The sequence below is a fragment of the Centruroides vittatus genome, unplaced genomic scaffold (assembly GCF_030686945.1).
Source record: "Centruroides vittatus isolate TY-2023 unplaced genomic scaffold, ASM3068694v2 scaffold_464, whole genome shotgun sequence".
NCBI classification, from domain to species: Eukaryota; Metazoa; Arthropoda; class Arachnida; order Scorpiones; family Buthidae; genus Centruroides; species Centruroides vittatus.
In genome coordinates, this window is record NW_027122710.1 from 2301610 (window position 1) to 2422839 (window position 121230).

Below are 121230 nucleotides of genomic sequence, written 5' to 3' on the forward strand. Positions count from 1 at the left end.
TTTTATGTGTGGCTTGCAAGCTGCAGTTTGGCCACCGTAGTAATATAAAATGATTGTAAAATAAGCTCTACTGTGGTGATAATTAGATATAAGAGCAGGTATTGTTATCCAAAAGCAGATTGAAGCTCAGAAGGTACTCTGTTTGGAAATGGTACAGAATATCTGATGCTGTGGTTTACACAAGTTTGTATATATATTTAATTCTATTCTTCCTTGTTATAACATATATAAAAATTTCAATTGATCTGATTTGATCAATTCACGTTCATCCGTTCATCTACCGAATGCCAACATTCCCTTAGCAGATCATGGCCAAAAAACGGCGGTCCCTCGTTTTTTGGGAAGGACTTTGTCTTCAGGAAATTAATCATAATTATCGCAATTGGACGAAGATTTACAAATATAATTTTAAAGTATCGTCACCAGGGGCAGCTTTTCTCATCTAGATTTTACCAGCGCCTATTTCGTTGTAGATAAAAGCCGAAACAACCCCAAGAAGGTATGATGGAGAATAGAAGACGTCGTATTTTACCAGTTCCTGTCTTTTTGAAAATGTTTATATTTTTAGTTAGATATATGTTTGTGTTTTTAAAGGACTGTTTGGCGGCTAGTAGCCTAAAAGGAAAGGTCAGTCGCCAAAAGTGTAATGTCTGAACACGATAAAAACGGCGGCCCCTCGTTTTTTGGGAAGGACTTTGTCTTCAGGAAATTAATATATATAAAAGTTATATTACGCAAGACTTTATTACACCGAGTGCCCAATCTAACACATTTTAATAATTCTTTAAATTGTGTACAGTAGAAGAGCAAAGAATTTTTAAAATGTGTTAGATTAGGCACTCGGTGTAATAAACCCTTACGTAAAATAACCTTTGTAGCTATATACATCGAATACTATAATTTAACAATCATTAAATCGAAAACCACATAAAGAGTTTGGTTATTTCAGCCTACCGTGGTCACGTTTGAACATGTTAATATTTGAAAAGAGATCCGTGTTAAATAGATTGTGATGGCCCACACGTGATCGAAATTACTAATTTTAACGTCCGTAAGATTTCATACGAAATTTCTTTAAATAAAAAAAATCTTAGCATAATTGTTATGTGATAATAAGGTGTTCATTACGTGATTTCGTATTTGATATTAATGCATGGTTTTTTTGAAATAATTAATTTTTTGTAAATGTGAAAAGTTTTTAAGATAAAATAAAAAAATATTTTAATGTTTTTTAAATGATTAACTAAAAGAATGGCTTTATTCAACGACATAACTATTAGACCCCGAATCGAATAAAAATTAACGTAGAAACTAGCGCCGCCGTCTGAAGTGAAAGAAAATAGGCGAAGGCAAAAAGTGCCTATGCTGTGGTGATACACCTGTTTACATGAAACATCGGTTCGTACAAAGTTTCATTTTCCTCAACATCTACAAAGACCGTCAGTAGAGCCACGAAGACCACTAAAGCGAACATCTTTGGCTAACATAGATATTGACACGTATGATGAGCGGAGTGTGCGGTAGCAAAATGAAGCTGAAATGCCTGGCCCATATCAGATAATCAAGCTCATCGTAATGCTTCTGTAGGATAAATGTACTCCAAACTTGTTCATTTTATAGGTTTATTGATGGATTTGAAAATATTCATATGGGACTGTCTATAAATTACTTTGCATTTTTCTTGAATTTTACACTCCCTCCCCGTCTTGTCCCAGTTTTTCCAAGTTTCCGTATCTCCCTTTCCTCTTTGGACGTCCAACAAAACACGACCCTCCTTAATCCTTTATCACTTTATGAATGACTGATACCGCAATTAGAAACGAAACGAAACACAAAAAATTTTGAATTAAATATAATAAAATGCACAAACTGTATAAATTTTTAATGAAATATACGGACGTTCACTGAAGTTCAACTCCCCCTTGTCCGATTTTTATGCGACTTGTCTTAACTTTGCTCTATCGGGCCGGATGGCCGAGCGGTCAAGATGGCAACCTACTGTTTTGAAGGACCCGAAATCGAATCCGGACGGATCGAAAAATCTCCAGGAATTTTTAGTTCGTGGTCTGACCAGATATGTCAGGCCTCGTCCACCCGATCGCACCATTGTGGACCTGGCCGAATTCGTAATAGGCTTGCTAAAAGATGTCCTCTTAGTGCCCACATGGCAAAGAGTTTAAAAAAACCACCTCCATCCCATCCAGTGTGTCCGTCATTTACGGACAGTCCCTATGAACGGTTGGTATATTATCCAGAGCAGGCACTTCTCGATTTACAACAAAACTCCAAAAACCAATGGTGTTCGTAAATCGAGGAGGGCCTGTATATGTTTCTTGTATTTTGTGTTCCAAAATTCGCCGAGTTATGAAATCTGGAATTGTATTGTTGTTGAAAGAATTCACTTTTCAGAATTATTAACAGTTTCATTGTTAAAGCGATTTTCGAAGAGCTTTTACGAAATGTGTTCTGCAACGATTGACGAAAATGCGAAGATGATGATTTTTACATTTGTTTTGGTATTCCTCAAAGTATCAGCAAACACCAGAGGAATTTCACAAACCGGACGCGACAACAAATACGCAGCGATCGAATGGAAAGATGGACACGCTCCCATTCGTTTCGAGAACCAAGATGAAATCAAAAATTTCATCATTAATTATCGAATTATGAAAAAACTACTGAAAAAGACTTCAAAAGAAACCATCTTTGACGCCTTTCCAGAAAATCAGGAGGGTAAGACGAAAGACAACAGAGTTCAAATGGAACTGTCTTCCAACTTGAAGAAATTCGTCTCTACCTTCGACGTTGGAACAAATAATAAAGACAGACACAGCCAAAAACTAGACAAAATGGTGAATAAAATGATGTTTCAAAATTCGTTTTCTCCTAAATATGAAGACTTCTTATATGACAAACGAATAAAGCGTAAGAAGAAAGCACGAAACGAAATCAATTTAAGTCGCGAACATCAAACACCAAAACGTAGTAACAACAATAATAAGAGTGAAACAAAATCCAGAATTAGCGACGAATTCTTCGACTCGGAATATTCACGGATCCTCGAACGTCGTGTGTTATTCTATATCTTCGGATCCTCCGCATGTGTAACAACTTCCATCTTGATGTTCGTTATAATAAAATGGATTTTGTCACGCAAACGTCGGGTCGAAATGTGGATGTCGAGAGTTGCGTTATCGCACATAAACAAGAGATTTCCCGAGAGTTTTCGAGAGACAAATAACATCGATTTGCTGCAACCATATCCGAAGACCATGTCGAAAGCATCTATCAGGCAAACAGATGTCGACATTATACGACTAGAAGGATTCCAAGAGGAATCGAAATTACATTCAATTTTGAAAAATTCATTAAAATCCCAGTTGAAAAATAGAGACAAACGATTGTTTTCTATTGGTACGAAAAAGGACAACGAAGGAAAGAACAACAAAAGCGTTGAATTTCAACCGTACGTCAGCTGCTACATGTACAGAAAGGATCTTCCTGTCATTTGCAAACCACGACCTCTAAAAAGACATCTTGGAGCAGGAGATGTGAAAAATTGGCAAGATATTGAGCGCGTGAACAATAATTCGAAGGATTTCCGGTTAAAACTGCACCCGATCGAAGACCAAGTCTCGCTATTTGAGGAGCTTCGAGACATCCTTCTGCTTCTTCACAAAGAAAAATCTATGGAAAATAATTATCTGTATGACCCGAATTGCGTCATTAACGTTAACGACGAATTATCGAATTGCCATGGCCAAGACCGCACTTTCGCTTAAATATTATTTAATGTCGAAAATTTTGCGATCCTTTAAATGTTTTTTCTGGTTAATAATTGTGTGAATATTATAATAATATACTGTATTTAAAATTGGTGATATGACTTAATAAACGGTATTTCTCATTGCCTTAAGTATAGTTCTGTCCTCTTGTTTATTTCACATTGAGGGAGACTTTCTCAATTCGGTTTTCCCGCATAGTCCAGGTAATTATCTTTTCGATGAGAAAAATGGAATTGATAACGATTGATTTAAAGGCATTGGCAAATGGATACGATATTGTACAGTATGCATTGTGCACACTTAATAGGATTGCTTCATAATGAACACAGATAAAGAAAACGAAGATACGGTGTTCTTTGTCTCTGGAAACAGCGAAAGAATATAGGACTATTATAATTTGTTAGTAAAACCGAATTTATACGACTTTATGTATATCTACAGTTTAAAAATATTTTTACATATAGATGACAAATACGAGAAGCCATTTCTGCTCGTGCCAAGATGCATGCGCAGTATTCAGCGAGAAGATGCCAACTGCGATAAACACCAAACTACAGTATGTCGGATAGATATTTACGAGAGTGAGAAATTCTCTCGCTAGCGAGATTTCTCGTTTCCCGTTCATTCGTGGTTTTCCTTTGCCAGAATTATATTGCTGGCTACTAGACTAGTCGCACCGAAGGCAAGCGTCGACTCGCCTGCCCTTTTCATTCTCATTCGATAAAGGGGAAAAGTACAGTAAAATTGATAAAGTTTATACAAAAAAATTACTTAATACAATAAATTTAATAGAAATATAAACATATTTACATTAATTTATTTGGTTAATGTTACCTATGGTAGCGAACTCGGCGACGGGGAAATTTTTCTACCCTACAATCTAGACGGCGACAGGGATTTTTTCCCCACCCCTACATTACACGCGGCGACGGTGAATTTTTCTTTCTACCTTACATTTAGACGGCAAAGGGGAGATTATTTCTACCCTTACGTTCTACGCTTACAATTCTAAAAAATACAAATTAAAAAAAATAGGATAACTTACTTTGTTTCTGAGCTTTTCCCATTTTTCCACGTTTCCCGTCGACGGAACTGGACTCTCCGGTACGTGACGATGCTCTTTTTCCCCTTTCGTTTTAACACTTTTCTCTTTTTTTTTCACCTTTGTCTTGTGTTTCCTTTTGCTTTTTTGTCTTTCTTGCTGACATTAGGTGCGGGAGCAGCCGGAATAGTCTCTGGTTCTTTCCAACTAGGTATTTTTCCGTGATCGGGATGTATTCGATCAGTGTATGCCTGCCTTTTTAGAAACACCCGAGGATACTGCCGAAATACTCGTCGTGCACTCTAAGCCAAGACAGTGCCGTATGAATATCAAAAGATTCGCCCATGACATATTGCCACATTTCCTTTGAACGTACTTTCGAGAGCCGAACTATTCCGCCAGCATTTTCGGCAACGCATCACGCATGATTTCCGGTCACTGCGATAACTCGATTTGCATGTTTGACCACATTTCTGGCAAAGTTCCTCGGTGTGTTGGAGGCCCAGTTTTACGGCAAATTTCGGTCCGCCATCAATTCTTTCGTCTAATCCTAATTCGGAAGACTCTGCTTCTATTAACTGATAAAAACGTCGCCCAGTACACTCTGTCCAAAATTCGTCCGACTCCAAATCGCAACTCGACATGACAAACTTGAGAAATATCCAGTGGTGATATTCGAAATAGTTAACAAAGGGTTCGCTAGCAGAAAATTTTTCCCTGACAATCACCGACAAATGAAATGGAAGTTTTAGCTAGAAATAAATACAATGGGGATACTATAGATTACCACCTATGGAATTTCGGGTCTTTGAGTATATATCTGAACTCAAGAGACCGAGACGAGTTCAACGATACCCTACTTTTGGACCGGAGACGAAAAATAATAAAGTTATCATATTTTTTTCCAGCGATCGCGCGATGATAGGGAGTCGCGTCGCTCTCTCCGCTAAGTCGGCTTCGCTATCGCGATCGGGAGTCGCGTCGCTTTCCGTTAAAATTGCCTTTAGTAGACGTTTTCCCCTTTTTTTACTTTGTTCATGAACTACCGTGAATCAATAACTAGTGACGTTTAGCACATGGCGGCTTGCCGGCGGTTTTCCTCTGGGAGGTCAGTCGGGAGCACAAACAGTGGGAACGGCCGCCACGTTCGCTGCCATAACATTAACCGAAATGGCGATCGTGCGATGATCGGAAGTCGCGTCGCTCTCTCCGCTCTCGTATCGCGTGTTTAACTCTACTGGAGATGACCGTAGTCCGACGTCATGGTTTGCAGACTTTACCGCAAGATGGCAGTACTAGCAACTATGGTGCCGTCTTCATGAGAGCATTAAAAAAGTATGGTAACTTAAAAAGCATGATAATTCTTTTATTTTTCGTCTCCGGTCCAAAAATAGGGTACCGTGGAACTCATCTCGGTCCCCTGAGTTCAAATATATAATCAAAGTCTTGAAATTCCATAGGTGGTAATCTATAGTACACCCAATACAATACCTTTTCTTGCGATATATCTAGTAATCAGTGGCGTATTTGGAACGTAACGAGCCTGGGTGAAGACCAGGTGATAATGGTATTTTAATGCCGTCGACCTTTTTTTTTTTTTTTTTTTTTGCTTTTAGACAGAGAAATTCTTCGCCGCGGAATGGCACTCCTCGTTATAGACAGATGTTATCATCTCTCGAGATACATTATCCTTTTTCTTTCGCTGTCCATAGCCCGACACGTGTTGCACAGCCGTCTTGTATTATCTCACGCGCGTGGCATTCTGGGATCTCTCTCATGACTGGATCTACTTTCAAGAACTCTCTTAAATCAATCGCGATTAAACCTCGTTTCGGTCGAGATTGAAACGGTCGAGAGAGATCGCACCAAGACATAGTCCCCGACCTTGCTCGCAATCTAGATTGAAATGCTCGGTGCAAACGGGATATAAGGCCCTAGTTTAGTAGTATTACAGAGTATAATACGTATATTTTAATATATTTAAAAAAAAAACAAACGAACTGAGAAATGTTCCGTGTGTTTAACAAGGTTCGGGAAACTGAAAATTTTAACAACGGGTTCGGCCGAACCTGTGCGAACCCGCTGAATATCACCACTGGAAATATCTATTCCAAAAATTGCAGAACACGCTTAGCAAATTTGTCAATAAATTTATTCCAAGCGCTTAAATTCACAATGTAAATTAAAATTATTATTAATTACCTCGTAATAGAAAAATTCCAAAAGCAACAAAAACTCAAGAAAATCTTTTTGCACGACAACACGCCTACTCCTCTCTCGGGGGAAAAATTTGCATACTTCCGATCAAACGCGATTCTACGGATCGAAGCGCCCTCTACGGATTTCATTAATTGATAACGAAATCCCGACAAATTCCCCGTCGCCATCTTGAATGTAGGGGGAAAAATTTCCCCATCGCAGTCTAGAATTTCCCCGTCGCCCTCTAAAATTTCCCTATTGCCAAGTTCGTTACCATAGGTAACATTAACCATTTATTTTAGTAAGTAAAATCAATTTTATTGGTTAATTGACAAGCTCGACGTTCCAAACGCCATTGTCAAACTTGTAGGCTTATAGGAAGGCGGCGCTAATCGTCCGACGTAGGGTGCGTTCTTTTATTCTTCCGCGTAACTCCGCGCAAGCGACATCCGTTTAAAAATTCCTGCGGAACGCGTTCCTAAATTCCGGTGGGAGTGCGCGCTGTCGAACGGCAAAAACGGCCGTTTGTAGCAGTAGTTTACGATGGAAAGCAAAATGGCGTCCTCCATGGCTCAGACAGTTTCGTTTCGGGGTCCATTATCTGGTTTTATGAATGAAAATTTAGAAGTTGTGAAAGCTCAAGTTAGTGCACGCGGTGATGTAAGTGTCTTTTCGAATTTTTTTCGAATGGTAGCCGGCATTCTAATTTTTTCGTGGCTATTTGAATGCTCTTTCAATAAATAATCCATTTTATGGTTAAATTTTACAATTGGGACCCTTCTTTTGTTTTTAAAAGCTCATATTTTAGAATTATAGATTCCTCCATCACCATACTATCGATAGTGCGGGCGCCGCCATCTTTCTTTCTTTCACCGTCGACCCTCAAGGACTATATGCTACAAGGATTACCAGATCCCTATTTTACAATGTTAGCTAGGAATGCGAAGTTAATGACGTCAGCACGAGACCTGACCTCTTTGTTTACGTATAGCAGCGTGTGCACGTGTTTAGTTTTTCGCTTTAATATTCGTCCAATTTTGTTATTAACGAAGTAATTTATTTTAATATTTCTGTAATTGTTTATTTGACTAACTTGTTTATAAGGTAAGATGATTTAAATATAAGTCATTAAATATTTAAAGCTATATTTTTATGTTTAGGTGAAGGATAAAATGCCGGGTACTAGTGCTGTATATGGTTGCAATAATAACCTTCTTGCAGTAAAAGCTAAAGGAGAAAGTGTAACGTTTCATGTGTTTCCTAGACAAAAAGACTTAATTTCTAAAAGCATTAGATTTAAATGGATTAATCGTTGCAAAAGGGGCGATAAATTTAATCCAGATACAAGTAAAATATGTTCTGTTCATTTTGTTCAAAGTGATTTCAATGAATTGTTGGGTAAGTCATAAGTACAGTTCATTCATATAAATTACTTGTTTTTGTGCGTGAATGTTTAATTTGCTTGTTTTAGTATAAAACTGCAGAATATTTTCTATTTCAGGTTTACCAGTTAGAAAGATTCTGAAGAAAACAGCTATCCCTACATTAAATCTTCCCGATAGAATGAACCCAACAGTTACGGAACGAGAAAGAAGAAGTTCAAAAAAGAAAACAAAAAGAAGAAGTTAATGATCTTTTAACAAATAATGGTAACAATAGTAACAATCTTTAAGATGAATATCATTACGAAATTAAATATAAGAAGGTGTTAGAAGAATATAATGTTTTCAAATCAGAATATGAAAAATTAAAAGAAGATTATAAGAAAAGAATAAAAATATCAAGCGGTTTATTACGATATTACAAAAGAAGAAATATCTATCGTCCAAATCTATAAAAATCTAACCAGATAACTACAGATTTGTTGACACAGGTCTTTACAAAAAATCAAATTTCATTACTATCAAAAAAGAAAAAACGAGTTAACTGGAACACAGAAGATATGTCGATAGCCTTAACATTAAGGGTATTACAGCAAAAAATGCTACTTATATTTAAAAAATAAACTGCATTATCCATTGCCATGTGTATCGTCTTTAAAGAAATGGCATCTCAAGTAAATTTACGACAAGGAATTTTAAAAGATGTCTTATTAATGTTGAAATTGGCTGGAGAAAATTGTACACCTTTTGAAAAAACAGTGATGCTTTCATTTGATGAAGTAAAAATTAAAATCTTGCTTAATGATACAAATTGATGTTGATGTTTAACACTCTTCTAAGACTGCGTTAATTTATAGCACAGACTCTTATACACCTTTTTACACACAGCCGTCTTTTGCTATCATTCAAACGTTTTCGGTTATTTTTAATAACCTTTTTCAAGAACCGTTACAGTCGAATGCGGTCGTAATTTGAACAAATGTCGCCAATCGTAATGGAACTTTTTTGAAATGCTTCTATTCGCGATCTCCTAACGGGAGATTTACAAACCATAAACTTATAAAAATGAAGATAAACATATATCCTTATCCGTTAGGAGAACGCGAATAGAAGCATTTCAAAAAAGTTCCATTACGATTGGCGACGTTTGTTCAAATTACGACCGCATTCGACTGTAACGGTTCTTGAAAAAGGTTATTAAAAATAACCGAAAACGTTTGAATGATAGCAAAAGACGGCTGTGTGTAAAAAGGTGTATGAGTCTGTGATGTTGATGTGTTCAGATAAAATAATTCCAAAATAATGACGCTTTCTTCTTGATGTCTTTCACGTTCTCTACGTTCATTCTCTCTCTCTTCACGCTCTCTTTGATTTTGATTATTTTCTCTTAGCGTTCTTCTAATTTCTGCTTCTTCTCTTTCTCTAATACGTCTTAATCGTATTCTTTCTCGATTCTTTCGTAGGCGTTCTTCTCTTTCTTGTTGTGTTTCGTTAGCACGCCTTTCTCGTTGTTTCATTCTATTTATTTCTCTTTGACTTTCTCTTTTTTCTAAGATGTCCATTTCTTTTCCTGTTAGTATTAATGAGATTTCACAATTGATTAGTATTGATAGTTTGGAATATTTTTTAAATCAAAAAGCTGTATCTAAGCAATTATAAGAATTATAAAGTTTTACTACTACTAAAATTATAATTAATACTATAAATTTAGAACCTAAGCTTTATTAGTATAAATACTGTAGAGATAGAGTACATACTCGATAAAATATATTTATCTTTAATAGATTACATACTATAATCAATTTTAAGCCGACTAAACTATTATTCTAATACTGTTTTTGTATGTACCATACGTTTATATTAATAGAAATCCTCAGTGCAGTAAAACTATTATTTCGAAACTCAAGGGACCAAAAAACACGACTTCGATTTATCCGAACTTGTTTTCGAATTGAATTTTTTTGTAGTTTTTGAATAAAATCGTGACATTATCTATATATAAAAATGAGAATGTTTAGATGTTTGTTCGCTATACAAGACTATGCCGTTTAACCAATTGCTACGAAACTCGGCAGTTACGTTTATATAACGTTAACTTAGATAATGTCGAAGATCCAACCCCAAAATATCTATTGGATTTCTGTAAATCAATTTATTTTTATCTCCATTCGATTTACTAGTTTACACGTAGCGCCATCTATTGGCAAAAATATTCAAGAAAATGTATAACATTCTATTTGCTGATTACACGTAGCGTCAATACATGGCGCTGCCTGTAATTGAACAAATGGAATGTTTGAATCGAATGTAAATCAACAATTACATTTTCTTAAATTTAAATCGTAAGGAAATATTTTAAAATACAGTTACTAATAAAGGAAATGCGAAGAAAACGTTAAATATAATTGTACTTTTAAAGGTGTGCTATTTTTTATGAAATAAAGAAGTGTCATAAATACGAATTCTTCTTGTTTGATTTCGTTTTCTGGTAATGTTGTGGACTGCGTGGAATTGAAAGTGTTTTTTTTTTAATTCTTTCCGCCCTGTGGGCACTAAGAAGACCTCTTTTAGTAGGCCCATTATGGGTTCGGCCAGGCCCACAATGGGCAACCGGGTGGTGAGGGACGGAACCGACATATCCGAACGGATATGTCGGGCCATTCCACGTTTCTTCCAATAACCAAAGTCTTTAGTCATATATCTATATACGTGCAATATAAACTTTAATAAAAACTGAACTATTATAAAATGAAATTCATTTATATCTATAAATTATCTAGTATCAGTTTTGTTCAAAATACGAACATTGTGTCTTGATATATTTCTTAATAATTATACGAGTTCTAATTTTATATCATTGTTAAATGTAGAAAAAATAGTTTTAAAGATAATAGAATCAGATTAAATATGCGTATATTTATTACAATTTAATTATGAGACAATCAACGAAAATCTTGTCTACGATATTGCATAACAGACATTATTGTTAAAGTTACTAAGATTAGTTTAGAATCAAGTGTGAACGGTGCAAAGTACACATTAATATTGGAATTAAATATAAATATTTTAGTAAATTGTATGCAGTTATAATCCAAGATGATAAATTTTTAAAAATGGTTTTATAAATTGATTATAAATTAAATAAATTTTTGAAATCTTTTATGATTTGTTCCACATTAAACTGTTTTAATAAAATTATGAATAAGCCTACTTGTGTATTTGAGTTGCCAATCACAGTCAAAAAGTTTCCAAAAATTTAAATTAAATTAAAACAATTGTTGTAAGAATAGAAATAAAAATGATTTAAAAATTTTTATATTAAATTTCATCTTATTCGTTTTACATTTTATTTGTAATAACGCACATAAATAATCAGAATATAAATTTTTCAGTTAGAATGTACAGGTGTCCCTCGTACAACACGGTTTCCTTCTAACACTTTAAAAATTGGGATTCGCATTACACAGCACTTTTTCGGAACATAACTACCGTGTTATACGAGGGATACCTGTATTTTCAATGTAATAAATGCAGAACGCACTTACGAAAATGAAATTTAGAATTATTTTAATATACTTATCAGACATATTACTAAATACAGTATTAATGTTCTAGATTAAATGTATTATTAATTATCATATTACAATATTGTTTGTAGGATAATAGTAAAACCAGAATAATGCTTATGTAAAATTAATTTAATATTACTTTTTAATTTAATTAACACGAAGATAAATTTTTCAGCTATATAGATATTGATAATCTTACCCAGACTTTTCTTTGTCAACAACATTAATCCTTCCGCAGAACGACCAAATCTACTTTTCCTTTGTGCGTTACTAATTGTTATTCTATTTTCTTCTTCTTAAAGGTTGTTTTCATCGTCACTCAAATTTGTCATCCGTGTTTCCGTGATTCCAATTATGGTATTAGAATCAATGAATTCCTTAACCGAGACTTTATGTATTTTCCTTCGAAGGCCTTGTATATTCCAAAATCCTATTAGGAAATTATTTTTGTCTTTATTAGTCTCTCTCACATTTTTATTTCCATTTTTTCCTTCCTTATTAACCAATTTTACCAAACTTTTATTATAGTTATTATCAATGTCTTTGTTCTTATTAAAAAGATCTATAACTAACTCGGTATAATTTCTATTCCCGTCCTCTTCTAAGTTTGTTGTTTGTCTATTCCTAAAAAACGGTCCATTGGATAATCTTATTAGTGTTAGTGTCGTATGTGTATATTATATTGTCCTTATATAGTAATCATCTCTTACTAATATTTTATTTTTATTAGTTTTCTCCAATTTAATCCTATCCCGTAGCTGATTTCTTCTAATCCTCGATCTCATACACAAATCAGTTGTAAATATTATTTTTTTCTCGGTTACGTCGACAAATTTCGATTTCGCTGTCCAAAATTTTTTGAGAACGAAGTTTCTAGCTTTTACGGTTTCCAGAATGGTTTTAACTATAGGGCTATTCTTATTGTTTTTTAGTTGAATTAGGCCGTCAATTTCTATATTATTTATTCCTAAATCTTCCCTAATAAATTGTTTAATTTCTTGCAGAAAATCCAATGATTTAAATGGATAATTAAAAATTATAATATTTTTGTTAGTAGTCTTATTAACTAATTTATCAAATTCAAATTCCAACATACAGTAGAGAGTCGAAAATCGAAATCAATTGGGGACTGGGGTTGTTCCGATTAGTCATTTGTTCCAATTACCCATTACGTACGAAAAAATACATTAACCTGTCCAATGTTCAAATTTTTCTCCGTTGCGTGTCGCTTCGCGGTGAATTTTCGTCGATTTTAAGCCTAACGAAAATTTTTATAATAATAATCGAAGCTATTGTATCGTTAAAAATTATTTCTTTATTTTGTACAAACAAAATAAATATATTGAAGAATATAAAAACATGAAAATTATATTTTAGAAGTAAATCTAGTATCAAAAACGTTCGATTCAGCATGACACAGTCCGACTGAAATATCGTTCCCATTACCGGTCATTCTGATTACCGGCGTTCCGATTAACGACTCTCTACTGCACTTCAAAATATAATAATAATTTAAAAGGTGTCCTCCAATATTTGTATCTTATAAAGATCTGTCATAACTATTATTTTCTTCTTTCTTCTCTTTAACTTCAGATTTTATTGATTGAATTTCTAAGTTTAACTGACAAAATTTTTCTTGAATTAATTCGTAAATAGACTTTAGTGTATATTGGGAATCGTCGATACCTTGTATTTCAGGTTCTCTTGCTGGTTCGAAATAATCTCGGATATTTGAATTCCTCGTAATTCCAATAGTATTTTTACTTTCTTTTTCAACTTGGTATTCCTCACTTAGAAGTTCTACTAACTGATTTTCCCTTTCTACGTCCTTGATACTTTCCTTGCGAGGTCTACCCTGCCTCCTCTTTTGCGTATCTATTTGGCTTGACTGAAGTGGAGAACGGGGAAAGGACCAGGATTTGTTTCAATTCCAGCGATTATTAACAATATTTTGATTAATTCCAAGGTTATTCTAGTTTCAAGGAATATTATCTTGACATAAAACGTTGAATTTATTCCTGTATTTTCCAATCCCGACTTGATCCACCAGGTCCTCAAAAAAGCCACCAACACGCTTGACGATCAGGACACACCCATCGACCCAACTCATAATGAGCTTGTTAAAGAGCCTCTCTTCCTGCCCATAAAGCAGAAACTATTTTTTACTTTAATATGTTTTTAAATGAATTGTTGTAGGATTCAACACGCAAGATTAGCTATACGAAAATCTACTAAAATTATAAAATAAATGAATCTTGTATAATAAAATTGTACACAATCTTATGTCATTGATGAGTAATATTATGAAAATAGTTTATACTGTATAATCACTCATAAAATTCGAATATTTCGTAAAATTAAATAAAAAGACACGATGCTCAAGATATAGGATATATACGACTTAAATATTTTCTCCCCCTTTAAAATTCATAACATATTTGCATAAAATGTATTAAATTTTTTATAAAAACATGAATAAAGATTAATTTTTTAATTACTGTTAAGAATTAATTAAATAAAACAGTGGATAAGGAGCTATTCGGTACACATATAATTCGACCAAAAGTATTAGTTGTTTTCCAGAGAGAGAGGATGTTCAACGACTACTTCTTAATATTGGTCTACTATTAAATAAGAAAAATAAACATCGGCACAGAAAAAGACTCTCAGCTCTACTTTGTGCCTTAAAATCGTTGCACGTATATTAATTTGGCTGAACGTTAGAACATCTTAAGCGGTATCAGTGAAAAAAGTTTGAGGAATGGTCTATGATTTATTGAGGGATGTCCACGTTTTCTAGTAGTTAAACATGTGTTCGTAACTATCGTGTTTATAGAAAAATTATTAGAATTAGTTTAGTTCATTTGGTTACGGCAACGCGACACGTCAGCCATCGGCCGAGGAGGATGCATCCTGGAAAAAATTTTATGTAAAGCTGGCCCCAATTTAAGTGTTACTAACTCGAAGAAAACCCGGAAAATTTCACGTGGCAGACCGTTGGCCGTGCCCAAACCCACGACCTATGTTCGGTGGTTTTATCCACTCGGTTACTGAAGGACGAAAAAACTGTAGACCTATAAATTCCCACTGTGGTCCGGTCGTCTCTGTCTTTCCTTAATCTCTAGAACGGAGTTAGACAGATGAAAGTCGAGACCAGACATGAAAATTGTAAGAGAAAGAGAACCACATAAACTATATGCATCTAAAATTCATTTCGGCACAGCAACAAGCGCCGAAATGCATTTCAGATGTCGGAGTTAAATGATGTACTGTATATTACAATGGATGGTGTTATAATAAAATAATGATCAAATTTCTTATTGCGATAACCCATAAAATAACTGGAATTTTAATAGTAATTAAAGAATTAATTAGATAAGAAAAAAAGGGACAAGAAGATAGTCGGTAGACATGTAATCAATAAAGATATGATAAGATTACATTTTACAGATTTGTGCTTAGAATCGATCAATAATCTTGCAACTTCAAATCTATTTTCAATCGAAATAACATAAGTTTACTTATCGAAGAATAAATTTAAAAATATTCATAAATTTCCATTCGAAGTACTGTACAAAATCAAATAAAAGAAAATTAGCTCAGTGCACTTACCAGTTGTTCTTAGTTATTTAGAATTTGTAAACGCATTTCTAATGAAAGAATATTTTCACTTGAGCACAGAACATGTCCTTTACCAATGGAAGATATGTGAAATACATATAGCATGCTTTTAATTTAATCCAGAATATTACAAAATGCCTATTGCTGTCTGCATAAATAAACGAATAGCAAACAAAAGTGCAATGTATTTGTTTGATTTATTCTCTAAGTCTTGAAATTGTATCTGAAAACGAATGAATTTTTAATTTGGTAAATGGAAGTTTAGATTAAATGAATTTATATCGTTCCAATTATTAAATATTATATACGAATACTTACGTAAACTGAAACGTGATTATTTTACTTTGACCGAAGAATATAGGAATTGTTTGGAATCAATTTGAAAGTCTAATTAATGAAAATTCTATTAACTTTGGTTCCATTTACTAAATTAAAAATTCATTCGTTTCCAGATACAATTTCAAGACTTAGAGAATAAATCAAACAAATACATTGCACTTTTGTTTACTATTCGTTTATTTATGCAGACAGCAATAGGCATTTTGTAATATTCTGGATTAAATTAAAAGCATGCTATATGTATTTCACATATCTTCCATTGGTAAAGGACATGTTCTGTGCTCAAGTGAAAATATTCTTTGATTAGAAATGCGTTTACAAATTCTAAATAACTAAGAACAACTGGTAAGTGCACCGAGCTAATTTTCTTTTATTTGATACGCGGTAATTATAACGATAAGGTGTACATGGTAGGTAAATTTCGATTAATTTATATGAGTCAGCTGTTAAACATAGAGGCAGGTAAATGTCGATCAACATCATTCTTACGTGATAAGCTTTGCAGATGCAAATCGGAATTGGGTCTAATTCCCATAGCTTTACATTTGCATCTTATTGAGAGTCAATCTGGTTGTTGTTCCTAATATCCAATATCTAATTATATCTAAATAGGCATAATCGGACTTAATTTTAAAAATTTTACTGTTAGTGGCATTTACAATGTTTTTTAAAAAACTTATCTGTACCCTCAAAATTAAGCCGTTTTGCTTTTTTTTTAATAATAATAATATAAAAGTTATCTTTAATAGCATCTCATGACAGATGGCACCACACACAATTTAACTTTCATCTAGAGTCGGCCTACCAGTGGCCATGCGGTTCCGTTCCCTGAACATTGGAAGTTCGGTCGTGGGTTCACGCCTCTTCCGGACGGGCTGGCTACGTGGAGTTTTCGAGTTTTCTCCACGTCTGTAACGCCTGAATAGGAGCCAATGACCTCCCGGAAGGCATATTCCCCGCGTAACAACCATCAGAAACGCATACAACTACTATTACATGACAATTACGTCACACTTTTCCACGAGGCGACATAGCCTAGAAGTTTACGCCCAACTAGCCGATACAAGACATCTGGAGTCATAGTGTTTTTTAACTTACTTATTTTATAATGGAGAAGCACATTAAAATAATTCCGAGTGCAGAGTCCTTTCCAGCTTTTTTTTTTCTGTTTCAACATTATCGGTTTGTCTGATAATTTCTGGATCCCTTTTGTTTGAAATTAATAAACATTTTTGCTACTTTATTGCACTTATTAGTATAAATTAATACCCTCCTGTTATTAATAACTTAAAAAGCACTTATACTGTATATGTTTAATATAAGTAATCGAAGCTTTCAATTTTATTTCTAGATATAGTCTACTGTATTTACGTTTCAACAATAAAATCAATGAAAAAATCATCAGTTTTTATATATTATTTGTAAGAAAAGAAAATTTTGATCATAAATTAAATCACAATATGACGAAATGTTATCAGCACATTAAGTCGTTAAATTATAAATAACGCTTAGAGCCGCCGCAAACTAGCACTTTGCGAGAGCAAAATGCTAGCAAACGTGCCCTAGCACAACCGATGACGTCAAAAGCTCTGCCCCTCTCTTCTTGCTCACGTAGTTTTTCCTTTGCTAGAGCAGCGATACGAGAGTACTCTCGCTGTTCACAGAATTCAACAACGAGAGCATTGTGCTAGCAAGAGAGAGCAGCGAAAAATGGATGACTACATAAACGTTGACGGCCGGATGGCCGAGCGGTGAAGGTGGCAGCCTACCGCTCTGGGGGACCCGGGATCGAATCCGAACGGGTCGAAAATCCCCAGGAATTTTTCGGGGGGTTCGGATATGTCGGGCCTCGTCCCTCACCACCCGGTCGCCCCATTGTGGGCCTGGCCGAACCCATAATGGGCCTTCTAAAAGAGGCCCTCTTAGTGCCCACAGGGCGGAAAGAGTTATAAAAAAAAAAAAAAAAAAAAAAAAAAACTACATAAACGTGCCACACGTCGAAAAAGAAATAATAGAATTTTATCTATGTACGTAAATTACATGATTAATACATTCCGTATTGAAAAGAAAATGGTATAAACGTTGTATATTAAAATAGTTATTTATAAATAGGCTTAAGCCTAGTTAGGCTTAACCAATAGGCATATTTTCCCCATTCTGTTTCAAAGTTCGGAACGAAAACTGACAGATAGGTTTTGTTATAATAACTGACGGAACGAAAACTGACGGAACGAAAACTGACAAGTATAGGTTATAATAAAATCTTTGTTCTATAGCCAATCCACATCTGGATTCCACGTCATGTGAACTAGTTATGCGAGCAAACGTTGTGTAGTTTGCGGCTGCTTCGTGCTCGAGTAGCTTACCTAGCAAAAATGGCCCATAGCATCATGGGGAAAAAGGCGGGGCTTAGGAGCGCGACCGAGAGTACGCTAGCTCTTGCTTCCTGTAGTTTGCGGCGGCTCTTAAGCAAAATATAATGCTTCTTAACTCATTGCTGCAGCGATCAAGGCAACAACCATACGAGGGAATCCGTAGCGTAGTATCTTTCGTAAATTGAAAAATCCTGAAACCTCATATAAAGTTTCGTAAAAACACATAATTACACATTCATAGCAATCGTGTAGATATATACATATACGACGAGGGCTGTTTTTTTCAACCTCCGATGTTTCATTAAAAAAGGCAAGTGTAAATAACAAAATGAATTTATTACCAAAAATTATGTACAAACATGGTTACTTTTCCACACAATCACCGTGAAGATTGAGGCATTTGTCATATCTATGGACGAGCTTTTCCATCCCCTTGTCACGAATGTTGTCGCCAGTGAATTGAGATGGCCTTAGCAACGTTCTTTTGAAGATCGTCATTAGTCTTAAACATCTGCCCTGCTAGCTAAGTTACGTTTTCAGTTCAAAAAAGAGGTAGAAGTCTTCACACATTTAAAAAGTTCCAAGCTCGGTGGAAGTCTTCACCGCCTGTAAACAACCAACATATAGCCCCGATTTAGCGCGTGCGACTTCCACCTCTTTCTCGAACAGGAAAAGTGGCAGGGCAGGGTTTCGAGACTAACGACGATCTTCAAAACAACGTCAGCGCCCACCTCGAGTTATTGGGGCAGCATTCTATGACAAAGGGATGGAAAAGCTCGTCCATAGATATGACAAATGCCTCAATCTTCACGGTAATTATGTCGAAAAGTAACCATGTTTGTACATAATTTTTGGTAACAAATTCATTTTATTTACACTTGTCTTTTTTATGGACTATCGGAGGTTGAAAAAAATTGCCTACGTTCATAGTAATCATATATATACACGTATATATATATATATATATATATATATGATATATATTTTAACGTGTGTTTATATGTATATAAATTAACCTACCAATTGCATTTGTCACCCCTCAAATCAGAAAAATATCCCTGGAAAATGTTTTCTGAAAAGAAACATTAATTGAGGTGACTGCCTCAGTTGGCTTACACATACGACGAATCTGTATTTGAGTTCATTGCCGTTGAATCTGTTAGTCGTTTCATACACAGTAAATTATATTTAGCGATAGGTTGCGCCCACTTACGTAATATCTGTTTAGAAATAATTTTCGTTTCATTCAAATTTCCTAAGTATAAATATTATATGTATTCGACTATGTTCAATTCTATCTCTGTAATAAAAGTTATATATATATACATATAGTGGCTTTTATTTTTGCATTTATGTATTTTTATGTAACACGGAAGGTCAAGTAGAAGTGCTTTTTTCGGACGGTATCCTTTAAATCTCTACAACGTTGCTACTTCCTTACCATGTTAGGGTTTATCACACCAAACGAACAATCTAACACATTTTCAAAATTCTTTATTCCTCTACTTAACAAATTTTAAAAAATTTTAAAATGCGTGACATTGGGCACTTGGTGTTTTAAAATCTTACGTAAAATAACCTTCGTAGTTATATAAATCAAATACTATAATATAATATAAGGGTAAAAAGTACGAAAGAATCCAAAAATCATAATGTTAACTTTTGCCCGAGCAACGCCGGGCTCAACTGCTATTATATAATCAATAACTAATTTTAAATAAATCTTTATTCTATTTAAAGATTTTCAAGAATTTCCGAAGTTCTGAACTCTAATAAAAGAAGATGGTGACAATTCAAGTAGAGTCGCTCGATCTCTCAAATACGGGTTTTTGTCTCAGATGTTTTTTAAGAGATTGTTATTCTACTTCCTTAATATGGGGTATAGATCCTCTCGATCCTTGTCTTTGTAAGGGTTGTAAATCTTCTGATAGTTTTCGCACATTTCTAACAAAGATATATTTTCCGTCTATCGAATTATTTTTATGGTCTGTATTTTTTGTATTAACTTCAATGATGATCTCCGGCATTAAAGATTATATTCCTTGCGAAGGAATTTTTTCATTATTCGGTCAAGATGTCATTTTTCCGAAATTGGCATGGGCTACTTTGGCATTTATTATTTCATTAACTGTCAGTTGGACGAAAAGATGTAAGTTGAATCCAGTCCTTAAATTAAGAAATCTGACTCATTCGGAAGAAGCTAACCTTTTTCTTAAATTTCGTAAAATGTGGCTCTTCTTCTTATTATTACTATTCGATATCGTAATTGGGTTTCAAGTTGTAAGTATGTTGTTCTTTTATAGTAGTTACGAAAGATACTCACGGTATCCATATGAAGGATTATTCTGTACAATTTCGTCTAGTCTATTTTTAATTTACGCTCTTGGAATACTCTTTCATTTCTTTTAGTTTTGATATTATTTTTTTCGATCTTAAGAGGAGAGTTTCTCAAATTAAGGAAAACGTTATTTCTTCTTCGTCCTAACGATTCGCGTATCGAATTTAAATTAGAAATGCTGATGACTGAACACGCAAATCTTTGGACAATCAAAGAAACCTGTAACTCCGTTTTAGATATTCCAATGTCGATTGCTTATTTTGTTCTCTTGCTTGAAACGAGTCTTTGCTACTACTCATTTCTGTTTGTAGAAATGGATATGTATATGAAATACCTTGCATTTTTTGTATCTGCAGCTTTAACCATTGGTTGCGTTATCGCTGCTTTTCTTTTTTCTTCTGGTGTTGCAGTGGTAAGTTCTATTAAATACCTTTAATATTTGGTAATGTTATAATAAAGTAAAATATTTCTTTGCGTGTAGGCGGAAAATACGTTTCAAGACATTAGAAGGTTTGCGAAATGTAAACTTAAACTTGAAAAAAAGATGAAGGTAAGTTTAATTTTGCTCTTAAATAAACCAGAATTGTTAAACATTAATAAACTGTAAAATTTCCGATCTGCAAAAGATTTTGAACTTTATGAAAAGATTTGGAAAAGTTGCTTTAAGAATGTCAATGTTTGGATTTGTAGAAATCAACAAAAAATTTCCTGTCAAGGTAATTATAGTCGAAATGTTTATTTACAATTATTTAGTGATTAAAAATATTTAAAATATTTCAGATGGCCAGCGCATTGCATTCTACATTTGATGGACTTATGAATTTCAGAAGTGCTGAAGAGGAGACTAACAAATGTATTCAACGTTTCACTGTTAACAGCACGATCAATCCACAAGCAATATCTTACTAGAACACGAACAATCTCTGACTTGTAAAAACTTTGACCGATTACATCAAATGTTTTTGTAGTTACTCCTTAGCCGATATCTTCTGCAAAATGCGATCATATGAAGTTTTTTAATTTCATTCTCCTGACAATTAGCATACCATTGTTATGTTTACTGCGAATATAGTTAAACTTTCAATATCGTTTTCATTTTAATCTTTCTGCTGTGCTTATTTTTCGGTCAAAGAGCGCTAGTATTATTGCTAGATAATTTGTGAGTTAAAATTACTCAAGAAACAAAGAGGTTTATAATTATTAACAGAAATTTAATTGTTACACAAACCCAGTTTTTTCTTAATTATCAATCCTGCTCTTAATGGTGCAGTCGTAATTAATTACTATTGCGTAATAATTAATTATTATCAATGTTAAATTTGTCCAAAACTTTTCACCACCAGTGGCCAAGCGGTTCCGTTTTCTAAACACTGGGAGTTCGGTCGTGGGTTCGCACCTCGCCCGGACGAGCTGGCCACGTGGAGTTTTCCGGGTTTTCTCTACGTCTGTAAAGCCTGAATAGGGGCCAGTTACCTATAAAAGACCTCCCGGAAGGCATTATTTCCCGCTCCCCGCGTATGGCCAAGCGGCAAAAATGAATCGTACGATCGCAGCATTGGAGAGAAAAGCACTTGAAGCTAAATGCTTCCATATTAACCCACACAACGAATAGGTATAGTAGCTATGAAAAATTGCATCCACATCTATGTTTTAACGTTTGTCCTTATTACTTTTCGCCCCAGCAACGCCAAAAAATCTGCAATTATTTTAGTAAGAATAGTTTTGATAGTAAAACGAGATTTATTTTAATATTTTCATAAAATATTTGTTATCGTGCTGATCTCATTCGTTTAGGTCACTCATTTACATTAAATGAAATTAAATGTAAATGAGTTATAAATTTATATTACTTTAAACTCTTGTATCCGAAAAGACAAAATTATTTTCCAAGTTACAGTATATACGAAATAATTTTACTACAGCATTTAGAATTGATGGAAGAAAAGGCAGTTATACTTTTGTCAAAGTAATGAAAGCTACATGAATTTATTACAAATTATTTCCAGACTCACAAAATCTCTTTTGTACATTAAAAAAAGTTATAATTAATTCAATCTTTAAAATTAAAAACAGAATATATTCATGTCAGTAACACGAACTTTTATCTACAATTATCAATTCTGAACCAAATGCATGTATATCGAATAAATAATATTTTGCTTGTTCATGTAATAAAAACATACAAATATTCGATTATCCATAAAAATTACTGTTAATACACGATGAGATTTCGAATAAATTATAACTAAAAACATCTTAATTCGTTGTTTTTATTATAAAATATTTCAATTTTTCGATAAATATTTGGAATTTTATATTCATTAAATGCCCAAATAAAACATAAATCAATTTATTTAATTTTTTATACCATAAATCACAATTAGTTCGTGAATTATGCCAATAGCAAAGTTCTAACAGGAAAAGTGACAATTTTAAGTTTTTTTGCAAGTAATACCCCCTCATAATATTAATTTCCCTTATTAGGAATGTCTTTTTAAAATTATTACGTAAAATCTGGCCTGATTTATCAATAAAAGAACACGTAAACATAGAATTTTGTAGCGTATGACGAAAGCTGTAGGTTGATGCTCGACGTATAGTGAATTGAATAGGTGCGTGAAGTTATAGCTTTCCGAACCTTATCTTCATTAATTTCCATAATGCCTTCTCAAAATTATTTTTTGCCTTTTGTTTTTGCTCAGTATTAAACTTAATATATGGTGCTATGAAATCTGATTGTGTAAATGTGGACTTTTGTTATTTTCATTCCTAGGCTCTTATAGAGTTTATTATCTTGTAATGCTCTATATACATCAATACCTCGGTTTTCGTCGATTTTTTGCGAAAAATCTGTCTCGGTTTTTGCCGACGTGTCCATGATTTCCACGTAACTTCCTGCTAATTTTGAGAAAACACAGGGCGATCCATGCGTTTTCCTGCTCGGTGTGTCGTTTTTCGTTGTGTGAGCATTACCCCGCGCGTCTAGCCAAACAATTCCATTACTTTCCTTTCCTTTTAGCTCTATCGTGAGACCAAAGAAAGTTTCCAGAGCCAGCAGTCCTTCAAATGCCATGTTAAATATTCATTTATTCTTTACATTAGTCTTTTATATTCATTTTATACTAATTTCTTATTGTTTTTAGTATTACAACACTATATTCATTCTCTATAAATTGTATTTTTGGGAGTGTCTAGAATAAATTAATTGGATTTACATTAATTGGATTGATTCGTATGGAAGTAATTGTCTCGGTTTTCATCGGTTTCAGATTTCTCTGATTGTTTTCGGACGGATTATTGATAAAAACCGAGGTATCACTGTAATTCTTTTTATCATAAAAATGACTGAAAAGTTACTCTGTCTTTCCTCCAGACAAACTACGTTCATGAGGAACTTGATTTTCAGGAGCTAGTAGAAGATAATTAAATTTATTATGCGGTTTAAATCTCTCGGAAATTCTATATCAACTTCAAACACGTAACCGGTATGATTATCAGAAGTCAGGATGTTATTGATACTTTCTAACTCATTAGAATCCATCCATTTAAAGTCTTTTTATGGTAAATTTGGACTTTCCAAGATTTGAATTCTTACAAACACATAGTATGGTACATTTTAATTTCTTTCACCAAATTTTTTTTTAAGCATAGAAATTAAAATTTAAAGGGTTGGAACTATAAATATAGATACAGTCATGAACATCACAAGCAAAAGAACAGACAAAATGTATATGTAAAATTGAAACACTGGAAGTAATTGATTAAAAATAATTATCAGAAAATATATAACGAAACCTCAGAGTGCTTTCCAAGCCGATAAAAATGTATTTCTATCCATAAAGTTAATGCAATTGTCTGTTTTAGCTGTTAAATAAAGGTTCAATTGTTTCAGGGGAGCTTAATCTCTCTCTCTCTCTCCCTTTAACAGATCAGATGATGTTTCATGAAGTAACACCTATATTCTTGGTTTTGTCACTACCGTACCTACAGCCATGATATGAAGACCTTTCCTGATGTAGTCTTCTTGCAAGAGAACGTGAAGTAGTACTGATATATTCTCAATTGCTGTTGAATGTTGTATCATCTATCAGTATTATATATATACCTAGTAATGCAAGAGTACATTGCAGGTCTTTTTTCATTATGTAATAACTCATATGCTATCTGGTTTTGTTAGGGTTAATCATATTTGTCAATTGTTCACGATAGGAAGCGTCCTTTTGTGTAAGATCCAAGTTGGATGTATGTGAGTTAATAAATGTTCTTGTTACTTTCGTCTCGCCCTTTTTTGATTCGTTCACGGTTATAAGAAATCACCACAGGTTATGGGCCCAGGTCCCGTGAACGAATCTCAACAGTCGAATTTGTCTGAAAGAAAGGAAATTGCATAAATTGAGAACCGCAAGTTGCGTCGAGACACGTATCAGCCACATCTTCGTTCATCGTCTGCAATCGCCATCTTTGACGAGCTTCACTCGTCGGTCAACCTCGTCAGTGTTCGTAAGTGATCGTGAATTGCTTCCCGTTATCACCGTAAGTGTATTTAGATAAGACACAAAACTAATTAAGTAAATTATTTAGTCTGTCAATATGGATATCGTGAAATCTCAAATGGAAACTTTGTCAGAAGATTCGCAGAGGAAATATTAATTATATCTCATGGAAGTTTAAGCTAAATCTTACGTTGAGATCGAAGGACTTGTACAACGTTGCGAACGGAATCATTCTTAAACCTGAAGATGCGAATAATGCGGCAGATGTCGCAGCGTGGATTAGAAAGGATTTAGACGCTCAAACTTGTATAGGTCTAAATGTGAGCAGTAATATCGCAAAGAAAATTGCAAATTGCACCTCTGCGTATAGTATGATACACAAATTAGAAACCTTGTATGGTAAAAGGTCCGATCTCACAATTGAAGGACTACAGAGAAATTTTTTTAATTATAAGTATGATTCAAGTAAGTCTGTAGTGGAGAATTGCTTATCAGTTCAACAATATGCAGAAGACTTAAAAGCTGAAGGAGAAACAATTAAGGAAAGCTGGATTATAACAAGAATGCTCGGAATACTGCCGCCGAAACTATATCACTTCAGGACGTCATGGGATAACGCTAATCCAACGGACAAGAACATCGACACTTTAATTGAGCGACTTCGACTGGAAGAAGACAGACTGAAGGAAGACGACAAGAAGGAACCAATCGCACAGAATGCCCTCATTTCAAAACAGAAAACGCAAGGTAACAAGGACAGAAGTCAGCAGAAAAATTCAGGAGTCGAATGTTTTAGATGTGGACAAAAGGGACATATAAAGAAATATTGCAAGAATAAGCCGTGTCAGAAATATTTCGAATATTGCAGGAAAACCTACAATTGTAACAACTGCAATCAAAAGGGCCATTTTGCAAGGGAATGTAAAAATGAGAAGTCAGGCGAATCAGACAAAGGAGATAAGACCAAAGGACAACGACGAGCTCTTGTCACTGTAGGATTGACGTCTACGAAAATAAATGACAAGAACTCAAGACGAAACCGACAGGATATTTGGTATCAAGATAGTGCTGCCACACAGCACATGACCTTCAGGAAAGAATGGCTGACAAACTACAAAGCGCTGGAGGAGTATACGAAAGTGATACTCGGGGACAACACAGAAATCAATGGAATCGGAGTAGGTGACGTCGAACTCGAGGCCTTTAATGGAAGGGAATGGTATCCAGCAACCGTGAAAGACGTTTTATATGTTCCTAATATATCATTCAATCTATTTTCGGTTACCCAAATGTTGGATAAAGGGTTTATTCAGACTGCCAATGCCAACACATCAGTTATCGAAACGGCCGATAGAAAGGAGCAAATAGCAGTAGCACAACGACTCGAAGGATTATATCAAATGATGTTCCGCAGAGAGGTCACAGGAATGTGCATGATGGCCAACTCAATCAAAGTCTGGCACGAAAGACTGGCACATCAGAATGTGAAGTACTGCAAGAGTATTTTGGACAGAAACAATATAAGATATATTGATGACTGGGACAACAACGTTTGTATTGGCTGTGTCTACGGCAAACAACATCATATCTCTCACCCAAGAAATAACAAGGTAGCGAAGGAAGTATTGGATCTGATACATGTTGACTTAGGTGAAATGGATACCTTATCTCTGGGAAAGGCAAGATATTTTCTCTTATTCAAGGACGACTTTTCTCATTTTAGAACTGTGTATTTTTTACGAACCAAGGACGAAGCCCCTGCAGCATTGGATAAATACATGAAACTAGTTGAAAATCAATTTGGAAGAAAAGTGAAAAGCCTAAGGTCTGACAACGGGACAGAAATCAAAAATTCGACTACCAGAGAGTTATTGGAGGAGCTTGGAGTTTTACATACCAGAACAAACACATATACACCGCAGCAGAATGGACGAATAGAAAGGGAGATGCGCACCATAGTAGAGTCAGCTCGATCTGTTTTACATGCCAGGAATTTAAGCGAGAATCTTTGGGCTGAAGCTATTAACTACGCTGTATTCACCATTAATCAAACAGGAAAGAGCTCTGTAGATGACAAAAGTCCTGCCGAACTTTGGTTTGGACGTATGGTAAACATCTCAAAATTAAAAAGTTTTGGCTGTGAGTGTTACGTGTTGATTGAGGATCATAAAAGGAGAAAGATGGAGAGAAAGTCTATGAAAGGAATCTTCGTCGGATATGATCTCGATTCACCCTGTTATAGAATCTACTTACCAGATGAAAAGGAGGTCGTCTGCTCTGACAATGTGATTTTCAATGAAAAGTCTGAAACTAAAGGAAGCACTGCCGAAGTCGAGACCTGCATGAAAGAAAAAGGAACAGGAGAGAAGATAGAAGAGCCTGAAACTGAAGACGAAACCGTGGAGGATTCGGATGATAGATGTTCACAGAATCATTCACGATACATCACTCTAGAAGAAACCAATGAAAGACCACAACCGCCAGAGGAAACTCAACGAAGTTTACGAGATCGCCGAAAACTAAAGGCTCCAACCAGATTCAACGATTATGAGATGGGACTTATTCACAACTATGCCATGATAGGAGAAACCGAGGATATTTCAGTTAAGGAGGCTTTGAAGGACAAAGGATGGTATAAGGCTATGCAGAACGAGTACGACAGCCTGATCAAACTGAAGACTTGGAGCTTGGTGGAACCTCTAAGATATGCAAAACCTCTTACATGCAGATGGGTGTTACGTCGTAAGCAGGACGGCAGGATGAAAGCCAGACTTGTTGTGAGAGGATTCGAGCAAAGACAAGGCATCGATTATTCAGACACCTTCAGTCCCGTAGCCAGACATGCATCTATCAGACTCGTGCTCAGTCACGCAGCATCCAGTAAAATGAAAGTAACAGTTTTTGATGTCAAGACAGCTTACCTACATGCCAATCTCAAAGAAGAGATATATATGAACCAGCCGGAAGGATTCTCTGATGGGACAGAAAAAGTTTGCAAGCTTGAAAAGAGTCTGTACGGTTTAAAGCAAGCCGCCAAAGATTGGAACGACGAAATCTCTGACTTTTTTCTCACGATAGGATTCGCTAATACCGACGACGACCCGTGCGTTTATTATAACAACGACAGAAGTGTGATAATAATATTAGTTGTAGACGACGGGTTCATTGCCGCCCAAAATGAGAAGGACATTTTCAAGATTCTGAAGTTACTGAATGACAAGTTTGAAATTACTTATAAAAGGACTTTACAATCACACATGACATACTTAGGTATGAAGATCAAAGTGTCGTCTGAGGGAATTTTTGTGAGTCAACCTGATTACACAGAAAGAATATTAAAACGATTTAGGTATGATCAAGTGAACGCCGTGAATACACCGATGGAACCAGGAATGAAAACGAATTCTGAAAATCTTGTCAATGACCAACCACTAGAAAAACAAAATCGTTACCTTGAAGCCGTCGGAAGCTTACTTTATTTAGCAACAATTTCCCGCCCAGATATAAGCTACGCCGTCAATTATCTGAGCAGATTCAGTAATCGACCCATGAAAAGTCACTGGAAGATGATTAAAAGAATTTTTCAGTATTTGAGAGGAACTACACACCTTGGAATATTTTTTAACCGAGATCCGAAATTGATAGCATATACAGATGCGGATTACGGAGGAGACGCCAATAGTCTACATTCCACAAGTGGAGTTCTTATCATGAGAGGAGGTCCAATTGTATGGTATTCAAGAAAGCAGCGTCTCGTGGCGAACTCAACAGCTGAAGCCGAGTACCGTGCAGCAGTTTTATCTATCGACGATATCTGCTGGGTACGAAGAATAGGAATTGAACTGAGATTATTAAAGAATGATAAACCCACCCCGTTACTTGTCGACAATCAGTCGGCAATTCACATGCTTAAAAACGCTCACCAAGGAAAGATAACCAAGGGTAAAAAGCATATTGAGATTCAGAGAAAATTTATTCAGCAGCATATTGGCACGACTGTTGAACTGCAACATATTAAAAGCGTCGATCAGCTTGCTGACATATTAACAAAACCTTTGAATCGTGTAATATTCGAAAGGTTACGCTGTAATATGATTAAGGAGGAGTGTTAGGGTTAATCATATTTGTCAATTGTTCACGATAGGAGGCGCTTTTTCGTGTAAGATCCAAGTTGGATGTGTATGAGTTAATAAATGTTCTTGTTACTTTCGTCTCGCCCTGTTTTTGATTCGTTCGCGGTTATAAGAAATCACCACAGGTTTCTTTTAAAACATAGGATACATAAATGGATTCTTAGAGGATACCTATGAAGAGCTATACACTCAAATAGACAGTTTAATTTCAGTTAAAGCTTCTTCTCTCCAAAATGTTTTCAAACGTCATCCTCAGTGCATAATTTCGTTACACAGTTTGAACACCAAAAACTATAGTGAAAAATTTTAGAAAACCGGTCCTTTCAAACATCAAACCAGTTTCTTTGATGTATGAACTGACGTGTTTTACCATTAGTTCTACTAGCAGAATTCTTTCCAAGATTTCATGTTGTTTCGCAATTTCTTTAAAAATATCCTGAATGTTTACACTTACGAGTATATTTATCTAAGAAAGATATTACTATAAATAGAAGAGATATACAACTTTAGTTGAAACCACACCAAAAAGTAGGTGTAGATATACAAAAGAAAACTTAGATGAAGCATCGGATGCTTCGTATTTACAGCAAAATAAATTTATATTACCATCACAAATAGTAAATAAACCCGATAAAATAGATAAAATGTTTGAAAGAGCTGAAAGAAGAAATAACTTCATTAGGTTCATTAAAAGCAAAATTACACAGGAAATTAAAGAATGCTAGAGACGATTTACAATGAAAAGCATAAGAAGAAGAGATTGGTATGCTTCGAGGTGATCTAGAATTATTTAAACTTTATAGAAAAAAATTAAAAGATTTTTAAAATCAACCTCACAATCGTTTAAAACCGGAGAAAGATTAATTGTTCAAGTAGATGAATTCACTGATAATCTGTTGCGTGGAATTAAGAGTAAACACGTACAGTACATAATCAAATAGTACCTAAGTACCGGTATTTTAGATTTATTATTAGAAGGGAGAGCAAAATAAACGCGGAATAAATATATCAAATATTTTAATGGATTTTTTTGAAAACTCTTGTCAACTATACAGAACTATCATAAAAACAATGAAAAGTAAACATGCCAGTAAACTCCTATCGGTTGGGTTAAGTTATAAATCTAGTCTAGGGTGGACAACCTTTTTTATAACATGGGCCAGAATAAATTTTACGTTTTTTCCGCGGGCCGTAATAGTTAATTGACGCCTTCTTGTGACTTGTAATTTTTTTAGTCTGCAAATATGAAATAAATAAATAAAAAGTTAATTACTACATTTATTTCTCTTATCGTTTTCGAAAATTACAAGAATTGGAAAAATAACTATTAATTAGTTATTTTTCCAATTTAATAATCTATTAAAGATCTCGCGGGCGGATAGAAACTTTTCGCGAGCCGTAGCTGGCCCGCGGGCCGGGAGTTGCCCGCCGTTGATCTAGTCTGCTCATGATTCGCATAATCGGGCGAGGGCGGCCGAATATCTAGCAGGCAAGCGGCTAACAGCTCAGAACCGGTCCGGAATATAAAATTGGATGCTTTATGCGTGTGTTGCTTCTACCGGCTAAACCGGGTGAGGTTGGTGCTCTGTAAACCGCATGTGCCAATGCCTATATAATCTGGCTGATTGGAAACTGACCCGGTTTCGACACTCCTTCCGCCATTGAATTATTCGAATATACAATAGCAATCTTATCGTTTTTTTTCACATGTAGTATAGAAATTTGTAAAAGATACATAATGCAGTTATAATAAAATATTAATTTTAATTAATTCAAAGTACGTTAAATAATGAAAATATACATTTTATAAAATACAAGGAAAGGTCATTGGAAGGTGGAAGCGGCGCTTCCACCGCTTCCAATGACGGCATGCCACTGCCGTATATACAAAGCATCACCACTCATTAGTGCCTAACATCACATATAATTCCTTTATTACGCTAGAAAATTACATTTTTAACTCACTTTAAAATCGTTTAACCGAGTGCGAGGTGTCCTCGATTGTCGGGGAATTATATCAATTTCTGTTCTTTCTTTCGACCATTTGATTGGTCATTCTCCCTCAATCACGCTTCCCGAGAAGTTGGTCCCTGGTTTACTAAGCGTAACGAGACTCTTACCTGGAGCGGGAGAAAAGTCAAAATCGAAGATGAATTCGATCTTCCACCGATCATAGGACGACTTCCTTCCGCGATTTATAGTTTCTGCCTGGCAGTTTTATATAAACAATGGGTGTTCGACTACAAACGACTTTTACCTATGTTTTTTTTAAACTAATAAATTTTTCTCTAAATTAACCGTTTTTTCGCGTCTTTCATGACGGGTCAGACCTGTCCGGTACATGACATTTCCATAAAAGTTTTAAACAAATACTGGAAATGACAAAAATAAACAATTTATGTACAAGTAACCCCGTATAACACGGTACTTCTATAGCACGGATTCACTCTAACACGGTTCGAGAATTGGGAATATCCTCCGTATAACGCGGGTTCACTCTATCACGGTTCGGGAATTAGGTAAAACACTCGTACAGTACAACATGAAATGTAATAAAAACTGTTACCAGTTGCTTAATTTTTACAGTATAATATTCAGTATATTATTATTTTTATTTGTAATTTTGTATGCCCCGATGCCTGCCTGAATCCGGCCTTTCGACTTGTGAATAATAAATCCGATTTAAAGAAGGATTTGACCAAGGATTTAACAGCATATTTTTTAATTTTTGGAACCTAACCCCTCTTTTCGCACTAGTTCTTTGTTTCGTATAACACGGATTCGCATAACACGGCAAATTTTTGGAACGTAACTCCCGTGTTATATGGGGGTTACCTGTATTTTAGTTCTAAAGTACAAATAATAAATACATAATACAAATTGATACGATACAAACAATGATAAAAAAAACTTGTTTTTTTAATTTTTTATAAACTAATTCTATTCGGCGATTTTTTCCGCAAAGTCGTTAATTTTTTCTCCGACCGAGTGTTCCTGGCCAATGTATGAATTCGCTCCGTGGTCAAAAAACTGCGCTCAACAGACTCACTGGAAGATGGTACCGTAAAAATTAATAATATGAAATCATATAATTCTTTTAGTACGTCTTTGTTCGGATCGACATTAATTATATGTTTTATGTTTAAGAGTTACTTGTCAATATAGTCCGGACACGAATATAAATATTGCGATTCACTACGTAATTTAGATAAATCAAAAAATTTCCCATAAAATTTACTTAATTTAAAGAATTAAAACACGCTCGGAAAAATTGTTAATAATTTTAATATTATGAAAAACATCTAAAAGTGATAAAAATTCTAAAGATTTTATGTCTGAAAATCTGTCAATATAATTATAATCTTCTTTTAATTATACTGTAATTAAATATAACTTTGCAAAAAACGTAATAAAAATAGCATTGAATACTCTTTACATTTTAAATCTTAAACAATTCACTTAGTCAGATAGCTCCCTACCAGTGGCTAAGGGATATAATGGTTGGAAGCGTTACACGTGTGTAGTTTCCACCAGCTAAACCAGCTGAGGTTGGTGCTCTGTAAAGCGCATGCGCCAATGCCCTCTGGCTGCTTTACACCATTCAGTTATTCTTGCCTTGAAAGCTATCTCGGAAGCGCTTCCATTCCGCCACTGACATTCGAATATACAATAGCAATCTTATTGTTTTTTTCACATATAGTATAGAATTTTCTAATAAGATACATAATGCAGTTATAATAAAATTTTAATTTTAATTAATTCAAAGTACGTTAAAATATGAAAATTTATATTTTAGAAAATACAAGGGAAGGTCATTGGAAGGTGGATGCGGCGCTTCTACCGCTTCCGATGACGGCATGCCACTGCAGTTTAATGCAGAAAAAGCAAACGCTTTCGATCTACTTAGGAGATCTTCAGGTTAATATGTTCCAAAATGGAATGCGAGGAAAGGAACATTTTAACATTATTTGAAAACTCTTAAATACAATAAAATTGCACAAGTGTATATAATGTGATACAAAATAACATAAATTCTGTAATACATAATAAAATGTAAGTATAAACGAGAATTTATAAAAACTTTTTAGATAATTTTTTTATATCGACTGTTCTTGTTGGTATAAAGATTGCCAACCGTAAGATAATCGTTTTTCATCCTTGAAATTGATGCAACAGTCCTTCTTTTCAGATTTGAATATCTCGAGAGCTTCTAGTGTCCTGATTTAGATCGTTGTATAATGGAAGTTTTGTCTAGATAGGTTTGAACGTTGTCTGTCGCGTACCTGGCTAGGACGGTGTTGTACTGTATCAATATCGTATTTGTGTGTTCCTGAAGCCTTAATTTTGAGTGATCGCGTGGTGGCGCCGATGTACTCAAGATCGCACTCGAATCTATTCTCTCAACGGAATTCTATAAACTCCAGGTATCCTAAGCATGTCGGTGTTGTCCTTTCCGTTTCTGAGGATATTATAGATAGTGGTAACACGTTTATCAATTAATCTATCACCTTTATCTACAAGAAAGATTAGAAAGAAATCTCACACACAAATACCACAAGAAATTAGATTGGATCATCAAAATACAACATCGAAATATTGGTTTGGTGCACAACTTCGTCCACAATTAGTTTCCTGGAGACAACATATCGCCCCCATCCTTCCTCATCGACGCCATCAAGTGTGGCCCCATGTTTGCACCCAAACTACAGTATTGCTACCGTGAAGATATCGTGCCAAACATTGAGAAGCTCATCGTTGGCATGGGTGAATGCCAAAAGGAACTTTATCGATGGAAGGCGACTTTCAAGATGAAATCGTTTAAGAAGAATTGCCAGGAAGGAAACTTCTACGAGAGAGAAAAAAGTGGATGTCTGACAATCATATCGTCATGCTAAAAACTGATAAAAGTAGAACGATGGTATTGTTAACCCTTAATTAAGATCTCCTACGTAGATCGAAAGCGTTTATTTTTTCTTCATTAAGTATATCACCAATTTTAAATACAGTATATTATTATAATATTCACACAATTATTAACCAGAAAAAACATTTAAAAGATCGCAAAATTTTCGACATTAAATAATATTTAAGCGAAAGTGCGGTCTTGGCCATGGCAATTCGATAATTCGTCGTTAACGTTGAATGACGCAATTCGGGTCATACAGATAATTATTTTCCATAGATTTTTCTTTGTGAAGAAGCAGAAGGATGTCTCGAAGCTCCTCAAATAGCGAGACTTGGTCTTCGATCGGGTGCAGTTTTAACCGGAAATCCTTCGAATTATTGTTCACGCGCTCAATATCTTGCCAATTTTTCACATCTCCTGCTCCAAGATGTCTTTTTAGAGGTCGTGGTTTGCAAATGACAGGAAGATCCTTTCTGTACATGTAGCAGCTGAGGTACGGTTGAAATTCAACGCTTTTGTTGTTCTTTCCTTCGTTGTCCTTTTTCGTACCAATAGAAAACAATCGTTTGTCTCTATTTTTCAACTGGGATTTTAATGAATTTTTCAAAATTGAATGTAATTTCGATTCCTCTTGGAATCCTTCTAGTCGTATAATGTCGACATCTGTTTGCCTGATAGATGCTTTCGACATGGTCTTCGGATATGGTTGCAGCAAATCGATGTTATTTGTCTCTCGAAAACTCTCGGGAAATCTCTTGTTTATGTGCGATAACGCAACTCTCGACATCCACATTTCGACCCGACGTTTGCGTGACAAAATCCATTTTATTATAACGAACATCAAGATGGAAGTTGTTACACATGCGGAGGATCCGAAGATATAGAATAACACTCGATGTTTGAGGATCCGTGAATATTCCGAGTCGAAGAATTCGTCGCTAATTCTGGATTTTGTTTCACTCTTATTATTGTTGTTACTACGTTTTGGTGTTTGATGTTCGCGACTTAAATTGATTTCGTTTCGTGCTTTCTTCTTACGCTTTATTCGTTTGTCATATAAGAAGTCTTCATATTTAGGAGAAAACGAATTTTGAAACATCATTTTATTCACCATTTTGTCTAGTTTTTGGCTGTGTCTGTCTTTATTATTTGCTCCAACGTCGAAGGTAGAGACGAATTTTTTCAAGTTGGAAGACAGTTCCATTCGAACTCTGTTGTCTTTCGTCTTACCCTCCTGATTTTCTGGAGGGCGTCGAATATGGTTTCTTTTGAAGTCTTTTTTAGTAGTTTTTTCATAATTCGATAATTAATGATGAAATTTTTGATTTCATCTTGGTTCTCGAAACGAATGGGAGCGTGTCCATCTTTCCATTCGATCGCTGCGTAATTGTTGTCGCGTCCGGTTTGTGATATTCCTCTGGTGTTTGCTGATACTTTGAGGAATACCAAAACAAATGTAAAAATCATTAACATCTTCGCATTTTCATCAATCGTTGCAGAACACATTTCGTAAAAGCTCTTCGAAAATCGCTTTAACAATGAAACTGTTAATAATTCTGAAAAGTGAATTCTTTCAACAACAATACAATTCCAGATTTCATAACTCGGCGAATTTTGGAACACAAAATACAAGAAACATATACAGGCCCTCCTCGATTTACGAACACCATTGGTTTTTGGAGTTTTGTTGTAAATCGAGAAGTGCCTGCTCTGGAAAGACCTCACACTCACTGAAACTCATCTGCCATTCCGCCATGTTACTCTGTTTACGCCGACGTGTGATGCGCAACCTGCCTCTTGACCTTCATTTTTTTTTGTTTTTTTTGTTTTTCTTGTATAGTACGTCCGTACACGTCTTCTATGGAGCTAAATTATCTGTCCTTTCTTAATTTAGGTTACATACGTTACTCCTACGCAAGTCCGTAGTCCCTAATTGTAACTGATTTAGAGCCGGCATGCACATTATTCTTTGCATTGTAAAATGACATTGTGCATGCGTCAGAAACTTCTGTTCGAACAAACCAGACCTGCCGTCCGGGTCAGAAATTTTGTAAAGGTGGTAACACTACATATGAATATTTCCAAACCGCGTGCATACTTATACCTATAAAATGAACATGTTTGGTGTACATTTCTCTTACAGAAGCATCACGATGAGCCTGATTATCTGATGTGGCTCAGGCATTTCAGCTTCATTTTGCTACCGCACACTTCCGCTCATCATACGTGCCAATATCTATGTTAGCCAAAGATGTTCGCTTTAGTGGTCTTTGTGGCACTACTGGCCGTCTTTGTAGATGTTGAGGAAAATCAAACTTTGTACGAACCGATGTTTCATGTAAACAGGTGTATCACCACAGCATAGGCACTTTTTTCACTTCACACGGCGGCGCTAGTTTCTTTCACTTCACACGGCGGCGCTAGTTTCTACGTTAATTTTTATTCGATTCGGGGTTTAATAGCTATATATCGTTGAATAAAGCCATTCTTTTAGTTAATCATTTAAAAAACATTAAAATATTTTTTTATTTTATCTTAAAAACTTTTCACATTTACAAAAAATTAATTATTTCAAAAAATCGTGCATTAATATCAAATACGAAAAAAATTAAAAGTAACTTTTTTAAATAAACAAATTTATTTATAATTTAATACATATTCTACAATATTTTAAATAATTTTCGTGTTATTTAGAATTAATTTTGAAATATATAATTTCTCATAAATTTTTATTGGTGTTTTTATTTCTTTTAAATGACACGCGCAGGCGCGAAATTACAAAAAGTAATAGAAGACATATGAAGTTTATACTGTGTATATAGAACCCTCATCATTTTAGATATATTTTTTATCTATTTAATAAAATTCACTGAATATAAACATATGAATATTCACAACATTCTTCATTGGAGATTCTTGGCAAATAAAATTGCTTCTTTTCAAAGGTAAGTCTATTTAATAATGTCACATGTTGTTTCCAATATTCTTGTTTATCATGTGCCTTTATCTTTTAGAATCCATATTTCGAATATTTCCCGTATATATAATGTCATACAAAGATAAAAACATGTCTTAATAGCAGAAAGAATGTGTAGAATTATTCACACGTGAAATTCACATATCAACAGTATATTCTAGTAGGAACTCATAGGAAGATATCTAAACATGAATTATATTCTCATCTAGATTTTATACTTCCAAATCAGAATATCTTATCTATATAAAATGTAGATATGAATTAATCAATACACCTTTTCACAGTGGTTGAAATTTCAAGAATGCTAATACTTTTGACCCAGTTAACGGATCATCTTCAAGCATGGAGAGTTGATTCCACTTTCAACTGTCTATTCCTGCATTAACCCAATGAAAATTATTAGCATATTTAAATTTTGCCAGCTGTGAAAAGATGCAATGATTGATTCATATATATATTTTATATAGATTAGATATTCTGACTTGGAAATGTAAAAACTAGATATGAATTCTAAATGAGAATGCTACGTTGTTTTGTTGATAAATCAAAATTTCTGGAATCTATATTTCTAGATATTATCATGCAGATTCGTATTCAAATTTCGGTTAAATCTGAATTTAAATAAAAATTTTTTACATGCAGATATTCTCGTGCATTCTAGAAATTTAATTTGTCATAATGAGAGACTAGAATATCCAGAATTTGTGTTTAACATACAAAAACAACGTATTAAAAACTTAATTCTATAACTTTTTAAAGTGATAAATTATAAATGAATAGTTTCTTATTACTAATTTTTTACTTATATTTGTTTTTTTTTTTTTTTTGTAAAATTTGAGAAATTTTGACTTGATTTTAATAAAATCCATTCCAAAATTTAGCATTCAAAATAAATTTAAATATATTTTTAAAAGATATATTTTAGTACAAAAATAATTTTGATTTAATATTAATAATTGAAAATTTATGTAATCTTAATTTCAGAGTCAGTTATTAAGTCTAATGATAATACTGTATTCTTAAAAGTTTTGATTATTTGGGTTTAATTGATGATCATTTAGGTCATTAAAAATTTTTTTAAGGATATTTTTAAATTCAATTATTTAACATAGTGGCTCCCAACTGGTGGGTTATGAAAATTAGATGAATAATAAAAATTAAAAATAAATTTTAAAATTTGGAAAAATATAACAAAGTGTATTTTTACTGTTTTCAACTATATTCAGTGGCATAGTGTGGGTGTCAGCTGCCTGGGGCAGAGGAAAATTTCGCCGCCCCCCTATTTAGGTATCTCAATTTAAAAGACTAAAATATACAGTAATTCTAAAGAAGTTTTCGACAAGAACAATCATCATTATTGTGTATTATACAGATTACAAATAAAAAAGTCATGTGTATATGTTTTACAATATAATAATCACATTTATTACAAAAATTTTTACAAGATATTATTACTACTTATTATGAAATTTTGCTGCCCCCACTATGCTACGCCACTGACTATATTTCAGAACTTTGTATTTGTAAACTATCAAATAAAAAGCATTAGAGCTCCATGATTGACCTGTTGATTGTTTTAGTAATAATTAATAAAAAGATGTGCTGTAATTTTTGTGTGATTGTTTAAGTGTGCCATTGGTCCAAAAAGGTTGGGAACCACTGACCTAGTGTTGCTAAGTTGTAGACATCAAGTTATTTTACCACACAAATTAGTATCTCTTATGAAATATTAATATTAAATTCTTCACCTTGGAATGAATTACTTGATATTAACTTACAGATAAATGAATTATATTTTATTTTAGCAGCATGTAATTATATAAACCTAATCAGTAAATTTTATCAAAAAAAGTCAGATTTTATCAGGACAAATTGCTTACTTTTATCAGCTCTAATAACTTAAAGAACTGTAAACAAAGAGACTGGCATGAATGAAACATATATCAGCTAAGTTTTTGTAAAAAATCAAGTACTCTGTTTCATGAAACCACAATTATGAAGTTAATAATAAATTTAGATATGAAAATTTAAACTACATAATGTAATATTTACATTTTAATTTAATAATAAAAAAGTTAAACATTAATTTGTCGAAGATTATGAATTTTATTATAAGTAAGAAGAATCATGAATATCACTTCAATATTTTGAATAAAAAAATGTGAAACTTTGAATGATTTTGTATTGTGGATTTATTGATTTTCTAAAAAATAATGAATTATAAATGGCTGTATGCTTTCGTTTTGAAAAAATCAAATGATATTAATATGAAGTGTTATACAGTATATTTAAGTATCATTATTTCATGTAGAACAAGAATTGTTTACTTTTTTCAATTTATTATTTAAAATATAGAACATTCTTGTGAGAATAAAAAGCTATCTGTTTCTTATACTTTGGTATTTTACACAAATTTAAAACAAAAATAATTCTTGTTTTATTTTATTTTTTTCTGTTTAAATAGTCTAAACTTATCTCATGTTATATTAGATAACAAAACTGAGTTCAAGGTCTTTCCATATCTGTTTTTTTTGTTACTCATAATGGACTTTGGGAGACAAATGACTTTTGAATGAAAAAGGTCAAAGTACTTTTAATGCTTGACTTATTAAAGTGAGATTCTATTTCTTAGGTATATTATTAAAATTCTTACATACAGGTATGTAAGAATTTTAATAATCTGTAAAGATGTGTAGTATATTTTAAAAAGTTTTTACTTTTGGAAAAAATTTAAAGAATTAAATTTAATATTCAAAAGTACATTTTTCATGTTTATCAATGGAAAATTATTTTGCTTCTGTTGTAGCCATTTAGAATATAAAATGAAGTATCTAATATTATTTGTATTAAAATCAAGATCCTTTTGAAGTATCATAGAATTGATTTATAATAATTCTAGAAACTTTAAATTTAATTATAAAATTTTATTAGTGAACCTTTTCCATTTTTATTAATATTAAAATACTATAATCATTATTGTTATTGTTTTTTTTCTTTGTACATGGCTGAATATTGAATTAACATTATGCATGTTTATGCTAGGATATAATCAGTAGTACAGAAATGTCTTCTTTAACTTTTAAAATAACACACTTCATGCTTTATTTTTATAAAACTACATTTATATTCTAATGTAGACAATCCTTAACATTTTGAAAAATTTACACTTATTTTCTGTTCAAATGATATATATCGACTTTTTAGCACTGGTGAAAATAATTTTTTCATATGTTTAATATACAATAAAACCCTGCAGACAAACATAAAAGTTTGAAAATATTTGAAATTATTTATATAAAATAAATTTTTCTGATATAAAAAAAATAGTCAGCTGGACCAATGGCTGAGGAAATTCAGGTGTTAGCCATTCTGTAGAACCTAGAATCAAATCTGAGTGAGTGAAAATTACTGGGAAATTTTTCAGGAGCACAATATGTTTTGGACATACTCCTAGAAAATTTCCTGGAGTTTTTTAGTCAGTCTGATTCAATTCCGGGCTGTCCAGAGTGGCTGACACCTGAATAGCATTGCCATCAGTCAGCTGACTGTTGTTATTGTTATTTTTTATTTTTATCAGAGAAATTCATTTTTCTGATAAAAAAAAAAACAGTCTGCCTCAGCCAAGCTTCCTTTATTGTGGACCTAACCAAATCCATGATGAGAGTGATTAAAAGGTCCTCTTAGTTTCCAGAGGGCAGAGTCAAAAAGTGAAGAGGGGGCAATAGTCACAATTATTAATTATAGTCAGGATATTCGAGGAATTCATAGTCAAGATACAGTCACAATTACTGATTGAAATAACTCCTGAATATTTATTTTTTTTTATATCTTTTGAATAAGTGTCCAGATATTTCTGTAAAATTTTAATAATTTTAAATATTGGAGGATATGAAGTAATATTGCATATGCAGTGTAATAGCCACATGTCCTGTCATGAAACTAAAAGGCATGCCTAATGAAGGGATAAATTAAGCACAAAATAACTAAACGATGTAACAATGTTTTATGTTAATTAATAGATACTTTTTCTTTTAACCACTGTTCATATAACATTATATGCATACTTTTTTATTAAAATTGTAAAACTTTCCCTTAAATTTATTTTTTAGTTTTGGAATGTTGTTTGTGTCATGTTGAAATTAAATGATATTTTTAAAGATAAAGTTAGACAGCACAAAGATAAAAAATGCATACAACTGCAAAGAATTTTATGGCTCACTAATATCATTACTATTAATGTTTATAGTTTCAAAATTATTTAAAATATTTAATGATAGTTATACAGTAGAGCGTCGATAAGTGGAACCAATTGGGGACTGGGGTCCTTCCAGTTAATGATTTGTTCCAGTTTCCGACTTTGTACGAAAAAATACATTAACCTGAGGTTAATGTATTTTTTCGTACATAATCGGTAATCGGAACAAATCACTAACCTGAACAACCCCAGTCCCCAATTGATTCCGATTAACGACTCTCTACTGTACCTGGGTGCATGCACATATGCACACAAATGTTCATAATGTGCATGTTCTTACATGCTCATTATGTTCTTTCAATGTAAGCTACATTTTTCCAATTATAATCATATAAAAAAAATCAAATTTTTAAATAAACACAAAGCTATAAGCCAAAAAAATTAATCATTACCTAATGCACTAATACGATATATAATAAAAATGATTATTTTATGAATAATCATATAAAAAGAAAATTTATTATATAAATTTATATACTAGTTACCCAAATTATATATATTTACCAAAATATATTTTAAGAATGTATTCTTAAGGAGTTATTATTGTAGGCTTAAGTGTGTAATGGCCGGAAAGTGGAACGATTTTCAGTCGACTGTGTCGTGCTGAATCGAATGTTTTTGATACTAGATTTACTTCTACAAGTATAATTTTCATGTTATTATTATATATCTTCATATATTTATGTTTGTTCTGTAAAATACATTATTAAAATATATGAATCTATATAAAAAAAGTATCAAATTCTTTAAATAAACACAAAGCTATAAGCCAAAAAAATTAATCATTACCTAATGCACTAATACGATATATAATAAAAATGATTATTTTATGAATAATCATATAAAAAGAAAATTTATTATATAAATTTATATACTAGTTACCCAAATTATATATATTTACCAAAATATATTTTAAGAATGTATTCTTAAGGAGTTATTATTTATGGCTTAGTTGTTTTGTGAAAATCATTAATAATAACAATTATTCCAAAGCAGTTTAACAGTTCTTAAAATAATTTTACAATATATTTTAGTTATTACTTTTGAGCTAGCAGCTATGTGTATAATTTTCTACCTTATATATTCAGCCTTAAAAATATATACTGTATATATTTTAAAGCTGAATCTGTAAAATAATCTGAAAAATAATTTAAATAAAAATGTAAGATATCTACAGGATATATCAGGAGAAAAGGTGATGATTCCTCATAAGAGGAATAAAAAAGTTTATCAGGGCCTGTTTTCAGGAATTAATGATTTCTGAGAAAAATGCACAAATGTCAATAGATGTACCATGATCCTTTTTCACAGATCCTGCCTGCTCTGCAGAGCAGGCAGGATCTGTGAAATAAACATAAGATTGCTTGAGAATAAATTGTACAGGAACACACAATAAAAATAGGTTTTGGTATATATAAACATCCTGAAGCCCAATGTATTAATACTAAACCAAAGGATCGCCGTAATTAACCAATTAACTGGACTATTAATTGTAGCAAAAAATAGCCCATTAATTATGGTAATCGTTTGGTTTAGAAGATAGGTTTTATTAATCACGGAGAATACACATTTCAGATTATACGTCCCTCATTAGTGCTCTTTATTTTACATCAATCTGGTTATAAAAACATTACAAAATTTAAGTTATAGTATTAAATATAGATAAAGTTATAATGAACACAGTATTAGTCTTGGATGGCAGAAGTTAGTGTGTTTTGGTTATAGTAGTGACTACTTGATTGTAATATACTATAAAATATCTAAGTAAATTGTGAATAAAGTAAAGTAAACAGTAAAGAGTTTTAAATAACAATATTAATAAAAGGAATACCTGTATGTTAGAAAAGGAATGTATGAAAGTATACTATATAAAAATAAAAAAACTGGATATAAGGAAACTTGTATATTCTAAAAAGAAATAAAATCTGTTTCATTGTAGAATATAAATATACATTTTGTTGATTGCAAGTATAGAATTTTTGTTTGGTTAATCATTGAGTTTCTTTTTACATTTTGTTTGAATTCTTGTTTTAAAAAATCATCCTATATGAAATTTATAAATATTTATATTTAATGCTATGAAGTAATAAAACTCATCTGTATTTCCGATATGTTTCTATCTACTTTGTTTTAGCTTAATACAGTAAATCAATAGTAATTTTGAAACCGTATCGTTATTTGTTCCGTTTTCTAACACTACGTAGTGTAACTACTCAACCACTTGGCATTTTTCATCTTTAATTTTTTTCAGTTTAGTTGATACGTGTACATGTTATTCTTTACACGTTTCGGGCTCACTAATGTCCCTCTTCAGCCAACTAAACTCATAAAATACACATTAATCACAAATTTGTTACATGCATATATAAATTATATAAATTTTGTACTAGAGATCACAATCGTTTTTTGTAAAAATTTTTACATTAGTTCTCTGCATGATGGGTGCATGACTTACACTTATAATCATCTCCGCTTATCTAGTAAACAGTTATTTATCATTTATCGCGTTAATCAACTAAATTCTAAACAGTAAACCATATCAAATATTTTATTCTTGAATAAAAGCTTTAAAAAAGTTAATATTAGTTTTTACATTTCCCACTAGTTAGTGTCATATTTACTTTATTATTATATTATTTTAGTTAGTGTTTATTATTATTATATTTTATTTCCCTCGTATTAAAAAATAAGATATAATCATTTTGCAACAGTAAATTGGTCAAATTTATTTTTTACTCTTTTAACGTTTAAAATGCTTTATAAATTTATATGTAGAATAACCTGTATTTTAATGAGAAGAAGGAAAAAGTCAGTGGAATACAATATTCTGTTTCTTTCCAAGTATTAAACAGTCCACGTATTTGTATCATTTGCCATATGTAAGATTTCAGAGTGTACTTATGTTTCCGTTCAACTTTGAAACAATTTTAATCTGTTGTTATAAGACGCCATTTCGACTATAAACTTTTATGAAGAACAAATAAGGCTATAAAAAGTGACAGTTTCCGGAACGAATTTTCTCTTATAAGAATCAATTTCATTTCTGTATAGGCCTAACAATTATAAGAAATTAAAAACCTTTTTAGTTCGAAAACCCTTAAATTCGGACATTTATCTAACCTTTAGAATACCTTTTGCGGGATGATAATCAATAAACGAAAAAATTTTATATTAGCATATTTTTTTAAAACCCTTTTTTTTTCGTGTGGGCACTAAGAGGACGTTTTTCCACATCCACGAACCCATCTGGCCGAATCCATCGCGGATTCGATCAACCTCACTGCAGGAGCTCGGGTAATGATTGTCGTATCCGATATATTCAGGATAGACCACCCAATCGAAAGTTTCTGGAGTTTTTTCGACCCGTTCATCCCTGATTCCACAGAATGGAAGGCTGACGTTTTAACTTTTTCGGTCACCCAACCGTCAGAGATTATTATTATTATCAAAAACACCTTTAATCATAACTTAAACACAACGATTTTGCTGCCAAACGTGGTTGGTTGGTTGGCCGATTTTGACGTCACAAAATTTGATGCCCGAATAGAAATCGGCCAACATTGGTTTTCCGGAAGTTTGGAAAACTACAACTTGTTGCCACCAACAATCGATCAGTGAACGTCTCGGATGATACTCGCGCCAATTTTATGAGCAACAAGTAATGACATCTTTCATCACCTGACTGACTACTGGAGGAAAATGAGCCTTGTGTCAAATGTTAGCTCTTTTCACATTGTCAAGCAACAAATTTATCCTCCAGCAAAACTAACGTAATTTTAATAATGTCACTCGTTAAATGACAGAAGTGCCTATAAAATGCTGTATCATTATACACTATCAATATGTTTATAAACATGTAAATTCATTCAAAATAATTATAACTTTGTGATCATGCCCTGACTAACAGTCAGGGCCGGATTTTCCTATAGGCTAACTAGGCTTCAGCCTAGGGCCTCAAGATCAAGAGGGGCCTACATTCAAATTTTTATTCTCTCACATGTAATTTACAAACTTAAAAATGGGAGGTGAAAGGGCCTCATAAGTGGAATAGCCTAGGCCTCTTTTCATCTAAATCCGGCCCTGATAACAGTATAAACTGCCATATTTACGGTATGCCTGATTCAGATGTTTTTGTGAATAACGAAGTATTAAAAACGAATCTTTTGAGTTTAATTACAGTAATATTTAGAGAGAAAATTTAGAATTATCTTACTGTCAAAGTTTTGACATTTGTAAATGATACGCAGATATTCTTCGTATTATATGTTATGAACAGAAGTATACAGTATATTGAATGTGTCACTATAAAATTTTTTCGTAGAAAAAATGCCATACCTATAATGAATAAACTATTTGCTACAGGTACTGCATGTCCTTAAAAATTAAGAAATTTCACAGGACATTGTAAAACTGGAATATAATATATAAAAATATATTTTTAAATGTTTTTAAAAATTTTTAACACAATGCTGGAGCTGGAGAGGCCTTTTTTCATACCCGTTGGGTTTGGCCAGCTCATAATGGAGGCGAGGGACAGGTGATTTGGCAGATAAATCAAAGCGGAATTTAACGCGCTACGTCAAGAATTGTCATGAATGTAGAATATGAATATCAGTACTTGCAAATATCATTTAGCTTCACAGTGACACAACTAAAAAATGTAGCTTTCTAAAAAAAATGCAAGAAACTTTTTGCACATAACACATTACTTTGTTAATAAGATTATTAAGTCAGTCGTAAGATTATTAAGCAAGAACAATGCTCATAAAACGTTTTCTGCTGTAAGTCCATTATCTTGTGCTAGTTCACCAGGCTTTACACTTATTCGGTCTTCAACTACCATACGTAGCGTATGGTCTTCAACTACTTATCTTCCATAGTTTTCGAATTTAGTGCTAAATTTGCGCTCATTTTCGTGAGTATGGCTCAGTTCTCATCCAAGAGCTGACAAGTCCTGGGGGACAAGTCATAGCATCTTTCCGAATATAAACAGAAACATTCTTTCGAGTAATATCTTAGTTTTTTTAAAAATTAATTTCTGAATAAATTTTATTTTAATTCATAAATTATATCGAATTTTTGTTGCCATAAAACAAAAAAAAGGTACAATGGATTGGATTGATGGGCTAAGGCAACGTATTATATAGACTTTTACCAAGGGAGATGTCTTTCAGGAGGTGAAACTGTCTGTATTTAGGTTAGATATGCGATGAAAACCTTGAAAATTTTACTTGGCCACTCCATTAGTCAGAAAAAGCCGTGATCCAACTATCAGTGTTCAGTGTTTTTAGTCACTCGACCAGTGGCGGGCAAAAAAAAAAAAAAAAAAAAAAAAATTACAAAATCAGTTTTACAAAATAAATGTTAGATTATTAGATAGAAAAATAGAATATTAGAAATTAATTTTAGATTTTTTGTTTTTTGTTTCTTGTATTGTTGTTTGCAATTTGATATTATATGAAAATTTCCAGTTGCATGTATCCGATTTAATGAGAATAGAATAAACAGGAAAAGCATGTACTATAACGTTTAAAATTTTTCTGTACTTTTCCTGTCTATTCTTTTCTCATTCCTGTACCTAGATAATTGCTTCTAATATATTGTTATTTATTTATTATTATTGAATAAAGTGACTACAATCTACAGAATGTAAACCTATACAATAATAAGTAATTGAAAAGAAACAGCTTTTTATTAATGCTAATCTGTTCTATCATAACTAAGTAATGTGTTTATTATCTTGAAGATTTGATTAAATTTTTAACGATGAAAAATACAGGATGGGCAAAAAGTTAGTAACTTTAAACATTCGTTTAAAAAAATATATAGAAAAATTATGGAATGAAATGCAGTTTGTGTGGTAAGTATTGTTAGCACTGGGAGTTTTTGTTGACAGGAAAAGATTAGTCCCAAATATCACCGATAGGTAGCGTCGACATACAAAATAAATGCAAACGATAATGAAAATAACTCTCCGACTCTGCCCGCAGTCTGACCGGCTTACGGCCACATTCTCTGACAGCCTATCGGTCCTACAAGCAGTGGCGAATACGTCCTTTTCATCTCCTTCGCTTATTATGGATCTGGCAGCGAGCATCAGTACACAGAGGCAGCGCCGTATCTAGCTTTTTATGCGCCCGGTGCGAGCATCTGTAACTACGCCCCGAAACTATGACCCAAAACTTGGTCCAGGTCATTTCTGCGCCCCCAGGGTCTACGCGCTGTGCTTGGGCACCGCTGGCACCGCCCTAGTTACGGCACTGCACAGAGGGTGCCCTGTGTCGTGGGGTGGACTCCCGGCCATACAGAAATTCCCATAAACGAAGCGGCATACAAAGCTGCTCGATTTCATACACCTAACGGTTCCATTTGGAGAACACTGTTGCCATTTGACCTCGCCCACGCCGTTCAGAACGATACTATCCGTCTATTGACGGACACCTGGACTGCTACTCTTCGGGGAAGGGCCGTGAGCATCTCCGTCTCTTCACCACATGGTATTACCGCTACACCTCGAATCGGTACTGTACATGGAAACTCTGCTGGCCCGGCTACGCATGGAGACAGCCCCTCTAAACGATTTCCTATACTCTCGCCGATTAAACGACTCACCGACCTGCCCACACTGCGGAGTACAGGAGTCGACCCGTCATTTTTGGCTGCAGTGCCCTCACTACGCTAGCGTCCGCTAGGATCTGTGCTCGACACTGAACATCAACCTATCACACGCCAACACCTGTCACACGCCACAAAGATGAATTGTATGTACTGTACGTTAGTTAGGTAAGCGATAACAATTTCTAGATAATGGGCTCGTTAGATCGTAACTTCCGATTGTATAATAGAACGTCACGCGGTCACTATGGAAAAATTAAAAGAAAAAAAATTATTATAGAAGTGACACGATGCGGCTATCTCCTTTTAAAGTTTAAATTTTAAATTTAACGAAGTAAGTTTTAAATACGCCATTTGCCAAAATATTTTAAAATGCAACTTAAGGGAAATTCCCTCGTCCAGCATGAACGTCACGTGGTCACTGATGTCACTGCAACCTAAGTGCGATCCGAAATCGATAAAACGTTTATTCTATAGCTAATGTTTCCGCAAAATAAGTAGTCTGTACTTTCCGTCAGAACATAAAACGAACATAACCAAAATTTCATCTGGATTGGACAAAAATTTCAGGAATTATAAGGAATTCATACACACACAGATGATGGCTTTTATATTAGTAACTAGAGCATCGCGCGACTTTATGATGTCGCTGTAGAATTGAGACGGAGCCAGAAAGAAATGCGATCGTTGTACAGTACCTGACGGTCGCGGACAGGCGAACCTTGCACTTGCAAACCAAGAAAAAGGAGACGAGTCACGGAGAGGCGATCCAAAACAGTTGGCGTCGATTGCTTTGTTTTTGGTGCCTATTTTTCATTAGGTGCGCGCAATGATGTTTTTGACTTTTTATTTTTGCCCCCCTAAATTACGTTAGGAGCACTCAATCGCGGTAGTGAGCATGGACATTGTCACTTTTACCCCACTATCTCGAAAATGAAGTCATGGACCCCCATTCTTTATTACATTTTTAAATTTTTCATCGCAGTTAATTGAAAACGTGAATGTTTTATAAAAATCGACTGATCAAATTTTGAGAAGGAATGCAATTCAATAAGCAACATAGCAGTTTTCCCAAATGGATTAAGTGAGAATGACATGCGATATTTTATTCCGGTTTGTTGCAAAAACTGATTAGTTAATATTTAAAAATATTAACTAGTCAGTTTTTTTTTATTTTTAGTTATTGATTATTTGTATTGCTGGATGACCTATTTAGATGAAATTAGGGGAAAGCAATATCTCACTTTGCAAGATAGATTCAATATCACTTGTCTGTGTTACGAGCCCCTAATGCGGCTCATGTTAAAGTTGAATGATTACATAAGTTATATATACATATATATTCCCGGATGGATTTAGTTTTTAAGTTGTATTTTTTTTAATTAGGATATGCCGTGTATAGAAAGAATAGACAAAAAAAGCGAGTGGTCTATTAATATATTTTTGTAAATAGATTGAAGAGGAGTGTATTTTTATATACCTGAAAAGCATTTCATAAAGCAAATAAATATATAAGCTCTGTCAAGCGTGAAACTTTAGAATTGGAATATTATATCCATAATTTCAACTTAATGTAATACAGTTACTGGGGGAAATAACTTTATATGACTAGAAAAATGTATCAAATATATCAAAACGAATTTCACAATTGCATGTAATTTTTTATAGTAAAATTTTGTAAACTCTATTCTATGACATCTGTATTATATAATTCTTATGCAATATTTAAAAAAACCGTAAATATATTTAAGTTGTTTCCTCTTAAAAAACTTACCTGCATTGAATCTTAATATAAGCAGTTTGTGTTAGATTCTACACTAAATATGTACTCTTTTAACTAATTATACACTACAAAACATCTCGTTTTGGTAATTTTACGCTTTTCCTTATAAAATACATTCTCAATCTTACAATTATCTTATATTATGAATATTGTAATAATAGCGAGGTTGAGGCCGAAGTTTTAAACGCGAAAACGTGTACGTCGGACGTTCAGCGCCGCTTTCCTGTAAGCCTAGAAGTTTGACAATGGCGTTTGGAATGTCGAGCATGATTCCACTGACTTTCCAAACGCCATTGTCAAACTTCTAGGCTTACAAGAAAGCGGCGCTGAACGTCCGACGTACACGTTTTCGCGTTTAAAACTTCGGCCTCAACCTCGCTAGTAACTATAAGTAGTAGTCACCACTGAACTTATACCAGGAGGCAGTTAACATGCCATCTAATAGATAGGTTTAAAAAAAGTAACTTTGATTCATTGCATGAATGTTCTACATAATTTAAAACAAATATACAGTAATTAATCATTATTTTTGCTAAATATCAATTTGATATCTTGCAAGTTTAATAAAATTGAGCCAGTCAAACTTGAGTCACAGGCATCAAAAACATAGACCACTATTGCATAGATAATTTGCATTTAAATGATGTTACAATTGCAGTATTTCTGAAACAACTGATTATTTTATCCTCACTTTAGCCTGCAGTGATCCTGTGAATGAAATATGGTGCTTTTTTAGTTTTATTTACAAACCTTTACATTTTGTTTACAATTGCCAGAATAAAACGTGTTTCAGAAGATTTAAGGAATGCTATCATTGCTTAATGCAGTTGTGGCATATCTGAGAGAGCTATTAGTAAAGAGCTAATGCTAAGCAAGACAACAGTGCACCACATTATTGTTCATTACACTAACCACGGCCATGTTATACCTAACAAAGCTGTTGGACATGAGCGAAAAACTTCAAAAGTTGATGATAGGAGTTGATAAAAGGATGATGAAAAAAATCGTAAAAAACAACCGCCGTGTCACAGCATTGGATGTAACTACAATATGAAATGATACAACTGGAAAGAATCTATCTGTTTTGACAACACGCAGGAGACTGCAAGAAATGCATTTCCGGTTCAATGCAACATGTGAAAAATCTTTGCTAACAAACAGCCCATCAAAAGAAGAAACGGGTACAGTGGGCCAAAGAACATCTTTCCTGGTTTCAACAAAAGTGGCATGAGATTCTGGGGTCTGATGAATCAAAATTTGAATTATCAGCAACAGACAAAAGCAAACGTGTCATTCGATCTGACAATGAAGCTAATGATCCATCATTGTTAAACCCCTCAGTGAAGTTTCCTGCCAGCATGGTTTCGGGGTGTATGAGCAGTGGTATGGGTCAGTTGACATTTGTTTATGGAACACTTGCTTCAGAGCAATACATTAACATTCTACAATAGTGTTTACTTGCATCCATAGCAAAGCTACATCTAAATAGAACCTGCATTTTCCAGCAGGATGGGGCCACATGTCATACAAACAGAAAAACAAAACAGTGGCTTGCAGAAAAGAACGTAGAAGTTCTTCCTTGGACATCCAACAGCCCAGATCTTTCACCAATTGAGAATGTATGGAACATTATGAAGAGACATCTGCGAAAAACACGGCCTCGGACAGTTGAAGGACTAAAGGCTTCCATCTTAATTATCTGGAATTCCATAACGGCAGATGAATGTGAACACCTAGTCAACAGCATGCTGAAATGCATGGAAGGTGTTTTGGCACAAAAGGTGATGCAACAAAATATTAAACATGCAGTGGTCTATGTTCATTGACAGGGATGACGCAGTGGGCTAGTGTTTTTTGATGCCTGTAACTCAAGTTTGACTGACTCAATTCTGTTAAACTTGCAAGATATCAAGTTGATATTTAGCAAAAATAATGATTAATTACTGTATATTTGTTTTAAATTATGCAATGAATCAAAGCTATATTTTTAAAACCTATCTATTGGGTGGTATGTTAACTGCGGCCTGGTCTAAGTTCAATGGTGACTACTGTATATGCACAGTCATGTATGGAAATGAGTGCATTTATTACTCATCCTTTCGCGTGACTATTTTTGTTTTTCAGATTTCGCATACGTCTTGGATTACTTATACTATAAATTTAATCAATATTAAACTGTTTTCATATAATTCTGTTTCTGAATTCTCAAAATTCGATTTTCAATGCACCTGAGTTTCTTCATATAGAAGCATTCTAAACAACAAAATGCTAATAAACTATATTACATTTCTCTGATAACGAACTTTAGGCCTCTAAAATCACCGCTTTATTTGGAAAGTTTTTTATTTATGCACTGTAATTATATATTTATATCCATTTCTAGTTAATTAATACTTATGTAAGTTGTTAGGCTGCAATTTGAAAAAAATAGAAACCTATAAATTCCCCTATTGTCCATCCATCTGTCTTTCCTTAACCTTGAGAATGGAGTTAGGTAGATGAAATTCAAGACCAGATATGGAAACCTTAGGGGCAGAAGACCCAACTAACTATATACGAACTTCCGATGCAAACCGGAAGTCATGCCATTTTAATTCAAATTTTTCCCCGGAAGGTGTTAGATTACCGGCACGACTTTATTGTTAAAGGAAAAGTATGATGTACAGGGGCAAGACACTACTAATTTGAGATGGAGAGCATATATTTTAAATTAAATAAATTAAAAAATATGATTAAAAATTGCATCCCGGCATGATGACGATGTCACAATAAATGTTTGTGTAAGGAAAAATAAGTGAATTACATACAGGTCCTTTTACAGGAAGACTAGCAAGACCAAATCTCACATTTACGGAACCTCAAAAACATTTCTTACAAACTATTTATTCCCAGCTCAATCATAGGAAGAATTGGCAGGACCAGGCTTAGATCTCACATTAATGGGATCCTAAAAATATTAATAACCAATTATTCATTGCCAGGCCCTATAACAAGATAGAGCAGCATACCATTTGGTACGAATCTCACATATACGAGGCCTTATTTTAAAAATATAATACAATGTTTAAACGCTTTTGTTTTTAATATAATGGATCATCGAAAAGATTAGCGGCTCGGGCCCCTCTCGATATCAGAGTGGCTCTTATAAATTGTGAAACATCATGATATTAATCTCTAGATATTCCTGTAGGAAGATAACAATTATTTTATTTATGTTTAGCAAAAATTTGCGTCTTCAACAGAATAAATATTTTGAAAAAGTAGTTATGCTACTGTATAGTAGTATATACTGTGCACACACACACACACACACACACACACACACACACACACACACACACACACACACACACACACGTATATATATATATATATATATATAGGCCTATATTGATTTTGAATCACACTACTTTTACAAAAACAGAAGGTACAGGTGTAGATAGCTAAATTAAGTTATAATCGTTATGACCTTGAGTCGAGTATTTTGATCAGCAATAATAGAATTCTTTTATAAATATAATAAGAACATACTTTAAATTTGCCTAAAATAATTTGTTAACAGAATAAATTCGGAGGCAACAGGATGAAAAAAATAAAAAATTATAATTTTTAGTAAGATTTTACATGGCGTGCAGGTATTTTTTTTACTGCCATGTTGTACAGTACAACTGTATAATATATGTAAATGTAGGATCTGTATAGAATTATAATTGATAAACAGATGAAAAATATGATACTTGCGCTTTATAATGTGGAATACGTTTGAATATTCACGATGAAATAGTGTTTTCAAGCAATTAAAACAGTTTAATGATGATGTAAATCCTCAATATAGACATTGTAAATCATTATTTTTTGAAACATATATAATACTATGCATAATATTTATTAATAACTGTTTAAAATCTCCCGGTATTCCCAATTCCATTTTGAATCACACAATAATTAACAAAAGTTTATTGTACGAATGAAATCTAAAGTTCAAACACGCTGTTTCGTATTCATATTTATCACAAACGTCATAAAAGGAAGGAAATTATTATTACTATTATTATTATTTTTTAAAAATTCAAAATACGTCCCTGTACGTAGTGACGACGTCATAAATCGCCGCCAATCAACGCCGTATAAGTCACACTATTAACACCCCCGTTTTTAAAAAATGGCTCTAGTCTGCCTCGTTTTCGTGGTATGGTGTGACTGCTGTTTATTTATTTGTAGCTGCGACTCGTCGGCGAATGGATGTAATTTATTAATATTCTTTATTTCTCCATGTCCGACACTTCCAGCCGATTGAGAAAACGAAGTGGTTTCGAAATGAGGGACAAAGCTCACAAAATTTGCCGGGAATTTCTTAGCGGCACGTGGAAAAGTATATCGAGCTCAGATATGGTATTCAGATCTCTCAGGTAAGAAATTGACGATTTTTTTGAATTTTTAAAGATTAATTTCATCGTCAAGTGTTAATCAATGTTTGAGATAAACTGTTTTTGTAATTTATATAGGTAAACATTGTGTAAAAAAGGCATTTAATGACTAAATTCCTTATTTAAAAAAAAAAACTAAAAAATTCAAAACATTTGCTCATTTATAATTAAAAAGATGGGAAATAATTAAATATGGCTTATAAATAATTATTTATACATTAAAAATGTAAAATTATATGTAGATCCTATTAAATATAATAAAATATATATATAATACATTAACTCTGTTATATTAAAAATGAAAAACAAATATATTTTTATATTAACAAATCAGGATAATTTGGCCTGTTGTAATTCCTAAAATAATATTCGACAAGACTGATTTTAATAATTAATTATGAAGTAATTTTGGCTTAGAGGAAGGAAATTAGGCTCATCTCTTGATAAGTTTAATAATTATAAATAAATTAATTTTTGTTTTCGGTAGTTCATTTGGCTTTAATTAAAAATCGGCCAATGGATTGAATCTTTTTATTATTTAAAAGCTGAAATTGAATAAAATTTATTAACAGATTTATTTGTTATTTACATACAGTATATAAATAATGGGAAAATGGTGGCCAGAATTTCATTGTAAATATCATATGACATTGTAAAAGATAAAAAAAAAAAGAAGAGAAGAAAAACTTATTATCACTAGAGTAAACATGTTTACGAGGTTTTTGTCAGTTTGCTACCGAATTGTATGACATTTAAACTTGATTATATCGAAATTAGTAAACAAAATTTAACGTAAATCTCCTAGATAATTTAGGATGTTTTAGAATATACGTAAATTTTTAATTTTCTGTTTGAAAAAGTAAAGTACCATGTTAATCTTTATGAATTAGGTAGTATCGAGTAGGTTTGTTAATTCTTAAAGCATATTATATATTACGTTAACATTTTTAAAAGTAAACTGGTTTATGTAATGAAAAAAATTATGTAAATTTATTAATATGCTAATTTTTATGTTGATTGAGGTATTTTTAAACACAACTATGCATATACTGTGTTTGAACACAATATATACATAGTTATATTTAAAAATACCTCAATCAACATAAAAATTATATGTAGATATTGATTTTTTTAATTAATATGAATTTTTGAAACATTCTTTCTATAGTACTGGTATTAAATATTTTGTAATGATATTGGTTATGCAACTCTCTTAACAAACAAATTGGTTCATCACCAAGATTCATTCACTTACTAGTCAATCAACTGGTACATTTAATAATTAAACATTATCTGAAATATAAATCAATATAAAAACATTATGGTTTTTCAACAAAAGAAATTATGTAGTTGATTTTATACATAAACATTCAATGTAGTTTTATGCATTTGGATTTAATTGGTTTATGAAACTTATTTACACTCAGGATTTACTTTTGGGGGAGCTGAGTTGAATGGATAAAAAATTTTTTAATGTGAACATAATAAAATTTCCATATTATGTGACTGCTAATTCATAATTAGTATAGAAATAGAAGACACCACAGAATATAAATTAAAAAGTGAATTTTAATTAGGAAAAAATTTTTGGAAAATTTTCTACTGGTTGTTTTCCTTTTTCTTTGGGGGCAGGGCATCTTGGTCTCCCTAGAAGAAGAAATTATAACTTCATCTTCAGATCCATTAATTCTTATAGAACAGTTAAAAAAATTTTAAAAATTTTTAACTGTTCAACTTCATATCAATATCAGAAACAAAAACAAATTAAAAAATTTACACAAACGTAGAAAAGTGTTAAACTGGATGTAAAATTTGTTTCTTATCAGAATAAATATTTAGCTTCCTTTTAGGAATTAATTATTGTTTCTTTTTAATACATAAAACCTTGATATCATATTAGTCAGATCAATAAACAGCAAATCATTTTGTTGTTTAATAAAATAAAAATGACTTTTTCCCATATTTCTGAATACATAAGCTCATGCTCTTATAGACCCAATTTTGCTCCATATCTGTTTCACAAAATATCTAAACTAACTCATTATTTTTAAAAAATGCTTATTTTATCAAAAGAAGTCTTATTTTTAATAATTTGGCTATACAGACTAGTTGTCTCTGAATAGTTGCTGTATCATTATATTTACATTGAAATGACAGTGCAGTGTCAAAACAAGTTGGCACATATAAAAGCATGCTGTTGTATGCAAGGTATACACTTATAAGTGAAGCAGGATGTGTTTCGAAATTGTGAAAATAAGCAATTTTCACATAAGAGTATACATGTGCAGAAATATATGGTACAGTAGAACTGATTATTCAAATTGATTGGTTCTGCAGATGATTTGGATAATTGAAAATTTAGTTAAGTGAATTAATATGTAAAGAATGAGATTAGAGGCTAGCAGCACAGTATGGTACACATACTGTATTTATTTATTGATCAATGTACAAGTAGCACACTACTGATCACTTGGATCTGTCATAGCAAATAGGTGTTGCTGTTCATGCATTCACATGATATTCGAGAATTTCAGTGTGATGTCCATAGGAGAGAGAAAGTAAGGCAAGTGGTGGTTTGGATAATCAGAGTTCTACTGTAGTTAATTTTTAATTAAATAAATTTGACATATAAGACCAGAAGCAAACATTACAATGATGTATAATACGTATACATTTATGATATGTTCAATTACAGCTCATTGATACCTCTATAAGTTAATTTATATAAAGCATGTAAACTAATTAAAATTTTACCTTTTTTCAGTATTTAATAAGTCTTTTTTTTTATTTTTCTTAAATGTTCTTAATAGTTCTAAATTTAAATAGCAAGAAACTTAAATTAAAAAAATAAATTCTTATTGAATTCTCAGCAAAAATAGGTTTTAAAATTTTTCCAAAGGATTTAGAACTATCTAGCATTCAAAGATGATGCAATTTGGCATAAAAAAATTTTACATAGGGAAAAAACATGGTTTCTTTAGCAGAATTCTCAAAATCCTCTTTTTTATATAAATATCATCAGTAAGTTTGAATATTAATTAATGCGTAAGTTGTGTATTTGTGATTGTCTCAAGCCCCTGTGTTTTCTTTTTTGTATTAGTGTTTGAGCATTATTTTGAAATTTCAATGTCATTATAAATGTTAAAACTTTAGATATTATGGCTTTAGTCTGAAGAAGATCATTAAATTAAGAAAATTGAAAAGATTAGCACTAAAGAACTTTTTGCTGGAATTATAAAGTGCTGTGAGATTAAGCAACATTAAAAGTTAAGATTAAGATTAAGCATTACAGATTAAACATTAAGATTAAGCAAGCATTTAATTAACATAAAATCTAAATTAAATTGTTGTTTGTAGTTTTAATTATTTTAGATTTTATTTTATTTTTTTAAAGTTATATTAACATAAAATAAAGTCATTTATGACTACATTTTTAATATAATGATAAATTGTTATAAAGAACTTATTTCTATTGAGAGTATGGATTTTTTTTTTTATCTGTTTGCACTGCATTTTGATGTGATATGAAATTATTGAATTGAGAATAATTGACAAATCTGAAATAACACTCTTGATAAGGAAACCTGCTAGATTTGCAATTAACATAAATTAATATGAATTGTTTTTCAAAATAATAATATTTCTTTCATTTGGAATGTGAAATAGAATTAAATGTAAAGAATTTCATACTGAAAAAATATTACAATATTCTAATGTAATGTATGATTATTATTATTATTATTATTTTTTAAATATTTAATGTAACTTAACTTTAGAATATATTAGTTATAGTATCAAAAATCATACCACACATTCATTTTTTTTTAAGAATATTAATACAGTATATACCGTATTTACTCGCATATAAGACGAGGTTTTTATCCATTTTTCACTGTTTCAAAAATGTAGGTTGTCCTATACGCGTGAGCAAAGGATTCTTTTAGTTTTTCTATAATTTTTGTAACCTGTATATTTGCATTTTTTACCAGATTCTCGCCTTCTGGTGTTTAAAAACAATAGTATTTTATCTGGTCATTTGAATCGTTCTTATATATTGTCAGGAGTAAAGATGAATAGCAATAGGAAAAGCAAAGCTTTCGAATTGAATTCCAAAATTACACGGGTGTCTGATATAAGTTTTAATTCATTTCCACATGAAAACAGATAATTATTTGGAAATCAGAATTTGAAGAACTCAAAAGTGTAATCGATGAAGAGTGGATCTGAGTGTTAAGAATTGGCAAAAAAAAGGTTCCCGATTGTGCAGCTTTACATGAACAAATTATGTTGTTGATTTTACAGGATTTTTCCTTGAAGTTTAAAATGCCAGTAATTTTTGTGGGACATGTGCATTTACGTGCATTTGATATTTTATTTGTTATTAAACAAAATAAAATTAATTAGATTTATTAATACAATTCTATCTTTATTTTGATCTTTAAAGTCATGCCTCATCCTATGTGAGATCGTCTTATATTCGAGTAAATATGGTATATATAATAATTTCCATCCTGATTTTTGTCACAAATATTCAAAAGCTCTCAAAACAATTCTTAATTTAAAAATAAATCTGTCCATAAAAAATAAAAGGTTTTATATATAATGCAGTATAACAAAATTTCAGTAAAATTTTATACATACTTCATTATGGTATAAAAAAATGAATTAATTTCATATAGGTAGTTATTGCAGCATATAATCCAAACTGGCATTCTGATATACTTCTCAGAAGCAGAAAAGTTGCCAGATCTGGCAATAAATTTCCAGCCTCTTTGAGGAAATATTATAAATGAATAATATGAATGAAAACCTTATCATTCATATTAACTGCTCATTTATATATTTAATTTGTGGTCCTTTATCTTTTTCTTTTTTAGCAAATGCTCTTACTATAGTGAAACTAACACCTATATGCGATTTCCAGCAAATAACAGTAATGTTCTAATGTTCTTGGCCACAATTTAGAGGCCCTCATCAGGAAATAAAACAAAAAACAGTTCATTTGTTCGACGCAGAATACCATTGCGTTTAAAACAAATTCCAAATCTTCAAAAGGATGTTTGATATGTGTTGTGATGCAGAGTTTCAAGCATAAAAATAAAAATAAATGAAAGGCTTATATTAAATAATAAAGTTAAAGACATTAAATTCTGTGTGAATCTATAAAATATTTCCATGCTTGTGGTACTATAATGCTGTCAGAGTTAGCACATCATCATTTCTTCACAGAAATGTAGATTTCTAAAACCTCCAATGATCATAAGTTGTGTCAGTCAAATACCCTGTGTAAAAGTGTAGCTTCAACCCAGCAAGGGGAAATCTGAGGTTTGGCTACAGTGTCTCTTACTATTTTCCTAACTTCTCTAGTCAAAGAAGGTAGTTCATCCATTATATCAGAACCTTTCAGCTTTTATGACATATTTCTGATCTTAAATTTATCATTATAATCCAAAAATTTACAAAAAATTAGTCTATTCCTTCCAGTTTTATGATCGTGCGATCTATGACATTTTTCTAAAGAAACATTCAACTTGTCACAAAACAAGTTTAACATATCCTTAATTTGGATCTTATCTTCCTGATCTGACTCAGGGAAACCCAAAATAACAGTATTATTGCATCTTTTATAAAACATTTGTAACATTCCATACTTAAACTAAATTCTCAGATTTGCCATTGCAAATTCACTTGTTCTGCAGCTGAAGCAATATCTTCCTCCTGTATCACCACCTTCTCTAGTAACTCCAATCTAGATTCAAAACCCACAATCACCTCATCCAAGTTCTCCACCCACAAGAAAATCCTATTCACTTTTGCAATCATTTTCTCTCTAACTTAACATCTTGATTTAAATTAAATTAATAATGAGATTCCATCTTTCACACTGCAATCTCCCTGTAACATCCATAATTTTTGTTTACTTTAATGCAGTGTTTCTCAATGTGGGGGCACACACCCCACCAGGGGGCAATTTGAATGTTTTAGGGGCAATGCACAATAATTAATATTTGTTACATTTTCACTTCAGTTCTATATATAGGTTTATAAATATATATGTTATGGACAAAGTGATTAATACGGGCATTAATACGGGCATTATGAATAATGCCCGTATTAATCATTTTGTGTATATATATATATATATATATATATATCACACATATTTATTTACTTATTTATTTGCCTGTGTGTGTGTTATATATATATCACACTTTGCACCCTTTTGGTCATTATACACAAAATGATTAATACGGGCATTATGAATAAACTATAATTAAATAAACTTTCAGAATAAGTAAATAAATGTATATATATATGTGTGATATATATATACATTTATTTACTTATTCTGAAAGTTTATTTGCTGTTTTTTCATATCACTTCATATTATTATTATTTAACAATTTCTTGATGATTTTCTACTCAGTACTTGAAATGTCCTTTCCTTTTAGTTTTCTTATTCAAAGATGCCTGCCTTGTTTTTTTGTCACAGGGACATTAGGATTTTTAAAATTCTTTGGTGGGGCATGGTCAATAAAGGTTGAGAAACACTGCTCTAATGTATCTGCATGAAAAATTTTTGTCATACTCTTCATCTAGCTTATAGTCTTCCTCTTTGACATATTAAATCAAAATTGATTATCTTACCTGTAACAGAAAACAAAAATCCGTAATTAGTTAAATTGTACCAAAATCACCAACAAAATTCACTGCCAACACCACAAACAATGACTGCTACTTTTATAACACTTCAAATCTCCTGATGGCTTCACCTAACATTTAAAAACTGCTTTTGTTGAAACTTGTTAACCAGTTTCAAGAATTTCTAGTTATTCCCAGTACTAGTCTGTGGCACAAAGGATTTTTCACATTTCCTAAAGATATCCTTGGTGACTTTAGAAAAGAAAAAATTATTTGAGTTAATCAAAAACTTTGCTTTTGATTAACTCAAATAAAGTTGCAAAATGATTATAAATTTCAAATAAAATCCTTATTTTAAATGAATGTAGGCCTTTATTTGAATTGATAAAGAAAATAAAATCAATTTAATGTATTGAATAGATCAAGCATTTCTTAATCAAATGACTAGAGATAGCTTGTTAAAAAAATTTAATTATATAGCTAACAGTTAGCTTTTTGATGATGTAAAATTACACTTTTACAAAATGTGTCATTTGTATAGAGAATGGTGAAGATATTTATGTGCAGTTAGTGAAAGAAAAGCAATCATGATTTTATCTAAACATGATCTACATATCTGAGATTTAACATTTTATTTTTTTCCAATTACTTAAATGAAAATATCTGCTTAAAATTTTTATTCTTAGAATGTCCTAATTGAAGTATTTTAAGAAATATTTTTGTTTAGATCTAACTAAATATTGGAATTATTTTTGAATAATTTATATTCTTATAATGTCATTGTTTATTAAATACAATATATAACATTTTTCTTCACTTTCATTCAGTTAGAGGCATTACTACAATTCTTACAGAAAGCCAATTTTTTTTTAATGGTTTATTTATAGACTTAATCTAATGAGTTACAACCTACTTATTTCATGTAAAAGTATCTGACAAATGAATATATGACACTAATGATATTTGTTACAAAATCAAGATTTTAATAAACTGACAAGTTTGTTAATAAATAAATATTTTATAGTAGGTAAATATTAGGTAAATTAGTTTGATTATCTTTAGATTATTATGAAGTTAGAAATTTTATGATTTCTTTTTATATTCATAAAAACAAATTTTCTGTTTGTTATCTGTTCTTTTATATGCTTGGAAGTTCAAAAAAACCTTACATATAGTTCTGTTCTAAGCTTAATTTCTTATTCTTTACATATCTGTAAATTTTATGTTAAAACTGAATTTATCAAAAGTTTATATGGTGATTTTTCTACGTTTTAGAGACATTCATTTAAATTTTAAAGTTTAATTTGATTTGTACTTATAAAAGAATAAATGTCAATCATTCATTTTGTACTTATTCTTTACAATTGTCTCAAATATTTAAACAAATAATTTTTATGAACCATATTCAGAATCACGTATGATCCTGCTGTTAGATTATAAAAATAAAAAAAATTCTTTGCTTATTTTTGCACCTAAATTTTTTCTAATATTATTTTAAGAAAATAACTTTTCTCTACTGAAATATGGGCTTTGCTACTCAGATAAAAAATTTTATATGAATTTTAAAAATATCCATTATATATATTTTGATTTTGTAATGATTTTGTATTAAAATTATTTTTTATTATTTATGATTTATTCTGGTGTCTCCAACCCTTTTTTTCTGAGAAGGGTCATGGAGACTATAAAAGAAAAGTCTGGGAACCATATATAGTCAAAGATTAAGATTGATTTTTTTTTATTTCTGAATAACAACATATGTAAATTCAGTGTGCATAAAATATGTCAGTACACAAAGAAGCTACACAGGCTAGATAAACATACTTTGAAGGCTGTTGGTTGAGATCCATTCTAGAATTACTTCTGTGTCTTGTATGTTAATCTTTTCATGAAGAAATTTATTAAATATTTGATCTTTGTATGCTATATATATATGTTATGGACAAAGTGATTAATCAGGCATTATGAATAATGTCTGTATTAATCACTTTGTTATATATATATGTTATGGACAAATTTAATCAAAATTAATGTTGATTTAACTTTTAAATTTGTTTGTCTGCAAATCTTAAATTTATAATCTAATCATTTTCTTGCTATGTTGTATAAACATAGCACTACAAGCATATATATGCTAACATGGCAATTCTACCAAATTTTATATATATATATATATAAAATTGACATGTTTTAACTATGTGTGTAGCTTTATTTATTACACCTAAAAACTATTTTCTATCTTGCTTTATGGAATAATGTGACAAATATTTCATAAAGCTAGATGATTTTTATATTCATCATCATTAATATTTCGTAGACTAAAGAATTAAAAGCTAATGGCTTTCTTTCTTCAGTAACACATCACACAAGGAACAGTTGATTTATGTATATTTTATTAAAGGAAATGCCTCTTCAGTCCTTAGACTTTACAAAAAAAAAAAAGAGGTAGATGTGAGTTACATTATACAAAATAATATATATTACATATACATAATAATATGTATTATTTTGCATAATGTAACTCAAATCTACCTCCTTATTTTTTGTAAAGTCTAAGGACTGAAGAGGGGTCACTAAGACTTGAAAGGCATTTCCTTTAATAAAATATATATAAATCAACTGTTCCTTGTGTGATGTGTTATTGAAGAAAGAAAGCCATTAGCTTTTAATTCTTTAAAGTCTATAAAAAACCAGTAACGGAAACCTAATTAGATTAATATTTTGTCTTTCAAAGTCACTGACTATTTCAATTTTTTTTCCTTCTCATGTAACTGATAGTCCAATTCTTTCCAAAATAGTTTTCATAAAATTAGTCTGTTCTATACTGGAGTGTACAAGGAACTAAAATGTGGAATGAAGTTAATCTGTGACAATAAAAACTGAGTGGTTTCATTTAGAACTGAATACTTATGTGGAATAGCTCCATATAAAATAAAAATGAAGCACAAGTTGAACAGTTCTGTATTCCACAATAAAGCAGCTGACCAAGATATGCTTTACATTACTGTATATGTTGTTCAAATCTGACTGTACACGTACAATCATGAGATATTGAACAAAGTCCCAAGTGAATCACCCTATGCTCTGACTCTGGCTTCAGTTCTGGAGTAACCCAAGAGGAACCACTGACCTTCATTGCCTTCCTTGCTCTCAAGTCCAACCCTTTTACATGGACATATGTTTATAATGCAGCCTGTTCTGCACATAGAGACCAGAGAGACCAGCTCTTAGTGATGGTCAGTGGGGTCCCCTTCCCTCGAAAAGGGGGTCCTGCCCAGTGCGTCCACTGAGCTTATAGATCAAAGAGACCCATTTATTACTTTTCCTATCAATTCCTTTAGTTTCTATAAGTTTCCTTTACTAGCTGCTAGCATTTGAAGTACTCGTTCAGAAGGCTTAGACCAGTCGACTTGGTCAGCCCCTCAGCAGAAGTTCTCAATAAGAGAGAGTCAAGTACATAGTGCCTTGTGTCACCACGAGGGCACCCACAGGGGCAGCTACCATCTCCTTGTCCGAACTTGGACTCAAAGTGGGGAAATCTCCCATGTCTGGTCAGTATTTGCATCGTAAGCCAATCACAACACACTGGAGTATGGCCAATTTCAGGCACGAAGGCATAGGTTGACCTCCCTATTGAACTTTGAGTCCAGTGCTCTTGCCAGTATGTCATTGATTGTTGCAGTGGAGTACATATAAAGCGCAGAAGAAACTAAGACATCTTCCTTTCTGTCTTGTCCAATAACCAGTAACTAAAACAGTAGACTAAGTTTTATTTTATATAAGAGAGCACATGTTTTGCATATTTATAAGTAGAAATATATAACTTATTTATTTATAGATATCAAAACTGAAACTGGAGTAACTATTTTAATCTATACATCTTTGTTCACACATTTCCAGCAGATTGTTCTATGAATTTACAAGCATTATTGGGTTTCTTGTGAACAAGGTGTGTATATTAGAATACGAACAAAATAAAAATGTTATTGTTAAAAAAATATTGCCTAATGTTTTGTTGCATTAATGATGATATTTTTAAAATTATTAGAATTTTTAACTAGTAATAGCTATATTTAGTTTGATAATCTGCTATTTCAGTATTTATTTATATTTTAAAATTGTGAATATAATAACCATGAAAATAGATTTTCATTTATGTAATATATATGAAATAATGAACTATTACAGACTAAAATATAAATAAGTATTATTAGAGTATCAAAAATAATACTCTAATAATACTTTTAATACTTAATTATTATTGAAATTTAAAATGTAGTTTTATAGATTTTTGATTTTTTTTACTAGTGAAGACAAATTTTAAATGAAGATGTTTATGGAAGGAAATAGTCTTTAATTTTGAATGTTTTTCCTCTTAACTTTCTAAATATCAAGTACTTAACACTGTATATATTTTATTTTGTCCAGCTACACTGCTTTTTGCTATCTAGGTACCTGAGATAATTTATCTAATGCATGCCCTCAGGCATTTCATACCTGAAGACATGGAAATTTTTTGATTTTTGAAAAATCCATATTTTCTTATGATTTAAACAAGTGAAATGTTGACTTAATGTTGACATGGTTTACTTGCATTTGAGGAAAGCATGCATAAATTCCAAAAGATTTTGTCTTTAGACATGTAATAAACAAATCAAAAAATTTATTATCTTAAATAAAGTAAAGTTAAATAAAATTTGTAACAAAAACATATAATGTACTGTACAAAAATAAATTTCTTTAAAAAATTAATTGAAAGTGGCATGTGAAAAATACACATTTACACATTTCTACTATACAACTTTTTAATGTTTACTGAAGTTTTTTCTTTTGTTCCTATAGTCAGAGATTAATTTTATATGTGGATATAACAATATATACAACAATTCGATACATATGTATTACTGAATGATCTGCTGGATTTTTTTCATGTGGTAAGCAGGAGTTGTGGGTTCAAGTTCCACTCCAGGCCAATTCTTTTCTTCCAGAATATATTAAATTAAAATTAAAAATTAATTTATTTTTAATTATTAAATTTATCACAAGATGGCAACTTAACTACCTACCTCCAGCCAAATTGTTTGTATCTTTTTTGAAGGCAGTTTTTAAAACCTCATACAAACATTTTTAGTGAGTTAATTTTATACATTTAATAAGATTTATTGTTGTTTTTGCATTATGACATTAAACTATTTTAAAATTACTTAAAATAGACCAGGAAAATTTTCGATTAAACTGTGTAGTTTTAATATGCTGTATGATCACGATACACTTTTAATACACATGAACAATTAGTACTATAAAAGGCAGCATGGAAATGAACATTGCAAAACGTCAGAGACAGGTCTCTAAGGACTGAGTCTTTAGTGCAATATAACGTAAATAAGCATATTCAAATTTTAAAACATTTTGTGATTTTAAAAACACTGTGCTAGTTAGACAAAATCATAAATTTGACAGTACTTCTAATAAGCTTACATTAAACTCTTCCCAAACCTTCATTATTTTTCTTGGTTTTGTACAGCCATCAATTTGAGGACCGGTGTTAATGAATTAGTCTGAAAATGAAATTAAAGTGCATAAAAATATAAATAATTATAACAACTCTATCAGTTTTCATTTTAATAATTTTTTTCTTACATAATCAAAATTAATTTCCAATTAACTTTTTTTCAATCCATTAATAATTTAATAAATTCAAAAAATTATGGGATAAATTTTAAAAACTGTTTTTTCCTTTTTTTTGAAATCAAAGTTTTATGATTATGGATTAATAACAAGATAAGTGTTTTATGAGATGTGTTTTTTAAGTAAGTACCGTTTTAAAATAGGACCACTATAGTGCTGCGGTTAGTGTTTCGCAAATGTGTGCTGAGTACCTACATCTGTTGGCTAGCCACAGATGCAATTATGGAAGCATTTGTTTGTTTTGCATTTATTTGTGTGTTTAAAATGCCTCAGACAATTGAAAATCCCACTGATTGTGAAGTACATGTAGTGATTTGTTTTCTTAATGTGAAAGACGGAAAGCAGCTGACATTCATCGGAAAATTAGTGAGATGTATGGAAAAAACATTATGAGCTATGGAATGATAAGAAAATGGGTTAGAGCATTTAAAAATGGCCGTACTGATGTCCATGACAAGGAGCATAGTGGGCAACCGTTTGTCAGTACTGAAGACTTGGTGCAGAAAGTTGATGCAAAAGTTTGAGAAAACAGATGCTTTATGATTTAGTCATCCAAAACAAAAGGCTTGGCAAGCTCAGTAAGGGAATTGTTTTGCTTCATGATAATGCCCGTTCATATGGCTCAACGAACCTGAGACTTTATCACATCATAAGGCTGGGAACAAATTGATCACCCTCCATATAGCCCTGATCTAGCACTTAGTGACTACCACTTGTTTCTCCACTTGAAAAAACATCTAGGCAGTCAGCACTATGTCAATGATGAAGTTAAAACAGCTGTGCTGCAGTGGTTAGCAAATCAGGCAGCAGGTTTCTTTGAGAATGGAATTCAGAAGCTGGTTGTATGATATAACAAGTGCCTTAGTATTGGAGGAAATTATGTTGAAAAGTAGATTAAGGTACAAGCTTTCTTGTAAGAAAAAAAATTGTTAAAAAAATTACACTTGTTCTTTTAATGTCAAAACAGTACTTACTTAAAAAAACGCTTGGTACATAATAAAACATCTTGTTTTAAATTTTAATAGTTTGATTATTCTGAAAAGATATTTTTTTTTTTGCTAATTAACAAATTTAAACTTGTAAATTTGGTTTAGTTCTTAAGCTTTTGTTTGCTGTAAGTCAAAAGACCAATAAACTGTCAAAACCAAAATTAAAACTGTAATGATGTGTACATGTCCCTACTGACATAATACATGTGAATTGCCAATTAGAGTGAAGAGCAAACAATGTGAATGAGGCTGTATTAAGTTGACTTTGTGTTTGATTCTAATGTGCACTGCAGTTTTTGAGACCAGAAAAACCCAAAAAAAGAGGTGCACATTAGAATTGAGAAAATAAGGTATTTAATTTTAAGGAAAATTCTTGTTATTTTTTGATTCTTCTGAATTTTTTTTTGTCTTGACTTATAAAGTGTTATATGCAAGTAATAAATTATATTAGAATTAATTTTTAATTATCATAATTTTCATATTAAAATTAAATATTAATTTAGCAAGATCAATATTTTTATACATGTTTTCAAGTTACTTATATACTTATATATATGTATGTATTTTTTGTTTTTAGTGGTGGCTTGAGCAATTTGCTTTATTATTGTTCCTTACCAGAGACTCATACACCTTTAATAGGAGAACCTGGTCAAGTATTACTTCGTATGTATGGACAACTTCATGATGGTGGTGTAGACTCAGCAGTAACAGAGAGTGTCATATTTATGATGCTGGCCGAAAGACGACTTGGACCAAAACTCTATGGCATATTTCCTGGTGGCAGATTAGAAGAATACATTCCAGTAAGTGATTATACTTCAAATATAAATCAATAATATAAGAAAATATAATGGCTTTAATATTCTTTACAAATTAAAGACCTTAGAGTAAGTAATTATAATTAATTTCTTCTGTGTTAAAGAAAGTATTTTAAAAAAATAGTTCTTAAATTAATAACATATATAACATAAGAAAAACATTCTGCAGATTAATTTAAATCCTGATATAATCTTAGAGAAATTTATCTTGTGATCAGAATTTTTAAACATGCAATTCATGATTATAAATCAGAAATTAAATATAGTTAGTCACTCTCATTAAAATTATCATCATTATTCCAGATGAAATAAAGAAAATATGTAAGAAAAAAACGAAGTTCGAATATCAAACACACTATAGGTTTTGTTTATTTCGCTTTAAAATTTTTTTAGTACAAATCAAAGCTAAACTATATTAGTAAATGTAAATCTGAAATAAAAATTTAACTGGATATACAGTAGAGCATCGATTATACGACCCCCTATCAACCGTCACATTGGTTAACCATTGGTTAACCGACCACGTTCTAGTTGGCAAATTCAAATGTCTGCTAGTGATGTGGCGCTACAATATATGGCTATGTCTCGGCTACTTTAATATTATTTTTGTTAAATTTCTGCATGTTTTAGCTGACAACACTGGCTCGATCGTGAATGGGAGGCCAGTATTATATTTTGTGCAAAATAAATAAATAATTTTTAACGATACAATAGCGACAATTATTATTTTAAAAAAAATTTTGTTAGGCTTAACATCAATGAAAATTCAATGCGAAGTAGCGATATACAGTACTAATATACTATACTAATAATGTATTTTTTCATACTTTTTGGTTATCCGTTTTTTTCAGTTATCCGACCAACCCCAGTCCCCAGTTGAGTTGGGTAATCGATGCTCTACTGTAACTCAAAATAATTCAATGATTTGGACTTAACAGTGTAGAAAAAAGTAAATTTCTAAATTTTGCAAAATATGATTGAATTTTCTATTCAGTTTTGTTCATTGATTAGGCTATGTGATAAGTCAGTAAGAAATTAAAAATTAAACCTCCAATCCAAATTTTAGTGCATGAAAAGCAATTTTACATTTTACTTCTCGTTTCCATTTGCTTTGGAAGTAAAATGTAAAATCATATCTATTTTGATCATTTACTCTCTGTAGATTAGAATGTTGGAAAGACATATGTTACTCAGTACATGATTAATTAATTGGTTTCAAGAAAGTGTTACATAAAATGAAATTGCATAAAGCAAGTTAACTTTTACATAGGAATACATTCTTAAAGAAAAAAGAACTACTATTATCTGTATAAAATTTAGAAAAAATTGTGTATTTGCTACTACCGATCATTACTGGCAGTCCTCAACTTTTGGGAAATTCACTCTTTCGTATACTTTCACCCTCCTGACTTACTTTACATACATCAAATATGCACTTTCATTCATTTCCAGCTAACAAACAAAAATTTTAAGCTCTTGTGCAATGACATAGTCTGCTAGTTTTGTTAACAGCAAAGTCATTTATAAGAACTAATTTTTGTTTGTTTTCTGTTTATTTAAAATATGAAAACAGTAGACTCATATTTCATGCATTATTATGTAAAAATATATTATAAATACATTGTACATTACACTGTAAAAATATAAAATTATTTAAAAGGTAGAAAAATTTTATAACTTACTTTTAGCTCTGGAAACAGAACATCTTTTTATCACATGCAACTCTATTATTCAACTTTCATACACATATTTTAAGAACACAATGGAGATGACCTTATGTCCAAGTCAAGCCATTCCATGAAAATTTCTAAGCTAACCTTGATTTAAATGCAAGCTCTCATTAATAACACAACAATGAATTCAATTAAAATTTATTGTTATTACACATTACAAAAACATATTACTCACTAATTTATTTAAATGCCCATACTCCAAACCCATATATACCACATTTCCTTGACTAAACTTCAGGTTTGGAATAAATACCAGGTAATAAAGATATTAGAGGTTCCCATGCTGTTAAAAATAAACCCAGGATTGAACAGCCTAGGGAACATGTCAAAATACTCCACTTTATAGGGTAGTGTAATTTAAAATAACAGGTAAGGAATTTAGTTAAAATTCTACCTTTTCAAATTGTCTAGAATCAGACAGCATTTTCTGTTCTAAGGGAATTATGGGAATATTTTTGAAAATGAAATTATAAATATTGTTGAATATTCAGGATGGGAAACTTGTAATTGAGTTCACTAATCAAGAACTAATCAAAGGATAATTAGGAAAACTCTAATTGGAGATGTTGAATTTGAACCAGAAGATGGTAGTCAAAATCTTGATTTTGGCTAATGACATTGAAACAGACGAATGATAACATGACAACTGAACCAGAAGATATTAAATCACTCTTCTCTGTCTGCACTTAAAAAACCAACAAACCTCAAAAATTCTTTTAATATGCATTCCTTTTTATTAAATCATCTAACGTTTTTCATCAGTTGATTAACCTTCAGGAAAAATCAAAACATTCCAATTTATAAACAGAGAAATCTATTTTGGAACATATGTTCCAAAATAGAGTTGTCTATTTTGGAACATACATTCAATTCATTCTTTATAAATCTGATTTATTTCCTGAAGGTCAATCAACTGACTGAAAGCATTAGATGATTTAATAAAAAGACTGCATGTTAAAAGGTTTTTGAGGCTTTTTTAGATATTAAATCTGTATGGGAACAGTAATTATTCAAGTGTTGTAGCTGTACACAATAAATACAGTCAATAAACAGCAAAATCTGATAGTTTGAAAAATGTACAAGTAATTAAGATATTTATTTCAATTTTTACCTACTTGTCAAATATTGAAAGGTAATAAACTTCAGCCTCAAAAAAACTAGACTTCAAATAAATCCCAGAGGATACATGTTTTAAAAATAAACCCAAAGTTTAATTGTGAAAATATGGTAAACTGATTTTTGTGTGTCAAATTGTTTCTCAGTAATATACTTTATATTGGAAATCACATAAAAATGTAAATACTTTTGAATATTTTTATAATAATTTTATTTTTTTTATGAGACTTTTTTCCTGTAAATGAAGAACTTACATAAGTTATGTATTTATGTAAGTTGGGAAGTTCCTTTATTTGTAATTTGACCTGTATTACATGAATGTATCATATTTTTTGTTGAAGTTTCTCAAACAAAAACATGTAATTCATAGTAATTACATAATCCAAAAAGTTTATCTAATTAACAAGAATTATCATTCATAATAATAGTGCTGTGAATTTTATATTTATTTAAAAATTTTATTATATGTTAATAAATCACTTTTTGTTTTTAACTGGATTAAAATAAAAATATTAATAGAACAAACATTTTTCACTAATTACATCACCATCATAATCACATTTAAATAACAAATTATATAGAATTAAATATAAGTTGGAAAGTCAACAAGTTATATAATTATCTTAATGTAACAACTCTTTCCATGGGTAAAAGTATAATTTAAAATGGAAAATAATAATAAATTTTATGATAAATTACTATTAAATAAATAAATAAGAAAAACTTTTAAATTTATAATGAATATTATCTATACGCTTCAACTATAATATAAGTTTTTATTACATTTTATCTTATTAATTTGGATTTATTACAATTTACTCGTTTTATATTAAAATACAACAATCTTTGACAAAGTGTAAATTAGCTAGAGATAAATGATTTTATTTTTAATTCCAAGTTTTTTCAAATAAATACAGACTGATCAATGAAATTTAATTAAATTTTTATAAATTCATGAAATGCTGTTCTGTAACCCATGAGTAATGTTAATTATAACTAAATCTAGAGATTGGAATTTTTAGATTAAGTAATGTGTTCTGGAAAATATATATTTAAATTGTGTTGCTTAAAATTGATGTAGATATCCTGTTCCTGTATCAATTAAGTAAAGCATACAGTATGTTATAATTATTGTTGTAATTATGTAGTCAAAGTAAAAGTAATTGATAGAAAAAAGTGAAAATGGCACTGTAATGAAGAATCTTGTAGAAAAGAATGTTTTGTTGTTCTCCAAGTTGTTGTTGCATGAAGTTTTTTTTTTTTTAATATATCATCATTATTCTGAAGAAAACTTCTGAATATCCAAATATCCAGAATAATTTTAAAAATTTATATTATTTGCTTATATATATATATAATGAAAGTTAAAAATATACTATTATATATATATAATAGTATATTTTAAACATTCATTTTTTTTCTGTTGCTTCTACCAGAAATAACTGAAACAGAAAACACACAATGAGAAAAGGCAATGATGATTTTTTGATGAAGTTAATCAATGAACAATGACCAGTAAACTTGAAAGAACATCATTAGTAATTCTACCTACAATAAAACAAATTTTTCTTTTCTTTTTGATTCTTTGTTGGGTGTATGCTTAGCAGAATGTGACAAATAATTGGATTTGTTATAATACATGCACATACTTTATACAAACACAGTTTACTTACCAGCATTAAATATAGCTACTCCCTATGATCTCTAATTAGCTTCACATTGAGAGATTTTCTAAGAATAAAAAAAATAATAATTATAGTTATTGAGAACTTTTAAAATATATTTAATATGAGAAAGAACAGAGAACAAAGAAAAAAAAAATTAAACGAAAAATGTTGTTCCCATCTTGTGGCAGCCCCTTGAAGTCTAACACAAGGTTCAATGAGTTTTTTTAAGATGTATATTTTTCGTGTCATTTTATTGGATTGCTTAAAAATGGACCACCTCATGTATTCTTCTTAGTTATGTATGTATATAAATAATTGCAAATTGTCCTTTTAGTCTAGTAAAATATAGTGAAAGTTTTTATCTTCCAAATCAGTTTTACAATTGTATTTTTCTTATCTATTTTTTCTATGGCAATTCAGTTCTGAGTATATTGGAAATATTTCTTTTCTGTTAGAAAGTGGCAAGTGGTTTTGGAACCAGTTATAAATCTTACCATCTGCTGCTGTTTACATCGCATTTCCTTTTGTGCACATTCTGTATTGATTTGTAGGAAATTTGTTCGGCTGCCAAGTTTTTCAACTTTATTATGTCATTACTGGTGAAGTGAAATAAAAAAACAAAATAAATTGAACTTCTGAAAAAGAACTATTAAATTTATGTTTAACTTTGTTCATCTGCTCAAAACTAGTGATTTTATTTAAATATTAACATAAGAATAGTCATAGCTCTCATCACATCACATGCAAGAAATTGAGAGTTATTGCTTCTCATTATCGTTAATTAATTCATTATATTTTTTAATTTTAAACTAGATAACAAATAAAAACATTAATAATTCTTTTATTTTAACATTTTGAAAGACCTTTATGTTGAATCAATAGCCAGAAAAAATATTCAATAAATTGATGAAACAAAATAAAAAATGTACAACTAATTACAAAAAAAGACATAAACTATTAGTACATAACTATTTTTAATTATAAAGGCTTATTTGAAAAACTTAAATTAAATTTTTTACTATTTTTTTTTTTAAGCAATTATTCCAGTGGGAAAACATAGATTGGAACAAAAATTAAAACAAATTATAAAAACTAAATACTCAATAAATAAATTATTTTAAAAAAAAATTTAGTTTATTCTATTCCTTGTACATGCCAGACATATTTCACAAACGAAACCAGAAGAACTTTACAAGCAAGATTAAAAAACATCAATGAGCAATTAAGTTAAAATACAAAAATTCAGCAATAGCAGAACATAATAATAATAATAATAATAATAATAATAACGCCCGGGTTAACAAGGTCCGCGTTCGTGGGTTAGGCAGAGGCTCACATTCGAAAAATAGGCCACAGTCTCCCCTGGTTACCGGTGGCGAAAGCAGCACCGGCCCAAGCATGGCTACTGCAATGCTCTCAACAGATGTGAGAAACCAACCCAGCCTTGGTGTTTCTGTGGCAATGCATCCACAGACCACAAAGGCTGGAAAACCACGCCAACGGATGAAATGGACAGTAGAAATGAACGAGTTTATCATCCGTACTTATTACACGATCACAAAACTGAAACAAACATGACAGCATACAGACAACAACTACACCATAAATTCACACAACAATATCCTCACCTCACTGTCACTGAACAAAGGGTTGTTGATCAAAAAAGAACAATTATACACAACAACCTTATTCCACAAACAACACTTGAACTTATCAAACAACAGGTTGCTGATCAAATACATCAACAGACAGAAACATCTAACATTAATGAAGATCATGTAACCTGTCAGGATAATCCAGCAACAAGCATTGATAATAACACACATACAACAATTACCACTAATGATACTACAGACACTTCCTCATCCATCACTGATAACATAGACTTGGATTTAGTTAATACGCTCTCACTTATATTTCAGGAAACACTCACTAAATATACAGGTACAGATCCCACACAACGACCACGAATACCAAAAATCAACACGTCAAAGGAAGTAGGAAAAACACTAAATTATGTAAACACTCACTTAATACCACACTACATTCATTCAATTTCTACACTCGCAGACATTCATACATTAGTTTATGCTGGGGCAGTCACAGTAGTGACACACCATGGACTGAAAGTACAGTCACAGACAAATACACAGAAAACACAATACTATCACAAGCCTGCCTAGCAGAGAAGAATAGAAATACAAATAAATGACATTAGACAGCAATTAGGCAGGCTGACACAATACACTAAAAACAACATAACACCCAAATTAAGGAAACAGCTCAAAAACATTTTCAAGAAAATAAAAACACATACAAAACACGAACATCACAACACACGCATTACAGAATACATTGATACACTAAAACAAAAACTTGCTGCCAAAGCACATAGACTCAAACGATACAAAACATGTACACTACAAAAACAACAAAATAAATTATTTACAAACAATGAAAAACTCTTTTACAGACAAATTAATAACAAAGCAAACACTGATACACAGCACAGTGGCACACCAACAGAAGAAGAACTCACAACATATTGGTCTTCTCTTTGGTCCAGTGCTGTCACGCACAATGCTGATGCAGGCTGGATCGAGGAGGAGAACAGAAACTTGCACAACATACCAACTATGCCCTGTGTTGAAATAAACATACATGATTTCCAATACACTGTTAACAGAACACACAACTGGAAGACACCTGGTGTAGACAACATTCACAATTTCTGGTACAAAAAGTTTACATCACTGCACCAGGAACTAGCTAAACACCTAACACACATCATCATCAATCCACAAGACATGCCAAATTTTCTTACTCAGGGCATCACCTACATGAAACCTAAAAACAACAATACCACAGACCCCACACAATACAGACGAATTACATGTCTTCCAACACTCTACAAATTATTGACATCCTGTATCGCAAACAAAATATACAAACATGTTGAAGAACACGACATTCTAACGGAACAACAAAAAGGTTGCCGTAGAAATCACAGGGGATGCAAAGAACAGTTACTCATAGATTCAGTCATTCTACGACAAGCACACAAACAACACAGAAACATACACATGGCATATATAGACTACAGAAAAGCATTCGACAGTGTTCCACACAGTTGGCTGCTACATATTCTACACATGTACAAAATACATCCATCACTCATTGCATTCTTTCAAAACACTATGCAGCACTGGAGAACAACACTACATCTCAGGGTTAGTAACACCTTCCATACAAACAAACCAAATTTTTATTAGGCGAGGAATTTTTTAAGGAGATTCCTTGAGTCCTCTCTGGTTCTGCTTAGCCCTGAACCCATTATCCAACATGTTAAACAACACGCAATATGGTTACAATATCAGACACGAAAAAACAACACAGTTTACACTGTCACATCTCATGTACATGGATGACATAAAACTTTATGCATCCACACAAAAACAACTTGATCAACTCCTACAAATCACACATTCATACACCAAGGACATACAAATGGAATTTGGCCTAGATAAATGCAAAACAGTTCACATAGAAAAAGGAATCCTGAAGAAAGAAGATTTTGCACTTGGAAATGGAGACATTATTGAATCCATGGAAGAGGGCGAGTTCTATAAGTATTTAGGATTCCAACAGGCCAAACTAACAGAACATACACAAATAAAGCAAAGATTAATTAAAGAATACCAAAGTAGGTTAAATGCTATTCTCAGAACACAATTAAATGCAAAACACACAGTTAAAGCAATAAACACATATGTCATCCCAGTACTCACATATTCTTTTGGAGTTATACATTGGACTCACACTGATCTTGAGCAACTCCAAAGGAAAACAAGAACAACACTTACTAAGCATAAACAACATCATCCTAAATCTGCCACAGAAAGATTAACCCTTCCACGTAAAGATGGCGGACGTGGCCTGATTGACATAGTTAACCTTCACTACAAACAAATACAGTCACTGCGAGAGTTTTTCTACAAAAAACAAGAAACATCACAATTACATAAAGCAGTAACTCTAGCAGACTCGAATAACACACCATTAAACTTACACTCACATCATATGGACACAACACAACATATAAAAAGCATAGACACCATTAAGCAATCGTGGGCTTGAAAGGCACTCCATGGCAGGCATCCTTACGATCTGGCCCAGGATTTTGTTGACAAAACTGCGTCAAACAGCTGGTTAGCTCGGGATGCCTCTTTGGGGAGACGGAAGGATTCATGATTGCCATACAGGATCAGGTCATAAATACTAAAAACTACAGAAAACACATACTCAAAGATGCAACACTCACAAATGACACATGCAGAAAATGTCACATCATGCCAGAAACTATACAACACATCACCTCTGGTTGCAAGCTCTTGGCACAGACAGATTATTTACACAGACATAACCAAGTAGCAAATATAATACACCAAGAGCTTGCAAAGAAACACAAATTAGCAGACATCCACGAACCATACTACAAATACATTCCACAGACAGTATTGGAAAACAACACGCACAAAATGTACTACGACAGAGCCATAATCACAGATAAAACAATTTACCACAACAGACCAGACATCACACTCATTGACAAACACAATAAAATCACATACATTATAGACATATCCATTCCAAACACTCACAATATACAAAATGCATGCACTGAAAAAATTAGCAAGTACACAGAACTCGTCCAGGAAATAAGGCATCTGTGGAGGATGGATAGGGTGCTTATTGTACCTGTTGTTCTTTCCTCTACAGGTGTCATACCACACACACTACACAAAAGCCTGGGCACATTAGAATTGAATAGAAACACATACATCACTCTACAGAAGGCCACTATATTGAATACATGTCATATTGTGAGAAAATTCCTGAATACAGACACACACACTGATACACTTCTTTAATTTCTGTTTTGGTTACTATGCCTTGACTTTGGTCTGGCATAGTACTTAGCCACCGGTGTTAACCGAGTATATCTAACTTAACCCAACATAATAATAATAATAATAGTGACATTGATAAAGAACATATACAAATACTGAATACCTAGAAAAAATGAATTAAAATGAAGGAATAGAAGTCAACACCATTTGGTGAGAATATTTGATAATACAATGGAAAAGTGCTTCTCAAGTGAATAGAGATACTGATTATGAAGATAAATTTGTCAATGACCTGGACATTTTGTTGTTTTAAAAGTGAGTTTTTTAATAGTTTATGCTAAAATTTTAATGTGTCAGAGAAACTGAAGAGGAATGTTCTAAAAACTTTGAGAAACATTCAAAATAATTTTTCTTTAACTGGATGGTTTTAACACAGATTACATGGATAATTTTAATTAAGAATACTTGTTTATTTTTAGATAGAAGATTCCCACTCCGTTGAAAGATTGTTAGGAAATAAAGTCAAATGTAATTGTGTGTAATTTTAATTAATTATATACATATAATTATATTTTTAAAAATTATTATGTAGTTATTTAAAGAATAGTTAACAGTAGGACAAAATGAAGATGTTTTAAAATAATACAGAGCAGAAGGCAATATATTAAGACACAGCAAATAAATCAATAGGAGTAAAAAATGTCTGGTATTAAAACAGATGAAAAGTGATTGATTAATATGGGCATTTTCAATAATGACAAACAAAATTGGGTGCTGTAATAAATTTCAATTTTTTATCATAATTTATTACTCTGACCGGTCACTATAAATACCTCTGTCATCTGATCAAGCAAAGTGATAATGATAACTTGAAGTGATCATTTGACAGACTAGCCAATTAGCACTTGCATTTCAGTTGTGCATGCATATTGCATTTACTAATGAATTTTAAATTCATGCAGTAGTTAATCTTGTGCAACATTTTAATTTTACTTTTGTTTTTTAAAATTTGTTATTTTTTTAAAAAAGGACACTATTATGGAGCAGTTATTAAGTAATATGAATAACCACTTCAACAACCAATTAAACAAGTTACTAGAAGCAATAGATCAGAACAGTCAGATTTTTATAAAATCAGCATATGCTTATTTGACAACGATCCAAAAAGTGAAAATCAAAAACCAAAGTGACTTTGAACTTACCAGAAGAATATCAATGTTTATATACTGTAGATATGAAGTTGTATCTAACAGAGAAATTGAAAAATTAATTGTGTCTGTAAAAGAAAGTAATTTAATTAAATATTACATTCACGTTGAAGAAATATTTCAAATATTGAATGATGCCCATATTACTATTGGCTATTGCATCGGAAACCATATGGAAAAATAATTAAGTACAAAATATAAAAATATCACAAGGGAGAAAATTTACTTAAACTTGTGTGAAATCTGTCAGAAAAAAACAGAATGTTCCTAAGAAAAGCTTTGTAATCAATTTTAAGTAATGAAATGAACTCAAGATGTCAGGTTGACTTTATAGATATGCAGTCACAAGCTGATGAGCAATAAAAATTTATACTACCATACTTTTCGTTAATAACACTAGTTTTCTTAATACAGTTAATAATAATTACTTTTTAAAAATCACGTGTTATTTTTAAAATACTATAAAATAATTCATAAAAAATAAATTCTTAATGAAAAAGTGGAGACTTTTTGAAAATCAAATTGCTCAAAGGAAATGTAGCTTTATTCATAATGTCAATTTAATAAATTACTCAATATTTTTCAGGCTGCACACAGCCATAATGGTCAAGCATTATAAATAGTGACCTATTAATCACTCAGCCTATAACATATATAATAAAAACATACATAGAAGTTTACTTTTGCCAAAAAATTTAGAACTTTTACTGAATTATTTGGTAATTGGTTTGGTTTGAAATAGGAAATTCTTCAACTATGAGAACTTGATCAACTCAAATAAAATTAAGTATAATTAAAGATTATAATAATGGAATGTCTGCCACACATTAATAAGATTAAATGTGTTTACTATTATTTAGTGCTGAGAAAGTCCAACAGATGGCTGAAAAAATTGCATTACATATTCTGAAAATAATTATACATAGTGCATACAACTTTTTTTCTGAAATAATTGGTTTCCACCATAAAATGTCTGAATTTAGAAGAAACAAATAATTGGATATTTAAATGGAGATAAAAATTTCAAACTTTGCAAAGGGAATTAAGACTGGAGATAATTTCATTATTTAGGAACTTTATATAAACCATTTCTAAGAAAAACCCGATCCATGATAAACCATCATAAGTCTCATCAAGCCATATTAAGTATGCACAAAAGAAAAAAATGCTACTGTTGTCCAACATGCTGAGAGAAACCAGCTTTGTATGGAAAAATGTTTCAACAAAATATCACCAATAAACACATTATTTTAATGACATACTTTGAATTATTTTATGTTTTTCTGTGTATAAATATCCTGTTTTTTGGCACTACATCTTATTTTTCAGTTTTCAAATTATAACTACAAGTTATATAGTAAACTACAATAAACTACAAAAATAGTAAACTACAAGTATCTATTATTATTTGAATCTGTTTGCTATGAACATGCTCATTTCTAGCACTAAAGGCAAATTTGTATTTTATGAGATAACTCAGGTTGTGTCTAGTAATTTTTCCAACTAGTGTTGTTAGTTTTATACCTTTTTTTTTTTTACTTAATGTTGTTAGATACTTGTGCAGGCTTAAAAAATATACAGGTAGATACACACTTACATAATCTCAAGCCTAACCAGTACAACATTAACTTTGTCTACTGATTTACATTTCAGTTCTTCGAACTGGATTTGCTTAAAACAAGCAATTTTACATCTTTACTAATACTTAATCCTTTCCTTCTTTATACAGTTATGTATCCCTCTACATTGTATTGCTTTTCTTCAGTTAATTATCCATGTAACCTTAACTTATATATCCTCTGTATATAATCAATGTATCCTCTGATATCCAATGTAACTCTTACTGTTTATATTTACTACCCGTATGGCTCATGACCTTCCCCCCTTCATCTCCTAACTTCTCTTCCCACCTTCATTCCCTTGGCCTCTGCCACTAATCACTTTCCTATCCATCTAAGACCTTCTCACTTCATTTCATCCCCTTAGAGGAAATATCTTTGAGTAATGTCTCCTAAACATTTTCCATAACTATACTATACAGTATATAGTCATAGTATATAGTATATAGTTCATTCCTGGCATTATTATATATTCCTAGTATTCAAGATTTATCAATTGGATATTTGTTTCTAATCAAAGATTTTATTTTTGCAGGCTCGTGCTTTAACTTGTCAAGAATTAAAAGATTCAGATATTTCTGCAACAATTGCGAGGAAATTAGCTAAAGTACATAGTTTACAAGTTCCCATTAATAAAGAACCAACTTGGTTATTTGATAAAATGGCTAGGTAATTATATTGTAATATGTATTTTATTATATTTATTATGTAAATATATGTAAAATATTGTTTCAACTAAAACAGTAATTTATTTTTAATGTTGTGTAGCAGTTTTAATTAAGATTGCATTGTCTTTCTAAGTTTATGGATTAGATAGACAATCTTGACCTTGACATCTTTCATCATCTGTTTTCTTCTTGAACTTTAATTATTGAATTCATGACATAAAACTATCTTGATCATGTCTTTGCATGTTATCTTCTGTATCTTGTTTCCTATTATTTTTTCCACAACATTATTTTGTATTTATTCTTATATTTCTGTGCTGTTTTCTTATGTTTTGAATAATCTGCAAACAATCTCTGTTGACATCTCTAATACTGATCCTCCCCCTCTCTCTCATATATATCCATGATTCATTGCTAAATACAATTGCTTAATAATGAGAAATTTCAAAATTAAAGAAAAAAATTTTATAAAATTACTAACAAGTTGTATTAACCAAACATGAATGTCAATTTTCAATATAATATATAATGTAAAATTAAATACATGATAATTGTGCTTTTAAATTGTGCAATTTTAAGCTTTTATTTCATTGATACATATTTTTACAAGCTTTCTAAAACAGAAATTTTATATAATAAAGCTGCATGAAAAACAAACCTTCTCCTGATATAATTTCTGTAGCAAATGGTTTGTGCTTTAATACCACACACCAATCATTTTGGGTTTTAATAATGTAATAACTATAGATGAATGTATTTTTAGAAATACAACTGAATTTATTGTTTATGTAAAATTTTGATATTGTTCTGATGATCCTGAGATAATTTTCAGAGATAAATTATTAATTTTTTATTGATGATGATTGCAAACTAGATATAATTTATTTTGAATATTCTACTGTCAGTTCATTCAAATACACATTCCTTTTCTTTGAATCTTCATTTTTATAGATGACCAATTCCAAAATACTTTTTTTGAGATAACTTTGTATAATAAAATATAATATGTATACATTTTTACAAAATATTAAAATTATTCTATTATATATACTTTTATTGAAATTGTCATTAATTTTTAAATATATACTTATTTCCTTAACTTAGTCTACCAAGAAGTTATTGGAATCAAACAAAGTTGTACATGCATGAGTGTAACAGTCATATAAATAATTATATAATGAAAGAAATTAGGATCATTTATTGCAGGAAAAACTACAAATGAAAGGAGTTTCAATATCCTGTTGGGCCACCTGTAGTGTAAATACACGATGTGATATGGGCAAGCCTGGGTCTTACAGGTGCCATATGGTGTGCTGTGTCATCTTGGTTCACAGTTGCTGCAAGTGGTCTTCTAGTTTGGCCAAAATCTTAGGCTGCCGAACTTGGTGTCCCAAATGATCCCAGACATGTTCAATTGGTGACAAAATCAGAGAACCAGGCAGATCAGGGAAGGGTGGCAATGTGATAGAGGCAGTCCTGTAAACACCCATGCTTTTTGTGGTCAAGCATTATCCTGTTGGAAAATGGTTTTTGTGAGCCCTGAGGGCGTCCTGAGCCTGGGTGGCTTGTGTGCAAGTCTTCTCATCCACTGGTTCCAATACCACCTCACAGTGTTGTCAAAACAGCTTAGATCAGGAATGGGCAACCTGCGGCCCGTATTCATATATTTTGCAGCCCGCGACGCATAAAATGTGAATAAATACAGTAGAGCATTGATTATCCGACTCAATTGGGGACTGGGGTTGGTCGGATAACCGAAAAGTATGAAAAAATACAATATTAGTATAGTGTATTAGGCCTGGTTTAAATACTAGCCTCCCTTTCATGGTCGAGCCAGTGCTGCCAGCTAAAACATGCAAAAATTTAACAAAAATAATATTAATGTAGCCAAGACATAACCAAATATTGTAGCGCCACATCACTAGCGGACATTTGAATTTGCTGACTAGAACGCGGTCGGTTAACCGATAAGTCAGTTAATCGGGGTTTGGATAATCAATGCTCTACTGTATATCAATTTCCCAGCTTAAGGAAGTATGCAGCAAAAATTCAAACGTTATTTTTACAACTTATGTATGTGAATAGTTTTTCCCGCAATGAATTTAGTAAAAATTAAAACAAGAAACCGGCTAACAGAAACATGGAAACTAATTTAAAACTAGCAGTGACAAATATTTAACCAAATATTTCCAATATATCATGTTTACATTAGTTCCAGAAGCTAAATTAAGTATACCTATGCTAATTTATAATTATATATGAATAAATAATTCTGATTTACCAATATTTTTTTTTCTCTTTCTCTTGTATGCGGTCCGCATCAGTTTAAAAGTCTTAAAATGCGGCCCTTACATAGAAAAAGGTTGCCCATCCCTGGCTTAGATAGTGGGCTATTTGGCAAGATGATCATCTGGCATCTCTCAACCCAATGACCCTTACCTCTCTCAAACTCTGTCAGTTGTTCATATGGTTTTCGATTGCGACAAAAAGACATCTCTAGTGATACAGCAGTCCTCTGCAACAAGTAAATTACAGACAGGATGCCTTTGTGCTTTTTTATAGGTCAAGGGGATTGCATTTTAATGCTCTCTACTGGCATTATGCAATGAGCCATCATGCTATAATTAATTATTTCCATATCTGCTTGATCTGCATGCCAAGTTTTGCAGTGATATGACAACTCCTTCCTGGTGTGCTTATTTGTAATGCAATAAGCATTTATTGTTATTATTATTCATTTGTTGAATTGGCAATATTATATAATTTAAAAGTTTTTAATATATTTAAGTTTATGAATTTTTGAATACAGTAGAGCTCCAATTATCTGAGAGAATGTGGACTGATGCTATACCAAGGATAACCATAAATTAGATAAAATGGATGACTTTGACTATTTTGAATTAAGAATATATAAGATTTATGTGGTATCACTTTTAAGCCACTTTTTTTACATTAGTGAATTTAATAATATACATAATTTTACATTTATTATATAGCTAATACATATGTAGAATAGCAAAATTGCCAAGATGAAAATTTACACTTTAAAAAATTCACAAAAATAACGTTTAAAAAAGACAGAATAATGAAAAATACATTTTAATATATTATCTACTATTATTCAGACAGTATGCCTGCTTTATGCACACTAACTTTTTCAAAATAAATGTGCCAGACACCCAAGACACTCGGCAAAGAGCATCAAAGGAATCCAGCCAAGTATCTACTCTCAACAGGTTGTCTTTGTTTTGTTTTCTCTACACTACACATTCTCATTCTCAGGAAGTCTACAAGTAATGTCCTGAGAATGAGAATGTTAGTTCCTGAAGTGTGTACAAATGATGAAACAGTGATTTTAATTATTTATATTATTTAAAAAAAAGTTTATTTTTCAAATACAAACAATTTTATTCCTAAAATTATTGTATTATTATAGTTATGTTTTAGTATTTATATAATCAGATAATCATAACAAACCTTTTACGTTGCCAAGGTAATTTTATTGAAAACTAACAAGGATGGCCATCCTCAGGTTTAATGAGAGAATTGGAACATTAGTGTTCCATAATATAAAATAATTATTATTTAAATTCAAAAAAATTGACAATGGAAAAAACAAGAAAATAACAGAAAAATAATATATAAAAATAAAAATGTAAAATAAAAAACAAAGTCAGATATAGCAATAAAGATAAAAATTCACTAATAATACTATGAACAAACATTAAAATAAATTTTTAAGGTATATTCGTGAAACATGCACATACAGTAGAGCATCGTTTATCCGAAAACTGGTCAACCGAAACGTTGGTTAACCGAAAACTTTCCAGTCGGACTGTGTCTTGCTGAATCGAACGTTTTTGATACTAGATTAACTTCTAAAGTATAATTTTTTTGTTTTATATTTTTCAATATATTTATTTTGTTTGTACAAAATAAAGAAATAATTTTTAACGATACGATAGCCTCGATTATTATTATAAAAATTTTCGTTAGGCTTAAAATCGACGAAAATTCAACACAAAGCGACACGCGACGGAGAAAAATTTGAACATCGGATAGGTTAATACAGTGAAACCTGTTTTTAAGCGGTGGATAGGGACCGCATAAAAAAAACGCATAAAAAAAATCGCATGAAACTTCACGAGTGGCTATAAAAAATAGTTTTTGCAACACAATTAAAAAAATATTTTTTTTTATGCAGTCACTAGGGACCGCATAAAAAAGTCTCACATAGAAAATAACTCAAAACCGTACGAAATAGAATTTATTGACAACAGATGTCAGCACTTGACTGCATCGTCTCATCGATCGTCTGTTTTACATATTTTTGTCCTGGTGGTGTTTTGTTGATTTAAAAAATAAATTATTTCATTTTTCGCGTATTCATGCAATAATATTACTATAATAAGTTTATTTAGCTATAATAAGTCAACGTGAGACATGACAAATCGCACGAGACTAGTCGCTGACTATACCGCACAAATAAAAAATCACACAAAAAAAGACCGCATAAAAACAGGTTTGACTGTATATTTTTTCGTACATAATCGGTTATCTGAACAACCCCAGTCCCCAATTGATTTGGATAAACGATGCTCTACTGTAATTATAAACTAAGGTAAGATTTTCTTTTGTCAATTTTTTTGAATTTGAATATATGTATTCTATTTTATGGAATGCTGATGTTCCAATTTTCTCATTAAACCTGAAGATGGCCTATAGAATAGGCTGAAAACCTTAGTTTTCGATAAAACTACTTCAGCAACATAAACGGTGTGTTATGATTATCTTATTATTTGCTGAGCACATTTTGTTGAATGTTAGTATTTATAGTTTGTCTCACATTGGAATTAAATGATAAAAGGTAACAGAAACAAATCATTTTGTAATACATATTATCATTTTAAACTGTCTTATACATTTATAGCATAAGAATAGTTTATTCACTTACAAATTTGCTTCAGATAATTGGGGTTTGATTGTATGTTTAATATTTTTTGTATAGAAAATTAATTTGTTTAGTAAGCCCTTGTTAACACACATTCTAGGACACTACTAAAATAAATGATTGTTAAAACGATGTTACTTCTGTTTTTCATGTTTTGAATAATATAATTGGTTGATTTATTATATTAATTTTTCTATATATTAGAAAAGATGTTTCTCAAAATAAAAATTGACTCCTAAGCAGTCATTACAAATTCTATGTTGATGCTTAAAATCATAAGTTTTTAAAGATGCACAAGTGGGATTGTTGAATATTTAATGAACTTTCTTATTAATATAAGAAAGTTGTATAGACTAAAATGAAATGCCAATCTAAAGAATATTAACTAATTTATATTGGATCAATCCTTCAATAGCAAATACAATTACTGAACCATTTGTATTGTATGAACCATGATGTGCTATTTGTATTCTTATTTGTATATCTGGTTTATGGTTACAGGCAGTTGTACTGTGTGCTTGACCATTAATTGTAAAAAATTTTAATTTGTGGTACATATTAGCTAAGCTGTGTTTTAAATTTTAAAAGTTTTTGTTCTAATCAAGATCAATATTTTTAGCATCCAAGTATGTGTTAATGAGGGTTTATCATCTTCATAAATGATGAAAATTAAATTATTTTTATATTACAGTTGGCTTACTTATGCTCGAAACAATGCGTGTTCTAACAAATTAAAAGATGATGATAAAAAGTTGGCCGATTACATTTTATTTCATAATCTAGAAGAAGAATTGGAATGGTTGAAGTATGTTTTTTTGATCTTTCTTGTTTTTTAATTGTAATTCTTTGTCTATTATTAAGTTAATTATAGTAGTGACTTTATAACTAAATCAATCAAAATATTTGAACAAATTTATTGGCCAATTCATATTACACAATGTAGATTTTACTGAGATACAATAATTAAACATTGTTTTATCTTCATTTATGCTTAAGATATAATATTTTTAAATATGCCAAAAAGATGTAATTATTGGTAAGTTTAAATGTAATGTTACCTTTTGTATACGTGCTTTGATTTGTTAACATTTCCATCACCATAATATGAGAGTATTTGGAAATGCCAAAATGAAAAATTTGGCATTTCAGTTATTATCTAATGCTTAATATAAAATTCTTATTTATGAGGAATGGTTCTACTTATTAAAATTTAAATTTACCATACTTTACAGTCTTGTTTTATGTAGGATATGTAGATTTTTTTGCAGATGGCAAATGATTATATGAATAATTTTGCTAAATAAAGTTGCACATAGACACTGTACTATATAACAATAAATGTTTGAGTGTCAATTTCTTAGCTCATACTCACTGTAAAAAATAACATATGCTAAAATTGATAGCTCACTTTTAAATAATTCTGAGTCATATAGAAAAGGAAAAACTTCAAAAAATTTATTAGCTTTCAAGATAAAAGTTTAATTAGGAATTTTTAATAATATCACTTAAAATATAGATTGATGGAGATGAAGCATCACACATGTATGTCCACATAGATGTGTGTTTAGTTGTTTCCAGAAATATTTCAATGGCAGGTGAATACATACAGTGTAAAGGATTTTTTTTAATGATATTACTATTGTAAAGGCCGTCATGTGTGTGTGAGAATTCCTTATAACTCCTACAATTTTTGTTTAATCCACATGAAATTTTGGTTATATCATTTTATGTTTGAAGGAAAGTATAGGCTACTTGTTTTGCAGAAATATTAGCTATAGAATAAGTGTTGTATCGATTTTGGATCAGTGATCGCACTTACATTGCAGTGATGTCGGCTACCTCATTTATAACATGCTTGACAAGGGAATTTTTCCTTAAGTGCATTTTTAAATAGTTTGGCAAACAATATATGTTAAACTTACTTTATTAAATTTAAAATTAAAACATTAAAAAAAGACAGCCACATTGTGTCATTTCTATAACAAATTTACAAAAAATCTTTTCATAGTGACCATATGATGATAGTAGTATAGGATTGACAGCCTTTGGGATAATTTTGTAAAAGTTTAACATTTTATAACTTTTATAGCAGAGTCTCTTATCATTGTGAGGGAAAGACATCTAGCAGGGCAAGAATACGATGGTTTCTGGCATAATTTCAAAATCGGTTGACCGATTCTGAGATAATTAGTATCCCAGAAACTCTCATACAGATCGAAACCATGCCCTTTTTTGATGCCGCTTCGGTTATACTTTTCTGCGTGATTTGAGAGAGTTTTTGGAATAAAAACTTAGAAATTTTTTGCCGTCGAGAATAAAAACTTAGACAGCTATTTTTTTAACTGTTATTTTATTTAAATTTTTATATTTTTATATAAGAGAACTAATATTTATATTTTTAATATTTATACAAGAGATCATCATGGCACTGTCTGTCAACAAAATTATTATATAACATTTTTATATTTTAATATATTATTTTTTTCTTTGAAATTATTATTTAGATGTTAGAAAGAATGAATAACTTGTACCGTCGCTAATTGGAATGTGCTATTCACTATTTCACGTTTTATTGATTCTTTTATGCTATATATACATACACGGCGGTGTTTAATTAAAACACTCTGTCACTCCTTAGTTTTTACGTCCCGATGGTGATTAAATAAATGACACAATGGTGTATTGTTTGTTTAAATAAATGACGACAACAATACTCTCTCTCTCTTACTTTTATTGGAATAGAGAACATTTAAAAGAAGGATTACATTTCATTTAATAATTAAAATAACGATTACAATGATGATAATAATAATAATAATAATAATAATAATAATAATAATAATACCTCTCCCATGGTCACCACCTGGTCGTGGTGGGAGAGCCCAGTAATTTTACTGATCCATAGGGCAATGCAGGCTGGAGCACAAGCTCCTGGTAGGGACACCCATGCCAGTAAGGTCTATGGGGAGAAATGAAGCTAAGAGTGACCACGCCCACATTCTGTGGAGATATTCATCATGGTAATAACTAGATCAAAGTGTGATACCGGCTCGGACGTCGCCCGGGTTAACAAGGTCCGCGTTCGTGGGTTAGGCAGAGGCTCACGTTCGAAAAATAGGTCACAGTCTCCCTTGGTTACCGGTGGCGAAAGCAGCACCGGCCCAAGCATGGCTACTGCAATGCCCTCAACAGATGTGAGGAACCAACCCAGCCTTGGTGTTTCTGTGGCAATGCATCCACAGACCACAAAGGCTGGAAAACCACGCCAACGGATGAAATGGACAGTAGAAATGAACGAGTTTATCATCCGTACTTACTACATCATCACAAAACTTGAAACAAACATGACAGCATACAGACAACAACTACACCATAGATTCTCACAATAGTATCCTCACCTCACTGTCACTGAACAAAGGGTTGTTGATCAAAAAAGAACAATTATATACAACAACCTTATTCCACAAACAACACTTGAACTTATCAAACAACAGGTTGCTGATCAAATACATCAACAGACAGAAACATCTAACATTAATGAAGATCATGTAACCTGTCAGGATAGTCCAGTAACAAGCATTGATAATAACACACATACAACAATTACCACTAATGATACTACAGACACTTCCTCATCCATCACTGATAACATAGACATGGATTTAGTTAATACGCTCTCACTTATATTTCAGGAAACACTCACTAAATATACAGGCACAGATCCCACACAACGACCACGAATACCAAAAATCAACACGTCAAAGGAAGTAGGAAAAACACTAAATTATGTAAACACTCACTTAATACCACACTACATTCATTCAATTTCTACACTCGCAGACATTCATACATTAGTTTATGCTGGGGCAGTCACAGTAGTGACTACACCATGAACCAGACTGAAAGTACAATCACAGACAAATACACAGAAAACCCAATTCTATCACAAGCCTGCCTGGCAGAGAAGAATAGAAACACAAATAAATGACATTAGACAGCAATTAGGCAGGCTGACACAATACACTAAAAACAACATAACACCCAAATTAAGGAAACAGCTCAAAAACATTTTCAAGAAAATAAAAACACACACAAAACACGAACATCACAACACACGCATTACAGAATACATTGATACACTAAAACAAAAACTTGCTGCCAAAGCACGTAGACTCAAACGATACAAAACATGTACACTACGAAAACAACAAAATAAATTATTTACAAACAATGAAAAACTCTTTTACAGACAAATTAATAACAAAGCAAACACTGATACACAGCACAGTGGCACACCAACAGAAGAAGAACTCACAACATATTGGTCTTCTCTTTGGTCCAGTGCTGTCACGCACAATGCTGATGCAGGCTGGATCGAGGAAGGAGAACAGAAACTTGCACAACATACCAACTATGCCCTGTGCTGAAATAAACATACATGATTTCCAATACACTGTTAACAGAACACACAACTGGAAGACACCTGGTGTAGACAACATTCACAATTTCTGGTACAAAAAGTTTACATCACTGCACCAGGAACTAGCTAAACACCTAACACACATCATCATCAATCCACAAGACATGCCAAATTTTCTTACCCAGGGCATCACCTACATGAAACCTAAAAACAACAATACCACACACCCCACACAATACAGACGAATTACATGTCTTCCAACACTCTACAAATTATTGACATCCTGTATCGCAAACAAAATATACAAACATGTTGAAGAACACGACATTCTAACGGAACAACAAAAAGGTTGCCGTAGAAATCACAGGGGATGCAAAGAACAGTTACTCATAGATTCAGTCATTCTACGGCAAGCACACAAACAACACAGAAACATACACGTGGCATATATAGACTACAGAAAAGCATTCGACAGTGTTCCACACAGTTGGCTGCTACATATTCTACACATGTACAAAATACATCCATTACTCATTGCATTCTTTCAAAACACTATGCAGCACTGGAGAACAACACTACATCTCAGGGTTAGTAACACTTCCATACAAACAAACCAAATTTTTATTAGGCGAGGAATTTTTTAAGGAGATTCCTTGAGTCCTCTCTGGTTCTGCTTAGCCCTGAATCCATTATCCAACATGTTAAACATCACGCAATATGGTTACAATATCAGACATGAAAAAACAACACAGTATACACTGTCACATCTCATGTACATGGATGACATAAAACTTTATGCATCCACACAAAAACAACTTCATCAACTCCTACAAATCACACATTCATACACCAAGGACATACAAATGGAATTTGGCCTAGATAAATGCAAAACACTTCACATATAAAAAGGAATCCTGAAGAAAGAAGATTTTGCACTTGGAAATGGAGACATTATTGAATCCATGGAAAAGGGTGAGTTCTACAAGTATTTAGGATTCCAACAGGCCAAACTAACAGAACATGCACAAATAAAGCAAAGATTAATTAAAGAATACCAAAGTAGGTTAAATGCTATTCTCAGAACAGAGTTAAATGCAAAACACACAGCTAAAGCAATAAACACATATGTCATTCCAGTACTCACATATTCTTTTGGAGTTATACATTGGACTCACACTGATCTTGAGCAACTCCAAAGGAAAACAAGAACAACACTTACTAAGCATAAACAACATCATCCTAAATCCGCCACAGAAAGATTAACCCTTCCACGTAAAGATGGCGGACGTGGCCTGATTGACATAGTTAACCTTCACTACAAACAAATACAGTCACTGCGAGAGTTTTTCTACAAAAAACAAGAAACATCACAATTACATAAAGCAGTAACTCTAGCAGACTCAAATAACACACCATTAAACTTACACTGACATCATATGGACACAACACAACATATAAAAAGCATAGACATCATTAAGCAATCGTGGGCTTCGAAAGGCACTCCATGGCAGGCATCCTTACGATCTGGCCCAGGATTTTGTTGACAAAACTGCGTCAAACAGCTGGTTAGCTCGGGGATGCCTCTTTGGGGAGACGGAAGGATTCATGATTGCCATACAGGATCAGGTCATAAATACTAAAAACTACAGAAAACACATACTCAAAGATGCAACACTCACAAATGACACATGCAGAAAATGTCACATCATGCCAGAAACTATACAACACATCACCTCTGGTTGCAAGCTCTTGGCACAGACAGATTATTTACACAGACATGATCAAGTAGCAAATATAATACACCAAGAGCTTGCAAAGAAACACAAATTAGTAGACATCCACAAACCATACTACAAATACATTCCACAGACAGTATTGGAAAACAACATGCACAAAATGTACTACGACAGAGCCATAATCACAGATAAAACAATTTACCACAACAGACCAGACATCACACTCATTGACAAACACAATAAAATCACATACATTATAGACATATCCATTCCAAACACTCACAATATACAAAACGCATGCACTGAAAAAATTAGCAAGTACACAGAACTCGCCCAGGAAATAAGGCATCTGTGGAGGATGGATAGGGTGCTTATTGTACCTGTTGTTCTCTCCTCTACAGGTGTCATACCACACACACTACACAAAAGCCTGGGCACATTAGAATTGAATAGAAACACATACATCACTCTACAGAAGGCCACTATATTGAATACATGTCATATTGTGAGAAAATTCCTGAATACAGACACACACACTGATACACTTCTTTAATTTCTGTTTTGGTTACTATGCCTTGACTTTGGTCTGGCATAGTACTTAGCCACCGGTGTTAACCGAGTATATCTCACTTAACCCAACATAATAATAAAAGTATTAAAAATGAATGAAATACATTTGTAAAAAAATGTCTATGGAGAAATAGAATAATGACCATAAGATAGAGTATCTATTGCGCTACTAAAAATATATTTCTTATCATAAAATGGTGAAAGAAAAATTTTATTTTGAAATTGGATTGTGATTACATGATTTTTACTTATTATCTGAGTTTGATTATGACGAAGTTGTTGTTTTTTAAATAGAGTAGATTTATAAAGCTTGTGATTTTGGTACAATAATAAATTTACATCTTAATTGAATTTAAATTTATTTATATAATAAGGAAAAACAATATTTTTATAACATTAATAGAAATAGAATTTGATTTTTCAAAAATAGGAATTTGATCTAATGAAACAGGAAATTTTAATTTCGAAGTATGGAAAAATAGCCACGAGAATGCAATAAACGAAACACTTATTATTTTTACATTGAATATTTAAAAGACAATTTCTGTTTACTAATTTTTTGGGTAAAATTATAGATTCATAGCCTCCGTTATATCCATCATATCCCAATCTGTGAACAACTATGAAATCTAATTTATAAATTATCCACCCACTACCTAATCTAAGAGCGATTGATGTGTCTCCTAGAATTTTTTCTATCACATTCTTGATATTTTTCCAAGATAGAAATGGAGATAAAACTTGTTCAGCATAACTTGGAAAAATTTATGCCTTGTTTTTTTACATTTCTTCTTAGTGTAAGTATAATGGAAATTTTTTTAAGATTTAGCATAATGTATCAATACAAAGAATCTCTGACTATAAAGGATGAAAACCAACATTGCATAAATTAATATAAAAACAGTTAGCTCTGTTTTACTGTCATATATGTTCAAAACAATTATCTCCAGTTTTAATATAAAAGTTAGATGATTAAGAGTGGCACTATAGATGGCACTTAGGATTTGTGATGTCGCCATCCTACATGCCTTCTTGAATTCGCCTCTCCAGCTCTTCAATATCACATTACGTTGCTGGATATGCATCATATATTGACACTTTATTAGATGATTCCATGGGAAAAGATTCAGTGGAATTAAGTCTGAGAAATGTAGTGATAATGGAATAAAGGGCTCGTGTATTGACATATAAATAAGCAATTTCTTTTATCAAATTTGATTCATTACAGCTCAACACTGCTATTTAATTTTTACTCTCAGAAATTTTTCAATAAAACTGATTTTTGTCTGTTTTTACCATCATTTTAACTTTCTTTTGACAATTTTTTTATTTAATTACAATTTTTTTTTAAGGCATTGTTTTGCAGTTATTCATGCAAAAATTTCAAAAGGCAAGTTGACATCATAAACACCACTCTAATGTGAATTTCAGGAAAAACCTTCTTGAAAATGAAAATAAGTGCAGTATTACGAATGATGCATTTACACAATACTAATTCACTATAACTGGCTTCTTATGATGCTGGAAAACAATAGAAGAGTTGCACATTCTAGAAATGATCTGATGAAAGAAATAAGTTTGTGTATAATGTTATATAATCATACAATATAATGTAACATCTTAAAAATGAATGAATAAATAAATAAATAAAAATAACATATGCTCAGCAATAAAATTAAAATGAACATGCTAAAAAATGAAGATTACCCCGACCCTGTAGGTTGGAGTGATCTTCATGATTGATATTGAGTGATCTTCATATTGGACAGACAAATTTTATGTCAAGTATACCAAAAGATACAATTTCTGCTTGGGAAGGTGTCTGTGGTGGCGGAATAATTGCAACCTGGCGCTGCATACAAAAATCCAGGTGGTGCTGGCACGAGAATATATAAAATTCATGCAGGCCAACCGCCATTCTCTTTTCCCACTTCTTTGCTACTCTGCGGATGAACTGTACCATGCCTACATGGATCTTGTCACTGATTGACCTCTGCTCGATAAGTGTAACGAGTTTTTGTATATGGTTGTAAATAAATTCCATGGAGAGATATATGGCTTCGAATGTTTCAAATTTTTAACAAACACTCAAATTAAGTGGTGCATCAACTGCCACAGTGTCCAAGTATTTTCCTATAAGAAGGGAGAAATCCATCATTTTGATCAATCGGGTCCACACTGACTATAAATATTGGGCAGTATGTTTCTTGATCATGTTGTAGTGTTTAGAGAGATAGACCATATAAAACTGCTCCAGTATCCTGAATGGCACTTCATTGGTGCAGTGTTTAAAAAATCAGAGAATTATTCCAGAGCACTGTAATATATGATGTCCATTGTGCCAAAGAAATATTGTCAGAGGTATGCCTTTACTAACTGCATTGAAATGCTCATGTATTCTCCTAACTATCTAGTAATGGTTTGAGCCTTCTTAATTAATTTTACAATATATATCCCAGCTTTGTCAAGGGCATCTTTATCTCCTAAGAATCTGCAAAACAGAAGGGGGATGCTTTTCTATTAACTGGTAGAGAGTATATATACATATATAAACATCCCAAAGCTCGATATTTTAGTAATATGCCAAATAATTACCAGATTATTTAGAAATTAGTTAAAAATAAAAAGCAGCAAAGTAGCCTAATTTAATCTGGCAATCATTTGGAATATTACTGATAGGGAATGTTTCAGTGTAGCGCTTGAACCATTTATATATCAAGCATCTCATAACTGTAATACTTAGTGTTTAGTTTTTTGTTTAATAATGAAGTTATAGTTTGGTTTTTCTTTAATTTCCATTCAATTGATATATAGGAAAAACAAATGCAGCAATAATGAAATGAAACAATTTTACCATGTTTGTGACACACATTAACATATTCAACAACTGTTAGTTGTTTATAAGGTTTTCAGTAGAACTCATCACCAATTTTGAAAGGTGTTTTGGAACATGTCATTCCATTTTTATCATTTCATTGCTATGTCAAACATAAGTTGACAATCTTTGATTCTTCTAATGACTTCTTAATTTGCTTATTTAGTTTTGGTTTTTTTCACAATTTTGTAGAATGCAATATGAGGTAAAATGACATCTACCTGTACTTGGATTATCTGTTAAATTTTTAAATAACTAAACTGTTTCTAGAAAATGAAGCAGAACAAACTCACAAACAAAATGGAAAAAAAAGGAAAAAGATTATGTAATATATGATTTTATAATACTGTTGACAAATGATGACAAAATAATTAGCATTAATTTTATTTTGTACACACATGTAGTGTACTCTATGAAGTGACATCATGTTAACATTTATATGTCACATTGTTCATGATATTAAATATGGTACTTTGACTTGCAGATTTTAAGATTTGATTCTTATATTTAGAACAAGGAAGTCAAATTGGTCTAGTCAAGTTCAGACTCTAGAATAGGATTATTGAATTGTTCTGTAATCCACTGATGCACATCTGCCCAGAAATGAGCTGGTGCACCATTATGCTGGTACTAAACATGCCATAGTTGCTCTAATTACAAGTTGTCCAGCCATTCATTCACCATTGTGTATGGGATATTAAGATAGTAGTTTCAAGTCTGGGTGTCATCAGTGAATACAGAACGAGAAGCTGCTCACCCCAGATGCTACACTAGATATTTAGTATAAAATGCACCTAGTATCATGTATTTTGCATGCATTGGATTGTATGTTATGTCTGTCGGTGAACATTATGGCAGTTATACACTTCAGTTTAGAAAAAGTACCTCAAGGATACATACAATATGCTCAAGTAATTGTGGTTTGACCTGGTACAAGTTTAACATAATGTTGTACCAGTGTAATTGCTAGGCATCATTCTCTATGTATTGTGCCAGTTGCAGATAGCGGTTGAGTAGATGCATGTTGTCAATGTAAAATTTAAGACATTAGTCTGTTGTAGTCCCTTTATCTCACTGCTTCATATATGCTTATGTGAGTATATACGAATGTAAGGCTAATACTGTATAACATTCAGAATCATCATATGTGTAGGTCTTGGTTTAGCTGGAAAGCACATATGGAATCTATTTCATGCTTAAAAGAGTAATTATTTCACATAGTGTTTGTGAGTGTAAGACATTGCCACAGTGTTCTACCAATTAACAGATTGCATGATTTTGGCTCTTTAATAGGAACATTGAAGATGTGTGCTGCTATATCATTTATCAGGATCAAATTTTAATTTGCATCTTGCTGGGTGTAATTTACACATTTTTTTTTTTTTTTTTTTTTTTTTTTTGAATGAATGGCTTTATTTTACTGTAAATATTGCAGTGGAACTAATGCACCACTTTCACATATTTGTGCAATGCTAGAAAGATTTTGTTTTTGCATCCAGATAAATTTTAAGTGAACACACTATACTTGTTTGTGTTGAAAAGCTTACCTATCACAGAAATTAAGTTTAGAGGTTTTATAAACCAATTACAAAAGAATCTAAAACAGAAGAAATGAGCCATTAACCAGAAGTAAATAAGTATAGTGATTGATGTATTTATTACATTATTAAACTGGCATTTTCAAGATGATGACACCAGAAGTAAAAGATTTCTGTGCAATCAAATATTCCAAAATTGTCAATAACTTCTAGAATGGATTTGCTCATTTAGCAGAATTATTGGAATATTTAAATTTGATGGTTTGAATCCAATGTATGGTAGTTGACTTATCTTTCAATAATTTAGTTATTTATACAAAGTATAAAAATCAAAGTTTCAGTTAAAATGATGGTAATCCAATTACTTCTATTATTAATTTTTAATTAATTTTAAAAAAATCAATAATGTAATTTTTTTTTGCCAGATGAAAGAAGAGATATATCTTGATTCTATGTTATAATTCAAAAGTGTTGCCCGGCAATAAAATAAAACCAATGGATGGCTAAGATAACAGTCTGTCGGACGTATTTTTGCATCCCTCGCAGGAAGGGTCAGAATATTATTATATTTATATACATATAATATTATTTAAATTTTGTTAATATAATTTTTGAACTGTAATGATTTATTTATTTTTTGTTACAAAGACAACAATATCTAATATTTTAAAAAAAAATTAAATTATTGAAATAAGAATTATAGTGAATATTTCAATACTGACAATGGCTGATTTCTTCCCTCTAAGATATTTTCACTGTGAAATTAATGTTTTCTATTGCTTTAAACCAGGAATTTACAACTTGCAGCTGTCGGATTCCTTTTTATTAAACTTGGAATGTTTGACAAATTAACACATGACATGCACATCATAATTATAATGCAATATTTACTTGAATAGAAAGTAAGATTGTTGAATGCCCTTTTTGAAATAATAATTTGAGGCTAACTAACAATGGAAAATTATTAAACTAACTGAAGGAGCAGATTAATATGTGAATTTGAATTACTTTTGTTAAATATCGACTTTCTTATTCTGTAGTTTAAATTATCTTCCCAGATTTTATTTTATGTTTTTTTCTTTTCCTGTTTAATAATATATTCCTTGTGATGTTGCCAATCAAGTCTGTCTCGTCATTGCTAAAACATTACAATCATTAATGTAGACCTTTGCTGCTCACATCCCTTGAATTTTTAAAATGCATTTTCACACCTTTCATGAAAAATCAGTTAAGAATTTTATTTAACACATATGAATTTTATTTGCCATGGTACTTTCAAGATTCCAGCGTAAGAAGCCAATTTAATTTAATCATATTGTATTATTAAAAACTCTAATTATAGTACATAGTAATCATCAAAAAGCATATAGAATGTGGTTGTTTTTTTTTTAAAAAAAGATCTTACAAATTATCTCATAGTTGGCTTATGTAACAGAAAGCTCTTTGCTAAAGCCAAGTATGAGTTAATTCATGCACAGACACGATTCAATCTGTCACTTTGTTACAGCTGAGTCAGAGATATGCGTCTAAATTTGTTAGTAATAAATCAGATATAGAGTTGAGCGCATCACATTTACATCTTTCTTGAGTGTATTATTTTATAATTACTTTTATAATCAAATTATAAATACCCCAATATGGATAAGAAAAGACCACTGACTGAAAAACAACTTGAGTACTATGGTAATCTAAGTGATTCAGAATCTGACGAGATTTTTGGCAAGGATTGTAATGACGGTAGCGATATCACGCCTTCTGACGATTCAAGTGAGGACAGTGATGATGAAGTTGTCTCTGAACCTGAAGATGACACTATTCTCGGACCTAAAGGCAATCATGATGCTTCTCAAGCAATCACATCAAATCCAAATGATAATTTGTGGACAGAAAATCAAGAAAATATTGGTTTGAAATTGGATATGACAAATCTTACAGTGCAAATGCTGGTGGACTTATTTCTTTGGAAGAATTTCTTGCGTTACTGGTTGAACAAAACAAATTTATATGCTGCGCAAGATATTGCAAAACATAAACAAATAAAAAAAATCTAAAAGGGTATCACAGTGGAAAGATGTCATCACTGCAGAAATGAAAGTTTTTATTGGACTTGTATTACAAATGAGTCCTTGTTCTTTTTCTTTAATAGAACATTACTGGAGTACAAACAAACTGTATAATGTAATGTTTTGGCAATCACATATGAATCAAAATAAATTCCAATTATTACTGCATTATTTTCACAAAGCTTAATACCATCTTCTGACAGATTATATAAGGTATGACCTGCACTAAATCATTTCAATAATATTGTGTGCCAAAACTGTATGCCAGATAAAAATATGTATTGATGAATCAATGATGTTGTGGCGTGGAAGATTGCATTTCCACGCCAGTACAAGATTGCAGTACATAAAAAATAAAAAAACACAAATATGGTGTCAAACGGTATGAACTATGTGAATCCAATGCTGTTGTTATGAAAATAACAATTTACAGTGGAAAATCTGAGGGAATTGACAGGGAATAGACAGTACTGATGTTGTCTTACACTTATTTGAGGACTATCTGGATAAGGGATATACAGTATACATGGATAATTTTTATAATTCTGTTGCTCTTGTGAAATTACTGACTACACGAAAAACTTGTGTGTGTGGAATTCTATGAAATAACAGAAAGGGGAATCTGAGGGATGTGGTAAATTGAAAACTGAAAAGGGGGGAGTTTATTTGGCAGCGAGCGAAAGACAAACGAGAAGACCTTACCATTTCAAACATGCATGTTGTTGAAATGGTAGAGGTGTCCAATCGCATGGAAAACTTTCGATGAAATTGAATATAATTTGAGATTACAATCAAGGAATGCCTGGCATTGACTGATCAGATCAAATGCTATTGTACTACGCAGCTCTAAGAAAGACTATTAGATGGCCCAGAAAGGTTGCATTACATATTATAGAGATACATATATATACACAATGTGCACAAATTTTTTTCAAAAAGCAACTTCTTCTAAAATAAAACTTATGAAGTTTAGAGAAGCATTTGTCAAGGCATTGATTGGGGAAGAGATTCAACCAGTTTAAAAAAAAAAAATTAGATTGCAAGAGCTTCATTATTTACAGAGTATCCCACCTACAGTAAAAACAGCATCAGACAAAGCCATGTCAAATTTGTACCAAAGCTAAAAAATACCGAGAAACGTGTTATTTCTGTCCAATCTGTCCAGAGAAGCCAGCCCTTTATGTGAAAGATTGTTTTAAAAATTATCACAAACAAAAATATTCTTTTTCTTTTGATTTTGAATAAACTTTTTATGATTATATTTTCTGTTCATATATTAATAAATGCTCTGTTCATGTAAGCAAACCTTAATTTTTCATTCTTGCCCCTGAGGCTATCTATTCATATTTACACTGATATACTACAAATTTAATCGTAGCTGCACAAATATAGCAAGTAAACAAACTACGAGATAACTCGTAGTTGGCGTCCTAGGCAATAACACAAACTATGAATTATCTCGTAGTTGGCAGTCGACGTGTTAAAGATGTAGGGTCATATCACATTTTTGCATATATTTTAGCTTATCAAGAAAATTCATCTGTGCCCATTCATTGATACAGTAATATTTAGGTCTAGGTTATGGATTTATAACTGAAAAAATACATTAATTATGCATTTAAATTTGACATTATTAGAGTTTTAGTAAGATTTTTATTTTAATAAGACTGTTCTCACTGGAAAAGGTAGAAAATTTTTTTTTTGAAATTTTAAAAATATATTATCTCCAGAAAAGATGTCTTGTGCCCCATGTTAAGAACTATTGGTACAGACAGTTGATAATAGCCTAATTAATTGTCCAATTGTCCTTATTACAATTAAAAACATATTTAAAGGAATTTTATTTCTTTATTATTTCAAGGCAAAATTTTTAAACCAATAATTTTTTTAGTGATAAAGTATGTATATTTTTGGATTTTAAGGGGGGGAGGTAAACTTGACATACAGGCCAGAAAGTGATTTCATGATTTAAGAAATTTTAAATCTAGACCAGTTGTTGCCCTGGCACAAATTAATCCAACCCCCCAAACATATTTGACATGCCACTTGTGAATGATAGAAATAGGCCTATTTTTAGCATTACTGAATACTGGTTTTATTTGAATAGTAACTGTGTCTCATCCTTAAAACTTGAAATAATTGCTGCATTTGCTATTCGAGGTTTTCTGAGAACCTTGGGAAACAATGTAAAATTAATAAATATCAAACTATGCTAACTAGGTACTGTATTTATTTAACAAATTTTAATAGAAAATGAATTATGTAAAATGTACAATATACAGTAGGTGTAGTATTATTATTATTTTATTAATGATACATAGAACATAGCACTCATTATAAAGAAAGGTACCAATTGCCATTTCAAGTATAATTTGCTTTAAAAATAAAATTTTTATAAATAAATATTCAAATACTTTATTAATAATGGACATCAAAGGGATATGTACGAAGGAAATAATAACCACCTCCAAATAGTAATTGCAGAGAAAATATGCAGTTTAAAATAGCTGTGGATGTAGAAAATATTTGTGGTGTGCCTACCTATGACTTGCATGCAATTTGGCCTGCCAATTAAAAAGTTTTGCATCACTGCTCTAGATCATCACATAAAATGGTGTGTAATCTTTCAAAGAGAACATATAATTCCTCATTACTTTTTCTTCCAATTCTTTTCATCTTGTGGGCACTAAGAGAATAATTTCATATTAATTTAAAAACAAATAATCGAAATGAAATTATTTTATATTTTAAATAATGGGCTGAAATTCTGATTAATATTAGAACTTAAGCCCATTTAAGTGTACAGTATATCAAGAGCTTTATTCATTTAAAATTTTTTGTTCCATTTTTAATGTCTGTATTTGTCAGGGTTTCATTTATGGTCATTTATGGTTTAATAATGTCAAAAATTTGAATCATTAAAACAAGTAGTAATTTAAGAAATAACTTAAAAATTGATTTTTTATTTTTTATTATATTTAGTGGCTATTATACAAATTACAGTAAGTTAGAATGCCAATTATTCAAAATAATTAGGGGATACAATTTTGAATAACTGATCAGACTTGATAGGGAAAGAATAAAAAGATTAATAACTTAGTTTAAGATATTTATTTTTATTTCAATACAATAGCAAAAAAAAGCTAAGACATAGAAATTTAATGCATATGAATGATAGGAAATAATCAAAAAATTTATTGGTTGTTTCTAATAAATTAGATGCCTTTCATTACAATGTACCAATGAAACTTTGAGCTCAATGTAAAAAATACATAATAGTAAAATTAATATTAAATAAAGTACAATCATTGTGTTAATATAAACCTCTTGGTGTTGTCCAGACACTCAAACACTCAACCGAATGGTTAAATAAGCTACCAACAAGTGCTTTCCAGAACTGTCCAGCACAAGTGCTTTCCAGATCTGTTCACTCCTACAAGTTTGGTAGATTTTTTTAATTGTGATATTTTACATTTAGAATTGATTTGTTTGAAAATAAAACAAACATTTTTACCACTTTTTTGCAACTGTTATATTTTTAAAATTTTGCCACAGAGGTTAAAACTTTTATATAGAATCGAACTATAATCATTTTTTATAAATTAATTTATCAAAACTCCATTTATTTATTACATCAGTTTGTTGGGGAAATCTATTAGCAATCAAATAAAACAAAAAAAAACAAAAAAATAGCAGTTATAATATCTAGGTCACATGTAATTTCTGGAAGTCACCACCTTTGTCTGCCATCATGTGACATGATGTTTATTTTAGTGGTACATGGTTCTCATGCTTTCTATAAAGTTTCTGGTTAGCTTATTCGATAGATGAAGATTAATTATTTTATTTAAATTAAAATTTCAGAAAGTTTATGAAAATACTGTATCAAAATCCATTTGAGTTAAACAGTGTACAGTATATTTAAAGCAAATATTTAACATGTAAATTATTATGATAGATGATAGGGGTGCAAAACCATGACCGAACACTGGTAGTTCAGTCATGGATTTGCACCTCAACTGGACAGGCTGGCCGCATGGAGTTTTCCAGGTTTTCTCCACATTTTTAATGCCTAAATAGAGTCCAGTGATTCTTAAAAGACCTCCCAGAAGTCTTCTCCCTATATAGATCACCCAAGTGTTGTGTTACTGTAACTTACAAACAAACTATAATTTATTTTGATTATTCCTTTTTCTGATATAATAGTCTTGCTGTTTGTACAGTGACTCAAAATTTAATTTGTTTAAGTCTAGTAAAATTTTCAAATTTTGATTTGATTTTTTTAATCAATCTTTACAGTTTGACCAAATATTGATATCAAGACTGTTTCTATGCCATATATCTTTGCATCTCAATATTTCTTTCTTAAATAATATACTTAAGAAATTATGTTGAGACGTTATCAAGTTAAAAATATATTTTGTAACATTTTTAAATGTCCTTATTTAATGAAATGTAATTTCTACATAATGAAGTTTTGAAAGTCTGATGAATTTTTATTACATCTTTTTTGTATCGGTAAATGTTAAAGTTGATTAAAATGCTGATTCATTCACATTTTTGCCAGCCAGACAGCCTGACAGCCTAATTAAATGTTTGCCAGCCAGAAGTTTTCTAGGTTTTCTTCATTGTTTAATACTTGAATGGGTCAGTTTCCCATAAAGCCTTTGAATGAGGCATCTCACCAGACAATACAACATCTATACTGTACAACTAAATATGAAAGCATTTGTATGGAGCTATTTCAATTGATATTTTGATGTGTTCAAATCTAACAGCTTTTATCTGCAAGAAAATGTTGTAAATGAAATTTATGATTTTATGTTTATTTTAATAGATAAACCAGAATAATTCATTGAAAATAAAGTAATTTTTTGTAAGCAAAATTTGGGACAAATATTTGTGTGCTTAATATTTATGTTGAAAAATAGTCATTATGATTGAAATAATAAATACTTTATTGTCTTTTTCTCAAATTTAATAAAAATAGAATACCTTCTGTTTTGTAGAAAATAATAAAAGTTAACTCACGCCAAAGTTGCATATATTTCTGATACTTAGCACTGAGTTCAGCGTTAACGTAGATTCTTCTTTTTATTGCTGCTTTTATAGCAATAAAAAGAAGAATCTACGTTAACGCTGAACTCAGTGCTAAGTATCAGAAATATACCTTCTGTTTGTTTTAAATGTATACATTACACTTCCTTCGCAACTGTTACTAACGCAAACCTTAAATTTCTGGTAAATTTTACATTTTATTAAAATTATTTACTGGAAATTCAAAGTTTTCATTGAGTATTGTTTTATAATCTTAAATTTGTTTTATAAATTCTGATATTTTGATAAAATTAATGCAGAATTAAAGTAAAAGTTACTGTAAAGGAACAAACAGATATAAAAAAATTGCTGTTGATATAACTTAGATTTTAAACTGCTTCCCAGTTTTTCAAACTTGGATTTTATTATTACTTTTTCCCCCTCTCTTTTCAATTAGCTGGTATTATCTTAAAAACTCATTTTATCATTCTGTTTTGAATGTAAATAAAAACTTATCTCTGTTCACTTGTTCACTATTGAACAATAATGAATCATACATACTATTTGGTCTGTGATAGAAAATAACTTTTATCAGTGACTGAGTGGATAAAGGCTGAATGGTAATTGGTTGCGAGTTTGTTACTTGCCAGCTCGCTGGCATGTGAAGTTTTCTAGGTTTTCTTCATTGTTTAATACTTAAATGGGTCGGTTTCCCGTAGTCTTTGAATGAGCCATCTCACCTTGGAAAATCATACCTTATTCCATCAATCTGATCCAATATGGAAAATAAAACCATATACTAAATAAAAAATTAAATTTTCTGAATAGTAGCCATTTTGTAATGTTATTTTATAACTAAGTTTTCAGCATTTGATGATTTTATGTTCAAGTGACAAATTCAGATAATTTAATCTATGGGCATATACCTCCCTAGAAAAGGTACAGACTGTACAAGAGGGATACAAAAAAAATCCAAAAATAAAATCTGTTAACTGTGTTTTGCTAGATCTATGTATCAAATAGGAAAGAGCGAGTGAAGATTGCTATCTAAGTTTGTTTTTTAACAATATTTTTTTGGATGCAAAAATAATTAAATGTTTATTAAAATATACCTGTATAATTGAATGTTGTTAAATTAAAAAATAAAAGAAAAATTCTTTGCACAAAATCCATGAAAAAATTTTGATTAAAAGCCAAATTCAATAAATTGTTCAAATATTTTTCTATTGATTTCAGAAAATTCTAATCTTTTGATTATTAATAATTAATTTAAAGTAAGATACAATTTAAATTGATTTATTATTACAGTAAAACTTGTATAAACTGGAATATATCGCACTGAATATGTTCCATTTTGAACAGGTTTTTGGGGGTTTTTTTTCTTTAAACTATACCAAATAAATGTTGTACAGTTACATTCAGTTTTATAGTAGAAATATTTTATTACTAGGTTTAATCTAAAGGGTTCCAACCAAAGACGGGAGTATTTGAATGCAAGAACTGAGAATCGGTTTCTGTTGAAATGTTCTCATTCTCATGAACTTGTCCTGGCTATTTGAATAATCCTCAGATGAATTCTGACGAATTTGCACAGTGGTAAAAAAGCCAACTGAAGTGCCAAAAACTAGTAAAACACTAGTTTTTTGCTCTACTGTCAGAAATTCCAACTGCATTACAGTAATACACACACTAAATTAAAATTTGGTTTGTGTATTACTATAATGCATTCAAAGTGAAATTGTGGAATAATCTTATTCTTATTTAATACTCCAACTAGTCATTAACATTGCTGGTAATTACAGATTGAAGTTGATCAACTCAAATACTCAATACTAGTTTGTTACTAACTGCTAATTTGCCCTGTAAAGAATACACTGTGTTACCTTATACACTGTGTTACCTTATACACTGTGTTTTTAACAAATTGTACTCATTGCTTTTTTTCAAGTTCTGTTCTCGGAAACTCATTCAATTATTGAAAGTTTTTGATTCTGACTCTGATTAATTTTAACAAAGACTAATATTAACAAGTATCTAGTGTCCATTAAGTCACTATCACTTGATCTTTGTTTCTCTGAAAAGGTTCAAAATCCTTCTATGAATACATTTTTTCATGTTCAGAAATGACCATTTGACTGTTATACCCAGAGGCAAGTTTATTTATCTGTCTACAAATGGAATCTTAACTTTTTGCTTTATTTGAATTAAGTTAGGTTTTCTGTAGACAAAACCATCCATTTGTGAATTACAGGTTTTCAGGTTATAGTAGAACCTAACGTAGAAAAATCTCTCCATTTCCATTTAGGTAGTTTCTGTTTTGTTCAGGTATAAGTCTGTTTTGTTCAGGTATAAGTTCTGTTTCTGTATAAGTCAATTCTGCAAAATAGAATTAATATTGTAGCCATTATTATTTTGCTAACTAATTTTTCTTCTTCTTGTAGACATCATCTGCAGCAAGCAAAATCACCAGTTCTCTTCTGTCATAATGACTTACAAGAAGGTAAATAATGATGATTTTATTGATATAATTAGTTTTTTTATATTTGTTCTTGTACAAAACAATTTATGACCAATTGTTCCAAAACAGAATGAAAAAGTTTGTTCTTTTTTGCTGTAACTATATACTTCATATATGTTGTAGCTACATGCTGAAATTTAAAGCACTAGCACATCCTGTAATAAACATTTGTTTCAGAATCTTCCTAGTTTTTCTGGTCACTTATTGAAATACTAACCTACTTTCTGCAGATGTTGAAACAGATTAAATTAGACAGATGCCAAAATATGTCACTAAGCATTTTGTATAATGTCTAATGACTTATTAGCACTTTGTGTAAAACAAAATGACTGAATATTTCTACACTTCTGTGTATCATAACATGCAAATTCCTGGATGTGTCCTCAATGTCAACTTTTACATATTAGAGAGGTTGTGGCTGACGTTTTCAGTCCAAAACGTGAACGTCGGACGTCAAGTGCTGTCATTTGGCAATTCTAGAAAGTTGATAATGGCATTTGCTATGTCTAGCATGGTGAGTAGAAGTTTGGCTTAAACTTCTTCATTTTTTTGTGTTTGGGGTTAAAATTATGATGTATTTTATTAAAAATAATGATTGATTAAGCATTTATGAATAATAATATAAAGAAACAGACTATTTTAATCCAGAAATTATTTAATTATTCAATTTTTTTGCAAGTGATGTGAAGTGCCTATAGAATTTACATATATTTGTGTTTGTAATAGCTTATCATAATTCTGTAGGAGTAGGTTTGTTCTTTCACAGCATCTATCATCAACAGTGCAATTAATATGTTTGTAAATTTTTTAAAAATAATTTTCCAAGCTGCTTTCAGATTTACATAAGCCACTACTTCTCTCAACAAAAGTATGAGGTCATCCTATTGTACGGTAGGAGATACGACGCTAATTAAAAATAATTATTTAGTGTTATTAAACATCCTATAAATACTCTAAAATAGTTTAATTTGTTTATTTACCTTTTGCTGGTAACATTTGTCATTGTTAAATGTTTCCGCCATTTTTCAACAATATCCCATGAGTCAGTGCGCAACGTGAACGTGTGGCGCAATGTGTTTTACTTGGAATTCAAACATCAAATGTGTACTTCTGCTTGCCATACAAGTTTAATGTTTGAACTTCAGCCTCAATCTCTCTATTTTGTTCTCAACCCTTTCTGTTCTGTGGACACATGAGGACCATTATTTCATGTCCATAGTGGCTAGACCCACATAGGGCAGCCATATGGTAAGAGACTGAGCCTAACATATCCAGGACTTGCCACCCATAAAAAATTCCTGGGAGTGCTCACTGGATTCAATTCTGAAACATTCAGAACACAATATAATCAATTAAAGGTGGTATCTTCCAATGACTTCCACATGATATTTTAATTTAGAATTTGTAAGTGGAGTTCTATAGATAAAAAAAATACTCCAAACTGTTTCCATCTATATTTAAAAGAACTAATTATTTTGTAAAATTATTGAAGAAGATAAAGATTTTTTCTTGAAATAATACCTAGATCAACATTGTGCATTCAAATGCATGGTGTTAGACTAGGTATTATTAAAAGAAAGGTCAGTACAATTAATTTAAGATAACTTATGTCAAAGTCGTATTACTGATATTTTATGAAGTTTGCATTTAGCTATATCTGCTCTTTTTTAAATTTGAAAATTTTTTACAAATTGTTTAGTTATTTATATTTAATAGTAAGTATAATTTTATTACAAATATTTTGTTTGTCATATAGATATAAATAACAAAAACACATAAAAGAATTTCCTAAGTATCATAAACTGAATTGCCACTTTCATCATTAGATGTTTCACTTATTTCATGTATCTGATATATACAAATCATTTTCAAATAAAACAGAAAGCTGAAAAATTAAAGATTTTTAAAAAGGGAAGTTTTTTAGTAAAAAGACTGATGGAACATATTATTTTCACTCTGTCATTATTTATAGACTATATTTATTGTACAGATGCATTGCTACTTATGCTATCCAGACCTCCTTCCAGTCTTCTGTTCCAAAGCTATTAATTATTTAATTTGGACATAAATTACCATCCTGTCACTCAAGATGCCGACTGGAGACAACTTAACATGCACAACTCTCTAGGGCTTTCGGCTGACTTATGCTTTTATCCTGGCATGTAAAGTATATGGACTAACTAACATAAACAACTACCCGATATACTTGTATTACCAAATAATCTGCCATTAATGTATAGCTTTGGAAGCAAAGATTGGACAGAGACCCTACTAACATAACTGGCAACATATGTCCATGAAAACTAGAAGTTTTAGGTTCAAATCCTGTTCTCTTCTTTTCTTCCAGAATAATTCTAAAAATTTTATTGTCAAAATCATTGCAGGTAACATACTTCGACCCGAAGGTTCTCAGGCAACAGATGATAAGGTTGTTTTTATAGATTTTGAATTTTGCAGTTATAATTACAGGTAATTATTAATTATTTATAATTAGACATTTATGCTTTTATTAAGTTAGGACAGGAACATAAAACAATTTTACATTCTAAAATTGTAAAGTTTTAATATTCTTATAATTTTTATTGAGAAAAAGTAGTAATAAAAGATACATGAACTATTATCTGTATAATTTTGTATCATCTAATCAAAATATATATTGAGAATCAAGTGAAAAGGCAATCTTCTTGGAACAAATTTTTCATATAACAAAGCAAAGAAAAAAATTTTAAAATTAAAGTAAGAAACTGCTACAAAACAAATCTTTTTAAGTAAAAATTAGTAATCATATGTGTTAAATAAAAGAACTGTTATGATGAATTTGTAGAAATTGGTTCTTTGATATTGCAGCATGTCAAAAAATAATAAAAATACAAAAATTTACAGGACTTAATCTGTATGTTTATATTTTTACACTTTGAAATGAAAGAAGAAAATGCTAAGTTCTTGTGTTTTGGTTTTAATCTATAGAATGATTCATTGGATGGGATAATTTGAAAGCTGTGTCATAATAAACACATTAGTTTATGAAGTTTGAGTAATGCCTTTATTAAGCAAAGTGAAAAAGTATGCTTCTTGGATGTTTTTCAAGAAAATCAAAGTTAAAAACTTTTGAGCAACTTCCTCATAAGTTTTGCATAATGGTTTATTAAAGACTTTATGGTTCAGTAGCAACAGGGCTTATACATGTTTGCAAGAGTGCTAATTCATGTTTCAATGCTTTGCTTTGAAAAAAATTCATAATTTTTACATAGAATAACTAATTTACATGGGTTTGCATAAACCTGCATAAATTACAGTTATTTCAAATTAGTATAAATCTCCGAAGCCTGTTAAAAATGGAGATACAATCACATCCCAATAGTATCTACAATGCCAAATAACAATATTTCACATTTAGAGATATAATCCAATCATATTTTGACTAAAATATAAATTGTCAGTTTTTGTGTAATGATTTGGTTCCACCAAAATAAATAGCACAAACTTTGCAATGAGAAAAAGCAGCTACAAAGGTCATACATACCAGTCATGATGTATTTGAATATTATCAACTTTCAATGCAGAATACCTTCAATAGCTACAGTTTTCACTTAATCCTAGATGAAAGTAAATTTTCAAAAGAAATTTGTTTTTAGAAATTTTTAGCAAATATGAACTATGAACTTAATATTTAGGTGAAAATGTAGAATATATTGTTTTAAATTTGAGAAAAATAATCATGAAACTATAAATATAAAATTTCTTTTTAACTAGAATTAAGAAATATTTATGAATAAACTTTTTAAAAATATGCAGGGGTTTTGACTTAGCAAATCATTTTTGCGAATGGTGTTTCGACTATTCGGATCCCAACTATCCACACTTTACTTCCGAGCCGGAAAACTACCCGACACGGGAACAGCAGGTAACCTTTTTAACTTTTTTTTTTATAGCATAATGTATTTATAAATTTTACCAAATTTTAATTCTTTAATGAAAGCATATGTACACTAACAAAATATGTTGGAATTGTTAGTTCAGTTATTAATTTTTGAGAAAAACTTGCCAACACAGACAGAATGAAGTCAGAACTAAATTCAATAAATTTAGTTATAGTCATTGACATGAACTTTAAGTAGCTTTTGCTAAATCTTGTCCTTCTGGTCAATCCTAATTTGGCAGAAGTTTCCTCAAAAACTAATAAATTTAAAATTATTAATATTATGCTTAATAAATCAGACAAATTTAGAATAAGAACAAACTTTGAATGATTATAACAATTTGGATTTTATAATTGGAATTGTTGAAGGTAATGATGATAAAACTGACAGTTCTACTGCCTACTGTCAGTTTAAAACAAATATTTGATATACTGTATTTTTTCCAATCTAATAAGTAAAAGAATTTAACCCAGTTTTGCATATCAAAAATGTCTTAAATCAATTGTAAAACAATTGGTGGATAGACTACACCAGTGTTCTCCAACCTTGGGTCTTCAGACCGGCACTGACTGGTCCACAAAAATTTCCTGCCAGTCCGCAAAAAATTTAACAGACTGATGCCATACTAACTAAAAATTGTAATTTTAGAACAGTAATCTTAATAAAATATTATCTACAATAATTTTTTTTACCTAATTACTATGTTTTTTTAGCCTAAAACTTATTGTAATTTTTGTAATTAGAATTTAAATGAATCATACATATATACCATAAACTCAGCTTTAACCTAATTTAACTTATCTGTGATATTTCCCAAAATTAGGATAAACAACATTTTATCCTTGTATATTTTAACAATATAATAATTAATGTAAGCAATGCATGCGCATTAATGTGAGAGATTGTGATTAGACTGCTTCTCGTAACTGTGCAGTCATGCACAATCCATGAAATATTATTTCTATTTTTGCTGGTCCACTAGTGTGAAGAGGTTGAAGAATGCTGGACTACTATATGTTAGGCACCAACAATAAATGTTTCTAGATAAACGAGTTAAATGTTCACATCTATTATTATTGTGTGATTGTTGTTTTGTACTTATGAATGTAAGATTCACTACTGCTACTGATGAGTAAAAATGATTTTGTCCAAAACACAGAATTTCTACCATATCATAATTTTCACATTGAAATATTGTGAATATTTTTAAGTATAATAAACTTATAAAATAAAATATATATTTATATGAATTATTACGTAATATTTTTAGCTACATTTCATCAGATACTATCTAGAAGCTGCCTCGTTCGACAAAAATCCTGACTTGATACATTATAACACAGAAGAAAACATTCTAGAAGAGATTAGAATTTTCAACCTTGCATCTCATTTCCTATGGATGCTGTGGGCCATCGTCAATGCACAGACTTCTAAAATTACCTTTGGTTACTGGGTATGTAGTGTTTTTGTTTTCATTAAATTGCTTTGGTGCATCTCATAGTATATTCCTGCTGAAGGTTTTGATTATAGAATGTTGGTATTTAGCATTTAAATCTATACAAATTTAAAACATTAGATTACATTCATTCAACAAGAACTAACATCTTGAATATAAAACACCATAATGTGTTTATATTCATGGATGCCAAATACCAATATAGGAAATCCTCGTTAGTTTGAAATTCAGGGTAAGAAATATTTGTGATTTTGAATTATCCAAGATTTACATATTCTACATAATATGCCAAATGCCATGTAACTGATGTAATTTAATTAGGAAACAAAATATGGCTACTTATACAGAATACTATTTTTGTAAATAATAATCTATATAAATGAGGATGTTTGTTGTATTTGCTTGTTTGCTATACACTCCTAGGCTATTCAACCAGTTGCTACCAAATTTGGCAGTTATGTTCACATACTTCTAACATGGATAATGTTATACATCCCACCCAAAAATATTCACATGTCACGTTGCCATAACCAAATAAACCAAACTAATTCTATTGAGCGATTATTTATTGTGACATGGCCACAATGCCGGGCTGCAACTTTTCATCACAATGTTCTCAATTCTTATAGTCCTGCACATCATACTTTTCCTGTTAGCAATAGAGTTGTGCCAGTTATCTATCTAACTCTGTTTGGGGAAAATTTTGAATTGAAGTAATGACTTCTGGTCCAAATCAGAAGTTTGTATATGGTTGATCTGGACCTCCTGTCCCAAGCTTTCCATATTTGGTCTAGATTTTCATCTAACTACATTCTCAAGATTAAGGAAGGACAGTAGAAATTTATAGATTTACAGTTTTTTTCAAATTGCAACCCAATAATTTTTATATAAATGCAATATTTATGAGAACATACTTTCCATGTAGCTAATATAATCTATTGCAAAAATATAAACACTTTATCACATAAAAGCAATTATTCTCACATTTTTACAAGATTTATGTGAAGTCTTCTGGACTTAAAGGTTAGCAACTTCAATCACATGTCTTCATAACCTATCCAACACTTACCACTTTTCAAATTTTAATATAGACTAGTATTAATTATTGATACTAGTTTATATTAAAATTTGAAAAGTGAGGATGATCAATGACTACTAATTATTAGTAGTCATTGACCATCCTCTCTTCTGGGAGGAGGCTGATGACTACTTTTGGTCGAATTACTCCAAACCCCTTTTGCAACACTCTTTTCTTCCTATTGGACCCAGCAGTATGATGACATTCAAATAGGAAAATTACGTAATTTGAGGTTACCAGCCTGTTGCTTGCACAACCTCCTGCAACAGCAGTGCTCTTTCACACTTCAGAGTTTGGCCACTATGTCTTGTGATATGGGTGAAACACTCAAGACAGCATTGCAATGTCAGAGTACTCTGAGACCTGCAAACATTAGTAAGAATGTTTAAAAATGTTCTAAAGCTTGTTCGGTTTGTATTCATACTATGTTTTAATTTTACATTGTTCTTTTCTTGAGAAAGGTCTTTGAACAAGACCGAAAACGTTCAAAATGTTAAAGTTTGGCTGCACTATTTAAGGGTTTTTGAGTAGGTGTTTAGTTATTAGTAAGAAAAAGACAGGTTGTAATGTAAGTTTCAAAATTTTAAATTAAAATAAAGATTTTCCAAAAAAAATGCTACCATTTTAAATTATTCTAATTATGTTAATTATTACCCAAGAATGTTGCAATGTACATTAAAACTGGAAAACTCAGTTTTATGTTTGCCCATTACAATTTTTTCAATGTGTGTATCTTGTCTCATTTGGATGTGCCACATAGTACACATCCAAATGAGACACTCGCTACAGCATATTCATTGGCTGCGTTCAGCAGACTCAACAGTTCCAGAATATTTTTCTGCTGAACACCCTTTACAGTAGCACTCTTTTGGAACGTGTTTGGTGTTTTGACGTCACATTTGGTAGTGTCTTTCGTTTACACTACCTATCACTGCCTGAAACTGACCATTGAGGCTTTTTGTTCTAATGCAACATCACACATCATTCAGTAGATCCAGGTTGTTACTTGACAGATACCAATTTGGTCAGTTACAACTGTTGAATCTGCTGAATGCAGCTGTTGTTGTTCCTCCCACAGCAGCCACAATTCTATAACTCTTGCAGATTACTCACGTTGCACAATGATGAGTTACTCTGACTGCTAATAGCAGAATACCTTCTCTATTGCAAGTTTACCATTTTTGTTTATGGCACTTCCTACATGTAGTAGATGACTACACATATGATTGCAGATGGGAGATAATTACAACAATCAATGTAATTGTGTGAGTTTAATTATCCAATAAGTACACAGATTCAAAATGGTAGCATTCATTTTGAAAGACCCTGTATGTATAGTTTTACAAAATGTACTAGTAATTACTCAGTATCCCATATCAGATAGCTGCAGGCCATCACTGCAATGCTAATTTTTTTATATATGGATTTAATAATCATCTCATGTTCATTATTATTTCAATCCTGACTTATAAATTACTACAATTATGAAAAGAAATTGCAAGTTTGTTAAGGCATTCAAGTAAAAACTTAAAGTAAGATGAAAATTGAAATTTTATTAAGCAATTCAATATATTAATTTAAATATTTTTCTTTCCAGGAATATGGTAAAACAAGACTTGACTGCTATTTTAGAGACAAGTCGTTACTGCTACAATGAAAGCATCTCCACTCCCACATTTCTGGAAAGTGCGCCAAAGAATTTACGAAGTATCAGTATTTTATTTAAATTGAATTACCAACGATGGTTGTGCAATATAATTTTCTTCATTTCTTAATTATTTTACATAATGAAACCTAGGGAAGAAAATTTTTTTTTAATTTAAAATTTGTATAGTGTAAATGGGATATTATTTTGGTATATTGTATAGGCCTACTGTAATTTAATTTTTTTTTATATACGTATATAATTCTAGAAATTGTAGTCTGAAAGTACAATTTCTGAAATATACTTAGTTTGTTAAGAGAAATTATTTTTTTAATTTGTTAAGTATCTGTAGTACTTAATTTAAAAGTGTAAATAGGATCAATTCTATATATACAAACGGAGCACGTTGCTGTCTGAATACTTTTGAGTGCGTGGGCTCGGTATACAATACTTTGCATTGCATTGAAATAAATGTGATAAAAATGTCCTAACGTGTACTTATTCATTCCATTCTTTTAAATCAGGTACTGCAATTTCTAAAAATGTTAATCTGTTGGAATTTTTTTTTCTCAAATTATTTTAACTAATAAATTTTATAAATAATGTCAAATAAAAAATGAGTTATTCTAGATTTATTTAATAACTTTGTATAAAAAAATGTACAATAAAGAATTTTGCAGCAGAAGTGGGTTTATTTTGTGTATAGTGAGTAAACATTTCTTTGTATTATTAGTTAACTTTTATTTTGCAAAACAAACCAAAAATAAAACTCTACTCTTATCCAAGTTTGTATGAATCTGTATAAATACACAATGTCACTAAATTACTTTAAAATTAAACATCTAGAATTATACAGTATTTTTATATATTGGTAATAATTATCTACATTATTTTTGTATGTACAGTTAAAGCTGATCTTGAATACTTTTGAATGGTTATTACAGAGATGTCACTGAATCATTATACAGTCAATTCCATTTAATTGGGGCAGCTGCTTTATTGGGCCAAATCTCAAAGAACGAAAACCAAATTAATAAATTAAGCGATTAAATTATGTACAGTATTAATTGGGACAGTAGCAGAAAAGGAATTTAGCAATTTTTGATATATTTTAGGGATCGTCCAAAAATATGTCGACACCACGTACGTTAATGTCGTGTAGGCCTAACAGCAGAGACAAAGCGATTTTTGTCTTTCGCTCTGTGATTCGGTTTTTGCAAGGGGGTCAGCATAGCAGGACGTATCACACTGGGATCCCGTTTGAGGCAGACTTGAATGCGAGCTACTGATTCTGCTCTGGATTGGTCAGGACTGTCTCCGGACAATTTTTCGAGGTCTCTCGACTACAAGCGTCTAGGAACCGGGTGTGTTCCAACTTACTCTGATAGAGGTTCCCTCTGTCGGCCATTTTTGGAGGTAATAAACTTGAATATAGAAGCATACAGACTGTACATAACGGTTGACTCAATGGTGAGAAAACGTCGTTTCTAAATGGACCTGAAAGACCATTGAGTATTCAACAAACTAACATGGCAGCTTCCATGAAAAAGTAAATTTTGTTTATAGAAACTATCCATTTGCTCTTGCTGTGGATGCTGTAATAGTGGACAGATTAACGAATGATCTGTATATGATAAAACATGATTGCACGATTACGTTGGATAATTTGGTCGATATTGAAATATTAAGCTTTTTTCATAAACAAACTACCTCCACGAATTTGTCCAAAATTGATTATGAATGATATTTGGCCTTCTTTAAGTCTTCCTAATAAATATTCAAGAAATTCAAATTATTAAAGAAAGACCCAGTATACAAGAAAATGATACAGATAAGGATTCATTTGAATAAAAGGATTTATTCGAATAATGGTTAAACAAGTTACTTTAATTATTTAGCAAAACAGTCACAATTGTTGCCTTCTCCTTAAGTTGACCATCCTGAAAAGTGCACTTTCAACAGAAACGTTTCTTTTTTCTACAAAATATGACATCAGATCATTCAACAGAAAATTCACTGTTGAGTCAACATTGAATATAGAAATGTAAGGAGTAACTGATCAGTCTACTGTAGTAGCTTGTTTGATATCCGAAGAGGAGACGTCGATCGTAGCTTATTAAATACAAAATTCATTTTGTTAAAATCTGTTTTATTATTGATTTTACTTATTAGTATTTCAGTTTTTTAAAAACTTAAATGAAATTTGCAGTTTATGTATTTATTTCATTAGACTTAATTTCATATTTTGTGTGTAGCATTTGTCCTCATTGATGAGATGGCTGACATCGTGAATGAAATATCTGAACTTACAACTTTTGCAGAAACTGACATTGTAAATAGTTACACATGCACATTGTGCAGGAAGACTTTTAAAGAGTTCCATTATTTAAAAGTGCATACAAACAATTTTCATCCAGATCACTTTACTGAGTTAGTGAATCCAAAAAAGTTACAGAAAGTGTTTAATTTTCCTCGTCATTTGTGTTCCAGGAAATTCAATCACAATCGTCGGCTACATTATCATCTCCGGAATGACCATGGCGAAATAATTGAAACACCAGATAATTCAAACATTTTGAGCTGTGGTCTGTGTGGTGCTAGTTATTCCAAAAAACTTCTGCTGAAACATTTTAATTGCATTCATGAATTAACAATACAAGAAGAAATACTGACATTTTCTTCAGTAGACTTGTTTATAGCATGGAAAGAAGAGACTGTACAAATTTGTTAAAACTACCAGAGGTCCTGATTCAAGGTATGCAGGACAAGTCAAACTGTATTTTTCTTGTCACCATTCTGGAATATATACACCCAAAGGTAATGGAATTAGACATCTCAAGACCCAGGGTAGCAGCAAAATAAAATGCTTACTGCCCAGCAGGAATGAAGGTCATTCAAAAAGAAATGGTGAATGTACTGTAAATTCACAAAAACACGTGGGTCATAACACAGACATAGGACATTTAACTTTAATAACAGCATTGCAACGTTTCTCATTAGCAAGTAAAATAGCTCAAAAAATACCATTGGATGTTATTCTTGATAAAATCAGAGATTCTCTCTCTGATTCTATGCTTCACAGACTACATCTGTTAATTAACAAAAAAGGATCTCTACAACATTGAACAAGCGTATAATTTGCAAAAAGATGGTGTAAAACACCACAATGATGGAATATCTGTAGATGTTTGGGTAAATTAAATGAAAATTGATAATGACTCTTGTGTTTTATTTTATAAACCCCAGGGCATCTATTCAAATGAAACAAAATTAGTAAAAGACTTTGTCTTAATAATAATGAATGATATTCAGCAGCACATGTTGCAACAGTTTAGTGCTGATTGTATATGCATAGATGGGACACATGGAATGAACAGTTATGAGTTTGAACCACCACATTATTGATAATTGATGGCATAAGACAAGGATTCCCATGTGCCTTTCTTATTTCAAACAGGATTGATCAATTTGTTTGAGTTATTATTACAACTTTTTCTTTAATGCTTTCAAAAATATCTCCAGTGGTTTTCATGTCTGACATTGCTGAAGCATTTTTCAATGCTTGGATTCAAGTTATGAATCAGCCTCAGTTAAGACTCTTCTGTACCTGGCACGTAGATAGAGCATGGAGAAGAAATCTCAATAAAATTCATATCACAGAAAAGCAAGCAGAAACATACTTAGAATTATGAGTGTTACTTCAAGAAAGAGATCAAGATGCTTTTTATCTCTTGGCATATGAGATCATGAGAAAACTTAAGAAAGACCCAGATACCACTGATTTTGCTACATATTTTGCAAATGTATATGTGAAAAATCCCTCCTCATGGGCTTATTGTCACAGGAAGTGGAGTGGTCTAAACACAAATGCCCATTTGGAAAGAATGCACAGGACTTTGAAATATGACATTTTTGCCATGTAAATAAATAAACAACTGGACAAGGCCATAAATGCTATCATTAAGTTTGTAAGAGATAAAACTTAAAACTTTTGACTGATTGATAGTACTTCACAAAGGCAAAGTTACTAGTAAATTAAAAAACTTAAATATTCACTCAGTTTATGGCACTTAAGTTTGTAGGTCCTTGAACAAGAAGATGCCTGGACTGTGGAATCTTCATCATAGAGAGAACTTTACCATGTGGAAGAAATAACTAAGGACTGCAAGTGGCAGATAGTGTGTGCTCCCTGTAAAGCATGTATTCATCATTTCACCTATATGTGTCTTGACTCAACAGTTCACTGGAACATGTGCAAACATATTCACACAGTATGTATAAGAACCCGGATGGGGGTCGACTTGGAGGTCCGAATGGAGGAATTAACAAGATCTCAAAAATCTCCTATTACAACGTGAAAGGAAGAAATTAAAGATCTCAATTAACCAATAAAAGCTTTTTTTGTAAAATTTTAAAACAGGAAGAATGGCATTGAAAAGATCAAAGTTGAGGGAAACGTGGTTAGAGAGGTGTCGGGTTTAGTCGTGAAGTTGACCTCTCTCACACCCCCTCGATGAGTGTCATTTGGCACCAGCTGACGAAGAAAGACCGATTAAATGGTGACTTTAGGGTGAAAACTTATAAAAATTGCACAAATCAAGGATGTAAGGTTCTTAGTCCATAGTGCTCTTCTCCTGGAAGTTTTTGATCCTGCAGTTCACCAACGAAAGTTAGTTCTTATTTTTTACTTTATTTAAATTTCTTTCTGAACATAAGTGTCAGTTTTTGGTTTTACTGGAAGGAAAATTAAATGTTGAATTTTTTAAAATAAGTCTTTATTGACACTTGTATCAAAATTTCTGAAAAAGAAAGTTTACTCAAACCTAAATGGCATAAAGTGAAATAATGTAAAAAATTTTCGATCTTTAGATTAAACACTTGACTGATGCCAGAGTTTTGATGTTAGAAGACAAAAAGCTGAAAACTGAATCTGTAAGAAATATGACTGTCTATAGACTCAAGGCAAATGGCATTGAATATTCTAAAATTAATAAATTTTATATCCATAATTAAAGATAAATTTTAATTCACTGTATGTTATTTATAAAAACAGTTCAATTATTTGCTTTTTATAAGATGTTCCGAGAGTCCATCAGGCAGAAAGGTGTACAGCACCTGTTATGTGTGGTTCAACAGTGGGGACAATGTGCAGGCAGTTCATCAAACAAATCAAAACTTTTTCTATTTAAGTCAGATTTTAATATTTTCAGGGTAAATATCCTCCAGAGAAGTTATGTAAACATTACTTGTGAATACATTTTATTGAAAAATAGAAAATTAAGTTAGTCTACAATTTTTTGGAAAAAAAATTGTCCAAGTTAGCAGGGTTTACTGTATGTGAAAAAAATTGTTTTAAAAATAAATCTTGAATTATTAAACGTCTTGAATCAAAGGCCGGATGGAAGGAATCGGTATACCTATATATTACCTACATTCAACGGCAGATCTAGAAATCTTTAGAGTGCAGAAAAACAATACGCCTTTTGTAAATAGTTTTACTACTAGAGATAACCGGATTTACTCAGGAAAACCCTCAGAAATAAAATACAATATAGGCAGATTTAGAGGGTTGCATCCTGCACACCCTCTAAATCTGCCTATATTGTATTTTATTTTGAAAATTTTATATTTATGGAAAGATGATACATTATGCATTGCATTAAGTATACATAGTTTGCATTAGTGCATTTTAATTATAATTTTAGCTTTAAAAAAGTTCCTAAATAGATTATCTAAAATAGTTTGTATGGATTTGGCTCACTTTAGAATTGAACCATTCATATATTTGATCCCACCCTTCAACATTGGCACTCCAGGATTGTGGGCATGGACGGAGGCATAGAGAATTTTAGAAAGTAATAATTCCAAGGAGAAACATGAAGTTTTGTGGTTTATTATTTCAGATGCATATTGAAAGACTCAATTTATAAATAAAACTATTCAAAATTATATATTTTTTTAATTAAGAAAATATTTCCTAGCAATTATGTATTTCCCAACATTGAGTTTTAAAACTTGACATTTATTAATAGATAGAAAGACAAATTAGAGATTCTCTTTGTGAGAAGGTAATCTTGTTTGTCAGTTTAAGTAGAATCTGATTACTGATGATTATGTTGCTGCTTT

The 121230-nt window shown here is 31.4% G+C and overlaps 1 protein-coding gene across 2 annotated transcripts; it reads left to right on the top strand.

Moving 5' to 3' along the window:
* The first annotated feature begins 36954 nt into the window (after positions 1-36954).
* LOC136989324 (choline/ethanolamine kinase-like) lies at positions 36955-115789 on the top strand. 2 transcript variants are annotated; one of them, XM_067287448.1, is made up of 10 exons: positions 36955-37127; positions 54102-54221; positions 68136-68361; positions 81165-81298; positions 86940-87053; positions 106929-106987; positions 109390-109474; positions 110801-110909; positions 112196-112378; positions 115057-115789. In XM_067287448.1, the coding sequence occupies exons 1-10, from the start codon at positions 37066-37068 to the stop codon at positions 115114-115116; spliced, it is 1152 nt and encodes a 383-aa protein (XP_067143549.1). In that variant the 5' UTR covers positions 36955-37065; the 3' UTR covers positions 115117-115789. The 2 variants fall into 2 exon arrangements, with proteins under 2 accessions (XP_067143549.1, XP_067143550.1); XM_067287449.1 differs by lacking the exon at positions 54102-54221.
* The last annotated feature ends 5441 nt before the right edge of the window (positions 115790-121230 follow it).

Bases quoted from the DNA above. Each gene is read 5' to 3' on its own strand.
- LOC136989324 (XM_067287448.1), top strand. From the start codon at position 37,066: ATGAATATTCACAACATTCTTCATTGGAGATTCTTGGCAAATAAAATT. The intron at 68,362-81,164 runs GTAAGTGATTAT...TTATTTTTGCAG, and splicing joins GATTAGAAGAATACATTCCA to GCTCGTGCTTTAACTTGTCA. The intron at 87,054-106,928 runs GTATGTTTTTTT...TTCTTCTTGTAG, and splicing joins GAAGAATTGGAATGGTTGAA to ACATCATCTGCAGCAAGCAA.